Source organism: Hesperophylax consimilis, chromosome 9, assembly GCF_061612785.1.
Source record: "Hesperophylax consimilis isolate HC1 chromosome 9, BYU_Hcon_1.0, whole genome shotgun sequence".
Taxonomy (NCBI): Eukaryota; Metazoa; Arthropoda; class Insecta; order Trichoptera; family Limnephilidae; genus Hesperophylax; species Hesperophylax consimilis.
In genome coordinates, this window is record NC_142844.1 from 32398293 (window position 1) to 32542471 (window position 144179).

A 144179-nucleotide genomic window follows, 5' to 3' on the forward strand; every position below is an offset into this window, starting at 1 on the left:
CTTAGATATCGCATAAAACTCTAGTTTGGACGATGTGTATTACCCCCTCCGATGCAGAAGGGTTAAAGCGAAAGTTACTGGATTTAGTTCAGTAATTTATTTGTATAATTGTCACTCAATTACATACACCAATGATTACAATAAAATCTCTTCAGTAAACTGATCTTATAAATTTTCTTTGTGTATTATTGGTTTACAATGAAAAAATGTTTATATCGAAATAGGTTTTTAAAAATTAACTATTTCAAATGGGTGTTTTTGTTGTGTACCAATTCAAGCGCTTCGATAATCCCTTTTAATGTTACTCACAATTTAACAATGTTTATTATTGCAACGCATCCCAAATAATAGGTCAACCATGTTGTTTTTATTGATCTCGCATCATAAAAAAGCTATGCTAAATGTGAAACCCTTAAAAATAGCCGCCGTAGCTATTCGTAATTGGATTATTACGGCGCATTTTACCGCGTGTGCTGGGGAAAACATACACCCTAAAGTGCGAGACTTTTATTTTTGGGCCCAATTGACCGTGATGGCTTATCCAAATAATAAGTGACCTTTGTGAAGGTCTTACCTGACCGATGGACGGCGTATGAGTTATGATTGCTTTTTGGGCTTTGTATGCAGCGGCACGGTGGATGCTGATTTATAGTCTTTGAAATGTGAGCTGGAAGTTTACGGTATCTTGTTTAAAGAGGTGACTCGGTGGATTCAAAAGGAAAAATGATATATTGCGATATCTTTTCCGGATGATTCCTTCTACCGGTATTTAAATTATCGTCATGCAAGTTAATCTTTGTAAAAGCTGCGTTACTGGAAAAGTTATATAGGCACCCCGTAAGTTATGTAAGATTATATACATTGCAAAATCATGTTATCTTATAAGCTGTAGATATCACTATGACCCAAATGTATTTACAATAGTATAATTAGAGTGTGCTGAAGTAGACAATTTTGTCGATAATTTAGACAGATTCAGAAAAATATCCTACTATTGCTAAAAAAATATGTAACAATTGTTGAGCTAATCATATAATATTGAAGACAATATTAGTGATTTCTAAACGAAAATCTGAAACAGAAAAATCAGAAAAGGAAACGGTCACATCTGGGACTCGAACCCAGGACCCTTGTCTTTCCGGGACAGTGCTCTACCGACTGAGCTAATGGGACCCTATTCCCCTCGGTCACTTTTAACTGTATCATACTTCGAATAAGAACTACTAACATTATTTTTCTGTTTCAGATTTTCGTTTAGAAATCACTAATATTGTCTTCAATATTTAAATATTTCAATTTGAGGTTTTACTCAATAAAGTTATTCCGAAAAATAAATATTCATTCTAGACTTGCAGAAAAGTCAACAGATGTCGCACATTAAAAATAAAAAAATAAGATAGGTTTATCTAAAAAGACGCTGTCTGGATTGCATTTAGTTCGGGTTGAATCTTGCGATCATACATAAAGATAGTTGCCAATAAAAATGTGCGGTGAAAAAATGAAGACAATGTTAGTAGTTCTTATTCGAAGTATGATACAGTTAAAAGTGACCGAGGGGAATAGGGTCCCATTAGCTCAGTCGGTAGAGCACTGTCCCGGAAAGACAAGGGTCCTGGGTTCGAGTCCCAGATGTGACCGTTTCCTTTTCTGATTTTTCTGTTTCAGATTTTCGTTTAGAAATCACTAATATTGTCTTCAATATTTAAATATTACAATTTGAGGTTTTACTCAATAAAGTTATTCCGAAAAATAAATAATCATATAATGTATCACTTATTATCTCTCTTGCGCTCTTTGTAGGTATTATTTGGCATTTTAGTGAGTTTTTATATAATTGTATGTAGTATGCAGTGGCGGCCGGTGGTCAAAATATGTGGGGGTTCACCGGATTACAACATTAAGTCATTAAATAAATTAAATAAAGGTACATACCTTTTTATAAAGAAGTTCTATTCTCTGCTCCTTTTGTTTAGCGAAGACCTCTATCAATGGTAAACACCGATAGTGCGTTCAGTCTATCCTGGCTCAACGTATTTAAAAAAGATTTTATTCTTTTTAACGTTGAGAAACATCTTTTGCTTTCAACTGAGGTCATTTCAAAGGTCATGAATGGTGCACAAAAGTTTTAGTAATTTCACAGTCTCGGGAAAGTCTTCTAATAAACAAGTACTATAAAAAAGTTGTAAAATTGATTTTTATTAAATAGCTCATTATGGTGTTTATCTTAGGCACGGTAGCCTGAATCCAATTGCATTCTGATGTCAACTTTTCCTAAAACCTTTAAGCTCAAAACTTTTTGTAAATGTAAATGACAAGAATTGTGTTTTTTGATTTTTTCAGAAAGGTGAGTTACATGAGTAACACCGCTGATTGTCCAAACTGAATCAATATCGTAAATTAAACACGGAAAACAAAATAAACTATTCAATTGATCACATGCACACAGCTACGAAGCTTTGTTATACATTGTTTTGTTAAATGATCGAGTAAACTTCTTCGATCCAGATTTTCACTCTTGTTTTATTATCAGTTCAGGTTTTAGGTGGACCAGCATTTTTTATTATCACTTTGTTTTCAAAACTCGACCTATTGTTCTCAATGTATTCCACATTCAAAATTATTCTTAATTTATACGTTGAACAAACACAAAAGTAATCATAAATTAGTACAACCTGCAATTGATATGCCTTATTAATAATTGATATACAAGATCGATATAACCTGCAATTAAACTTCAAAACTTTCGCAGAGTAAGAAAAGTTTTAAATTCCACAGACAAGGTCCGGCAACGGCGAGTACTGACTAAACTGATAATAAGTAATCTGACCATCACTCATCTCTTAATGACATGTTTTATCCTGTATGCTTGTATCGAAGAAGCGGAACATTCGCTGAAAAATAGCAGATGGTAAATTGAAACCACGATATCGACAATAATATCAAACATACGCGTTTTAGTTTAACTTTCTACTGAATAAACCGTTCCTTCTGATGTGGTGGTAAAACCCCGAACGCCGTCCTTGATAAGGTATTATTTGCAAAGAATAGTATGAACTGGTATGTACCCACGCTTTCGACTGTTCCACAGAATATGCGACAAAGCAGTTAAATTTTGGATCGCAATCGAAAACGAACTGCTACGAACATAGGCACAAGTCAAAGTCGGTCTGCAAGTTAAGCGCGCTTAATAAGTAGGCACCTTTTGTATGAGATATTATAACCGAACCGAGTTTCGTATTGTGATTAGCCATGTCGGAAATCTTGTTGGTTGTTCGGCGCTCGGGAGCACATATTAGCTGGCCGCCACTGGTAGTATGTATCCTTTAACTGTGTAGGTTTTTGTAATTTTATCTACTTACCTATTTGTATAATAATTGAGTTTTTTATGAATGGATCTGTAAGGACAAGGTTTAGAATAAATCGCTAAGGAAGTCACTTCACAACATCGGTCACTTGACGAGTAAATTCCTACACTGGGATGTAACGGCGCGTACCGTGTCATTTTCATAACCGCGTAAGTCAAGTCGTGTAGTATCGAAAATCCTGATAGAAATTTTTGCCTATTCTTAGAAAACCGATCGGCGGAAAACGACAATAAAATGGCCATTTTCTAATATTCAATGCACAATATGTATATTATTGACTAACTCTAACTTGAAAAACTACACCCAGCCTACCTTTGACAATAAAACAATGTACGCCACTGAAGTCGCGTCATTGTATAAGCTGTATCAGCGGGAAAGTCATGTCATTACGAAAGTCATATAATCACCGGCCAGGACATGCTTGGCGTAAACTAGTTTATTACCAAGTATGTAAGACACACCACCACATAAAGGTCATTAACGTTCAATTTATAATAACCACAAAATTGATGGGATAAATTTAATTATAACTTTTTCTTCTGTATTAGTACCAGTTTTGGCATACGGAAGGCTGAGTGGAGCACCTATTGCACTAAGCGCTATTGATTACCCCATACTTTCTAAAACTTGTTTTTGAACGCAGAAACAAAATACGAGAAAATATTTTGACAAGACAGAGTTTTCCAAATACTCCCAACTTATTTCGATGGCCTGAAAGATAAAAGTATACCATTTAAAAAAAGTTTTTCCTTCTATTATTATAAAATTTTTGTCATGATTAAGTTATAAAAATACCTAATCGCCGATAAGGAAGAAAAAAAAGAAAACTAGCTGTTCAAATATATAATTTACTTTGATTGTGCAGAAACTACTAACCAAACCACTACAAAAATCTACTTCTTAAATTATCTCTATACCATTATTGGACTGATCGTAGGAAGACTGTTGGAGAAATTTATTAAATTCAGTTAATGGTAACGTGTATATTAACAAATGTCTTGGCTGCGAAATATACGAGAGTGGACCGGCATTAGAAGTGTGGAGGAGCTATTCCGGGCAGCGCAAGACAAAGAGACATTTTATAGAGTGATCGCCAACGTCGGGGGGACCTGATACGGCACTTAAAGAAGAAATGGTAACGTGCTTAATTTATAATGTAATATTAGTAATTTTCGCACACTTTTGTGCAGGAAGCTCAAGGGAAGTTTTGGCAGCAACCTATAATCCACTACTCCAATAAATCTTTCACATTTACTTTTTCATATAAAAAGATCGTCCTCAAATTCGGTTTGTCTTCAAACTCCTTCAATGTTAATGGATCGGTATCATCTTTAATGAAGAAAAAAATACGGGTTGCTTTATCGCCATTTATATTTGGTCGTAAAATTTCTATTCTCCTGTACGTAAACATCCCATAGCTAGTTCATTTGAAAAAAAAATCTTGTAACAAAAATTGAAATATTTTTTTTATACATATGATACCAAATTTTTTACGAAAATCTGTGTTAAGTGAAACCAGTCGGTCGTAAAACCTTAAATAAAATCGCATATTCTAACAACAGCTATTATTGTTTTATTTCATGTAATTATAATACCATATTAGGAATTATCATACACAATTTTTGTTTTGTCTAGCAAGAATGTTTGCATTAATTCTCTTCGCGCAGCTTGGCTCCATTTGGCTTTTGATCATATAAAGCCTGATATATAGGTAGGCATTAAAATGTGTATTATTTCATGAAAGCGAGATCATTTTTATCTCAAAAATTCGTAAAAATAATATTTGTGCGATTATGGATTTCCAGCTGTGATTCTATAAACACGTCCGGATTTTCATACGCTGAAAATATCATGAAATATATGGCCAAGCCCTGATTTTTCACACGAAAATACGCTAATGAAACAATGTTGTGATGGTCGTAATTTTTTATTAGCGTCTGAACGAGGTCACATAATATTATATTATATATTTTGCTGTGGCATACCAAATTTTTTGTTGCCTTTCCCATCCGGAAATCTTGTATGATAATCAATTTTGCTTGTTTTCGATGGAGTTATCTAATTATCGCTAGAAGAGTTTTTGCCAAAAACATTTTTTTTTGTACTCAATATTAAGTTATGTTGGTTTCGGTCCTAATGATTGATCAATTCCTATTTATTATGCTATCGGAATTTGGCTGCCCCAAGGTAAATTACGTTACGAATATTTTGAAACGAGAAAAATAAATGAGAAGTGGAAACGCGAGTATTCAATCACCAACTTAACGTAGTCTATCATATCAAATCGTATCTAGTTTTTTTAAATAGTGTATGTCTATCTTGAACATGACTAAAATCGCCTTTAGGGGCGAAGTCAAACACAATGAAAATTTAAAAAAAAAAAATTTTCTATAAAAAGGCTTCGGACAATTTTTACATAGGCACAAAAGATAATACTCTACTTTGTCTATGAACGAAGTCATTTGGAGTTTGCATAAGTTGTTTGGTCTCCATTTTACAAAATCCACATAAACAAAATCGAAGAGATTGAAAAAAAAATCCTAAAATATCTTTGTTACAAGTCATTTGTAAGATCTAATAATTATGCATTAAAATTGATTCACTGAGTGTACGGAGGCATCATAAGGATGCACTATTCCTGCATAATGTAGTTAACAATAATATTCAATGCCCAGAGTTGTTACACAAGATTTCATTCAATGTACCTGCGCGTTCAACACGCTCTTGTGTCCTGTTCAGAGTTGATCAAAGCAAAACGAACTCTAAGCAGAATTTTCGCCTGAACAGACTATGCAATAATTACAATAGCGTATTATACAAGGTTGATATTTTCAGTTGCGAACTTACCAAATACAAGAGGTCCATAAAAGAATATTTCTCTGATGGTTTGTGAATAATGTTTATGTCTCTATTGTTTATATCTCTATTATGATTTGATTTATACCTATAACCTCTCTCCATGGCTATAAATTTATTGTTTTGTAAATTTTTCGTTTTATGTAATCTTTTGTTTGGTACAATTTTTTAATTCATATTCCTTTCTCACAAATTTCAATAACTTATTCCATATTATGCTGTCTCAGTTAAAGTCACAAGGAGGAAATCCATAGTTGGTTTTATTTTACTTTACAAACTGATTAAATGTAAACTGTTGATTTCCCGAAAATGAATAAATCAAATTTAAAAATTAATTAACACGAAACCTTTTGTTCTTAAAAATAATTATTTGTTTATTTTTTTATTTATTTATTTTTCGGAAAATTTGTAAAGCGCCGCTTTTGTGAGATGTCACCTCAGGGGCGCTTTACAGTTGATGCAGGTATTGCAAAAAATATAAACATTTCAAACATAATGTGAAGTTAAGTTAAGTAAAATGAAATATAGGAACAGGTAACACGAAGATATAAGATGGAGACTCTGCAGCAAGAATCTAGGTGGTGAAGAAACTGGACCAGTTGCTGCAGCGAAAGAGTCCACAGCGTCCACCAACAGTGCTAGCACGAGGTTCGTCATCCGTCCAGGTATGTGTCTGCTGATAATAAAGCGCTAAAACACTATCCTCTCACAGATACCAGACCTTGGCAGCACCGCTTTGACGTTCGACAAAAATAGAAATGGAGAATCTGCAGCAAGAATCCTAGGTGGTGAAGAAACTGGACCAGCTGGTGCAGCGAGAGAGTCCACCACGTCCTCCAACAGCGTCCAGGTATGTATCTGCTGCTAATAAAGCTAATAAAGACCCTGGCAGCACTGCTTCGACGTGACGCTGGTATACAGAAAGTACAAAGGGGTGTAGCTTATAGGTACTTCCTATTTTTTACAGCCAACCCAATTCAAAAGAAATAGTTATAAGTATTTCAATACAGCTGGGATTTAAAACACAGATCGAAAACTGAGACAATCGGAATTCTTTCAGAGATAATTTCAGATTGGAGCACATTGTGCATCATTGCGCCATACGATACAGCAAATGGCGTAGGCGACTACTGAAGCAGTGGCCAGTTCAATTGGTAGCCATGAGGAACCGGCCAACTTCTAGGCTTCAGCATCAATGGCTAATTCAGTCGGTAGCCAGGAAGAATTGGCCGGCCTCTAGGTTTTCAGCATCAATGCAGCAGGGATTGGCCAGCCTCTAGATGATCAGCGGCAGTGGGAAGTTTAGTCGGTAGCCAGCAGGTATTCGTCAGCTTTTAGGTTGTTAGTATCTGTGGCCGGTTCAGTCGCAGGAATTCAGCGGCGGCATGGCGTCGCATTAATTCGTAGACTGCGTAACTCCAAATTTTTCGAAAATACGTTTTTAATGCCATCTGGTGTTAAAATTAGTCCCGCATCGACTAGTAAAACTCGCAAATTTAAAAAAAAAAATTAACCTTTTAGATAAACACAAATTAGGAAACTGCGTAAAATTATGGTGCCATTTTTACTCGCGAATACTTCGAAACTCCTTAATTTAGTATTGGCCGGTGAGCCGTGCACGCTTGTTGTGTTTTTGACTGATGAAATTTATTTACGGTGTAATAGTTTTACCGTGAAATTAACTGAGATAAGTTGATTAATCAATTTTGAACATTTTATAACCTTAATTTTAATTGTGAAGTCACGAATAGTGTTTTGTATCTGTAGTCTAAACTGACGTCTTCTGCACCGTGTGACGCTCTGCCGTAGCTCTGTTGTTTTATGTGCTGCGGTTGCGTTCACCGCTTTAACAGTGGTACCTGCTTTTCACCACACGCCCTCCTGATGTCATCATCACTGCACAAATTGATTTAACTAACCCGGAGCCCTTCGCGTCCTACCTAATAGGTCGTTGTTCTGTGATTATCTCTTCTTCAAGGTCACCATCTCTTTGCAAGTGGATCTCCTCCTGATGCATATCCGGATCCGGTTCTTCACTGTCCTCTTCAGACAAACCCAAAATATTGACGGTGGAACGTGCGGCAATTCCATCTCGTCTCTCCTCAGACACAGTCCGTTCTCTGTCAGGCATCTTCCGCGGGTCAAGCACATGTCTTGGTATGCCATCTACTTCGATGTTGTTGACTGAAGTAAGTCCTGTTACCCTTCCATGCACGATGTGCATCTCCCATCTACTGGCTTAACCGCAAGAAGATCGCCCACTTAGAACTCAGTCAATACTTCCTATTCTATATTAACTTGCGCAGAAGGGTGTCTCCACGATTAAGTGTGAACTATACTAGACAGCGGAACACCTTGATCATCCTGACTTTTTGCAGCCAAAGATTGTAGCAAAACACTGTCTGCAGGGGATCGCTTCCACTTCTGGCTGCAGTTCTCTTTATTGTTTGATGATGTCGTTCAACTATATCGTTTCCAGCTGTTCGGTATGCCGCGCGAAATCTTTGACGAACATTCCATCTCTTACACTTATCTGTAACACTGTAGGAACAAAATGCAGTACCATTGTCCATGAGAACTACTTTGGGCGGGCCTCTTTCCCGAAACACTTCTTCCAAATGTCTGATAATCGAAGCTGCATTATCTGACTCGATTTCCCGCCACACGGCAAATCTACTTGGAGAGCAATCGATAAATGTGAGTAAAAATTTCCTACCGAAATGAGTAACATCAACTGCCAAGCGACTCCAGGTTGTCACAACATTAAGATTACCCGCTTCATGGGATGATGGCGGAAGGTCGATTGTCCTGCATTGTACGCTGGAATGCACGCATCTATCGACGTCCTTTCTTCTCGCCTCGGGATCGACCAGCCGAGCAAGATGAAGCGTTCACTTTACTCCAAAGTGATGCTGAGCATGAAGAGTTTCTACGCTTAAAGCACATGTTTGCTCACCAGTTCCACTTTCAAGTCTCTCCCACCTATCTTCACACTCTGAGGAGTCTTTTTCACAACGTTTCCTGTCATGGCTACTCTTTGCCCGGGTCTTGCAAACCCTAGTAAGTAAATCAGTTTTATTTCTACAGGACTCTACAAGGGTGATCGACAATGTCAGATCAAATTCTTCTACAATCTCCTTCATCAACCCCAAGCGTCACTTAACGAGCATCTCTGACACAACTACTCCCGGTCAGTGTAGATCTCAGCACAAAACCGTCGCCGAATCTCTAATGATCTCTAGAGTTTGAAGATTTCACTTGAGAGTCAGATTTAATCCCTTAAGGAAGGAAAAGTACCAGCATTTACAAGACTTAAAACAGACATTAGAAAAGGATTACCACTCCTTTTACGATAACCTCCCGCATCATTAAAATGCATCTAAATAGACTGCCTCGACATATACATACATTTTTGTGTTTTATTTTGTGAATGTAAAATTCCTATCTCCCAAATTTTCCGCTAGGTTGTTCATAAAACTGTTCGCAGAAAAGTATGTATCTTTTGTAAAATACGTATCTCCATTCTCGGTTTTTATGTAAACTTCCCAACTCCGATTTGAAATAGAAAGCCTTAACTTACAAAAGTTAAATGATTGAAAATAAATTTCGAAATATATTATATGTTCAAAACATAAATAAAAAGAATGAGCCGTCTTTCATTTTTTTTCACTACGAGGTTTTTTGTGCCTCCTCTAAAATTTTACATTTGGTGGTTACGCATTCTACGAATCAATGCGACGATGGTAATTTTATTAATAAAGCCGGCACACGGAGACGCCCCATTCTTGTAATCATGACAGATGCGTCTGGCTCAGCTGAGTGCCGGCCGTAAACAGCTCGCTGCAAATAGTTTTAATCTTTAAAATGATTGTGCCGTGATGGAGGAACAGAAGCGATTATAGATTTCAGTTGACACTCGGGAATTTATAATTATAATTAACAGATCGCGTTTTAACTGGAGGTGTTCCGTCCACTCAAGTTTATTTTTGAAACTGGAATGCGCCAATATTGTGTTTTAGTTGCTATTTATAATTTCTCTTACCAGTCCTTGTGACGTCAATATTATCACCACAACTTGTTTATCGTTCCACACGCAGGTGTTTTTAGGTGCGAATAATATTTCGGCCGACGACTGTTTTTGTCGATATTTTGATTTTGTTTTAGAAAATAGGGTTATCGAACTGTTTCTTGTTAGATTCAGACTTTTTGCCGCCTGGTAACAGATTGATATATTTTTCAACTGGTAAATATTATGATTTGGAAAAAGGGGTTATCAAACTTGCAGGTGTTCAACTTTCGTCGCAATTAAAATTAAATGCAATAAAATAATTGAAAATAAACTTAAACTTCCGATTTCGGTCTACGCGCACCGCTTATCGTTTTAGTGAAAAAAGTTTCGACGAGATATTAGTAGGCAATAGCACCTCAAATTATAACTCTATGGTGGAGGATCAAGATTGATACTGCCGGACACTCCTGATGACCATCCCTCGTGGTGACCTCGGCACTTCTTTATAATAATAATAATAATAATAAATGATGACTTTTACAGCGCCGTTTTTGTGCAAAAACACCTCAATGATATTATGATATTATCGGAACTGGAAAAGATAAAAGCTAATGGTTTTTATTTAATTTGTTATTCAGGAGATATTGACTAATTATTAAAAAAATAATTATTATTAATTAGCCGTTCGCAATGGAGTGCTGGTACCTACCCTGATGTATGGAAGTGAGGCATGGAACTGGCAGAGAAAGGATAAAAGTAAACTTAATACTGTAGAAATGAGATCCTTGAGGCGTGGTAAAACCTTGTATGATTGTGTGAGAACTGTGGAGATCAGCAAAGAGTGGAAGACTGATGTAAGCGTAGTGATTAAGATCAAGAAAGGGACGCTTAGATGGTTTGGGCATGTATAACGAATGAGCGAAGAAAGGAGTGTAAGGAGAATATATAATGCGAATGGTAGCAGAAGTCGAGGACGCCCGAGAAAGACATGGCACGACCAAGTGAATCAAATACTTGAGTCGGACCATGTCAAGAATCAGAATAATTGAAGAGTATGCATGAGACGATGTATGAATGTGAATGAGACAAGGAGTGTGTGTCAAAACCGAGTTGTTTGGCGGTCCATCCTCTCTGCCTACCCCTGCAGATAAACGGCATAGTGGTTAGTTAGTTAGTTTTAAGACTAATTATAAATAACTTTGCCCTGGAGCTTATAGGACTATGCCCAAAAGAGTAGAGTAAATCCGAATTTCATATTATTTTAGTGACACAAAAGTCTAGACACGTCTACAAAAGTCTATAGAAGAGGAAAATTAAATTGTACTGTTCAAATGGTAAGCAATCAAATTTTTCTGTTGTTTTTGTAAATACCGCACAAAAGTCCCTACTACTCCCAACTTTCTAAAGCCTATGAGACTATGACATCCTCATTGGGGTATGTTGTGAGGTTGAAGGTAGTGGGGGGGAGAAGGAGATGGGAAGGGAACAGTAGGTAATCTTAACAAACGGACTGCAATCTTTAGAGCACAGGCGTCAGGTAGGTATGCTGTCCTTGTTCATTCGGTATTACAATGGAAGATGCTCTGATGAACTAACTAGCGTCATTGATCCCTTCGGCACCGGTGCGTGGTCGAGATACACGCCAAACTCGCGCCCAACATTTGTACACGGTTGATATTTGTCACATGAGAACGGGCCGCTTCTACGATTCGTTCTTAGGTTCAACAGCTCGGCTGTGGAACAAACTGCCGGCCTCTGTGTTTCCTCCCTCCTACAATTTGGGATTCTTCAAGACCCATGTTCACTCCTTCCTCTCCACAAAAAGACCCTCCACACAGCATCCCCAAAGATGACATAGGCCCTGAGGGAAATTATTTTCTTCAGGGCCTCCTGTGTTGAGTTAATATAAAAAAGGTAAAGTAACTGGCTATTCAGATATCGTCACCAAATACAGCCAAAGTCATTTCAAGCAACGTTTTAATCCTGAGTGGGGTGGTCTTACACCAGGGCGATACTGAAAGAATCTTTCATTCTGAAACGTGCCGCAAGTACGCTGCATATTATTTTAAATGAATAAATTTAGATATAACCCAAATAGATAAAATAAAATTTACTTTCTTTGATTTGAAACCGCCACCTTCGGATTGCTAGTCGAGAGCCTTACCCATAAATCGTAATCTTAAAATAGTCATTTATAAAATATGCTGGTATTATAAAGGTATGGTATAATCATGATAAGAAGATTCTTGCTTGTGTAGTGGTGTACTGTATCGCGGTAGATACTACTGCGGGTAAGAGGGGAGCTCCAAGGAATTTCGAACCAGTTTGAAGCACTATCGGTTTGCTCAAATACATTCAAACGTTCTGCTTCTGTTTTTATAGCATTACTGATATAAAAACAGAATAATAATAGAACTGGAATAAAACCTTCACAGAACTTGAAAATCAACTCTAAAATTCGATAAATTCTCAAATTCTTTGAATTAAGTATATTTAGAGTGGATTATTTACATAACTTACTAAATTCAATTTTTGATGGTTGGTGGTTTATGGTTTCAGCGTTATAATTTTAAAATCCTGTCTGTTTCTTGACAGTAAAAGGCGTTCTTTAGTTGAAATTTAATAAACATCGATAAATTAGCATGGAATTATTGTTATACTGATTTACTTTCTCTAATTCATGAAAGCTTCAAAATGAAAATAAATCTCTTGTTTTTTAACGTGAACTTAAATTTTGTAAAAATGTGCAATTTTGACATGAAAATTTATTGAATTGGCACAACCGACATTTTTTTCCACCATTTGTCTATTATTTTTGCTAGTGGATTACATTATTTTAATTATTGGATTTTTTACCGTTATCAAAAACAACTAGCAATTAATACGTACAATAAAATTATTTTGATGACACAAAACTGATTTCTATTTTTTATGTCAGTTCTTATACATAAATACTCGATGACTTAGCGTTAATTAAATTAAATTTAATAAATGTAAACATTTTAATAAAATATTATAATCCATATACATACATAATATATTTTATTTCTAACTGTCGACAAATTTTGTAAAGACCTTTCCAAAGTAATTTTAATTAACTTTAAATATAACTTTCGTTCTGACGTTGAAAGTATGTTTAGGAAAGCGATCGACAGTTGAAGTAAATTTGTTATTTTAAAGTATTAAATTTTTTTGTAAAACTAATAGCAAATCACAAAACCATTGCCACTTACTCCGCTTTGCACAAGTATAACAAACCTTTTCTTCTAATTTTGTGAACTTTGAGTTAGCTAATGAGTTTATCAGATCAAAGCTTCAAAAATCATTTTTGGTAGACCAGTCCCAAAGGCCAAAATCAGTTTTCCATATTAAATTAAGTTACAAATATGTGGCCTGGAAAACACGAGATGTGAACTCAAGTTATGAATTAATATTCAAGATCTTAAAATACTTAATTTTACTTTGTCACGAATGAGCAGTTAATAGCCATACAGTGTATATTTAATACTGGCACCTTGTCATAACAAGTTTATTAATTATATTCGTGACGAAAAGTAGGCTTATGTTTTCGCCGGAAAATGGGGCACTATTGTAGAATTCAGCGCATACATTATTCGAGAGAAGGATAAAGTATAATTGCACGTTTAAAAAATGGGTAAAGTTCTTAACGCTTTATTTATATACCATTAGGAGTGTGTTGTGTCCTTGTTCTAGTGAAAATTAGAAAGGAAGGTATTTTATGAAAGATTTATTACATTTTTTTTACAAGTCTAGTGTTTTCGTATTGTAAAACATGGTTGAATTATAGTTGTAGGCTAGTTAACAGGTGAAAGAGTCAACGCAGATGGCTTGACCACCACAAAATTAAAAGAAAATACAGTTAGTTTTTGATGAAGCTTTCAGCATAGAAGATTTATTTTGAAAGAAAAAAGCTTTTACGATGGTACCTACGTCAGTTTGACGCTACACTTTTTCCTATTTATGCGATTTTATAAAGGTAAAGGTATGGCCAGATTATTTAGTATGTTGACGATCAGGTAAAATGGGGGGCTTTTAAAATATTAATGTTTTCAATTATCAAAATTTTTATGGAAAATTAGAAAAAAATCAGGCACGCCCCTGACGTACATAGTACAACGATGCCAGAAGTTTTAAACCATTGAACACCTAAAATTGTTTTGACAACATTATTAGATTGGAAAAATACATCAAAATATAATTAGAGATCAATGTTTCAAATGTTAAATGGTCTATGTCCCGCATATGAATTGAAATAAATGGCAAATTTAAGACCGCAGTAAAGTAATACAATACAGGGTCGTAATTTAATTTGTTCAACAGAGGAAGTCTCTATGGAATTTTTATATTCATGTAAGAGTCCTCCATATTAAGACAAATAGTTTTGGGTTGGTAGTTTAGGGGTTTGTTTAAAAATATTTCCTTGGCTTAGCCGTGCCTGATTTTCGATTTGAGAGTGGTCACCTTACAACTACTTCTTAGAGATAATTCAGTTCAGATGGTTCTAGAATAATAAATTTGCTCATAAGTTCGTTATGTCGTGATATACAGGGTTTTCCAATAAGAGGCCTTATTTTGAATAGCCCGCTATTTCGGTAGATGTTACTTTTGAAGCTGTCATTTTTTGACATTTGACAAGTAGAAACTAAGTCATTAATAAAAATGGAACGATAGATACATTCTTCAACAACGCATTGAAATTATTAAAATTCACTTTAGTGAATCATCTTGAGTGATGAGGCCCATTTCCACCTCGGTAGCTTCGTCAACAAGCAAAATTGTCGCATCTGGGGCTCGGAAAACCCAAGAGTTATGGTTAAAAAGCCTCTCTATCTTCAACTTGTGACTGTTTGGTATGGTTTATGGTCCAGCGGAGTCATTGAACCTTTCTTTTTCGAAAATGAGGCTGGAGCAACAGTTACGGTGAATGGACTGCGCTATCGAGAGATATTAATGATTTTTTATGGCCGGAATTGGATGGTATTGATTTGGACAACGTTTACTTTCAACAAGACGGCGCTGCGTGCCACACAAGCAACGAAACCATTGATCTTTTACGATTGAATATCAAAATTACACCTCTTATTGGAAAACCCAATATTTATTGTAAAATTTGTAAGGTGAACTACATATCTAATCCTTTAAAAGTATCGGACAAGGTGACATGTTCGTTTGTTAGTTAGACATGTTACTTTAATTGTGATGCTGTGGGTGGGGGTCTTTTTAAGATTATTTTGGAATAAAATAAAGGAAGTTCTGGGAAGGAAAAAGTTATGAGGGATTGTTAGGGATCTGAGTAAAAATAGTAGTATAAGTAAAAAACAATTAAGAAAAACAATGATAACTAGGCAATAGAAATATGAATTTGGGAGGCGGTAATGGGTGCCGCTGCCCCGAATACCATTTATTAGATAGCCAACACCTCTGCCATATGAAACCCCAAGTGGTTTACTACGTTTGGTGTTTTAGCAGTGCCCGGGTTCATGGGGTGAGGTTTGTGTAGGTCCTGGCGGCTGATGCGTCTACACACCTACTGCATGGCAGACCGGATCGGAAGACACTGGTTAAGGGAGACCCTCTGACCTCTCCAATAGGACTTTATCGTTCTATCGCTCAGCAGTGGGAGAAATGGATTCCTACGTCTCCTCTCTCCTCGACCCACTGACCCCTAGCTTCCTCTCCTTTATTTACTTAAAAAGACCCTCCACACAGCAAAGATAACATAGACCTTGAGGAAATTGTTTTAAATTGGAAATAATGTAAAATAAAGAAAATAAATAGAATGAGACACCGAAAATAAAAATAAACGGCCGCAACAGGGACCAGATCCCCTAGATCTTCCCGATTGCGGGCATTTGTTTTTAATAACTTAGTTTTTTTAATCATTTATTATTGAATACAAATACTGTTATCAAAAATTAAATTTTAAAATTTGAGGTTTTACTCATTAAGTGATTATATATATATATATATATATATATGCATACTTGAAGAAAAGTCAATAGATGTCTACATTAAAATAAAAAAGGATATTTATTTATTTATTTATTTACGGACAAATAGTCCATTAACAACATATTAATTACACGAATAAGTTTTATAAACAGAGATGACAGTGAAAGGAGAGCATATATAAATGAGGAGCGAAGACAATAACAATGACAAAAGTAAAATAAAAGTAAGAATGGGAGATAATAATAAGTCAAAGCATGAAGATGGTTCAAAGGGCATTAGAAATTAGACATTGCGTATTGACTGTCGAAAGTCATTTAGGCATATACCACAAAATTCAATGCTTTGACTTGACAGTGAGTTGACAAGTCTCGACATTCTGGACAAAGGAGAATGGTATCCATAATTGGTAGAATGTTGATTGACGAACAGCAATTCATTATTTCGGAGTCTACGGGAAGGGATGTTGAATTGGATAAGTTGCAACAAAGCAGGTGAGTCTGTAATAATAGGATATATCTATCCAAGACACTATCTAGATTGCATTAAGTCGGAGATGAATCCTATGATTATAAATAGCTCAGTTGATAGAGAATATAATTGCAGAAAACAAAAAATACAAAAAAAACTAAATAAAATCATAAACAAAATTGTATGTTGTGGAGGAACAATTTTTTTAAATATTTTACTTTATAAATAACGGTTGTGATGAAGTTTCGTTAGAATTTTTGGCTTGGAAAATGGCACATTAGCAATATGAGTGTTTTAAACAAATATTAGTATTTGAGGGTGACAAACAATCTTTGTCTTGAGATATTTTGTATTAGGACATGTTGTACACCTGCGTTATATCAGGGATATGGTTGAAAATCATCATTGGAACGTGTAAAAAAATATTTTATAACGGAATGTAAAATTTTTTGTATTTCTTTGGCATTCACTATGTAACAATTTCTAGACATTTTTTGTTTTTAATGAGTTTTTATTATTCACAATGTACATTTTTTTATACGTAACAAATGTACATTGTGAATAATAAATACTCATTAAAAACAAGGAATGTAAGATAATCAAAGTTAACAATTTCTTCGAAATCATGGTTGTCTTCAATGAATAATTATTTTATATTCTCTATTTAGCCCCGAAGACATTGTGAATAATACAATTCTTTAAAAAATTAAAACTTCAAAATACGAAATAAAAAATGATAGCCACTTACAAAATATCTACTTCCTATGCTTGGTAGTGTATGTGAGACCCTTGCGAACGTCGAGGACGTATCCTTTAAAGGTAGCATGGGGAGTACTAATTTCTTTTCACGTAATGCTAGCGTGACTAATTATATTTTTTAATAAAAAGAAATTCCCAAAAACACCAGCTTAAAACGATAGTTAAATCAGAATAACATAATCTAACCCTACCGATGATGATTTTCAGCGAGATGCTACGGTTCTCTAAATACCTAAAAATTTTCATGCACAAATAATGTTAAAACCAAATAAAAATTTCCTTGTGCCCTTGCAAAAATGCTGGTAATCCTTTCTGTAATCAAAACACACATTAAAAAGCCATTTAAAAATTAAACGTTATGTATTACGTACTTAATGATAATTTTATTCCACCCTTAAGTTTTATGAAATATCGAACAAATGGGATTTAATAGTAAATAATATTTTGATGATTTGTATAGCGTCGTTTTTTGTGATAAATTACACAATTACCGTAAATTGTACCCCCAATATATATGTGAAAATTACGTGACGTCATCTAACCACAAAGGAACTAGCGACCTCAACAGGTGAGACGTTCAGCCGGGTAGGTTTTATGTAAAATATAAAATACAGGGGCCTGACGTGTGTTTTGGGCTGTTAACATTTTTCGAGAGGTTTCATGATTTATGGGATCTGAAGGTTGGAGTGAACAAGAGAAAAATGAGGATTTTGTAATATGGTAAGTATTTAGTGTTGAGATATAACGACATGGAAGATTTTTAAGGTTTTTAATGCATGCCTTATTTACCGAAAAGATAGTTTAAATATAGCGGATAAACTAATTCCCGTTTGTCTATAGAGGATAACATCCAAACGTAACTCCCAATCTCACATTGTATAAAATCCTAAGGAGTGTACATAATGAAATAGGTGTTTAGAATTTCTTAAATTTTAAACACCTATTTCATTATGTACACTCCTTAGGATTTTATACAATGTGAGCTTGGGAGTTACGTTTGGATGTTATCCTCTATAGACAAACGGGAATTAGTTTATCCGCTATATTTAAGTAATACAAATGTCGTATTACTTAAATATAGCGGATAAACTAATTCCCGTTTGTCTATAGAGGATAACATCCAAACGTAACTCCCAAGCTCACATTGTATAAAATCCTAAGGAGTGTACATAATGAAATAGGTGTTTAGAATTTCTTAAATTTTGAAGAAAGGAGATGTGATAGAATGTGTTGCAATGGACGCTGATATTTCTCATACATATAAGGTCACTTAAGTCATCTTTGGAATTATGGAATTTTTTCAAAGGAAGGAATGAACACGGGTCTTGAAGATACCTTTGTTGTAGAAAGAGGAAACAAAAAAATCTAGCATGTCATTTAAATACCAATCAGTTGACTACAAACGAGTAGTAAAAATCAGCCCTTCTTAGGCAAACAATTTCATCCATGAATAAATGTCAGAAACGTGAACGGAGCTTGGTGTCAAAGCGATCAATGATGTAAGTTATTCAGAACACCTTCCTTTGAAACACCAAAAAAAATGAGCACAGCTTTTACACCTGATAAATTTATTCTAAGAATTTCAATCCGTCCATTAAGATGAGGGGATCTCTAAAAGATTAAAAAAACTTATCCAACATCTAGGCGTTCCAGACCAGAAGTAACGATGTTTAGAAACGTATGTACAAAGAACTTAAACGGTTAATTCAAGGTATACCTATTGAAGTAATACGACATTTGGTAAGACGAGAAAAGCCTGGCTGAAGAACCTTTCAGAATTGAAAAGGAGCCGCTGCCTTCACTTCATATGGTTTCGTAGTTTTGGGTTGTCAACACTATGATTGTATACAGTACTCTCTTGAAACTTTACTAACCACAGTGTGCTTGGAATAGGTGCCTACAATATTAGGGATTACAGGAGTGAATTTGACCTGATTTCATTGTTTTAATGGTTTCAGACGGTCCTGAAAATAGGTAACGTGAATATTTTAAATAGCGTTACCATTTTTTTTATTATTATGTCTTAATTGAAAAAACACAGATACAGACAATATAAATCATTAACTGGAAAATTCACCTACATCTTTGATATTTCTCACATATTCACAAAATAGCAGATATATAAACAAAATACAAATATTTTTGACATAAATTTAGCAGAATAAAATATATATGCAAATTATCTTGAAGGTGCAATGATAGAAAGGCGAAATATCAATAAATAAACATTAAAAAAGCAATGTTCTTTCCTCATGTGTATGTATTAATATCACGATCTCATATTTAAAATTCAGAATTAAAAATATTTACTTCGACTAATTTTTCCCAAATTTTTGGCAGCAAATCTTTTTGAATTATTACTAAATTAAATGAATGATTTAAATTCTAATAACAAAAATTATATAAAAATATTAGGCTGAGTGGTTAGAGGCGTTATCCCGGTAAGTTAGAAATCCTGTGTTCGATTCCCAATTAAGACCCTTAGATGTTTTTTAAATTTGTCTGTGTTTTATTTATTAGTATTATCCCCTTCTTCAGTGATATATATGTTTCAATTGATTATCAGTAAGTTATTTTTATACGTTAGACGTTTTGTGTATGCAGACGATTCGACACTCGTAATACTCGTCACACGAAGGCCTGATTATTGTAATGAATCTTATTTATTTGATTTATTTATTGTTTTTATTTTAGTAATTTGTACATTTAAGTTTACAAATGACTAATTAATTATTACATTCAAATATACTATGTTTTTTTTTCTTGCTTGATGTATACGGCATGTTATTATGGCTCTACTGAAATTGTCACAATAAATGCCAAAAATTAAAATTATGTACTTAGGATCTCCACACGCTAGATGTAATGTAATGCCTTTACTATATACACACACATATTTCACTGCTTACATAAAAACATCGCGCAGCCTTGTTCGTGTGGAATCATTGATTTAGAAAAAAATATGTGTATTTGGGGTAACTATTGACTGCTACACGAAATGGGATGTACACACTAGTAATGTTTGGTAGGATTTATAAAATAAAATATTTCGTGCCTACTTTAAAATTAATTCATCTCTGACTGAATCCGCCGTCCGGTATGGAATTACTTTTTAGGGACATTCTAGTAAAAATAATACAAGCTACATCCAAACATAACAAAATTATTAATCCATTGATATTCCAATGCACACGAAAATAACACTAAATTAATACAAAAGTCTCTAAACGTTTTACCTGTTAGAGAAATATTATTTTACAACATTGTAAGTCAACATGTTATAATATTTGATTCCTTGTGTAGGTTGTGGGTCGATTTGGGAGGCCGGTATGGGTACCGACGCCCCGGGAAACATTTATTAGATAACCGACACCTCTGCCATAGGTTACCCCAAGTGGTTCGATACGTTTGGTGACTTAGCAGAAGTACCGGGGTTCATGGGGTGAATACCCTAAGTTTTGGCGGCGGATGCATTTGCCCACCTGCGGCGAGGCGGGCCGGATCGGGAGAGACTGATTGAGGGAAACCTTTTGACCTCTCTAGCTGGACTCTCTCGACCCATCATTTTGCACCGCAGTGAGAGGGATGGATCTACACGTCCGTCAATCCTGGACACATTGACCTGTAGATTTTCACCTACCCCTCATACCATTTTCTTTCCAAGAAATTCTCTTCTCCTTCTATTCCTTAAAAATACCCTCTGCACAGCATCCCCAAAGATGACATAAGTCCTGAGGGAAATAATAATAATTATAATATACTTCTATACAATATGTGTTATTTGTTATCACTTTGTTAATAAGGGCCTTCTGTGTGGATCTTATGTAAAGAAAAATAGTATTATTACCTTATTAAGATTCACTCAAAATGGATGGTGGTTCTGAAATGTATCAATAAATACGGTGAAATAACCCCAAAGTATTTTGTACCAAAAATATTAATAAGAATAAACTACCATTAACAATTCAACATATTACCATTTATAGATCTAAAATCAAATTTAATCTAAGAAAATGGATATTAGATACATATAAATTATGTTGATGACCTACTGAGGTCTTTGTATTGCTAATTGGAGTTCACATTACGACTTAAAATTTTGTAATACTACTATATATATAATTCTATTAATTCAATCAATTTATATATATATATATATATTGTCAATCTATCATCATAATTATTAGACACGTATGTACAACGTTTGAAAATGTACCATGTTATTAAATGAAATGTTGGAAATAGGTACCTATTGAATTTATACAGTTGCTGTAATACATCTTCAAAATACTCTAAAGAGATAAGGGTAGATATCCAATTTGTAAGTTCTTCATGAAAAATCCAAACTTAGGAGTAACAAATACATGTGTCCAGGAGAAGATTGGTGGATGACGTTAAAGAGAAAGACGCCACACTTCATGACTTCAAAACCTACGTTACCGGTATGAGTGCAGTTCAGTCCAGCGCTGAAGAAACCTACATTACCGGTATGATTGCAGTTCAGTCTAGCGCTGAAGAAACCTACGTTACCGGTATGAGTGCAGTTCAGTCCAGCGCTGAAGAAACCTACATTACCGGTATGATTGCAGTTCAGTCTAGCGCTGAAGAAACCTACGTTACCGGTATGAGTGCAGTTCAGTCCAGCGCTGAAGAAACCTACATTACCGGTATGATTGCAGTTCAGTCCAGCGCTGAAGAAACCTACATTACCGGTATGATTGCAGTTCAGTCTAGCGCTGAAGAAACCTACGTTACCGGTATGAGTGCAGTTCAGTCCAGCGCTGAAGAAACCTACATTACCGGTATGATTGCAGTTCAGTCTAGCGCTGAAGAAACCTACGTTACCGGTATGAGTGCAGTTCAGTCCAGCGCTGAAGAAACCTATATTACCGGTATGATTGCAGTTCAGTCCAGCGCTGAAGAAACCTACATTACCGGTATGATTGCAGTTCAGTCTAGCGCTGAAGAAACCTACGTTACCGGTATGAGTGCAGTTCAGTCCAGCGCTGAAGAAACCTACATTACCGGTATGATTGCAGTTCAGTCTAGCGCTGAAGAAACCTACGTTACCGGTATGAGTGCAGTTCAGTCCAGCGCTGAAGAAACCTACATTACCGGTATGATTGCAGTTCAGTCTAGCGCTGAAGAAACCTACGTTACCGGTATGAGTGCAGTTCAGTCCAGCGCTGAAGAAACCTACATTACCGGTATGATTGCAGTTCAGTCTAGCGCTGAAGAAACCTACGTTACCGGTATGAGTGCAGTTCAGTCCAGCGCTGAAGAAACCTACATTACCGGTATGATTGCAGTTCAGTCCAGCGCTGAAGAAAACGTTCAACATAGGAAAAGGCACTAGAAGAAGAAGAGAAATAAGTAGATCTCAAATTATTAGGTATATAATTGGGTTACAAAGGTTTCATTTACTGAAATAATAAATACTTGGCATGTGGCCTAAATAAAATTGGGATTAATTTATTCTCAAAAGAACAACTTGTTACAATACAGGCTTAACGGGTAAATGGAATGAAGGTTTGGCTATTGTTTTCGTTTTCCGGAAAACCCGAAACCAACAAACAAAACGTTACTAGATTACCTGAAAACCATTATTTACACTAACATGACACAATATTATCATTGAAACTTGTTTTTCACCGTGCCAATTCAGACAGTTTTTTGTAAACTTTAATCGTCATTATAACAAACGAGATTTATCTTAAATATTTGTAATTTGATATATTCATTTCACAAGTTCTGATTTCAATGAGTTCCGCATTAGTATAATATGGTAACGTTTTATACCAATTTTAGTAAGGTGTTTTCATAAATACTGATTGGTAAGTCATAGGTAATAATTTATTTATTTATTAATTTTATATTGATTTTAAAACATTCTGAAACAGCTAAATTCTAAACGGTTAGTATTTTTCGGATTATCAACGAAAAATTCGATTGCATTTTCTTACACGATGAAGATATAGCTCGTTTTCCACTTACCAGATTTGCACTTGGCCAATCAAACTTTACGTTAATTTGCCAGCCGTTTACTAAATTGTTAGGAAGTATTGACATAGAAAACAATACTTAAGCCCCCAAACAGTATGCAAGTACCAAATCAAAACCATTAAGCCAACTATTTCAGAGACAAAATTGAGTGAATTGAGCTTTTCATTTTTAAAAATTTGAGGAAATTGTTTGGTCTACGCCGTTCACTAAACCTGTCTATCCAGTCTTCTCCTGAAACGTCAATCGGGTTATTATTTATGTTTATCTTCTAGTTTTAGCAAATTAGCTTGTTTGTGTAAATTTACTTCTACATCAATCATCCTAAATGTTAAGGATATTCTTAGGATTTGTCTATTATTTCAAAAGATTTTCTTCTTTCTCTGTTTGGTTTCAAGGTTTCCATAACTAGGGTCTCTTAATTCATAAATATTGTGTTAGGTTATGGCAAATTAGATTTTTCAGCTTGATGAAGGCGTTCCAAGCAATCTCAATGCAATCCCTTAAATTATTGCAAGTGAAGGCCATTTGTGGTTAACTCATGGTCCTAGGTATTAAGTATCGTGTTTTTATTTTCAGTTGTGTTTTCTAGACCAAATGTGTGCCGCAGTCAGAAACAGATTGAGGAAGTGGTGAATTGGACTACACGGAAAAGGAATATTGGAGAATGTGAGGGCCTGAGGAGTGGGAAAGAATGCCAAGGGACCTCTCTATATATTTCCTCCGAGGCTGCTTCCCAGCATACACATTTAAGAACATACACGTTCCATTTTATTCTAAATTTCGATAGAAAAATAATTTAAAAAATGTACCTATTTATCTTTTACTTTTTCTGTGGAAAAAAAATTCTTCAATATAATATCAAAAGAAGAATGAAATTTTTGGCAAGTACCTACCGAAAAACAGGACTGTCTCGTTCAAAACGGGATGTATGGGCGGGTTAACTATATCACGTAATGTAATATTGTTTAAATTATGTAACTGAAACCCGAAAAAATATACAAAGCGTTTATGAGTGGAGACTAACTTTAGGGTATTTCAGAAAATTCGGGGTTAATTAGTGTAATCTCAATAAGCCATCGAGGTGTGAATCATTAAGCCAATATACATAAAGGTATTTTTCTCCGTATATATTAAAATTCAATGACGAGCCTAGATACATTTGGACATATTGATACAGGTGTAAATATTTTTTTGCAGTCTTATATTTTTCTGGCATCAATTTCCGAAATCCGGCATACACTTTCCCTGCCTCTTCTTTAAAAATAACTTTCAGATTCGTATCGTTTTTGAGGTATATTATTTCGTAAAATAGCTCTGCATGGATCATACACCAATGCAGCACGTTGCGTAATAAATGCTGCTTTGAACTGCCATGAATTTTTCGCAAGCAACAGACAATTATTAAATTAAAGTTTGTAATTATCTGAAAAAGCTTGGCGTGCCGCACATTAAAGCTTGGACGGGAGCAAGCGGCCTGCGGGCCACTGGTTGAGTAAGACTGTTATAGATTTAATAAGTGTTTTGATATAGCCAATTTTTCTTCAATTTCGCCAATTTTCAAACGAAGACAAAATAACTTATTTTTCACCATATTTTTCACCATACATGTTGATCTTGCGCATCCTACATCAATGCCGCTAGCGATGCCGTGTTAGTTCCGTGGTACAGACGCGTGCAAACATCGTCACGTGACAAGCACGCATTAACCGTCACGACTTTACTATATATGACTTTGCGGGACGCGAGCCATTTTAAAAGAAAAATCTTAAACTACAAGGTACGTAAGAATGCAAAATATGAAAACCGGGTGACTACTTATCGGTAACCGGTGCGTGCGCCTTTTTAAACTTGGTCATTGGAGATGTACTGAATAATTTAAGTTATGTCCCGGTGAGACCGGTACACCAGGGGGCACTGTTTTGTTAGAACTTAGAACACGTGCTCTGAGGATTGGAAGGAGGTTAGAGTTTAATCGACCGGTAAACGTGGCACCCTACTCCAAAATTGGATATTAGGTTTGGTAGGAATAAAGAAATTAATTGAGCGTTGGTTTTTGTTCATCGCTTCCCGCTTCTCCTTATTTCGAGTTTTTGAAATATTTTTGTCATTTTATTGCTTCCTATTGTCTCTTCTTGCGTATATTTCTTTGCTATTGACTATTTTAGTCTCGTCTTATGTTATTACGTCCCTCCTAGTTTCGTTTTGCCTCTACTTGCTCCTTCTTAGTTATTTTTAGTTCTTTTCGCTTCTTCCTACTTTTTTTGGCTTCTGGATTTTGCCTCGCCATACTTTTACTGCCTGTTCTTGTATCATGTTGGCTCTTCCTGCCTTCTCTAGTGTCTGCTTTACTTTTATTGCTCGTTTAATTTCTTATCGCCTCTTTTTACTTCCTCTTGCATATTCTTGTTTCTTATAGCAACTTCCTTCCATCTTTTTGGTTCTTCTTGGTTCATTATGGTGTTTTGCCTCTTTTTGTCTTTCTTATCTGTTATTCAATAATTGCCCTTCGTGTTTTTAATCATCTCTTCCTGGCTGTTTTGGTCTCTTCCTTCCTCTTCCGGCTTCTTCTTGGCTCTCCTATCCTTTAATTGCTTTTTTGTCACACCTTGGTTCTACTTGCCGCTTCTTACTTCTCTCTCTACTTCATCTGGGTTATCTTTAGCTTTTCTAGCGTTTTCTTCTTATTTTATACTTCTTCTTGCCTCTATTCTTCATAATAAACAATAAAAACACCATGATCAGTGGGATTTTTCTATCATAAATAAATACATTTTAAATGATTGGGTACTTAGTATTTCTTTATCATTGTCTTTTAAATCACAAAAATAATCTTTAAAAAAAAAATTTGTGGCAAATTTCTATAGAATTGATATTTATTATTTTTTTTACGTTTACTCCACACAAGAGGCTATGAGGAAAACGTTTTCCCTTAGAGCCTATTTTATCTTAGAGGATGATCTGTGGGATTAATTTTTAAGGAAAGAAAGGAGAGGAAGTTCTCGGAAGAGAAAAGGTATGAGGGGTGGGTAGGAATACGGGGGTCGGTGTGTCCAGGAGTAACGTTGTGAATCATTCCTCCCACTAAGGTGCAAGGCGATTGGTCAATAAAGTCCAGCTGAAGAAGTCAAAGAGTCTCCCTCAACCAGCCTCTTCCGATCCGGCCCGCCACACAGATGATGGGCCAACGCATTAGCCGCCAAGACCCGGGCAAAAAACGGAGAGAATAATTTACAAAAATGTCAAGAAATCGATGATTTTGGCCTTAGCTTGTCGGGTGACGTCATTTCACATCCTGCATTTTGCTAAAATAAAATTCTCTCGTGGGTAGCAATAGTGGTCTAGTAAAATTGCCAATGACTGCACACCCTATGAGGTATATTACATATTCGCTATGAGAGTTGAAAAACTGAATCGAAACGTTGGCACTGTTATGGTTCTGTCGGGTTATCGGAGTTAACCCACCCCTGCGAATAATATGTACACTTTCGTCACGCTAGAGAAACAATTCCGTGAAATATTCAACACAGAATCTGAATCAATTTTGAAAAGCAATCAAAAGTGTTCGTTTCCGCGGGTTCGATACGCTGAGGTTGGCACAGTGGAGTTAGCCTTGAAAATGGCTTCATGGGTTATTAAAATATGCCGTAACCTATATTGATCTCGTTTCATAGACAATAAAACGGTTTGCACCCAACAAATATAATATTTGATGGATTGAATAAAGAATCTTTTAAAATTATGAAGTAATTACTTTATGATTTATTTATTAGGCTATGGTAAATATCATTACAGTGGTATTATAATACCGCACTCTGAAATCGTCTAAAATTTTCTGAGAGTTAAGTGTTAGTGTCGGTAAATCTCAATTTCAGTAACTACGCAGGTAAAAAATGTGAAAAAAGTAATATTAGTTAATTTTACGAATAAAAAAATAAACGCTTTAAAACAGTGTTTTCAGGATGATCCTCTTTTGATGGCAACCATGATTATTTGGTTCGACCCTTGGTTTTGAATTCCGGCGTTTCCAAGTAAATTTTATGTGATTTTGTGTTATATCACGATTTATTAATTTAATACAATATATACCAAAATAAAATATTTGCGTCACGTTCCAGAGTAGTAGGTATTTTTCCTTACCACTACCTTCAGCCTCACAATACATTCCAACTGGGGATGCCATAATCCCACTGGCTCCAGATGGTTGGAAGCAGGTGGGATCGAATTCACTCAGTAAACATGTATATTTTTATGAAATGTGTACGTTGAACTGTTTCTTTGAAAATTCACCTCATTCCGCCTCTCGTCATACCTTCCAGCTCTAAATATTCCAAAATATTGGAAATGCAATCGTGCCACAGGCTCTTGCCAACAATTAAATTTGCTTTATCATCACAAAAAAATTGAGTCTCGGAGAAAGAGCTGGGTATCAAAATTTAACCAGACGATATTGAATCATGCTAGCACACATTACGAGATTTTTTTTTGCCAGAGGTTAAAAAAGCACACCCTTGTTTGGTAAAATAAACCCAATAAAGATTGATTAACTCTACACTTTTACAAAGAACATGAAGTATTTTGCTCATACTGATTAGATGTTTTATTCGCCACCGAGTGAAACTAAGGATCGACTTTTTTAATTGGGGATAGGCACCTTGATGTCGATGCATTTAGGAAATCGCACCATTTATAGGTTTATTGAAATTGATCGAATAGTTAAGTCAATACGCGGAAGGTTTCATTTTATATTATCTATCTTTAGATAGTAACTCGATCAGTTTTATGCAGGAACAAATATAGGAGGTAAAATGGTAAAGGGACTAGATCGCATCCCATTTTGATCCATATCAACTGTCAATTTGCAAAGTTTACTGACACGAGCCCAACCTTTATAGTGGAAACAAAGAACGACGAGTTTCTTCACAACCCCCGTTGCGGATTACAAACAAACTTCTATTTTGGACGAAATGTTAGAAAGAAATTTTCTTCCATCGCTTTCGATGGAAATGAAACTTGTTATACTAATTTTGCAGAGAATAAACTTCATCTCAGAAATTGTATGTGTCTTCGTACGTATCAACAAATGATAGCAACTTCCTGACTGAAACATATGTCTCGATTCTTCTGAGAACTATGAAAAAGTTATAAATCATTATCATTTTTTCTAAAACTCCTGTATAAAACGGAATTCAATTTGTTTTGTTTTACAAGCCCCTGCTTTGCTTTGTGAACTTCAAGTTTGACATATTATTTTTTGCTGCGAATGTATCCAATTTATCGTAGCTCTCCCTTTTTACGTATTAAATTAATTGTACCTACAATGTTACCACTGAAAAGGAAAACCCATAGAAGTGTATTGTGGGGTTGTATGTTTTGTATGGAATTACAATCAATTTTGTGAAATTGATGAAAAAAAAAATAGAATTATTCTTTCTTGACCAGATCATCAATTTTATTTGGCATTTGTCAGTCGTTATTTTTTGGGATTCATCAAATCACTAGGGGATTCTAGGGGTTTTCTACTCAGTGGTTGGTACCTACTAAATTTCATTACGTACTACCTTTCAGGTACTCGACTAAAAATACTCCAGTACTTCATTTAATTACTTTTGCGAACCAATTATATATGTTTTTAATTTACGTAAACGGCAATCGAAGGCTTAAAAAATATTGTTTGTTGGAGAAAAACCAAACACACAGCTTATTATATTTTAATAAGAATAGGTACCTATGAACAGGCAATTTAACTTTAGGCAGGAAAATTTTTAGCAATTTACTAATATTTTTTTTCTTTATTTTTTTATTCATGTTTCTTATTTAGTTTATTATTAAATATGAATAGGTTCGCACTATTAGGTTACAATTAAATATGGGTACATCATATGGTTATAATTAAATGTGGATACATAATATGGTTACAATTAAACATGGATACATAGTATGGTTACAATTAAATATGGATACATAATATGGTTACAATTAAATATGGATACAGTTAAATATGAATAAATAATATGGTTACAATTAAATATGGATACGTAGAATGGTTACAATCAAATATGGAAACAGTTAAATATGAATACATAATATGGTTACAATTGAATATGAATACATAATATAGTTACAATTGAATTTAAATACATAATATGGTTACAACTCTTCACACAAATTTCAGTAATAAAAAATGGTTTCATATGATTTAAATTTGATAAAATTAATGTAAAAAAATAACAATTTTACATAGACTAAGGAATTCGCATCAGTCGAGATTCGAATTTAAAATTATAAAATAGAAATACACATCGCTTATCCTTCGTCGATTCTCAAGTGTATAGTTATTTGTACTATGGTCCCAATATATATCTCGATTTTTAGCCGTCTTACAATTATGTAGACACGTTACAATAATAAATACGAAAAATTGATATGATGCGAGAAGTAGCAACCATCTCTACGGCGAAACTCGGAGTTAACTCTTTTTTATTTTATTTCTCGGGCCAATGCAATTATTTAAATACATCGTCATTTTTACATTGAGCTATGAATCTATAGTAAATATCAATTTTACTATAAAAAATGAAAACAGAAGTCTAGGTAGGACATTTTGTAGCTGGTATTCGATTGAAAGTAATAAAACATCATCATAATTACAACATTGACAAACAATAGTAAAGATAATGCGGTTTATCTTTCCATCAGGCCTTTTAAGTGTAGCTGTTAGTCATTGTCATTACATTTTACCGTTTCTTATTGGCTCACTTTATCATAAATAGAGGGTATTTCCAAATATGAAAAAGTGATGTTGAATTTACGCCCTTAATTTGCATGAAAGATCAATTAAAACGCTGGAGAACGAGGAAGTAATTTGAATTACCAAAACATACTATTAGTTTAGTTTTGATGAAAGAGGAAATTATGTCTTTATTCCCTCCTAATTTACAGAACTGTTCTGGGTTTAATATAAATAACAAAACGATTATATAGGTGTGATTGTTAAAAGAAAACCCTTATTTTCAAGTGTTTCATAGCATTCGAAGTCTCGCAGAACATTTCTAACAACCGTAGTAATAGTTACAAAATAAGATTAATGTTCCACAACTGCCTTCGAACATGGATGGCTCAGCATTCAATCGACATTTAAATTTTGACTGCCGCATAAAAATGTTCAATACAATTCTAACAAGTACATATTGAAATAAGAGACTTTTTGTCGACGTCTACTTATGTAGAATGTTTAATTTTTTTAATAATAATAATGAATAAGTTTTGTGAATTCCTTAAAAAGGGTAGCCAAATTTACACAGATAATAGTAGGTGGGTGTGAATGAAATGGATTATTTTACGACGGGCCTTGATTTTTCTTGAAAATTTTAACGTCGTGCAGGATTGCTATCGTGTCGTATGTCGGACCAGCCTTCAAACGTTCAAAACACGTAAAGCGAGATGTATGGGAAAATAGCGTGATTACGGCCTGTTAAAGTCAATCTAAAACTTCTGCAACAAGAAATTTTCATGTCAAACTATCCAACAAATAAAAAGGAATGAACCGAAAAAGAGATTTCATATTTAACTGTTAAAATATGTTACGTGCCTTTTTTAAAATAAAAATAACCAATCTCTCATTTTGGTTTCTTCCAGAGTTCGAGTCACGCAATCTTGTTGAGGTACGATCATACTTGAAAGTTCTTTTGACGGAATTTTTCATGGCTTCAAAAACTGGTGTTTAAAAAATTGAGGTCTAAAAATAGGTTTTTCAAGTCAGCAGTTATTATTCAATTGATTATTTCACCGTGTTACCTGAGTTAATGAAAGTACACTGGTAGCGTCGATGAAATAGCGTTTCTAACTTACCACTCTTGTTCTACCGAATAAATTAATTTCTATTTTGTCGAGCTTTTAATAATACAACAATGATTTGAAAACATTTTTCAGCATTTCCAGTTTTTTAGCTCGTGAATTAATTTACTTAACGGCTTAGTACTGCCCAATCAATGTCGTGTGAACCTAAAAATCTTGATTGGAATAGGTTTTTTTTGTGAAATGATCGGAAAATATGGCTTCTCTGAATAATTTTCTATTCCTTGAGAAAATATAAAGACTCTTAGAACCAATTCTAATTTAAAACATCACGCAAATAATCATATTATATAATTAAATTGGTACACTTTATATAGCGTCGTTTTGTGATAATATAATATCAAGGGCTCTGTAAAAGAGGGCTCAAATATGATTAGTAAATAAAAAAGTAAAAAAACAATTTATTTCAAAGAAAAAAGTATTTATTTAAAGTAATTCCTATTAGAAAGGCATCGAAATTTTTACATTTGAATATAACCACAAAAAAGAGTGAACATGAAAAATAATATCACAGCAAACAAATAAAAAGTAGATACATAAATAGAATATGGAATAGAATAGTCTAAATGACAAATTTTAATGGATACAGCACAAATACTTACTTGTAGTTTTTAAACAATAATTATTAGCCTGAAACACCTTTATAATTGAAAAAATCTTCCAAGAAAAAATAAATGTTGCCAACGGGAATTGAACTCGTAGTCTTCTAATTTCCGGTCAGATGCTCTACCAATTGCGCTACGTCGACCTATTCAAAAAAATCTAATAACCAATAATTGTTGAATGCAGAATAACAGTTCATTTTGAATAATTTGGCGAGTTTAAGCCGACGTAGTGCAATTGGTAGAGCACCTGACCGGCAATCACAAAGCTGCGAGTTCAATTCCCGTAAACAATATGTTGTTTTCCGTGCTATGCATAAAACATCTTGTCTTATAACATTACTTTATCCATAAAAATAATATAATTCTGAAAGTAGAGAATTAATTTAAAAGAAAAGCATGTAATAATAATAATAATTTGATACTTTATGTAGCGCCGTTTTTGTGACAAATCACCTTAAAAGCGCTGAGCCCTTAAGGTACCCATTTTGTAATCTATTTACTAACTTAAACATCATTTTTTCTCCCTTGTTATGATTTTCAAACAAGCTAAAATAAAAAAAAATTTAAACTTAATTATTGCCATTTTTTCATGGTACTTATCCTAACCTTATCCAAATATAGAGATCCCAATGTGTTTATAAATAATTTTAGCAGACAATAATGTGTCCAGTTGCTTGGTTAAAAAACAGACTCGGCTTTGGTCAAATATCACAAAATAAGTCAAGAATTTTACTAATTATCCATCTCTTGACTTGTGTAGTATATATGTGAAAGTGATATTAAAGGTGCTTTGCAAGTTACTGATTCTACATTGAAAATTAATTACATTATGCACTCTAATGCACGACACGACCTGCAACAGTGACGGCATAATATAATAACAAAGATAAGCAGCGTCTTCTGCATACAGCACTGAGCCAGCATTAACTCACACCGAGCTGAAAGATAAGTTCGTCCACAGGCAAATTAAAGTGATACGTTCCCGTCCAGCGAACGAAGGAAGGCAATTAAAAATGAAACAGTACCCAACTAGCAATCCACCCGCCGCTGTTATAAAAATATTTTTTTTGCACACGTCAGACAAAGAGACAATTAATATTTTAAAAATACGGAACAGAGTACGGGATACAATTACAAATTGGGAGGCGGTTATGGGTACCGCCGCCCCCGGAACCATTTATTGGAAAACTAAAACTTCTGACATAGTTCACCACTAGTGGTTCGCTGCATTTGGTGACTTAGCAGGGGTTCCCGGGTTCATGAAGTGAGCGGTGCATCTACCCTCCAACTGCTGTTGATAGAGATCGGTAGAGACTTGTTGAGAGAGGAACATATTCTTGCACTTCAGTGGGAAGGATGGATTCATACTTCCATCCCTCCTTGACACACCGACCCTCAGTTCCTACCCACCCTTCTTACATTTTTTTTCCCAGAACTTCCCCTCCTTCCGTTCTTAAAAGACCCCTCCACACAGCATCCTCAAATATGACATTTTCCTTCGGGGTTCCAGTGTGGAGCTACTGGAATATATATTTATATTCTAAATATGTATCCACTAAAATATTTAATATGAAAAAGACACAAACAAACATGACTAGCAAAACACTGCGAAAAATATGCATTTGAATTTGGGTCGTCTTTCATCCTTCCGATAAAGTAATATAATTTTAAAATCTCTTAGGGACCATCATGAAAATAAATCTTGGATGGATTTTAAATAAAATTTCATCGGTAGTTCATAGTTTAAGTCACTTTTATTTGTGTTATAAGAAGCTAAACCAAAATTTTAACAGTGGGGTCGATTATCTAAGCGCTGAAGTAATAAAACATCTTGAATTATGCATTTTTTTCTGGAATCTCTAGGTCAAGGCGTCGAAGCTTGATACACAATTTCCGCCAAGAACTATTTTGAGTGGAGTATATTCATGAATCTCCAAATATAATACAAGACGTTGTAACGTTTGTTCCATTATTTTCTATTGATCAGCGAGAAAAATGATTTGGTTAAAACAGCGTTGAAATTTAAAATGTACCGCGAGAAACATACATTTTTCAGTGAGATTTCTGAGAAGGGCCCGTACCAATACATTGAATTATATACATTTTTTACATTAACTCTACACAGGTCGCCTTGAGAAAAATGATTTCCTTCATCACTTATGTCATAAAGGGTATTTTTAAGTGAAGGAAGGAGAGAAACAGGTGTGAGAGGTGGGTAGGAATCTGGGGGAAAGTGTATTTAAGACTGACGTATGAATCCATGATTGGGTCGAGAGAGTCCAGCTAGAGAGGTCAAAGGGTCTCCAGCCTCCTTCTCTGCTGGTGATAAGAGACCATAGCGAAACATAGCAAACCAATTGGAGTGACCCTTGGCAGAGTTGTTGGTTATCCAATGAGTGGTTTCCGGGCTGTGGGCGGTACCCAATCCAGCCTCCCAATTTATATGTTTATTATTTTATAAGAGACTCAATACTATAATAACCCAAGTGCGTTTACTCGTAGTTTTTTAAAAGTACGTTATAAACTTTTTGAGTTTTTTAATCGGCCCAACGTCTGCAGATAATATATAAAAAAAAAAAATTTCAAATACCAAGTGCCCTACATTTTATTTCAAATTGTTTTGATTAAAAGCATACATATTTATGAAAATCTAATAAGATTTACTAGCCATTATTTGTGAGTCATATAACTGCTGTACAGAGGGCTGAAATGTATAATGAGATGCCTAAGAAGTGTGAAAATCAAAGAAATAATGAGAGGGTTCTTAAAAACCAATGTTTACTGTAAAAATATGACATTACAAAAAATGATAAAATATCATATACAGATAAATTCATGCACCATGTTATATGAACAAACACAATAAAAGTAATAATAAAAAGAATACGGGATCAATTGCTTGTACGTATAAATTAAAATAAATATCCAGGAAATCGAATGAGGATCCAATAACATTGTCCATCTGACCGTAGGTGGTATTAAGGGTCCAACGAGTCCAGTCTATCAGTGGATTCAATGGCAAGCAAGCCACCAGGAGAACAGGGGATGTTTGGATAACCAACAATAAAATTCCATTAATTCGGAATCAGGAGCCTAAACCGTCTTCTGTATGCGTCCCCAGGCGTTTGTTTCTTTTCAAATGGCTCTTATTACATTCAGGTAGGGATTGAGGAGCATCGATGCCCCGGAGAGCGTTTTATTCACCCACCTTTATACTTAGTGGAGTCGTGGAAATGGAAATGGAGACCCTATTCAATTGAAACAGGTTCGTTAGTTGCAAGAGGAATTACTTAGAGTTATTTTTGTTCGTGGAAGAAAAGAAAGAAATTAATCTACGTTTTAAACACATATACACGTACAGTAATGAGAGCCTGAAATGATACGCATTATGCTACCATTATAAACTGCGTACAAACTCCGTGCCTCGTATTGTTTATTCGTGATATAGACGATAGTCCCAGCTGCCAGGGTGCAGTAGGAATACGACATATGCACTCAGGGTATGTTGTTAAGCTGAAGAAAGTGTGGAGTAGACGGAGATTGAGAATAGGGAAGATAATCTACCTGCCTATTTAGATCTAGTCATCAACAACGGTTAATGTTATGTCAAGCAACGTTTTTATTCTGAATTCTGTTCCTCCGCCAGGGCAATACTAAAACTATCTAACCAGTATTTCCCAAACTTATTTCGCTCAGTAGGTATCTCCTTTTCTCGATAGTATAATTTTTTTATTGAAGGTTATGCGAAGTTAGACTAGTACGGCATTTTCTTTATTAGCGAATCTTTTGTTCAAAATTAAATTTTTTGAATGAATTTCTCATATGTGTATCTATTTTTTAAACACTTGTTTATTTCACAAATTATGAATTTCACCAACAAAACATGTTAACAGGATTTAGTTTTTTACACAATTTGTAAAAATAAACGAAAAATCGAGAGTGATTAACGTCAACTTCTGGGAGGTTTTGAGTTTCGAAAATTTCTTTGTTCCTTCAAATTATTATCAAGTTTATTCATTTAAAAAATAATTTTACCCGTTAGGAGTGTCATGTTTAGAATCAGAACAAAATATATTTCTCACCGCAATTTAGAGACGAACTGATAATTTAATTTGGTAAGCTGATTCGCTGGTTGATGTTTAGCAAAACATTTAATTCCTTAGCAAGAAAATTGTATAAGAATGAAAAAATTATGCCGCATTACACAAATTAAATAGTTCTAGACTAAAAATATACATATGCCGGTCCCTGCATCGTTCTTGAGGCAGGTTTGTTTGTTGTCGATGCTTGGGATTTGACTCTCGTCGTAGCGTAAAAATGTAATAAGATAAAGCTTTCAGAATAATCTTCAAAAATGGATTCAGATATGAAAATTCATAAACCCCTTCTTTTAGTGATTGATTTCATAAGGCTTTCAGAAGTCTCATATAAAGTGTAAATAATTTTAATTAAAATAAAAATAATTTTTATTTCTCAAGATATTTAGATAATTATTAAGAAGATTTTGAGATGTTCGTATTGTTCAATACCTCATGTATCTACGAAAATTATAATTGTCTTTGTCAGAGTGAAATAAATTAAAAGATTGCTAATTTCGTAGATTGTGGAAAAATATATTAAGGGGCTCCATTTATTTCCCTTTCTCCTGTTATCTTATAAAAAAATATTTTTGTGTAGTAACAATAAATAATATCTTTTGTAAAACTAACAAAACCACAATAAACGATTCTTGACTTTCATGAAAAGGGCTGGTTTTAAACGTTAAAGCCAACCGAAGTAAACCGCTTTTCAGTTGGATTAAGCGTTGAATTTAATGAAAGCTAATGATCATTTTGAACTTTAAATAGACCTTACAAATATAATAAATACACAGTTTAGCTGTTTCCATAAAGAATATTAACATTTTTATATAATTTCTAATTTACAATTTAGATTGTATCGATGGGAAGTCGGATTGGTATTTAATCCTCGTATTGGGGAAAAGTTAACTTTGAATTATTGCACATTTCCGGCTAGCGAACAATAAATGCGTAATTCATTTTGATTTTCGAATGCCTACCGTAAAACACCGATAAGGGAAAACTAGTGGTTAACAATGTGTAAATAAATAAATGTTGATAAATTTTAATAAAAGTTTTTTTTAAACTTTCAACAAGGTTATGAACTAAAAAAAGCTTAAATTTCAAACATTGAGCAATACATGAATATTACATTTAATAAAATCTCCAAAATATCAAAATTTTATACATTTTTAACGTTGTTCAGGTTCATTAACTTTAGTGTCACTTTTTGTTTGTCAATTTAAATATCATCGTAGCACTGTTATTGCGGGGAAGTCAAAATATTGTTCGATAAAGTTATTGTAGTTATATTTATTACATGTCTGAGCCAAGATCATAACTTTTTAAGATAACCTTTTCCCTCGACCAAAGTGACGAGAGATCATATTTTTAATATTCTCAACTACTTGAGGGGGTATTTCACCATCCTGTTAATAGCCAATCCATTTTATAAATTATATTATTAAATAAAATAAAAAAATAAATATTTAAATTTTATTTTTTAATTATTTACATTTGATTTATTATTTTTTATTTTGAGGGATCAGTAGGATTTATAGGTCCAATTAGAAGTTCTACGGATCGGAACCCTCTGATATGAAAATATCTGGAGTCGGTGAATTATTTTCCCATTTGATCTCTGGTGATTTGACGCGTTGTTTTTGTATTATTTTGTATTGATTATGCTTATAATAATAATAATAATTGGCTAATTTATATATCGCCGTAAGAAATCGCTTCAAGGGCGCTGTAAATAATGTATATAATGCACTTGCATAATTTTACTTTCACTTGTATTAGATCTGTCAAAGAATTTATATATAAAAATGCAAAAATCAGTCAATCAGCGAAAGATTTTTCAAATATTTATATTGAGGGATCAGTAGGATTTATAGGTCCAGTTAGAAGTTCTACCGAGCTGAACCATATGATATAAAAATATCTGGAGTCAGTGAACTATTTCCCCATTTGATATCTGGTGAGTTGTCGTGTTTTTTTTTTTTTTTTTTTTTTTTTTTTTTAGTTGTTCTTGTATTGTTTTGTATTTATTATGCTTATATAATGCACTTGCATAATGTGGGTTGACTGGATGATCATTTCTGGAAAAGTGTGTGGAAGGGTTTGGTTTTTCCTGTGGGAAGATTCGGAAAATATTAACTAAGAAAAAAGGTGTAGTAAATTTTTTTAAAACACTCTCGCGATTAGTACTCGAGTAACTCGACTAACTTATCCGATATACCCACTATATTCATAGATTCAAGAATTGAATAGTAAACTTTAAAAAAAAAAAATCTCTAAATCAAAAATACACATTATCCCATTGATAAGCTCTCAGGGGGGTGGTGTAATAGCCTCTGAATCTCTCTTTTCTAAAGTCATCGCAACAATTCTAAAGAAATTTAATTCCTTGAACTTAATTTTTTTATTTGTTATTTACTGTATAAATTGTTAATTAACTATATAAAATTGTGATGTTATAGAATGGAGAAAATAAAGGCGACTGCAAAAATGTATACGCAGAAGATAACGTTAAGTCAAAACCTGTATGAGGTTTCTCTAGAATTCAAGAATAAGTCATATCATTGAACACAAATTATAATTACATGTGACGTAAAAATAGGAAATTGTAGTAACGATCGACAAAAATCATTTAGACTTACATAAACAAAGTCAATGCTTTGACTTGAGTTGACAAGACTCGACATTCTAAACAAAGGAAAATGGTATTTATAATTAGTGGTGTCGACTGTGGAACATTAATGATTTTTTTCTGAATCTAGGGGAAGGGAAGTTAATTTAAATGATTTGTAACAAAGAATAAATGTAAAAAACTACATAATAGTTATTTATCTTTTTCTAAAGGTTTAAAGTTTTGTTCAATTTCATCATACGAATACTCGCCTCTTTCAAGTCTTAACCTCCGAGAAATTCCTCGATGGAAACAGTGTTGCACGGATTTAAAATTATAAATGTAGATAGCATAGAAAGAAAACCAAATGACTCTAGCATATTTGAAATGAGGGGAATCCAACAAAAAGTAAACAGTTTTTAGAGTAATTGTATATTACGTTTTAAGTCGGAGATTAAGTGATCTAAACGATGTAATGAATGTTCCCAAAAGAAACCTTGCGACAGTGCATTTTATATGACGATAGACAGACAAACATTATTAAGTTAATAATCAAACAGAATTGGTTTTTCACATCTGTGAAAAGACAACATTTTGCAGTTATCCATGTTTTCACCCAAGAAGTCAATTTTACACCAATCGTTAAATGATTAGGTAAATATTTGAGGTAGGATTTAATTATCTTGAAGATCTCAGTATTTGTTATCTTATAAGTTATTTTTATTATTTTGTTATTGTAAGTGGACATTATTATTAAAAAACAAAAGCGTCTTTGAGAAAAAATGCTTTTGACATATCGTTTACTAATAAATTAAAAAGAAGCGGGGCCAAATGGGGTCCTTGTGATAGATACGTGGACTTTATATCAATATTATAAGAAGCTTGAAAGTTATTTATTTTAACCCTTTGTTAAAAGTGAGATAATGATAAAGAGTTTCTAATACCCATAGTATGAAGTTTGGCAAAAAAGATTAATAATTTTCGAGGCTACTAATATCGCCATGTTGATTTTATGGCTCATAGGGTTCAATGTCTTGGTGACATCAAATCTCAGCTGCAGATAACAGTTAGCTTAATCCAACCGTGTATAATGTACACGTTAGATATAGGTACGTAAGTGCGGTGACATGCATCATCTCAAGCGGTCATACTCGTACATTGGAACATACATAGAAACGTACATAGGCAGCACCACTTCAACAACATTGTTCATTTCATGCCATGACTCCCATCTTATATAAGTAATCGTGGTTTAAAATCAAAAGAAACATGACTCTATTTCGAAATATAAATCTAATAATATTATAAATTTTCTTAAACAATTGAAACTTCCAGTTATTGATTGATTATTAGGGAGGGGTTTTGGATAGAGTTATTTTGTTTTTTTTTTCCAATTGAGCTGCAAATAAAAATATTTAATACATTCATAAAAAAATCGAAGTGATATATTGGATTGTGTACATGACACATGCGTCCATATCAATGAGAAATATTAAGCGAGGTTGGCCTCTGCAGTGCATGCAAATAATTTTGTTATTTTCATGAGTAATTATTAATCTAGCTGTCAGTTAAAGTTTGGTTAGAATGTCGAACTAGCTCGTCAACAGTCGCTTGCAGTATTATTCAAGCTTTCCGTTTGGAGCAGCTGTCACCAAACTGTTGACCGCGAGTTAGCCACTGGTAAGTTAAGTTGCGGCGAAATTTTCAGTAGCTTGGTTGAGAAATGTAGATATTTCCCTCAGAATATTGAATAAAAAAGTTATTTCTTTATTTAATTGAACCAGAAAAGTACCGAAACCAATGAAAATGTTTTTTTTGTGACTATTCTCTTTTCTTGTATTATTTCTTTTGTGTAAAATTGTAACATCATGAAAATAAATACATAAAAATAACCCTCTATTCCTAGTTTAAGCTGCATAGCATGGAGAAGAAATCCTCTTCTTGCAACCCAAACTAGCTATATATCATTTTTCTTATTTTTCTTATTTCTCTATTTTATATTATGGTAATGTATAGATTCTATGTCCGCAAAATGAAAAATTCACCCGCCATAACACAGGGTCATCCCTAGCATGGAGGGTGAAATATCACAAAAAACCACATGTACCACTCTATAAATTATGTATCAATAAAATAAATAAATAAAATTAAATGTTTTTTCAAATAGAAATTTCGTTGCGTCAAGGCGGGAGATTTGCTCCAGTAAATATATAAATAACTCTTTTATAGTGTTATGTATGTGGGAGTGGTGTTGGTATAAGCATTCCATCTCGTGCTCTTTCATTCACACATCACACATAGTAATTTAATACTTGATTCAAAATTTATGTTTGATGTACACCTCAATCTAATAAAGACACATAAATCGAATCACGAATAAATCCTTGAAAATTATGGATTTTATACATAGAATAATAAAACCATTCTAAAACCCCCAATCCTTTCATCACCCAATCCAATTATAACCTTTTACATCTTATTGGTCAGAAGCAAATTGGAGCGTGGGAGTGTTATCTGAAACACACACTATTTAAAATATTTAATAACTATTGAATCCATACATTCTTCTTAAAAGATATACTGGACATCATTGACGAGAAACTATTAAAATTGTTTACTACGCATATTTTATATGGTAAACTAACCTGGGACGGTACAATCAAAACCATTCTAGAACCGTTAGTTCAAGCGCAAAAAGCTGTAGTAAGAGTGATGGACCAAAACCATAGATGTATATTACATGTATCCATCGACACCCTTATTCAAGGAAACAAAATTGTTATATCTAAGCAAGATGTGTATACATGCACTTATAATGTAATTTATGATCAACTCCAGGCTTCATTGCTTTGTAGAGACTAAGATTAGGACAAAGGGGATAGTACCAAAAATAAATACATTGTTAGGATCATTTTCATATCTTCTTAGCAACTTATATAGGTTTATAATGTACTCAAACAAAAATACAGTAAGCATTAAACAGATCCTCTTAAAAATAGAATTACAGTATGGCTGACAGAAATCGGCAAAACAGAATCGGAAAGCTTCCTGAATAAAATAATTGTCCGACGGAAGAAATATACACTTAAACGAATAGCTGTTGAAATCGGGGGAAAGATAATGACCCATCATTCCGCCTTTATCCCTATGATCGATCAACCCTGACTTTAAGGCAACCCTGTTATTGAGAACTGAAGGATATGAAAACTGGAGAAGCAGATTTCTTAGAGTTTGCTGTTATCCGATATGACTTCTCCGGCTTTGCCTAACAACACAGAGACACCCAAATCTTCCAGCCACCTATAAATGGACTGGTGCCCAAATAATGGAACGGAGATGTTGAATAATAATTATTTTATATTATTGTAGAAAGCAATCACTTTGTGGTTTGACATATTTAATAAAATAAAATATTTTTTGTTTTAAAACCACGAGTTTTTAATAATTTTTAGAACCGACCGGTTTCGCTTTACTCCAGCATCTTATTACTATATAATAATTTGTACCCTGATAATGCTTGATTAAAGCGAAACCGGTCGGTTCTAAAAATTATTAAAAACTCTTGATTTTAAAACAAAAAGTATTTTATTTTATGAAATAATTATTTTTGTTTATCATTATTAGTTTTTCTACATATTTTTATATTTTATTGAATTATTTTTACTATATTACTCTTATTTGATTTTTTTTTCAAATTATTGTCGGGTTATTCGTATCATAGGAATGTTTGCCTTTCTATAAAAAGAAATAAAATTGTTTTTATTGCGTCAAAATTTTCTGATCGTTACTTCGCGGGGTTTTTTGTACACTATATCAATGGTTATCAGTTTCTACTCGTGTGGCTTGAAATTGGAAATTGTATGCATAAATTCATTTTCTCGGACTCCAACGCGCAAAAAATGCAGCGTGTATCGTTGCAGCAGTCGTATGAAATTTATTTCGCAATATTGTCGTTAGAAATTATTAATAAATGCTAGCCTGTGACTCTGCCTTTGGTAGTGATAGTGGTTTTAGAGTGGTAGAATATGGACGAGCTTTAAGATAATTCTGCTTTTAGGACTGATATTTTCAATAACACATGAATAATTGCCATTGAAGCACAAAATAATGTTACTTCTGGAATAAAAAATTGTGAGCAAAGCCTGCAAAATGTTGTCTATGTGACATCCTAAATGCAGAACTTGAAAAGTAGTCGACCGATATCGCTGAAAATTTCAAGGTGTGTTCGTATTAGTGCCAGGAGTGTTTAGATTGGTTGAATAAAATGGGTTGAATGAAATTCGATGTAATGTAGTTTTTTAACAGTAACATTGTAGTATATAGTAGCGAATGGTCGAAGTAGTCGGAGAGACTTCGAGGCTTAGAGAGGCCTGAGAGGGACATTAGTAATAGAAAATCTTCTAATATATGTCTACATGAGATTTTTAAAATCACCCCTCTACCTTTTTCATCAACTTTCGATTTGTGTTAAAAACAAAGCCTCACCCACTCTTCTTTACATATATAGATAGATACATCGCTGAAGTGCCCAGCGTTACCCGGGATTTATGTAGAATATTTCGAAATCGAGTTACATCACTCTTCTTTATATATACATATGTTCACCGACATTTGCTTCTTATTTTGACTGTCCAATGTTAAAAAATTAATTGATTTTCATCAACATTCTGCTTTAAGGGGTAGGAAAAGTTCACTGAATTTTTTTTCTTATTTGGACTGTCAAATGTTCAAAAACTAATCGATTTACATCAAAATTCTTCTTTGAGGTGGTGGGAAAAGGGGATGGGGGTAGTTTTTTAAAATCTCAAGTATACAGTGTCATTTATCTTTGTTTGAAAGTATGCAAAATTGAATCGATCACGGAATGAAACTATATGTATGTATAAAAAACTCTTCTTTATATAATATGTAGATATTAATAGACAATTTAAATCTGATCCCGGCGTTACCTGGGCTTCACGAAGAGTTTTTCGAAATAAGATATAGACAGTAATTTTTGTCTTATTTTGCACGCTTGACGTTCAAAACCTAAAGCCCAAAGCTCGAAGCTTGAAGCTCAAAGCTCAAAACTCAAAACCCAAAACCAATAACTCGAAGCCCTAAGCTCAAATCTTGAAGCTTCAAGCTCAAAGATTGAAGCTTGAAACTCAAAGCACGAAACTAAAAGTTCGAATTCGAAGCTCATATTATGCTCAAAGCTTGAAGCTCATAACACGAAGCTCAAAGATCGAAGCTCAAAGCTTAAAGTCCAAAAACATCAGCCAACGTCATCACCCTGAGGGACGACCCAATAATTGAGCAGCGTTTTCTTAAAACGAAATATCTTCCCAGAACATTTATTCATTATTGTTCTCCATGTAGGTGTCTACGTGATAGCTAATTCAGATTAAAAAAAAAAAATTTATTTAACAGCTTTATTGTAATAGAAAACGATAAATGGTCACAAAGTGTAACATCTACGTACCTACATCTATATAAAAATCAAATAACTAGGTTATATTTAATGTGAATGAGCTATTATTTTTTTCATATAAATGCATCTAAATATAAAACTATTACATTACTTTAAAAATCTTTTTTTTTCCTAAGAATTATTTTTTATGTGGACGTATCGACGGTAAGTTTTAAATATTTTTTATAATTTTTTATTTGGTTGAATTAGGTACTTTGAATAATAAAGCAAATATATATATTTTTTGTAAAAAACAATAATTTTATTGTAGAACTAAAATGTACTGATATGTTGTTAAATGAAAACATTTTTACTATTTTTCGGAATATTTTTTTATTGAGTAAAACCTCAAATTGTAATATTTAAATATTGAAGACAATATTAGTGATTCTTAAACGAAAATCTGAAACAGAAAAATCAGAAAAAGAAACGGTCACATCTGGGACTCGAACCCAGGACCTTTGTCTTTCCGGGACAATGCTCTACCAACTTCGGGTTGAATCTTGCGATCATACATAAAGATAGTTGCCAATAAAAAATGTGCGGTGAAAAAATGAAGACAATGTTGGTAGTTCTTATTCGAAGTATGATACAGTTAAAAGTGACCGAAGAGGATAGGGTCCCATTAGCGCAGTTGGTAGAGCATTGTCCCGGAAAGACAAAGGTCCTGGGTTCGAGTCCCAGATGTGACCGTTTCTTTTTCTGATTTTTCTGTTTCAGATTTTCGTTTAAGAATCACTAATATTGTCTTCAATATTTGAAAACATTTTTTTACAAATACCGAAAATGCTCCTCAATTTAAATTTAATTCGTTACCATTTTTTTATATAATCATTCAATACACATTATTTTAATCATTTTTCTTGAAATGTAATTATGCATAATTTTTCACAATGTGTAATATGACAGTTTGAGATTGTCTCGTCTATTTATCTGATAAGGATATTACATGGCGAAGTGGATTTTTATTGTTGAAAAAAATATTGTCGTCCGAGGAAGATATGGCATGATCAAGTGAATCAAATATCATGTGTATTTATTTATTTATTTTGTAAGAAACAAACAGCTTTTATATAATATGCAGTGATAAATATAAATATACAAGTTAATTGAAGTCAAGCCACAGAAGTTTCTTATGTTAAAGTGCATTAGAAATGAGTTTTAGTTTCTTAAAATTAATTTGGTGTTAAAGGAAGGGGAGAGGAAGAGGAAAATAGGAAGAGGATAGGAAGAGGAAAATAGAAAGAGGATAAAGGATGCTGCCGATACATTCCATACTCTCATATTAATAATCGATCGTACGCATTACTTCATATCGATATTTCTTTAGGTTATTACCAAAAATGTCAATGCTAATCATTGTCAATGATACAAGGAATTGGGGAATTTTTTCGAATGTTTGTTCTACACGAGGGTAGATAAAATAAATCAGATTGTCGGGTTGATCTAGACGGAATATGAAAATTTATTAAATTGGTAAGTTCTGGTGAGTCCAGACCATTATTTAGGATTTTAAATCATAGGATATCAAAAATTAGACGTCGTGTTTGGAGGGAGTTAAAATTATGAAATTTAATGGATTCGGTATAATTTGAGAAGTGTAAGTTTAGTTTATAATTTATGTGTTTAAATTTTTTTTTTGAATTCTTTCTATTCTTTCGATATGGGCTTGGTATAAAGGAGTCCAGATCGGTGTACAGTGTTCCAGGTGCGGGCGAATATATGAGGTGTAAAGGGAATATACAGTGTTTATGTTATGAAAGGGTTTTGCTATGCGAATTATAAATCCCAGCATTTTATTGGCTTTGTTAATGATGTCATCAGTGTGTTGGATAAAGTTTAATTTAACATCCAGTGTTACCCCAAGGTCCCTGATATATTTTACTTCATTGATGTGTGTGCCGTTTAGTGTGTATACAAAGGATATTTTATTTTTATTACGTGGAAATGTTAATTTATTGCATTTTGCGATGTTAATAACAAGTTTGTTTAATTCGCAATAGACAAAGAGACGATTGAGGTCCTCTTGAAGTTAATTGCAGTCGTTGATTGATTTAATCATTAAGTATATTTTTTTATCATCTGCATATGCTAGGTAATTAGCATGTAAAAAACATTTGTGAATATCGTTTATATACACATTAAATAATAATGGACCTAAATGATAACCTTGAGGTACACCGGAGGGCACAGAGAAGAAGCTGGACTTTGTTCCCTCAACTAAGACACTTTGAAGTTTACTCCAAAGGTATGAAGTGAGCCACCGGAGTAAGTCACTATGGATGCCTAATTGTTTTAATTTTTGAATTAGAATGAAATGGTTTACCTTATCGAAGGCCTTAGAGTAATCAGTATAGATTACATCTACTTGGTTTCTATTGTCCATATTGCATGTTAAATATTCCGTAAAATTTACCAAGTTTGTAAGTACTGATCTTTTTTGAAGAAATCCGTGTTGTTGGTTTTGTATATTACGAACAATTGTTGTGTAAATTTGATCGTAGACAATTCTCTCAAAAAGTTTACTAAATACCGTGAGTATTGAGATTGGGCGGTAATTTTCAATGTTAATTTTTGACCCTGTTTTATGAATAGGGATTATAATAGCTTCTTTAAACTTTGTGGGAAATTTACCTTCTTTTAGTGACATTATAAATATGTTAGTTAAAGGGTAAGAAAGATTTGTGGCACATTTTTTGATGAAATATGGCGACATACCGTCACTACCAGCACCCTTACTAACATCTAAATTTTTCAGGTATTTATTAATCATTAGATTGTCAATATTTATGTAACCAATCGAAAAATCATTATTTACATAAGTAGAACTATCGATTGTGCTGATATTGTTCGTACCCATATCGCTTAGGTAGGTGGACTTAAAGTGTTTAGAGAATAATTGACATACTTGATGAGCGCCGGTGCCTGATTCGTCTTTAAGGTGCATGATTTGTGGAATGCCAGTTGTTTTACTTTTGTTTTTAGCGTAATTCCAGAGTTGTTTATTATTATTCTGAATATTAGATTCAACTAAACATATATTTATTACAGCAATGCTTCTGTAGATGTTTTTGTTGTGTACGTTTGATAGCAAACTCTATGTAATCTATTGGATTTTTAGAAGATTTCCATTTTTTATGAAGTTTTTGTTTTTCTTTGATGATTTCGATCAGAGGAGCTGAATACCAGTTTGGAAATTTTTTCTTTTTGACGAGTTTTTTCTTTTTAAGATGTTATAAAAGGAATCAACTACTTCGTCAACGTTTGCATTTTCTTGAGTAAATGACCAGTCTATCATCGATAGATGTCGGTTGATTAACTCATAGTCGGCTTTTTCAAACAGGCAAAGTACTTTAGGAGGAGCGTTGATGATTGGGAGTGTATCGATTTGTAATATAATTTTAAGCGATGGGTGGTGTGAGTCTTCACTGACAAGAGGATTGCATGCACGAGATACATGGCATTCCTCATTACAGATGATTAAATCTAGGATTCGGTTATTGGAATTTTTTATGTGATTATATTGTTTTAATTCGGAGTAATAAATTTTGTGAGGGACTAAGTGTATTTAAGTTTCCAGGTGTTAAGTGTGAATCATGCATTTCCCATATTATAGTGGGCATATTAAAGTCTCCAAGTACGAGTCAAATGTCGTCAGGATATTGATCTTTTACATTAGCGAGTAAGCAAAGGAATGAACTGAGAGCGGTTTCACGTGTAGTAAAATGAGGCGTGTGTGATGAACTAAAAAAGGTGTGTAAGTAGAATTTATGTTGTAAAAGTGAATGGTAGAAGAAGTTGAGATCACCCGAGGAAGACAAACAAAATAGGTACTTATCTGTGGTAAAACGAGGGGTACGTATGTACAAGGTTGGTGTAAGCAAAATGGATAAGATTAAAAAAGGGATGTTAAAATTGTTTGGGTATTGAAAGTGGATCAAATAAGAAAGAAGTGTTGTGAGATTATATGACGTGGAAATGAATGGTAAAAGAAGACTGGAACGCCCAAGGAAGACATGGCACGATGAAATATATCAAATACTTTTTTTTTAACCGAATTTATGTCCGGGTTAAATTTTCCCCACAGAAAAAACTAAACACTTCCACACACTTTTCCACAAATGATCATCTAGTCAATCCAAATTATGCAAGTGCATTAAATACGCATAATAAATACAAAAAATACAAGAACAACACCTCAATTCACCAGAGATCAAATGGGAAAATAATTCACCGACTTCAGATATTTTCATATCAGAGGGTTCGGCTCGGTAGAACTAACTGGACCTATATATCCTACTGATCCCTCAGTATAAATATTTAAAAAATCTTTCGTAATCCTACATGTATTTAAAAATGACTGATTTTTGCATTTTTATAAATAAGTTCTTTGACAGATTAGTCCAGTCAGTGGGGAGTTTTACCTTGCAAAAGGTTAGGTAGTAGCGATTTTGATATATGTTGTTAATATTGGGACTCTAAGGAAAAAAAAAAGTTTTCGACCTTGGGATGGTCGAGCTCGACCCGCCATCTTGGATTGAAGGTGCCAAAATTTGTTTATTTCAAAATAATTGTGAAGTGGTCGTTTTTACAACCAAATTGATGAAAGCAAACTTAAAGACAACTAAATTACCTACATTTTTTGTAGATGGTATTTTTTTGTAAGTCTAATAGGTAACGAGTTACAGAGGCGGAAATGTGAATATTTTTCTAAAAAATGATGAAATTCCCAACTTTGTAATTTTTTCGGGTTATTCATTACATAATTATAATAATTTTGTAAACTCATTTCCACACCACCATGAGGTATAGAACATGGCGCATTTTTTTATTGTGGTATCTCCAGTAGGTCTACTCCACAGATATACCAGCGATGGTAGATTTCGAAATTATGTTACATTACTATGAATTATGTTACTATAAATTATGTTACTTAATAACAGTCTTCGTCACCAATGTCATCATCTAACTCATTGCCTGTGATACTGAGATTCTGGGCTTACATTGACAAAATCTCTTCTTCTTCGTCCTCGACATCGATGTGAACCTCTAGCGAATTTCAGCATGTTTGACCATTACAGCACCCACATACAATAGAACACTTCAATCCAGCTTTCGTGCAGCTACATGCAACGCCGCATCCTTTTTTACAATTGCATGAAACAAATTTTAATAAAGTCTCGGGTGCTGGTTTCTTTGTCATTCTTACTGGAACAAGCCCGTTGGTGTCACGTTTCCATCCCCAGTTTCTGGATTTTTTTGGATTCCATACCATTTTTGGACTTGATGGTACGTTCTAAATGCATGGTACCGTGCAGCGTCGTTCGTTGGTGGCAAAGAGGCAAGATTGAATTTGCTTTTTGCTGTCGACTTTGCGAAACGTTTGTAGCGGACTTCTTCCAAGGTTTCCTTATCCATGTCACCCCCGTACAAAGCAACAAGAAAGCGTGTTCTTGCAACTGCATGTTGTTTGAAGATTCCTATCATGGCATTGAGTCTTGTGTCGTTTTGCACAAGCGAACAAAATTTTGTTTTTCCTTGGTTGAAGAAGGACGATGTTGTATCGCAGCCGCTAAATGCCATGAAGAAACAGAATATTCTCAGCCGCCTCTTTGTATTTCACACTATTCGCGGAACACAGTCTTTCAAAAGTTTTGCCTCTCCCGGGTTTGCGAAGATATATACTACTTTTGGGTGATGCTAATGCTGTCAGCAGAACTAGGAGATCAACGTCTTCGCCAATAATGAAAACAGCGTCATATGATGAACACAAGGAAATCGCAGTATTGACAATCAACTCATCAGCATCTTCTTCAGCCTGCTTAACTGTAAAATCATCCTGTATAAATTGCTTTGTAAGCATCGAAATCAGACGGACTTTGTTATTTTCATTGGCTAAAAATCGTTCTTGTGAAACTTGAACTGGCATTGTTTCATCGAAAAGAACATCTGCAGACATGAGCATCCAGGCAACGTCCTGTAACCAGGACTCAATCAGTGTTGCCAAGTCAGCTGTAGACTAGGATCCCACTATACCACCATCCGTGTACAACGTCATCGAGTACACGGATGATGCTATATAAGTATATTGTAACGTAGAAATACGTTAAAATGATATTGTGTAATATGTTCGTACAAAATTTATCAAGAAAACTGGAGTTTTACAATTTTTTGTCAAAATTTTATTCTTTCAACCGCTGTAACTCGTTACCTATTAGACTTACAAAAAAAAACTTTCTACAAAAAATGTAGGTAATTTAATTGTCTTTAAGTTTACCTTCAACAATTTGGTTTTAAAATCAACCACTTCATAATTATTTTGAAAAAACCAAATTTTTGCACCTTCAATCCAACATGGCGGATCGAGCTCGACCCCCCCAAGGTCGAAAACTTTTTTTTTTCTTTAGTGTCCCAATCTTAACAACATATGTGAAAATCGCTACTACCTAACCTTTTGCAAGGTGGAGCCTTTTTTTATCCCCCACTGACTGGACTAGATCTAAAACGCCTAAATTTTGAATGAGAGAGCTAGGTATAGTGCCAGTAGCCGAAATAACAAATGGTAATATTTTAATACTTTAGTGAATTCTTTTTAAAACTTGGTTGTGCCTAAATGTATACTCGGACGGCGGCAATACAGAACATCCCGATATAATATGTTTGATAATTTCCGGAAAAGCCAAAAATTTTACACATAAATCATTAATTTTATTTGTATCTTTGATTTTATGCTTACTATAATTTTTACTATTAATGTCTCTATCATGAATTGCAAGCATAAATCTTTCTATTTCTGCGCTCAACTATCAAATACTCAACTACTTGTTTGACGAAAATTTCCGAACATACGTTTTGAGATAATTGAAGTGTTTTGCGTGAGTAATTTTATTTGACCAGGAGTATAATAATTCCTGGATGAGATTTTAAAAAATGTAGGCATCTCGTCGTATAAATTTAAATGTGTAATGTTTCTATCTTCCTTGCAAATTATTTTGTTCATTTCTGAGCTATTAGCTTTCCTATGGAAAAAAAGTTCTTAGCATTTCTAACTGATCGTATTTCAAAGTTATTTTGAGTATACCTCTGCCTCCTAAATTTCTAGGTTAATTAATTCGTTCTATAGATGAATTTGGATGATGGCAATTCGAATTTGTTAGCGTAGTTCTAATAAATTCTTTTAAGTTATCTAAATCTGTACTGGACCATTTAATTATGCCAAAAAATTAATACACGTATTGCCCAAGTTTTTATTGCTTTTACTAAATTTTTAGTAGATAGACTGCATTTTAATTTTTTCTGATCCTAGTTTGAAATTTAATCCTTATATCATTTTAGTACTGGTATAATGGTCTAATCTATTTCATTTTGGGTATCCTAAATATTTTGTAAACCTCATCTGTTTTCATACTAGTAATTTGAAAATTTTTAAATATACTCTCGTCCCCATCTACAATTTTGCCATTCTCTATGTGGATCGTTCTATACTCATCTAAACTAAAAAACATTTTAATATCATCTGAAAAGTTTTTAACTACCTTGATCATTTTCTTTAAATTTTGTTCGGAATTCGAAAATAATTTTAAATCATCCATAAAAAATAAATGCGAAATTTTAATACTCTCTCTCTTGTATTACCCTTAATTTTTATTTCAAACTTGCTTTTAATTAACATTTTAGATAGAGGATTCAATGCTAAGCAAAACCAAAGAGGACTCAATGAGTCTCCTTAAAAAATCCATCTTTTAATTGAAATGCCCGATACAACTATTTTCCTACCCTTTAAATTCATTTTGGTATTCCTAAAGGATATAATACTTTCCAAAAAGCTAATAATAATGGGGTTAATTTTATATTTATTTAATTTTTTCATCAACCACGAGTGTGGGAAACTATCGAAATCCTTTTGGTAGGTAGTCTATATAGCAAGTACGTAAATTACGCTTTCGAGTTTGAATCTGTTTTAGAATTACAGAATCAATAACTTATTGTTCTTTACATCCCATATGTTTTCAGCGACAACCCTTTTGCTGTTCAGGTAAAATATTTTTTTCATCTAAATGAGTATATATTAAATCTATCAAGCAAGAGGTTAAAATTTTGCAAATTGTCTGAAAAAATGCAATGGGTCTATACTTAGAGGAATAAAGTAATATAAGTAATGTAGTAAACAACATATAAGTAATGCCCTTAGTTACAAAATTTGGAAAATTTTTAGGTTGTCTTATAAATTTTGAAAGATTTTTTGACAAAAGAGGATGTAAAGTAGTCAGACGTATGTACCAAAAATGATATATCCAATCGCAATCCGTGGCTTTCCTTAACAATTAACAACTCAACCGACATATATAGGTATATTAGAAAAACTCATTTGTTTAATGTCTGAACAACTAAGGTTTTTATTTTCTATCCAGTGGCTTGAATCGTTTTATATCTTTACTCCAAATTTTAGTAAAAAAATTGCACATATCTGATTCAGATAGCAACGAAATATTATTATTCGAAAAAATATTTTGTTTATCGTCAAGTTTGGAAAAAAAATCAAAATTTGTAAAAAATTTCATCTATATGTCTCAAAATATTCCTACTTCTATTTCCACTTTTATATTCTATTACTTTAGCTATGTTACTTCATAAAAATACTATGTACATCATTTTCAAATCTAATCTGCCATTCTGGTTTACTATAACTATATGATCTATAATCAGATGACTATAATTTAATTCCTAACTTATTACATATATTAATAGCACTAGCATGTACTATTGTACGAATATCTAAAATAATAATGTGTCATAAGTTATTTATGGTAAAATTATATTATTTAATTAAAAAATTAATTTAGATAATTTCTTTGACGTAAGCAATTTTGGTAATTTTGTTCATTAACTGTGGGCTCTACGAGTATCTGTTTATATTATTATGAAGTATCTTAGCTAATTCTACTACATTATCATCTACTTAGTTTAAATTTGATATGGTGATTTCCCTAAGATTATAAATAACGTCATAAGTTATTTGAATCTACTGTAATATTATTGGACATTTCGACTAGAAACTAAACTATCTAAGTTCAATGCATCTGATATAACATCATTACTTTTATCAATTTGTTCTAAATTATTCCCCATTTTTAAATTAATCTGCTACTTCCCTTTTAATTTGATATAATGTTACTACAGGAAGTAAATTATTTTTAAAATTTGCGGTCTGCTAATCTTTATTCATTTACTTGGGCAATTGGATAATTTTGTGCGAAAAGTAAATATAATTTTTTCCTGTATAACAACATATCTGTTTCTAGTTTATACATTAACATATTGACATCGTTCGTCCATTTCATACGCTGCCTAGGAATACCTGCTTTTGTTTTTTGGGTTCTTAGACTATATCCATGTTTATCTGTACAGATGACATAACAATCTACGTTGGTTGCGAATGACATTGTTGTCATTTGGCAAAACAACTTAGACATAACACACCTATATAATTTTTTTTTTAAAATGAATGTGCTTTTTCAATTATTTAAAATATTATTATTTCCACCTCTAAACTACACCCGGCTTACTAAAATTCACAGCCCCAAACCATTAATAACCCCGAGCAACACCGGGTTCACTTCAGCTATTTATAAAAAGGAATTTTTTTATGGCGGCTGGAATTTATTTGATTTTTATACAAATCAATAGTTTTATTACGAGTTTGTTGAAATTTCATACACTTGAAATTAAAAATAAGAGGAACATCACTGTCCAAATCTGATTTTTAAAATCACTTTGTTAAGCCCTAGCAACGCCGGGGAATGCAGCTAGTTTAATATAAAATAGTACTACTTGACACCTTTTTTAAATACTTACTCAACACAGGAGGCCCTGAAGGAAATATTTTCCCTGAGAGCCTATCTCATTCTTGCGGATCGTTTATGAAGGTACCCGAATTAGCGGTACGTTTTTAAGTTTAAGATACTCTCAGTTTCATTTTGGTGAAAGACCGCCATTGAGAATCAAATTTTGCTTGGAATGAATTAAGCCATTTTTGGTGACCAAATCTGACAAATTTTCCCCTTTCTCAACTCCATCTTGTCCCTACTCTCTTCAACCTCAAAACATACCCAATTCCCACATAAACGAAAAAGTAGAGAGGGGATGCCATTGTCCCTACCTACTAAAACTTTGGACTCCGTAAAAATTTGTATGAAAACTTTCACATTCATCGGTATCATGTAAAATATGAAAGTAATAGATAAATTTTTTCTTTAGTTACAAATGAAAGATTAATATATTTGGTATTTCTATTAACGGTTTATATTTATTTCCAATTCAAAAGTAAGGCAAACGGTAACGACAGAGCTTCTGTATTTCTTTTCCTTCTCAAATGGTAGATAAGTATGTTTTAAATATATTATTGTTTCGCTATCAAAGGTGAAAAAAACAAAGCATATTCGATTCTGTATTCAGGAGGCGACGTTACTGAGCCGGTAAGTCAAACGGAATACGATATGCATTTTCCATTGAATCGGCGCCGCAGTGTCTGTGTTGCAATATCATTGCATTTTTTACTATCACTTAGATTGTGCATTGTAGTGCTCATAAATTCAAGCCTGTTTAGCGAACAACCTTCAGGTTAAGTACATTCAGACCTGGACTTTTTAATGAATAGGCTACGATAATAATACACTAGTCATTTTTAAAGCACTGCTTTCATGGAATCATCAAAGGGTGCTTGCTGTAAGAAGCTAGAAAGTAATGAAACTCTTATATTTTTATGTTTTCCTTTAAAATACTGAACGAGTATTTATAATACAAACGTGACAATGGAAAGCTTGCAACTTGTTGGTGAAATTTTCACAAGGTAAACGAATAAAATATATGTGTTTTTAACAAAATTATCAATAAACAGAATCGATTAAAAAAATTTCATACTATTTTATACCGGTCGGTGGCTGAGTAGTATGTTCAATTCCTCGGCTGGCTAAGTCCTCCATCACAACACAAGCAGCATTTAGGTATTAGATTTTCAAATATTGTCAGGTTATCCGTAACCCGGGAATGTTTGTCTTTCTTTAAATTAAAAAATATTGTAGGCTCTTTCGGTAGCGTCGGGAATATTTGATTTGTATAAAATACACGCCGCCCGAGCCCCCACTACAGACACTCTTCATAATATAATACATAGATTTCATCGGCCGAACAGAATGATTAGTAATTTTGTCCATAACAATTCTACAAGTATCTTATTCTACAAAGCTTATAAAAAACAATAATTCACAGGAAAATTATTATTTCCAAATAATTAGCTCTTTTTATAGTGCTAGTGAACCGCGATTTAAAAATAATTATTGTTTCTTATTTTACGAACATTTTTCAGATATTTAAAACACGACAACTATTTACTGAACTTGTTGCGAAAATTGATTGTAATAAGTAAAGAATATTAAATATTTCTATTGTGTTTCCAGGGCCCCAAAGCGCCAACCACGTAAAGCCTGTGACAGACCACGCTACTCGTATAAGCGCGCTATATTTTTATAGCTCGGCCTATTTCAGCATATCGCTTGCCATTCATTCCCATTGGTAGTGAAATTAGTAGATTTATTTAAAATTCATTTTTATTGATTTCAAATACGATCTATAAATGCACATTTTGAAACGGTTCCAAATCAACGCCGCCGAATTCACGATTAAAGACGACAATGTCATTTTGGCGGCAAATCAATAAAAGCACGATTTAAATCATTATAGAAAATTTATTCATCGACAAAAAAATTAGTATGATATGTTATGATTATGCCAGGTAAATTTATGTTACGTTATGTTATGTTTATGTTGTACAATCATCTGTAGATTTAAATGTTGCCATTTGCTGTATTGTTTATAAGAAAAAAATGTTAATTGTGTATGGTTAAGATTAAATTAAGAATTAGATTAAAAAAAAATTGAATACCTATACCAACCTTCAGTGTCGTAGTTTTTTCGATAGAAAAGAAAACAGTAAAATATCATAGTACTCTTAATTATAATTATCAATTAAAGTATTCCTTTGTTCATGTTTATTAAAAAGATATTCAATTAAAATTTAGTTATTTATTATTAATATTCTATTGCTTAAAAGTGCTTTCACGCGAACGAAGTTATGCATTTTGTAAAACTTCAGATTTTTTTAAATTTTTATTAGTGTTAGTTATCTGAACAGTAGTAGATCTTTCGTTTAAAAAAGCATATTACTAATCTTCTCTTATTATAAATCAAAACAAAAAAATCCTCTAAAATCATAAGATTACCATGTATTTTAAGTAACAATTTTTTTTATTTCAAATATGAAATTGTACAACATATTCAAAGAAATGTCAGTAATCTCAGTTATATTTTTTTAAACTTTTTCGGGTAGGTAGGTACTATTATATTTAAATAATGCTAATATATAAGTCCAAATAAACATAACATTAGAAAAAAATATAGCATTTAATATACAAAATTAATCTCGGGACCATCCAATCAGAATTTGAAATAATTGATAGTGCGCAATAATATTATATTGTATCACTAATAGGAGCGCCCTTGAGGTGATTTTTTATAAAAATAGCACTAAACAAATCATCCAAATATTATTATTACTAGCGCGTAGTTACTTTTTAAAGATATATTTCGGTACTTATATTATTATCTGGAATAATTTTGAAAACCTAACGAAAGCATTTCGATTTGATTCCAAATTAAGCGTAAGTTTCGAATAGCATATGGAATCTAAAAAGTTATCTATTGGGCAAATAATAAATATAGCTTCAGTCATCAGAAGTTCGTAAGGAGTGCTTGCTAAGAGTGCCATCTTGTGTTATACAATGACCTGTAACTAGTACTCACAGTAACATTCATTAAGGGTAAATATCGCATTGGATGTAATGTATCGACTCCTATTCAAGACACTCACAAAACATAAAATTGCAAGAAGGTACAGCAAGATTATGCGAAACTTATTAACTCTTAATTTTATTAACTAATTATTAAATCTTCATTTTAATGTCCTTCAACAAAGTACTTAATGTTATTTAGTATTTTTAAACCTACTGGTGTGGTAATTTAATTCATTACAAAAAGGTTTCAGATGTTAATTAATGGAGAAGTTTGCGGTGATAAAGGCGATATTCCGACATTGGTAAAATAAACATTAGGAATCACTGCTGTCATTTTTTTTGTCTCTTCTTACTTTTCAATTGTAGTCTATGAAGATGCGGCCTGGGAATGATTTATTGTGTTTTTAAGGATGTACCAAAGGCGATCCACACTTACATACATAGTTAATGATGTTCCGAACGTATATATTTAGATATTCACACATACATATTGATGGTACCAATTACCTAACAGTGTTCATTTTTTTTAAGGATTTTTGTATTTTAAATAATCAAATAACAAAACAGATTATGGAACGGTCTCCCATTTGTTTTTTCGATTTTTTTTTCGATTTCGAACAATGAGTTTCCTTAACTTGGTCATCTCAATAAAAAATAACGCTCTACGTTTATCTAGTGCTTATTTTTAATTTCATCGCAGCCTTCCTGTAAAAAAAACGCAAAATAATAAAAGCGGATACAAAAAGTCCGGACAGGCTCGGGAGATCTCCTAACGTAATTTGATTCCTTAAACACCAGAACACCGTAGGCTGGTTAATTATAAACATGAAATGAAATGGCGTACTATTCTGGGAATAAAGTGCCAGCCGACTATTCCCACTTCAATAAAATGTGACCTTGGCCCTGGGAGTCTCAACCCCCAAGTGTCGGCACAACAACTATACAATGTATAACCAACTGTCTGTGATACGGAATGTTACAGTTAAGCACTACTTGAAGAAATACGAACAGTCAAGTATCCAGTTATAAACCAAAATGACCAAACATCACCACAACTAAACTAAACTTTGGCAATTTTTACAAAATTTCAACAGGTTCAAAATCTGGACTCGACCGTTGGTAGTTTAATTATTTAATTTAACTAATTACGAAGTTATTTTAAGCCCGTCATAACTATTTTCATGTTATTAATATTATCTAACCCCTCTGAATATTACCTTAAAAACCATAATATGATTAAGAACTATAAAATGGCTACCACAGGTTTAACAATTTAAGGGAGGGCCTTTATTTGGATTTGATCATACTACTTTGTAATTAATGATAAATGACATTAAACCTTTTTTTTCAACTTTAAAGTAACAACTTAGTAACTTTACTATGAAACATTAAATGACATACCGTAATGTAAACATCGCTTTGCTTATCAATGGTTATTTTAACGTTTGTAAACTTTAACTTAAGACGCATAATATAAGTAAATCTAATATTTACCTACCTAATTAAAAAATGCCAAATATTCGGATTTTTGTTATTCTTCTTGTTATGGAGTAGGTTTATATATGAATGTAAGTTCTACCTACTTTAATAAATCGGTTAAAAAAATTGTCATAAAATTCTGTATTTTACATGCGCCTACGAGTATGTGTCACTGGCAATATTCAGCATTCCCAATAGCAAAGTTGTTCACAGAGAATCTGGAGAAGACAAACAAAAAAGAGTCGCAAAGTGACCTTATTCCACTGTAAGATTTATATTTACAGTCACTGAATAAATACAACACAACACCAAGCACAAGAAGTAAACCGGCGGAGCGGAGGCAGGAAACTTGGTATTTTTATCTACTTATAATATGTAAATATTCCTAAAATACAAAGCGACAGAAGTGCAAACACTACGGAGTTGCCAGAACTTAAACAATACCTCCACAGATGTCTGAGCATCCCTGGGATTCTGTCCGAATTTACATACATTCCCCATAAACTTCCACTTTGGAGGACCGGCTACTGCCAACTACTCTCCCTGCAAATCTTCTCAATCCCAAATCTAGGTAACTATGCAAAGCAGGGAATTTATATTGGACAGAAGAGAGTTGAGCTCTTAATAAGATATGTAAATATTAAATATGGGTTTTACGCAAATTTCACAATGAGTTTGTAGATTTCGCTTGTTGTTCTCTCCAAACTTGTTTTTTTATAACCGAGAAATCTAATGAATTTGATAAACAATTTCAAAATAAAATAATATCAGTTAAGTAGATGCACTACGTAGTGTAATATTTAAAATTGAGCCGCTATCAATAACAACCCTTGTGTAGATGGCGATAAGGTTTAAATTCCCGCTTAAACCATCCGCCAGTTTTGATTTATGCAAGAAAAAAACATGGCCAAAAAGTGCCTTTTATTTTATTTTGTGGATGTTCAGGCATAAATATTTTTTTTTCGATCATTATATAAATAACTTAATTTGCCATACTATACAATAAAATTATAACCGAAAATGGGTTCGTAAGTAGGAGATTTTGAACTTTAAAGCAGTTTTCATAGGCCTTTTACATTATTTTTTTCTGGGCTTATAAAAATACTTATCTAAAAAATATTCAATTATTTCAAAGGCCAGGATGTTCTACTCGCAGTATTTAATTAAAGCATCTGAAAAATTTCTAGGCAACCAAATTTTCAAACCAAAAACACATGATTTTGCATTACTACGTATGGCATCGCCTTATGAAGAACGAAAACTATCAAAGAGATAATCGGCTTACATGTTATAACAATTTCCGCAAACAGGTGTATAAGTAAAACATAAAAAAACGAGTGTCGAAAAATAAAACAAAGACGTAGGTATATACTACAAGCAAATCAACTAAACAAATCATATACAGATAAAAGTTACACATATTATGTTATTCAACGAATAAAAACACGTGATAAACGTATCCGTTATTGAACATTATTTATATTATATTGAATGGCATTTTTATGAATTCCGTCAAATCAATATCTATCATTATACCAAATATCTAACACAGGAGAAATATTTTAGCGAATAATTTTGAACATAATGTTAATTCTCTGAACATTTTTGTATGTAGGTACCATGTTTGTCAATATTCTTCTATATTGTGCAAGTAGGTAGTTATCTACCACCCCACCGATCACTTGAACATAGAAATAAACCCTACATTGTAATTATACTGATTAAGCCTCCGCACACCAAATTACTAGTAAATTTGTTAAGTTTTTAAGTTCAAAAAAAATATGTGTTATTTTTTATGATAATAAATAGCCAAAAATTTGTTATGCCGAAACGATAATTACATGAAATTCCCATGATCAAAAAAAATCGCAAAGTAAGCTCAGAAAACTGTTTAAAAAACATTTTGTTCTGTTATTTCATATGTTATGGGCATGTAAAAAATCAAAGTGTATCTTTAAATGCAACTAAAGCATCTATCGAGAGATTTTTGCTCTATTTCAAACGAGTTGTGTTTTATTAAATATTTTCACCATTTTCACCTAATTATCGTTTTTTTAATATTATCGCGCTCCCTCTAACATTCGTATTTACATATTATCTCCCTTTCAAACCATCTTTGAACGCTTACTACGGGGCCTTAAAACATTTCTATTATTTATATAGACACGTAATGTCCATATATATACACACAGTTATAGATATTATTAATGTTTGTTAATCCCATGTGGACTTCGTTTTCGTTGAAAATTTCAAAGTTTGTTCTTATTAGTGTCAGGAATGTTTAGAGAGTGGTTTGAAAGTAAGAAAAGGCGGAGATATCCGAGGAAGACTTAACGTATTATCTCTTTAATGGAATGAGATACGGATAAAAATAAAAATAATAAAAGTCGATTTATTGTGTATTTTTTTAATAGTAACAATGTGGTATACAGAAGTGAACGCTAGACAAAGTCGGGGAGGCCTGAGAAAGACTTTAATGCATTTTATTTGCACTGGAATGAGATACGGAGTAGAATTAAAGTCGATATAATGAAGTTCATTTAACAGTAAAAAATTAAAGTGAATGTTGAAAAAGTCGGGGTTTCCCGAAAAAGACGCGAATCAAATGGGGCATACATGATGAACGAATAAAGAGGTGTAAGGAGAATGTGTGATGCGAATGGTTAAAGGAGTAACAGACGCCCGAAGAAGATATGGCGCGATCAAGTGACACACACTACAGCAAAATTAAATTATTTCCAACTTTAAAAATGCACCCAGTTGTCAGGTACTCTAGAAGTAATAAACTCAAAACTTTACCACAAACAATTTATAAGTCCCCGAGAAATGCCGTGTATACAGCAGCTAGTATATTGCCATTTAAATTATATAATAATACGTGTAGAAGAATACCGTTATTTTATTATTGAAATAATCTGTTTCAATAGTATTTGGTATTTCATTCACCATCCAAAACTATGAACACTCTCAATCGATGGTTAAGAACACCACTGCAAGCTAAAAGCCAACACACAAGGAAATCGAATCAAATCATCTTATCTTAATGCGAATATCAGAATTGGTTCAGTGTAGGCCTTTACTTTGCCTATTCTACGACTTAAACGATGGTATGTATGATGGTGATGTAGAAATACTTAATGATGTCGTAGCTCTATATAATATGAGTCTTGTGGAGTTCTTTGAACGTAAGGCCCCTTCATGGATGGCCGGCGTCAACCGAATTTAGGACTTAGAACCGACATCTTTGTAGGCACATCGGAATAATATACCCAGTGACTGAGACGGCCGTAATTAAATTCGTTTCTAATTCAAACACACGCAAAGTTCTCAAACATAAAACTCAACAAAGTACAAAATATAGACCTAGTGTATTTATTTATAACCAATTATTATAAGCATTAATTACTTGCCTGAAATATCCATGCAAATTGAAAATATCTCCCGAGTAAAGATTAATGCCGACGAAGGGAATTGAATCTGCACCTTCTGATATCCAGTTAAGTGCTCTAACAATTTGTTATCCTTTGTGATATGCATTAAAAACCTTGTCTTATAAACATTAGTTAATCATTAAAAAATATAAATACTTATTTATACCTGAGAAGTGCTATTCTGTAATACAATACAATATTATGTACCTATTTTTGCCCGAGAAGTTCGTATCTCTAGTACAATACAATATTATAATAAATATCTATTTACCATAATATTTATCGAAATATTATAAGTAGGTACCTACCTTACTTATATAATAGTATTAATATCCTAATGAGTGTACAGTTTACGATTGTTCAGGATTGTTGTAAACGGAAGTGGTGACCTCTCTTATTTTCAAAAAGAACCATTGAAATCGTCGAAACGGGTTTTTATCTGCTAGTTAATTATTAAATTCCACATTTCCCCGGCTTTGCCCGGCGTGCAGAGTTCTCCGAAGTGATATGGACTGAATTATTAGGAAATTTTGTGAACATTATTGGGAAAATTGCTGAACATTGTGGGGAAAATTGTTTAGTTTACTATCTTATACTTTCCTTAGATTATCTTGGAGATGAAAAGTAAAAGGCGAATTTATTCTTACTTAAAATACCTACGCTGTAATTCGACTTTGTAAATCAGTTTGGTAATTAATTAAAGAAATAGAAGGTGACAAATAATCAGTAAAATAATTATTTTTTCTTGTAATAAATCACATTATCAATACTAAAACCTACGAATATTTCAATGTTATGTATACTCGTAGATGTTAATGTTTGATTTTTATGAAACAAAGAACACATATGTATTTGATTATAATTTAAGTGGGTAAGTAATTTACTGAAGGTATCTTGTATTATAATGCAATCATCAGTAATACGAATAAACAAAATAACTTGAGATATCTATACAAAAGTATTTAATGTTACCGGAGTTTTGGATAGTGTCGTTTATGAACATAGTTTATAGTTGTCCGAAAATGTGACTCTGCGACATACAGCAGTGTGGAAATGTAATGTACACATCACATAGTACCTAATCGAAATAGAAAAACAGCAAAAGAATTCCTATATTACTTACCTACTTATTATTTATATATTTTGGTAACAGATACTAGATATGGTTCACAATATATATGCACATATATATATACAAAATGATGATGAATACAAATAATAATTCAAGTTACTAAAAAAAACTCAGCCTTAACGCATCTATGAATTCTAAAAATGATATTACGAATTCCTGGAAAGCTACAAAACAAATTTTGTACCATAATCTCGGTTTAATACTTTTTATTGTATCTACCGACAAATGCGAAGGAAACCCATTATTGTTATTTTCTGTGTTTCTATTTCAAGAATTTTCTGCCTTTTGTCAACAAATGAACGTGTAATAATATCCCGATGACAAATTCACATTTCGTGACAGACGTAATGCGAATTTGGGAGTAATGGTCGTGTATTATTAGGAACGATACAAATCAGAAGATTGGCCTGTGCGGTAACCAAAATGACAAGTAAGAAGAAATTACTTAAAATCAATCCACAAAATTTTCAATAATATTTTTTATTGGTCCGTCTTTTTATGACATAAGGTAGGCGACACATTACGCTATATGCATCATTGTTTGGTCTATTTCAGCATATCGCTCGCCATTCACTTCCAATGGGAATGTATGGTGAGCGATATGCTGAAAAAGGCCAAGCCATAATAATATAGTGCGCTTATGGCGTGCTTTGTCGCAGGCTTAACTCGACGGAAAACGAATATTAGGTGTTATCATATTTTTCATGATTTATTTTTATTTTTTAAATTTTGGCCTGGCCGATATCGTACAACCATTTGTGTGTGAACACTGAACAGTGCATTTACTTCTTTACAAAATTTTCCTTTTTACACCACTAATGACACTACTAATGTCACTCTCACTCATATTTAAAATCAGTAAATATCTTCTAAGAAAAAAACGGCCTAGAAGACAAATAAAATAGAAAATACCATTATTATACTTAAGTTCACCATAATATTTTGTATTTGCATTGTTTTATAAAGTCGAAAAAAATAAAAATAAAAAAGGATTGTTTTAAGGAACAAAAACGGCACTCTGCTCGAAACGATACTCTGCTCGAAACGACGCCCTTTTTTCACTCACAAAAGAAGCGGTGAGCGTGTAGTAGAAGAAATGACAATATCGGCGGAAAAAAGAAAGAGAGTAAGCCAAAGAGTCACGATACTGGCCGAATGAAGCGTCGTTCCGTCACGCCACACAAGAATCAGCCTTCCCCGCACAGAGTTTTGGCGGCCGGATGGAAAGAGCTGGTGATTTACGAGGCTGATTCAAGGGCGACGTCCCATCTTCCCGTGCTACGCAAGAGTCAGTTTTACTCCTCATGATTGATGTTTATATCAAAAATATTTTAACGAACTCTTGAAAAATTTACTATTTTTATCAAATGTTATTTTTTGTCACTTTTAAAACTAAAATAAATCTTGTGAATGTGTATCAACAAAAGACATGAATATCTACCATATTTATAAATCGATGGCTAGACGCGCAAAAGCAGTAGGTACCAACAATAACCTTTTTTGCCTTTAAATTTGTTTATTTCTGAACAGACATGCGTTTGATGTGGAAAAAAAACATAAAATATAGGCAAAATCTGCCAGTTTTCATTGGGAGTTGATATCCTCAAAATACGTAAGTAACATAAAACCAATTAAATATTTATAGAAAGCAGAAGGCTTATTGTGGAGTCAATTTCTCGGAAGAAAACGTGTGATTTTTAGAAATATTTTCCGTTTTTAGGAAGAAGTTAAAAAATAAACAGTAGCTTCTTTTATGCTTTAGAAATATGTTGAGGTGGTGAATAAATTCCCCAGGGGTATGATGCTTGTCGAGTAGTGGGCTGAATCGAGTTTGAATTTAGCCGCGGGTACCAAATTAATCTATCTCTGCTTGAATTGTACTTTGGGTTTAATTATCGATAAATCTTTAAATATATCATTGAAGATGAAGATAATACTAATAAAATACGAAAAAAAACTTTAAATTAATTGCTGATTAAGTTCATTAAAAATTAATTCATTATATTCAGCTTCAACGAAAGCCAAAACTTTTAAGAATATTTAGTGAATTTTAACGATAAATTGTAAAACCCGTCCGTATTAATTATTACACACTTGAAGTGAACAAGCAATTTTTAGTAGCTGTCAAGTCAGAAAAATGGATTTCTATTCGATTTGAAGTGCCTTTAAAAATTATTATCTCAGATTAAACACAATCATAAAAGACTAATTTTATTATTAAACTATAATAGTTTAATAATTAAATTTTATTTTTAGAGTATATTTATTATTCCCTTTTGATTTTTCTAAAAAGCAATTTATTAAATGTTCCTATTTTCTAGCGATAACCTCTCAAATCATACATGCGTTCTAAGTGCTATTTAGGATCGATGATAAATAACAAATATCTGCATTTTATTTTAAGAAAAAAAAATTGTGACACATCATTTTATTTCTCTGTATCGCAGGATCATTTCGCAATAATTTTTCCAATGTTAGAACTTTTGTCAAAAGAGAAATTAGCTTAAATGGATAATTAATAAGGCTGAAAATAATGCAGATTTTAACCGTCTCACTAATAACCATCAGGTCATTTCCTAACATGGGTAGGCAATGTGGATGGACCGCCAAACAACTCAGTCTTGGCACACACTCCTCGATTAATTCACATTCATACATCTTCTCATAAATACCATCTTGCTATTCTGAAACGGTCCGACTCAACTTTCTGGTTCATTTGATCATGCCATCAACCAATCATATTCACGTCATACATATATTCGCGTTACACTCCTTTTTTCGTTCATTTGCACTACATGTCCAAACCATCTAAGCGTCCCTTACTAAATCTTACGCATCACGCTTACGTCAGACTTGCATTCTGTGCGAGTCTACACATTTCTAACACGACCATCGGTGGAATTTTGAGAAAATCTTTGTAAAAAAAAATATTGTCTTGAAAATATCGAATATCAGAAGAAATTACTATATGAAGTTGGATAACTTTTGCCTTCAGCGCGTACCGCACCTCTCTACGCGTAAATCGGGACCGAACGGAAGAAGGACTAGGGATGTGCCGCCATTCTATTTCCAGATCCAGGTTGTCGTTTGGATATTATTAGCTGCTCTGTATCCTCTTTCAAGTATTACGCAAGTGACATAATTATTCACACGGAATGTTATATGGATCTTTCATAACCAGACGCAGTTCAGATTTTGGATTTTTGATTAATATTAGTATCAGCAGTAGACTGTAACAGTTAGTAGGTATACATTTTTTGAATGAATGATGAAATTTCAAAGTAAATTAGTACTTCACTAACGTATTTCGAAGGTTTAAGAGGTGGTGTTTTTATAGAACAAATCGACAAAAAATTTAAATGTATTTACATAATATCAAAAAAAAATTGCAAATAAAAATGGTTGTGATTGCAAAATAAAATTTATACAAAAATAAAAATAATAAACAACAATAAAAAAAACATGAATTAAAATTCCTCGTTGCGTACATTGGGTATTTCTTCATTGAAGAAGTTATCACACGTCGCATTCGTAACGATCAAATCAATGGTTGTGGTCTGATGACGCCCGCTCTATGTTCTGAGCCAAAAGGGCAAAATAAAGTGTATTAAATCTATTGTTGTGTCTATAATAGCTTATGCGGGTCTTCCCACCAATGGAACAATCCTCTTTACGGCATAATTGCATTATCATCATATTTTTCCGACTTTATGTCCGGGTTAGATCTTCCCACAGGAAAAACTAAACCCTTCCACACACTTTTCCACAAATGATCATCTAGTCAATCCAAATTATGCAAATACAAAATTTAAGCATAATAAATACAAAATAACACAAATACAAGACGTCAAATCAACGGAAATCAAATGAGAAAATAATTCACCGACTCCAGATATTTTCATATCAGAGGGTTCGGCTCGGTAGAACTTCTAATTGGACCTATAAATCCTACTGATCCCTCAATATAAATATTTTTAAAAAATTTCGTAATCCTACATATATTTAAAATGACTGATTTCAAATATGATTATTATTTTTCATGTTTGAAAACTCCAGATGCGTTTATAAAAAAGAATATTATACGTAATTACTCCCACATTCATAAAAGAAGAAAATTTTACCTGCTACCGGTCACACATCAGTCCCGGTGTGATTGGTATATATTTATTTTTAGTCATGTTTAAGGTAAACAGTTAATATCCACACAACCCGCAAAATAGCTGTTTTCGATGAAATATAGATTATTTCTATTTTGCTTATCATAGAATAAAAATAGTTTTTAAATAAATAAAACGTTTTTCTGTGCGTCAGGATAGCAATGAAATTGTGTTACAATTTATTTTAAATAATAAAAAATTCACCTACATAGTACACATATTAAACACCAAGGCCCAACAATTATATACACATTGCTTAGTTTTTATAACTGCCTTCATTATTATTTGCTTTATTCTATTTGATTTCTTTTACATAATTTTTTTAAAATTTTTAAATGCAGTACATTTTTATTTACAAACATAATTTGTCTTTAAAATTGTAAAATGGCGACCTCAGCCAAAACCTCCTAGATCACAAGGCCGGGACACTTATTCAAAGCAGCCTCCTAATTTGTATGGGATTTATAAAAAAAACGTTTAATTTTTTTTTAAATTAATTCTTATTTAAAAGACTCAATGTTTTTGTTAATTAAAAAATATACATTTTTATGAGGTTCCCATACAAGTTAGGAGGCTGGTTTGATTCAGTGTCCCGGCCTTGTGATCTAAGAGGTTTTGCCTCAGCACGGGTAAAGCACTCATTACCAAATAATATTTTATAAAAAAACTACTACTACTACCTCTGATGTATCAATAAAAATGATTGAAATAATTGCATAAAGAAACATTTACGTAACCTTTAAAAATGGTTTAAAGTTCGATAATAACCTTTCATTTTAAATGTGGGAGGGTTATTAAAATATTCATTGTAACAACATCAACGATGTCTAGAAACTCTTAGTCCAACATTATTTTCACTCATTTATAAGGCACTTAAATATCCCTTAAATAAATAAAAACAGTATTTCAGTATGAAAAAAACCTTCTCGAATAATATTCAGTCAGTGTACGTCGAGGGGAAAGTTTATTAGTTTTTGTTGCTAAAAAAGTTTCGTTAACGTGAAGATATTTTTATGCATCATCGCATAGCCAAGTTGATTTTTTTACAACATCCACCATATCCGCGGCTGAAAACCTATAACCAGTGTTGTAAATTATTATGATATCCACCTTCAACGGAATCGGGTTGCTGTGAGTTTTTTATACGATTCTTTTTTTCGTACAGATCCATGCAGGTCGTTTTCCCATAAAGATTCTGTACGGAAAATACAAATTGTTCTATTTTTAATATCGATTTTAAAGTACATAATGAAGTAGTCAGCATTGTTGGAGAAATTCTAAGTAAATACGTCCAAAAGAAAATATTTTACACTATATAGGTAAATGTATTGTGATATGATAAACTGCTCATGCAGTTAAATTTCATAAAACTGCTCTGCAAAATAATTATGACATTAGAACGACAACTTCCCAGAAGAGATAAATGAAAATAATATGGCTTATTACCTTAATAAATATTTTATTGAAAACACCCATTCAAATAAATACAAACATTCAGATAAAGTTCCATGGTTCCTGGATAATAATTATAATGGACGGTTTAATTAGCTTTTAATAGGATACAGACATCGATATATCAACTACTTGTTTATTTGGATACAACGACACATTTACCAAGTGTAACTAGTAAATAAGTCGTAGATATTGTAATAAACCATTATTTATAATAGGTATACCGGCTAGAGTAATTATCAAATTAGTGTAAATTGAGTGGTGAATACCCCAGCAATTAGGGTGAGATATTTCGACAGCAACATGTTATATTTACCGCCTTTGAAATTACACGAATTATTTTTTAAATAAATCATAGTCTAGCATCTAATGTCGGAAATGCCAAAAATAGCAATGATAAATAAACCATTATTGGGATATAAGAATGCAATGCAAAATCAGCAACGAAAAAAATAAAGATATAGGTACATGCAGCCCGTACGTATATCAGAGTTATTCAAGGTAACCGTGATGTAGTAGGTTATGTTATATAGCTTCCAAGACGCTGTAGATGCACATTTTCAATTTTGGCTTGGATACGAACAGGTTGTTTTTGCCTTTAACTCGAGATTTGCATCCCAAAACAGTTGAAAGTGTTAAAATAACTAAAGTTATTCAAGTATTCATCTGGTTCCTTTTCATCTCCTCGCCCGAAATCTGCATTACTTTGGTATCGTTATATTTCATGGTGACAATTTATTATTTTTTTTCATTCTGACCTAATTTACATCAAACAAATTCCGTTCAAACGATCATTTTTACTAGCAGTTAAAAACCCGCTCGCGGTTTTTTTTCTGCTAGGCCCTGCGGGCGGCTCTTAGTTGGCCTTCGACCATTTTAAGTGATATTAACAACAGTTACATTTAATAGATAGATATTAGGACATTCACAGAGAGAGGGTGAGTATATATATTGTTAAAACACGGAACAGGAAGGAGTTAATTAATAATAAAATGCTAAATTTACGCATAATAAGAATGACAGTTGTTTGAATAAATGAAATTTTACGTATTTGTGATGGATTATTTCAAATTAAACACTATTATTGACTACATGTCTACAACTGATTTTAACTTCTATCTTAGGTACCTAATATAATTAGCTCATAGGAGACTTGCAGTGCTTAAATATGTGTTACAACCGTCAATGTCTATAAATTGAATCAATATCGTTTAGTTTGTCACAATTAAAAATAGTTATAGCAAAGTTGACTTAAATAATAGATTATTACATATTGATCTATTGTACCCGTGTTTATGAATAAAAGGAGGGTAATTGTGCGATGAGATTAGCAGTCGGTTTAATTAAAAGGTGTTAATTTTACTCCAACTGGTGGTAATTCTTTACCTACAACTGTTACTGTATCTAATAAAGTTTAAAGTTAGATTATATATACAACATCATCAGGAGAGTAAAAATCTATATATAAAGGTAGATTTTTTTTTTTTTTTTTTTTTTATTAATACCCCAAACTAGGCAAATGCCCGTATTATGGTGGTAATAAATAAGAAAATATAAAAAAAGAAATCATAAGAAAATATAAAAAACATATAAAATAAAATATAAACACAAAATACAATGTTGTTCAGATATCGTTATACAAATGGTAAAACAAAAACTAAAATAATAAATATATATGCGATAATATGGATAAAGTCGGAATGAATTCACTTAATGGTCTTTCTTCAGTCAGACAATAATTTCATTCAGGAAGCTTTCTGATTTCATTCTGCCACATTCTATGAGCCATACGGTTATTTTCTTTTGAAGAGGGCCTGTTTTAATCTCACTGCATTGCTGCTTGAACCCATTATACACCTTAGGAGCCAGAAATACATGGAAACGTTGTCCAAACGATGTGTTCATTTTTGGTACTATCATCCTTTGTTCTGATCTTAGTCTTGTTGTGTAGCTGTGATCAACAATACTATGAAGCTTGGGATTGTTTGTATAGTACATTATGAGTGCATGAATATAAATCTGTCTTACATCTAATAATTTTGTTTCCTTAAATAAGGGTGTCGATGGATACATAAAAGGTTTTTTATCCATCACTCTTATTACAGCTTTTTGTGCCTTGGCTAACGGATCTAGTATGGTCTTGGCTGCACCGCCCCAGCTTAGTATGCCATACCTGATAATTGAATGGCACAAAGCATAGTACACAATTTTAATGGTTTTCTTATCAACAATGTTGCGTATATCTTTCAAGAAGAAAATTAGTTTTCTTATTCGTTTGGCCGTATTTTCAATATGCGCTCTCCAGGTCAAAGAGTCATCTATTAAAATACCCAGATATTTGACTAATTGCACCTTTTCAAGGTCTTGACATGCGCATGGGTGAGATATTTGTGTTCCTGGGGTACAGGTGTCATTTAAATGTACTTTTATATTTATGTCACTGTTAGGTTTGCCTCTTTTGTTCATAGAAAAAAACATTGAATTTGTTTTTTTGGCATTTATTGTCAAGAGGTTGCATTCTAGCCATTTTGATACTTTTACTAGACCTGTTTCAGATTTTGATTTTATCTCCTCCCATGTCTCTCCTTTGAAAAGTAAAACTGTATCATCGGCAAATGATATTATTTTCCCATTTTCTAGGTCTATTTTGCATAGTTCGTTTATATACACAAGAAAAAGTATTGGTCCAAGGGTACTGCCCTGGGGTACTCCGAATAAATTTTTTTCCGTGTTGCTTAATTTTCCATCGTTCTTTACCAATTGAGTTCTTTCCGAGAGGTAGTCATCAAACCATGCGAGTGGGATGCCTCTCACACCCATCATTTCTAATTTCCTTAATAGTATTTTTTGTGAAATTGAGTCAAACGCTTTCTGTAAATCTAGAAAGATTCCCACACATTTTTTACCAGCATCTAAATTCTTCGCCAAATATTCGGTCATATCCGTTATGGCATGTTCAGTTGATTTTTTCTGTTGGAACCCAAATTGTTGTGGCGAGATTAATTTGTGCTTCTCGAAGAAATTCATTAACCTTACTTTGACAAGCTTTTCCAGGATTTTAGATAAAATGCTCAATAGAGAGATCGGCCTGTAATTACTAGGAGAAGACGGATCTCCTCCTTTAAATATAGGACAAACAATTGCTTTTTTGAGGCAATTTGGGAATACTCCAGTTTGCATGCTGAGATTACAAATGTGTGTTAGCGGTGTTATTATACCTTCTTTGCATTTCTTTATGACATTTGCAGTGATTCCATCTATTCCAGGTGCTGAGTTGTGTTTCAGTTCAGAGATGATCCTATTAATTTCTTCTTTGTTTGTTGGTAGAAGGAAAAGAGAATTTTGTTGGCTTCTTCCTGCTCTGTAGTTCAAAGTTAGCTGTCTTTCTGTTGTTTTCATCTTATTTAGGGACGTATTGGCAAGTGTCTGTCCTATTGTTGCAAAGTATTTGTTAAGAGTGTTAAGTCTATTTATATCAGGGTCGGCGTTATTTGTCGAGATTTGCTCCGTCTTGATTTGCGAGATGTCTGTGATTTTATTCGGGGCTATGTTAGCAATTTCTTTAATTACGTTCCAAATTTTCTTTGGGTTTTGTGAGTTATTTTCGATTTTCCTTTTGTAATATTCCTCTTTTACAGAGTGAATAGTTTTTTTACACATATTTCTATATCTAAGATAATTAAATTTCATGGTCTCGTCTTGTGGATGTGTTTTACATTGCATGTGCATCTTATCTCGTTTCTTAATACATGTTATTAAGCCTCTGTTAATCCATGGTTGTAATGCTTCGTTTGTTGTTTTTTTTTGTTTTTTGGTTTCATATTTTTTTATTGTATTTTGAAGAGTTTGAACAAAAATTTCCATTGCAAGATTTGCGTCTGATGATTTCAATATTGATGTCCAGTTTTGTTTCAACATGTCTTCATTAATTTTTTCAAAATTTAGGAGAGTTTCGATATTTTTTACTTTATTTTCTCTGACAATTTTCGTCTCTAAGGCCAATATTACGGGGAAATGATCTGTGATAGCTGTGTTGCAGACAATAGCATTGATTCGTTTACGAGATCTTACCATAATGTGGTCTAGGCAGGAATTTTCCCGTGTTGGTAGGAGAATTGCACTTTTTAGGCCTTTCTCCGCCATGAGTATATTGTAGTCTACAGTATTTGGATGGTTTTCGTTCAGCAAATCTATATTAATATCTCCCGTTACAATAACACTTTGAAAGTGATTTACTTCTGAGAGTACTGAATTTAAAGAATTTAAAAATGTCGACACTTTTCTGAAAGATGGTGAACGGTATAGGGCTACAATACTTATATCATTTTCTATTTTTATTAATAAGCAATTTCCTTCTTCAAAATTAGGCTCTTTAACAACGATTTTTAGTTTTTCCAAAACGTAAACGATAACTCCATCATTTTGATTATAATTACTTTCAGTGTGATATACTTTATAATTAGGAATTTCTTTTGGTTGGTATGTTTCTTTTAGCCAGCACTCTGTTAGAATAATCACATCAAAACTAACTTGAATCCTCTGAAGTAGTACAATAAAGTCATTGAAATTGCGGTTTAGACTTCGGATATTTAAAGTTAGCAATTTCAGAGAAAGTTTTTTTTCTGTGAATACTTTACCACACTGTTCTGGACTTTCAAATGACATAGAATTTCCATATTTCAATTTGGCTTCAATTTCCTCATTTAGATCTTCAAGTCCCTTATTATCCATAGTCAGTTCTTTGCTGGGCTCTCTCTTCCATTTTTTGCCGATAAGGGCACTGTCTACTATTTGCTTTATGCGAATAAACATCTTTGTTGGTAGAAATTTTACTGCAATTCCAACACTTTGTTGCTAAATCATCGTCCTTTTTTGGGCACACCATCGATTTGTGCTTGCCGGCGCAGTGGAGACATCTGTCTTTTGTAGCATTGCAGTTGGAAGAGGAATGCCCGAATCCCATACACTTGAAACACTGAACTAGTGATGAGGAATCCTCCACGTGCACCCTCATGTACCCGATGTTGATACGGCCGAGACTGAGTAGTGCTTTTCTTATTTCACTGTCTACTATTAGTACTATGTTCCTTAATTGATCATTTCGATTTTTTGTGGTTCGAAGGATCTTCATACAGTCTTCTGGTTTTCGGTCTTGGATTTTTTCATAGATAAGATCATTTTGCTGAATGATCATATGGAGGATTTCACTGTCTTTATATTCATTTGCAACTCCTTTGAAGATCACTGTAGGTCGGAGCAGCTTGCCGTCTTGATTATTACAATATAGCGCCCCTGAGGTGATATCTCACAAAAGCGGCGCTATGCAAATTGTCCAATTAATAAATAAATATAATTTTTACATTTTATTGTGTATACACCGAAGTCAAAAATTAAATATAGATTGCAATTGCGAAAGAAGTTGTGGAAGGAGGGGGGAGGGGTAAGAGTAGGCTGGGTTTATAATAATTAGGAATTACAATATCGTTAGACGGGAAAGACCAGTTGAGTGGGAAAATATTTAAAAGAGAGTTTATAAAAAAATTCTTGTTAATTATATCTGCTTTTATATTAACATGTTTCCTCATTTCTAAAAAAAATTTCAAAATTATTTATAGTGAAGTATTTTAAGACCTGAAAAAAACAAATAGCATATAACCATAAAACAATATATTGATAAGACAAATAGCATTTAATAACGGTTATTCTAATAAATTGATAGTTGAAATACTAAATAAAAAAATTAAACATTTTCTCTTCAAACGGTCTTTCTAAAGATAGAAATAAACAATGGCGTAGAATTCTGTTTGTGGATAACGATACTTCTAAAATTATATATAAAAACAATCTGGTACTATTCAACTGGCGTTTTACACTAATAACAATGAAGAAATATATTCTTAATAATAAAGATAGCAAAATTCAAACAAAAAAATCAGGAGTTTAAAAACTCAATTGGGATGATTGTAATTTCTTTTACAACGGTAGAACCAATAGGAACTTTGAAGTCAGAACTAAAGAATATCGCAGGGCTCTAAATGGAAATAGTGAATCTGAGTTTGCAAATCATCTTTTGAATAATGATCACACTTTCGATAAAAAAATCAGGTCTTAAAATACTTCACTCAGGATATAAAGCATCGCAAATAAATAATTTCGAAATTTTAGAAATTAGAAAACATGTCAATATAAAATCAGATATAATTAATAAACAAAAAAAAATATATAAATAATAATGAAAAATGCCATTACAAAGTGATAAGCTTCGAGAAGAAATCTTCTTATTTCGCTTGTTAATCGTAAGTAGTCAAATATTGTGAGCTGCATATTTAAATATTCGCGCCATTCATTTGGTTCGTTTTTATACCGCCAAAGGTGCGCTCTGTCGGTCTATCTATAGCCGTGCGTATCGGCCATTGAAAGAACGCGTGATTATTTTATAAACGTCAAACATAATATCGTAACTGTGGATAATTTTCATTGTAATGTAATTAATCCAATGGATTATGAACTTTCTAAAACATATTTTCTTCGATATTATCCAAAAATTATATGAGCAGAAACGATGCTTTTGAAGAAATTTCGTATTATTATGAGGCGATCCTATTTTAGTATGAAATCGTGTCTTAATTTTCAAGTTAGCTGAATTTACCCGAAACAGACAATTTTAATTTGACCAATCAGAGGGCCTACATCGTCCAGACGCTAGGACAATAATACTATCAGATTCTAAATGCGTCCTATACCTTATGGGTCTTTGTGAAAATAGCGATTTACCCACTAAAGCAATTTTCGTTATATTATGGAAACTTTTGAGTGATCGCTTGTATTAATGTGCCAAATTTATAGATCTTTAGAATTTGGGATAAACAGCGAAATCTAGGTGAAATCGTTGGCCTTAAACCACAATGAGAAATGTATGTTTCAATATTAATATTTTGACGAATTAAAATATTTAAGTAATATGGTAAATGTGAATATATACAACAAATCGCTTGAGTATATAAACATACACTATGTCCCGGGATACAATAATACGTGATAATATATTATGTTTGATTTTTTTCCATTCCAACAATTCAACTTATTACCTGAAACTACTATAAAACGTTGGATTTTGTAAAAAAAGTTTTTTCGTCTGTTTTACTTTTTACTAAATATCTTGTAAAATCATCTCCTGAGTAAATGGAACTTTACACCAGGACACGGTGTGTAACGGTCAACTTTGTACAGTGAAATAGGAAAAATCGGAAAAAAACTGCGATTAAAATATTTATGGTTAACTTGTGTGTCAACTGTCAACAACAGTAGACCTCGAGTCTAAATACTAATAATTAATTACCTGCCTACAAATATAAACCGTACATTTTATGTAATTGTTTTATTTCAAAGAAGGTATTATTATTCAATTTTTCCATTGCAGATTATATTCGGCAAAAAATACCGGTCAAATTAAAACATTTTTATTTTGGTCTTATAAATATCGGGTACGATCTAAAGTATTTATATCTTATTTCGCCCGATCGTTAGTAGTGCTTTGAGCGTTCTCGTGGCTGTTACCTCATTCCTCTCACCCCAGAAATATTATTCCAATCTTTGTTAAAACCCTCTAAACAGGTTTTGATCAAGCCAATTTTTGACTGCCCTTAAACCCGCCTCGAACATAGCATAAGTTTTATCCCATTATCACCAGAAAACATCAAAACGGTGTCATCTGCAAATAATACCAGAAAACGGCAAGTAAAATTGGACCTAGAAACTACCCTGAGGAACACCATATACGAGTACAATTGATTTATTTGAACTAATGTGATCATTAATCATTACTCTTTGTAAATTATCCAAGATAAGTTATGAAACAATCTTAACCTTTGTTAATCATACCCATTGTGGTTGGTTTTTTTATGAGTAAACCATGAAATACGGTATCAAATGTCTTAGACAGACAAGTGTAAGAAGACAGATATAGCTTTATTGCCAGCATCTAGAACTTCTACGACTGAGGTTATCATGTTTAATGCTTCATCACTGGTTCCCAAGTTCTCTCGTAAGCCAAACTGGTTATCTGAGAGAATTTAATATATTTTTTTATTAAATACGTCAACCTAATTGATATTTTCTCTATTATTTTGAAAAGCAGGGAGATAAGTCGATATTCTTATATAAAACATATTTTAGATATTCTATTATTTTTTTGATTTTATTACTCAAGATTTAGGAGATTTCAAAAATGTAGCAAAATGGTCTGTAACAACGATCTTGAAGACATTACTGTGATGATCCTCTTTTGACTTAACCATAATATGGTCAATACGACTTTCAGTACTTGACGTTACTCTAGTCGGAAACGTAATAAATGGTTTTAAAACATGGTTAATCGAAGTGAAATATATTGTTCGTGTTCAAAATATTTAAATTGATATCACCACATAAAATCACTTCGTGGTTATCTATTAGTACAGGACTGAGTAAATAATAATATTTTTTAGATGATTTGTATGGCGCCGTTTTTACGTATTACCATTTAATGCTTAATCCAGTAAAAAATCCAAATAATCAGTATAATATGTACATTCCTTTGACCCTTTTACGTATGCAGATACTTTAAAGAGACTAATCTCGCTGCTTGGTGCGAGCCGTTTTTATCGGATCGATCGCGAAGACTGTTGAGAAGGCGTCAAAGGGGCTATCAATTTAATGAGAAGGCTAGAATACATTATTATAGTCACAATTGAAGTCATAATCTTTATTTTACCCTATTGACTTCTTGATTTTATTATTTATTTTCTAGTTAAGGGAGGCTCAGTGCGTTGCGCAGAAGTAATTTGGACGTAGCCATTGAAAAACCAAGAAAGATAATATCTTAGAGTTCAACTGAAGAGACTCCAAGATTTATTTCGCCGCCGATGTTTTCTCTTTAGTATCTCGAGAGGCTTTATATCTGATTCTAAATTTTGTTTTTTTATAGAAGAGTAGATACTTCAATCAGTGTTTGGTTTAAATTAAGTTAATGGAGATTTCCGTGAGGCATGACGCCTTAAACTAACGAATCAGGCATTCCAAGCTCCTTGCTCTGGTCGAAATGCTAAGCAACCCCATTCCTCATTCTGTAAACGTCTCTCTAAAGGATCCATTTCTCTCCTACGCCCCAAATACCTTGAATGAGCCCATTCCCACCTGAACTATTGAAGTTATCTATGAATATATTAAACCTTCCCACGTTTCTTAGACTATCAATGACTGTTTCGTTATAATAATAAGGATTTTCTTAAGTTACCTATATATTATATAGCTATTCTACTAAATGAATCACTTTAATTCAACAGTTTTGAGTTCTTTTTTCTAAGACCCCTTGAATAATAGTATTTAGTAAAAGATACCAAAAAGAGAAGAATTATTATAAAATCTCAAAACCAATTTATCAGGTTCATAATAATTCAAGCAAAGCGCTGGGAAAATAATTGATATTTTTTAAGACTCCATAAAACAAATAATAACATAATATTATATACCTTATTATTTTTTTCCTTAAAATAAATTATTGCCAAAGTTTAATTAACGAAATGATATTAACAAATCACTTAACCCACTTTAATAATATCGTGTATACATTTACACATATGTTTTATTTGTACCTACATATTAACTTGTTTTCTTTCTATGTAATGTAAATAATTTACTTTGTACTATGATTTAAAAGATCTATAAACTTGTATTTTAAACGTACCGTATTTAAAGTAAACCGAAATAAATCCTGAGCGACTCCAGAGCGAGATTATATAATTGTATTAGTATAATTTAATACGCTTCGTTCTTTCAAATATGCTAGTCATTTTAGATAAAACTCATCCCAGGCACACTTTTCATAACGGTGTTTTTAATTAAAAAAAAACGAGTGGCCAGAGTCATTTTAGTTTATACAAACCAATTTGAACGCCAAAGATATCTTTTTTTTTTTAGATTTGTTTTTGGGGTGTTATGCCGTGTTGCGCTATCTCCTTCTTTAGCCAACGTTTCGTGTAGCCAACGTTTCATGTGTTCTGCACACATCTGCCCTGATGATGGACACTGCAATGCTGTCCGAAACGTTGGCTAAAGAAGGAGATAGCGCAACACGGCATAACACCCCAAAAACAAATCACAAAAATACTTTTGGCCGTGAAAATCTTAAATCATATTTGCCAAAGATATCATATTTTATTTTTACATAAAACGGTCCAGTTAATATAAAGAAGTCCATAACGGCCCCAAGGCCATTCGAATTATCTTTGTCGTTTAGTCGAATTTATTTTAAATATATCAAAACAAAATTTTTGAGTCGATTAGTTTTTTTAGATTTCGATTGACAGATGTTTCTTAGTGGAAGCATACTTGTAGCTTCCCTAGATCGATATGATTATACAACAGGCAGATGGGTACCAGTTACCGTTTACTGGGCCAAAGTGTACGCGTATCGTTTTGACATTTTGTCAGTAGTCGCCAATATTTGTTAACGCCGGAGAAAAAGTCTAATAAGTTTTAAGAATTTTAGACAGTAGTCGCCAATGTATGTTAACACTGGAGAAAAGGTATAATAAGAGTTAAGAATTCTAGACAGTAGTCGCCAATGTACGTTAACGCCGGAAAAAAGTCTAATAAGGTTTAAGAATTCTAAAGTGTCATAAATATTTAGATTTATCTGTGAATCGGGTGTTAAGATTTTCACTGCTAATTTTTAGGACTGGTAGACTTCATACAAATCAACTATGTCCCATTGGTCTCCATGAAACAGGCAGCCGCCAAGTATGGTGATTTAATATATCTATTATTTGTAAATGTCTATGTCGAATATCATGTATTTATAAATAAAAAAAAATAAATGAAGAATTAGTGGGAGTTTAATCCGAAACCACCAGGCCAGAGTTAAAGCTCCCACCGTTCTAATTAAGCCACCTTGCACAGTTTAAGTGTAGTTATACCAGAGTTTCCATTATAAATGAACTTCTATAATCGCGTACACTGTACTGCGCTGGGTGCCATAAGCCAAATGTTATTTATATACATTGAACGTTATTCATTCTCAAAAGTGTTTTTTTTTTAACTTTAGCCTTATATGAAATTTTGACATGGTGCCCCGAACGCGGCTGTCAAAAATATGTTCCATGCGTGTTCACAGCTAGTAAAGTCTGAATTCTTTGATTACGTCACTTGCATCTTCAATAAAATTTACTAAATTCAACACTATCGAGCTTTTCCTGATTTCACCATTGTTTTTATTTATAATGATAAACATTGTTTATAAGACAAGGTTTTTGTGCATAGCACAAAGGATAGCAAATTATTCGCCTGAAATTCCCACACTAATTGAAAAATCTCCCGAGAACGAATAAATGCCGCCGACGGGAATATAACCTTTAGCCTTCTGGTTGCAATAATAAGCAATAATTGGTGATGATCTGGCTTTTAGTTACACAGACCATCAGGGAAATTAATTCCCTATGAAAAAATGGATTGATTATTAAATTCACTCTGCAGGAGAAGTAACAACTTATAATCCAGCCACCAAATACATAAAAACAGAAGACTCACCAGAAATATCACTCGCATTGAGTTTAGCTCCTTAATCTTCCAATTCGGCAGCGGACTGGTGATCGGCACAATAATATTTGCATTTGCAGTATGAAATTATAATCTGTCACCACCAGCTCGTATGAGAGTGGAATTTAGAATAATAAAGAATTAACACATTGTAATTCTAAAGTGGTCACTTTATTGTGACAAAAATATTTTAATCCTTTTGTCTTAAATCCACCAAACAGAGTGGTGCCCTCTTTTGTCAAATGATATAATTCGGATGAATCCATCTGATTAATGCAAAGATGATTGTAATTCATTATCACTCACCTGCAGAGCAAAATCTATACAAAACTGACCAGAGATGTCTCTTTTGTCCACTATTTTTAATAGGGAATTCTCTTCACACCAAAAAATCACTTATTTTTAATTATTCATATGTAGAAACACTTCAGACACAAGAATACATAGTTTTTATAATTTTCAAAAATCATTTATTAAAGTTATAATGACTTTAAAAACAGGCGCGAACGAAATATTTCAATGCAGCTAAGAACGCCCGATGATTGGTCAAGCGTTCAAGGGCAAAAGATGACGTCGCGGTTGACCGGCCTGAGTAGATCCTGCAAACCTATTCGCTTTAGCTGTGTTTCGCCATTAAGAAATCGTACCGTCATCTTCTCGTTTAATTTTCGTTCCCGTTTTGCTGTTAACAATCAGTCTTTATCAAGACTCCTCTTATTAGTTCCGTGTAGGTCTCTTTTTGTTATTTCATTCGTTATCATTTAGCCTAGTTTATTAGTAGAGACGATTTGTCCCGTATTATTGTTGTGCGTGGAGCGTGCTAGCTAGATTTGCGATGCCGAAGGCCGAGCAAGGATTTCAGAATGCTACGTCTGCAAATCTTCCTCGAGTGGATATGATGATGGCGTTGACCTACACGTATTACACGCAACAAAATAGCTGTGCAGTATAGATTGACTTCGTGTTGCTTCCAATAAAAAACTAGGTCTTTACACACATTCTTTGCTTCATTCACATTCATACATCGTATCTCACGTTTATATGTTTTTTTATGTATAGTATTTTGTTCACTTGATTGGGTCATTTTTCCTCAAACGTCCCCGACTTCTTTACCATTCATATTCACGTCATATATTCGCTTTACACTCCTTTCTTTGTTCATTCACACTACATATCTAAGCTATCATATCTAAAGCATCCCTTATTTGCTTTCATCATCAGCCTTGCATTATTTACAAAAAAAAGTTATGGTATTTGTTGACGCTAAAATTTGTGCAAATATTCCTATCAAAATAATTACGCGACGAACCACTTTATTTTTAGTTTTAAAATTTTAAAATTTGAACCCAAGTTAATACTGCGCATATGTATCGTAGCTGTTAAATCAAACCGGCATATGTGCAAAAATGGAGCTTTTGAGTTATTGGTGTCAAAAAATTTCTTTTTTTCCCTTCTATTCTTATGTCGAACCGGCATGTCGTATAGTTGAATAAAAATCTGTCAGATGGCGTTGGGCCGGTATGCATTTACGCGGGAATCGCCACTTTTTTTAGCAGTAGACAGACCTATTCCGCAATACGCCAGTTGCTTCAAAACTTTCAAGGGGGAAATGCGTCCATCATGCAAGTAAAACTGAATTATCTCACAATAGTACATTTTTATTATTACCCAGATATGACTTATTGTATGACTTATTGGCAGATAATCCGGTTGGCACTTAACAAAAGCGTTTATAGCAGCCTCAACTAAAACAAACCGGCATATATGCCAAAATGTGTGACACGGTAAAATTTCTCCCGGTTAAAAAAATAAATTAAAATAGGCAAATTTAATAAAAAACTTTAGTAAACTGAAAGATGCGAAACTGCGGTGAGGAATAAGAGTCTAAAACCCGTGGAAGAGTGAACCAACACAGGAAAAAAGAAGCGTTATTGAGATTGGGAGCTGTGTGCTGAAATGACTGCAACATTTAAATGACAGAGCTGACTGTCCAATAGACGTTGTCTTTTACAACGATAATTGTTGTGGACAACAAAAAAATAACTTTATGATGGCAATGTACAAATATGCTGTTACAACATTAAAAAACATAAAATATATATCACTCACAAATTTTTAGTAAAGGGCCACACCCAAACAAGGTGGATTCGGCTCACTCAACCATTGAAAAATAAGTTAAAAGAGCACTCCGAAGCGGACCAATATACTTTCCTTCCCAATACGCAATGGCCATGAAAACGTCAAAGAAAAGTGGCAAGTCTTACCTGGTTCATGAGTTGAGTCATGAGGACTTTTTGATATAAAAGCTCTGAAGGACTCCCAGGTAATTTTACCCATTTTTGACATTCGAATGTTTAAAGTAATTAAAGACGACGGCAACTTTTACTTCAAAACATCCTACGGAGCACATGCCTGGGAGGAGGCGAAGAAAAGGAATAAACGGGGCAATGGGAGCGTGAATCCTGTTCTGATGCAAGCTTATTCCAAGAGACCATTGATGAGAAGAAGAAAAATGGAATCCTAAATTTAGTTACCGCCGGGATAATACCGTCAATTTATTCAGATTTCCATAAACGATTGGGAAACTTTGAAGTTACCAGCAAAGGGAAGAGCAGTTTTTGGTTAATTGTTTATAAAAAAAATGTGAAGCAATAAATTATTTTTTCATTGACAACATTATCTTTTTTTTATACCTAAAACAGGTTCCAAAACAAGAAGCCACTATGACACAAAAGCAAATATTACACTGATTTTAAAGCCATACTGGCATATCTGCATTTTACTCTTAATTTAAGCAATTTTCGATTTATTTGCAACAAATACTTCAATAAGCAGTATTCGTCTAAATTTTATTCATTCATAAGGTGGCTTTGAGGTGAACCAAACGGACGTTAAAAGGAAAATATCATATGCGAAATCTTTAAAGCGCTCTTGTGAAAAACTAGCATTTTGCATATATGCCGGTTTGATTTCACAGCGAAGATATATGGTTATTGGTTATGTAAGAAATTTTTCGTTTTGATAGACTCTGATAGACTTTAATCCACGCTTTCCTTCTCTTGATATCAACTGGCACATGTACAAAGTGTTTCTCTGGAGTATATACAGTTGTATTTGTACACAACGGTACAAAACACCACCTCTTAGGAATCCGTTTATTAACATCTACATCCATTGCGAATGAATGACAGCTAACGTCATGTAAGGTAGGTTAGGTCACAATACATTTGTTTATTTACTTTTATACATATAATACAATATTTAACTGTAACTTGAGGTCAAAAAGTGGTAAAATAAATAGTAATAACTATGTGGATTGTAAATATACCACAAACACAACGAATAACACTTAAAAGAGAGAATAATGCGAGATGCAATTCATCAATGCGTTGACCCCCTTGATTTAACCAGCAACAAGCAAGACAGGCGGCGATGGCGGCAAAGGTGTGACGTAGCACTTGTGACGTAGCGGTCAAGATGGCGCACGACCGTTTTCAGAGCCGAAATAGCACGCAATTTTTAAAACAACTACAAAAAATTGAAAATACATTTAAAAAAAAGAGGCACATAATAAAATAATTATCTTTATTGAAATAAATTATTTACAAAATGCACAAGAATTACCTATTTTGAAATTTTATTTAAAACTAATTTTAAGTCTACTGCCTCTCCAATAATTGTTTAGTGAAAAATACTAGGATGTATTGAATTTTTTTGGCGGGTTTGTAAAAAGCCATCGTAGCCTAATGATTACAGCAGCAGTTTCAATTCCCGTCGGCGGAATTTATTATTTTTCGGGATCTTATTTCAATTTGTATGGGTTTTCAGAAGAAAAATTATTGCTTATATTAATTTGTTATCATTGTTTGTTACACAATTGTAAAAAACGTTATTATAAGGGAAATAAATTATGGTGCAAACAGGGCCATATGCGGCCGCAATTGTAGCAGTCCGTTCCGGACGCCGAATTGCCAAGGTAGCAAGGCGCCGATAATACCTAACAGTCCATAAACAACGCCCTTGAGATTATTTTTCATATTAACGGCGCAACATAAAAATTTAAATCATCCGAATATTATTGATTACAATGTTCAACTACGTTGGCGTCTACTGTTTTTTTACAAGGGGCACCAAAATTTTACTAGCGCCAGGCATTTTATGTTTCCACCGCGGCTGGCTCTAGGTGGAAACCTAAAATTTCAAGAACAATAAATAGTTTTACCATTCGTTGAAGACAAGACCAAAATCTGATTTAATTTAATTAAAGTACCGCATAAAGTGATTGCTTCCGTCGAAACTTCCGCTACTGATGATGAAAAGGTTATCGAATTACTGGAAATCTCCAGACCGTTCCTAACAACGTAACGTATGGTTATCTATTACATTTATTTTTACCACTTTAAGTTAATTATTACGTACGTTTGTCTTCGCAGCCTTCGCAGTACCTGTTTTTATTACATGTTGTGACGTAATACGTTTACGTTGTGGCGTGTTGGTGCACACGGGCTAGGTCACGACATTTTACACGGAACACAATAATTTTAAAACGACCAAAGTGAAAATCGGAAAGGTAATGGAATAAAAAATTACTGTAATTTTAAGAAATATAAATAATAATATCAGGCTGTATCGATGAAGGGCTGTGCAGAAATATTGATAAGGTTTAGTGACCCGCGCTACCATATTACTCACGGACAGGCTTTGCCTTAGTGCAGGAGTCCGCAGACTTTCTAGTAAAAAGATTCCAATATTCAGTAAACAGAATCTCAACATTTTCACAGATCCGAAATACAAATTTTCATTGTAGCGTGAAGACTGCTAATACAATACATATAGGGTTTACCAATAAGAGGTGTTATTTTGAATAGCCCGCTTTTTCGGTAGATTTTACTTTTGAAGCTGTCATTTTTTGATATTTGACAAGTAAAAACTACGCAATTAATAAAAATGGAACGATACACGCTTCAACAACGCATTAAAATTATTAAAATTCACTTGAGTGAATCAAATGCAAATCATCTTGAGTGATGAGGCCCATTTCCACCTCCGTGGCTTCGTCAACAAGCAAACTTGTCGCATCTGGGGCTCGAAAAACCCAAGAGTTATTGTTGAAAAGTCTTTCTATCCTCAACGTGAGACTGTTTGGCGGTTTATGGTTCGGCGGAGTCATTGGACCTTACTTTGTCGAAAATGAGGCTGGAGCAACAGTTACGGTGAATGGATTGCGCTATCGAGAGATGACTAATGATTTTTTATGGCCAAAATTGGATGGCATTGATCTGGACATCGTTTACTTTCAACAAAACGGCGCTACGTGCCACACAAGCAACGAAAATATTGATCTTTTACGATTGAATATCAAAATAACACCTCTTATTGGAAAGACCTGTAGATAATGTTATTGTGATTTTTAGATATATTTAGCCAGCACTTCAGAAAGCGTTACTGTGTCTGAAACGTTCGCTAAAGAACGAGGAAGCGCAACACGGCATACTTTCCCAAAAAATAATTTAGTTATTACTTTTGACCGCAAAAATCTGAAATCATATCCAAATTTGTAATAATGATTTAATTTGACGGCATTGCGTTGTGTTCAATAATATTCATACTGATATTATCAAATAAATCCAAAAGTTTTGATCATAATTTTCTTCCATTGCGTTGGACGTTGACGATATCCAGCTATTATTTCGAATGGATAGTTATATTTTGATATAGTACCAGTGCAAGCACGCAAATAGAGAATAATGCATTGCGATCGTGCCGTTTGAGTATCGTGCTTGAGGTGAAGCTGGTGTTGATGAAAAAAGCCGCATGCGGCTCGAGAGCCGGAATTTGCTGACCCCTGCCTTTTTTAAGTTTATCCATTTGAAAAAGTATTTATTTGTATCTTAACTCTACAAAGGAAGCCGCGAAGAAAATAGTTAACCGGTATGAACGCAATGACAATTCAATGCCGACGAAAAGTGATATAATGTGTAAGAATAGTAAAAAAATGCGATGAAGAAAACTAACCTACGTAATTTATTTAATATAGTTTTTTCATCTTCACCTTTTAAAGGTGTGTTGAATTGTAATTGTGTTGATTATCTGATTACTATAATAATAAGTTGCGACCTGCGTTGAATGCCCGCGGCTACGACTCCCAGATGAAGTCGTCCACGCCCAGCGTTGGATGCTCACATCGCCTACAGCTTCCACTTCCAGTTGCGACCTGTGTTGAATGCCCACGGCTATGACTTCCAGATGAAGTCTTTCATGCCCTGTGTTGGATGTTCACATTGCCTACAGCTTCCACTTCCAGTTGCGACCTGTGTTGAATGCCCACGGCTATGACTTCCAGATAAAGTCGTTCATGCCCTGTGTTGGATGTTCACATTGCCTACAGCTTCCACTTGCAGTAAAGAGTGGTTTGCGACCAGCGTTTGGATGTCCATGACTACGATTCCCAGATTTTGGATTAGATTAGATTAGTGTTAGATTAGAAATATAATTTGAATAAATTAAAAGTAAGGTTGTTCAAATATTGTAACGATTTTATAAGAGATATATTATGATTAGTTATACCCAAGAGCAACACTAATAAAATGTAAATCAAATATGGATTGCGTGTATTCTGAAATAAAACATATTCAATCAACTGTAAATTAAAGAAGGATGAGTTTAACAAATAATCGTTTATTCAGAATGGAAGCTAGTACAATATAAGGTTAATTAAATAAATAAAGTAGCAAAGGAGACTCTATTTTTTTAAACTAAAGGATTCTCAGGGCCGTGTGCAGGACTCGAAGAGCATCTGCATGTTGAATTTTATAAATGAAAGTCATCATAAAAGTTAAGAGGTTAATTATATAAAGGGCGCCATTTATTTCTTCTAGAAATAAAAAGATTTAAAAGGATAAAGATAACCCGAAAAACTATCTAAAGTTAAATGATGATTTACGTGAAAGTTTCTTCCAACCCGCCATGTTGTGGTACTGGTCGCCGATGGTTCCGCAAGTCACAAGTAGTCTGCTCCGCTCCCAAAATCTGACTGGCTGGAGAAATGAATGATTCTCCTCTTCTCTGCGCAATGTGCTGCGCAGCTCACGGGTAGCAATAAAGATGTCTCTCATCGATCGATATCTTGAAGAATCGATCTCAGTCCGGGGTTTGTAGTTTTCTCCGTTACAATATAACTTGTAGTTCTGTGAACAGTAGACCTCGCGTTAAAAACGTGAAAAACGTATTTCTCATTTTATTTTATTTTAACCTCTAGTGCAATTTTAGGAGATATTTCTCCCTGCCTGATACCGACTCACAAAAGTGAGATATATGATTTAAACAGTGTTAGAAAGAAAGAACACAACTAGCTTGCATACAAAAATTTACCACGGATGCTCTCGAAAACTTTGAAATAATGTTACAAAACGACATTAAGGTTGGGTTATTTCATACAAATTCAAATGTAACAATTTCTGCAAATGGTTATTAAATGCATTTTGTTTTTTCTACCGTTTAAAGGTTCCCGTTTAATGCCAATTCTAAGTCCGTTCCGGACAACTTGGCAGAAATCTGAAAATGACCTAGAATTTGCGTTTAGCGGGGACTTTTCAGATGTTCAAAAAAAATGGCGCTGAGTGAGATTCCTTTGTCTAATTAAATATCTTGTTTCGTATCAAGAGGTAAATACAGTTTATACTTTAAAAACCATCGGTAAGCGACTTTAAAAACTTTATGTCTATTTGCGTTCAAAATGTTAACATTTTTAATTGCGTAATTTCTATTTGTACTACTGAAATCGAAAAGAGTCTTTCATTTTAAACTGTTGTGTATCGATGCTAAATTTTTGCCGTGCGCCTGCTGATTATATTTTCATTGTAACTTTTTTTCCAAACGTATATTTTTGTAAGTTTTCCATGTATTTGTATTATTTTAGTAATTTCCATGGAATAGCTAGTTACTTTCAGAGAATCATTCATTTTGATCGTTGCTATCTGCTAGTGCGGTACACAACAGCTTAAAATGGCCACCATCTTGAAACCGGGTTAATTCGAGTTAAGACAGGACTTTGCTAAAAGTTAATTATAGCGCATTGGAAATATGTTTAAAGTAAAAATGTTAGCCTCATGGCTTGCAAAGCAGAATTAATTTGCAGATCTCTTTACGTCCATGGAATTCGAATATCACTAAGGTAATGTTTCCAGTTACATTTGAGATTGAAATGTTTGTTGGTATATTGAAAGTCGAGGTTTATGTGATTGGCTCTGAGCCGTCAGGCGTATATAGTTTAAATTAAAATATATTGCAAGGGTTAGCCAATCGTGTATTACCTTCTGGATCATCTGCCTACGTATTTGTAGACATGCCAGGGATGCTGTGAACCATCAAGTAGGCGTGGAATTTAATAAAGAGAATCAAAGGCAGGTCGGGGAGGCGTGCTTAGTAACAGGGAAGTGTTTATATATGTCATTTAATTGAATAAGAGCACCCACTCGCACCTTTCTTCTAGACTTTGTCTTTCAAATCGAGGAAATTCTAACGTACTGCTGGGAAATTAAATCGAATTCTAATTTAGAAAATATACCCATTCTATAAAAGTGCTACGCGAAGTTGTAAATATATAATTTAATGATTATATTGGTGTTCTTCATACAGAATTTGCAATTATTAAAAATTAAGATAAACGAATCGTAATTACAATTTATTTCTACGTGCGATGTTGAAAAACGACATTTTTTAATAATAGAGAGAGGGAATTTCGATTCAGCCCGACGTCGGTGAGCAATATACAATAACCAAATGCTGTAAGACCGTGCGCAGAAAAGTTCCACACTGAACTGAGCTGCAGACCATTACCTTACTATAACTTCATTTTCTGCGGTTTTGAAGGGCCGGTATATCCCGTGTGGTGGGGGAAGAAACCTGGGGGAGGGTCTCATTATGTTGGGAGGGTCGTGCTGTTTTCAGTCCTTGCCATGGTTTAGTCCGGAAAATACCGGGGCTTCGTAGTCCGCAGGTTTCTTAAAAATCGCCACACAACAGGCCTTCCTTCTGTAATTTGTGACTTCTTTCTGTGGAGCTACCGGGAGAAAAATGTTTTTAAACATCGGTCTCACTCCTTGGATGGATCGAATTCGGGTGGAAATCGTCGAAATGTGCCAAAATGTGATAGATACATAACTTCAGAAATCGCCTTCATCAATGTATCGCTGATAGAGGCTATCATCTTTCTGAAGTCATCTACAGTACTTGACTAATAAAACGACATGATATACCGAGCAAAATAAAATTTACTTCATTTCTGTAAGTTACCCTGTTTTTTAAGAGTTCAAAACCGTTTTTCCGCACCCTGTATTTCATGAACATTTGTGAATTTCAATTTCTGTATTTTATTTTAAATCAATAATCCAATGTCAGCTCATTACCGTTTCCGTGGTCAACGGTTTTGATTTATATTTTTAGAAAATAATCGTGAGCTGTGCACTGATTTCTTACTGGTGGTTTGAGAAAAATAATTTTAATTACAGTTTGTATTTTATCTACAAGGAGATTTTAAAATGGACCGAACAAGTTTCTGCCAAAGCATCAATTTCTTTCAAACAATCCTCTGAATACTTGATTTTAAAGGTAATCTTGCAAAGCTATTTCTTTCCAATCCAGAATTTCCAAGATAGTCGTGCTTTCTTATGTTAACTCCCAGAGTGAAATGTTCGATAGGGATGTTTTTCACTCAGTTTTACCGGGGCTTTGTTCCGAGAAGTTTGTTTTACCGAGGTAGTACAGTCGTGTATCGATGTTATTAGTCTTTGGGCTAATAATTACTCGGCAGGTATTTAGCATCCTTCCCGCCACAGGATTCATTAATTACAATCTATAGTAGTGTTAACGATGTACGTTATTTCAGGAATATAAAACGGGCCGACCTTTAAAGGGTCTATGGTGATTTAGGCCGACCTTTTGGCGTTTGAGAGAGTGGGATAGGTCGCATGCCATGCCTCAGCCATCGGCCATGCGAGCCTGATTAAGATTCTCGTTCAAAAGGTGGACTTTAACTCAGAAATATAGGCAAGTAGTTGGTGTTCCATAAATAATGTCTTAGAAATATAAGGTAAATAATAAAATGTTGTATAGTTTAAGGGTATAACCTAGCAATTTTTTAAACTTAATGATAAGTGAACAATAAAACGGTTCTTTCTCAAATTGTTGAAAATTTTAAAACTGTAGGTACAGTGTCCGAAAAATAAGGTCACGTCATGGGAACGATACAAAGAAGACAACTCAACTGATAGTCAAGGGAATGATTTATGGAAAATGTTGGATCGGAAGACACCATAACTCATGGCTTTAAAACTTAAACGATGCATGAATACAATGTATGATGATATTTAAAGGTTTCAATCTACCGGGTGATGGTTGCACTGATAGCCAACATCCATGTTACCAAAAAAATGTCCTCACTAAAAAAGTCATATACTATTAGACTTGTTCTAATAAAGAAAATTTTTGCATATAGTATCCCTTTATTTGTTTGCTAAATAACAAAAAAACCGCAGAATGACTAAAAAAGCTAATCATGAAAGAGTTTTAATAAATCTTGAATTCTGAAAATGAACCCCATATTTTCTTTCGTTAATAATTATTTACTTTTAAGCCGTCGAGTAATTTTTCCTAGTATGTGTTTTGCGTGCGTGGAATGTAACTACACGCTACGGAGCAAAGCGATACTCTGAATGACGCTAGTATTAAACGCTTTGAGGATTAAAATTTAAAACAAACTGATACGGCACGTTTTCTAGGTCGACTTACAAAACAACAAAAATGTTGAACTATATTAAATTCTAAATATTTTTTTGATCAGGCAAAATAGCAGAGACGCAATTCAATTCAATTTCGAAGGCGGGTACCGCCGCCCGGGAACTATTTAATGGATAACCAAAACTTCATAAACTGTTTCGCTACGCTTGGTGATTTAGTAAGGGTACCTGAATTCATTGGGTGAGGTATGTTTAGGATGAGCCTGTCCATCGCCTTGAGTGTCAGTGGGAGGGATATATTTATAAGTCATCCCTGGACACATCGATTCTTAGATTTATACCCACCCCTCATACCTTTTTCCTTCCCAGAACTTCCTCTCCTTAAAAATACCCTCCACACAGCATCCCCAAAGATGACTTAGGCCCTGATGGAAATTATTTTCTTCAGGGTCTCCTGTGTGGGGTTAATGTAAAAAAATACCACAGATAGTTGGCGTACACCAAATCATTGGTTTCACCCACACAGAGAAAAATGAAATGGCTTTTTTATAAAAATACTGTTAAAAATGTGACTGCGTGACCATTTCATAATAAAATATTAGTCATTCAGAATATATATATTTGTATTGCGTTTGTGCGGGCGCATACAAATAGTTTTCAGTACAATGAATTCAACCGATTTTCGGTTTTGTCAACTTGTCAGGTTACGTGGCCTCGAATTTTAACAAAATTACTGTGCTTAAGTAGTTTTAAATCCTCCTAATCACAAAAACAGCATATCGACTTAAATCTTGAATTTACCAGTAGAGTAATCCATACTGCCGTAATCCGCGCTACACGCCAAGCTTGCTGTAAGTAAGGCGGCTAGTCGCTGTTTTCGTGTTCACTATACTTTGCCGAATCGTTTATTATTTTTCGGAATTCCAAAATGCTTACATTAGCACGAAATGTGTTACTTCTTATATTGTTAACTCTATTTGTTTTCTTAATTTTGAGGGAATTTTTGTTAGCTTTCCAAACAAACAAGCATTAAACCAGTTAGTTTTAGTATTTTTCGTAATTAGGTGAAAATTTTATCTTGAACTTAAATCGAAAATTTTAAAATCTATTTATTTAAAAACACGTTGCTTTTGTTATGATTCAGAACGATTAACATATATCTATGTGGGTTCTTGTAATTTTTCAAAATGTGCACTTACATTAAAGGTATGACGTTTTTAGTTTATCCAGTCGATTTAAATCTATTTCTTTTAATCGAGTGTCTGCCGTGTATACTGGTTGAGCTGCTTGGATTTGATTTGCATACAAATAGTTTTATTCCAAGACAGATTAAATTTTTTATACTTGAATTTTAAAATAAGAGGAAAGTCTCTCTCGATGTCAAAAAACTCCGTTTAAAGCCTGGGCAACGTAGGGGAATTTAGCTGATTTATCAATTTATCTAAAGAAGGCGGACGGACGGACTGTATGGCTTTGATTTTAAACAAATCTTGAGTTTTATTCCGATATTTTGCAAAACGTAATCTCCAAAACAAAAGGAAAATCACTGTCTACATGAGATTTAGAAAAAAAGTTGATTCCGGGCAACGCTTTATGCATAAAATTAATATTTTAAATAATATTATTCTTAAGGTCGTCAAATTTTAGATTACTACCTACCTACACATTCTCTAACTCGTCAAATTATAGACATTACCTACCTACATGTTATCACCAAAACATTATCATTATTATTAGGATGATGTCCTCTACATCAAAATTAAGTTGAATAATATAAAATCTGGAGTTCAAAAGTCAAAACAAAGCTTTTATCACTTAAGCGAATGAAATTGTACCCTTAAGCAACACCTGGGAATAACTAACTGCGACCTTTGTGACATTTCTACACCTATGAAAATTGTTTGCGACGAGTTAATTCCTTTGTCCGCCTGTCCCCCTTTGACGCGAAATAGTGTTACTTAATTTTTGTTACAATCGCTGGTTGTAACAATCCACTATGTATGCTGTGATATTTTATTACGTTAAGCTAATTACGCTTGACACAATTAAGTGACTTCCGTTAGTTTTATAATAATAATTTATACCATACATAATAGGTTTTCTCCGTAGCCTGTTTATCTGGTTTCTCAAATCATCTCGTAATTCCTCAAGAAGCATTCTATTTGGCAGGCGGGTTTGGATACCGTCGCCTTCGGAACCATTTATTGGAAAACCAACTAACCAAATAATTTATTGGATTGTTTTGCTTTTCAATGCGTATTTGATCGTACACTCCAGAATGATCCGGAGCACTATACTGCAGTTTATGAATGCAATAGATATGGCTGGTGTTTCTTTTCAACGACTTAGACAACTTTTGCTTATAGTGAGTCTTCTTTTATACTATAGTTTATGTTATTTGTTACGAATCACCCCAGTCCACATCGGAGGCCGACTCCAATCGAGGCCATTTTCGTCTTTATCAGTATTTGTATTATCTGATTTATCACATCACATTATATTTCATCTCTATTAACTCGTAGTGGCAATTACCTCAATTTCAATGTTGCGCTCGGTAACGAATGCGCCGGAAATATCTCAAAAGTTGTCAACCTCCGCGTCTTTGTGAAATGTCAACAACTCATCCTCAATGTGCGTCTGTTCGTCAACGTTCTCTGAATGAATCACAACAATAGCACGCACATTGTTAACATAATTTTAACTATCACTATCAGAGAACTCCGATGCTGCTGTCGTGGTTAAAGCTCTGTCTTTACAACGACGAATTGCAGGCGGAGAAGTACACGGAACAAATTTACTGATTCAAAATATTGTTAATTTATTAAAAATCTGGTCAAATTATTAGTTTTTCTATTTAAAACTGGATTGGATGCCTATAACTAATGAATTCATAAATTTCATAACAAAATAACAGTACGGCATGAATGTTATTTATTTATTTATTTACTAACGGACCATGTCCAATTACATTACATATTACACGAAGTTAATACAAGGAGAAATGTTTCAATACAGGATAATTAAAAAAAATACTTCTATGACAAAAATTGGGCACGCAAACAATAAAGATAATGTCAAGTCGAGACTGGAACAAGGTTTTGATGGACACATCAATATAAAATTGGTTGAGTTGAAAAGTCTTGCCATTCTGGACATTGGTGAATGGTATCCATAATTTGTGGAGTGTTGATTGAGGAAAAGCAAATGACTATTTCTGAGTCTACGGGAAGGGATATTGAGAGGAATGAGTTATGAGGAAGTCGGAACACGTGTTCTTAAAAATAATAATATTTTCGCATCTCGTCCGTATATTTGTTCGGACAAGGCTACTCGCGTGGCGTAAAGTGAAGATATATTCTGAATCACTAATATTTTATTAGGAAATGATCTTACAGTCAAACTACTAATGTTAATAAAAAAAATTGCTAACAAAAACAAATAACAGTATTAATTTCTTATTATAATAACAGTATTAATTTCTCATTACATAATATCCGTGATTTATAATATGTTGTATTGTATTTATAATAACCTACTCATTGTACTTTTTTATGTTGATACTACTATTTTTATTGTTCTCTTTTATGTATTTTATATTTATATTTTTTTTATCTATGTATATTCTGTATTCATATGTAAAACAATTTGTTACTCTTTTGTAAAAGCCGCTATAATCGGCGTTAATAAATAAATAAATAAATAAAGCACGTCCGCTTTGTTTGAAGGCACGCTAGCAAATAACGCATAAATAAACCATTCACAAAATACCGTATATATACAAACACCTGTCACAACTGACCTCCAAACGTTGCGCGCAGGCATCACTTACTTTGAGCTACATTTGGCAGGGATCTTGGCATGTAATATCATCTTAAAACAGTGTTGCCGTCCATTTGATCTTTTGCAGACGCCATATAATACATAATTTCCAATATTTCATTTTTACTGGGTTTGTTTGCACGTCTTTGATAAATAAATAACTAAAAATAAAGTCAAATTTACAACGTTGGGTTATCATTTTAAATTGAAATTGCTGCATAGCATCTTAGTCGGATTCACATATTTAGATGATGCCCACAGACATCGTTATGAAGGTAATGGGTTTCGAGAAATTCCGGACTTGAAATTGAAACTTTCTTGACGTAAGAACTCATATGCCGAGAGTATTTCTGTAATAAACATTTAATAGTAACACCGGGTAGGTAAACAATACAAAAAAGATTAAATGCTTATATAATTAGAATGTGTATAATCGTATTTCAGAATGCTTTCTATACTAGATTTTACAACCATATTACGCTATTGTTTTCCCTTTTACCTTACTAAAGAGAGTTTTTTAACATTGCAAAGAATTAACAAACACACCTTCAAGTATAAAATAATATTCAAAGATATTTCCAATTTTCCTTCTGTCATCGATATTAATTCTGTTTTTTAAATGTTATTTTTCGTTCATTTGGAATCGGAAAACGTAATTCTAAACGTATTCCCCTGACTTCAACTAATAAAATTTTACTATTTTTTGGAAATTATTGAAACAGCTTTGTTGACAGAATATTGTAATAAGCATTGCTGCTCAAAGTAAACTCTCACCGGTCAGTGGGAAAGTTGTAAAATATGTCGGGTTCCCTCATAAGCGTTGTGAATTCAAGTACCCCATCATTGCAAAAGTAACTTGTTTCGCTTATAATTATGGTAGTAGGAAATTTCAAAATATTTTCACGTTATTCGGAAAATAATTTCCCTCGGGGCATTTGCCATCAATGGGGATACTCTGTGGAGGTTAATTTAAAGAAGAGGAGATTAAGTTTTGGGAAGGAAAAAGGTAAGAAGGGTGGGTAGGAATCTGAGGGCCAGTGTGTTCTGGAGAGAGTTCTGCTAGATTGGTCAAAACCCTCAAACATTCCCTCCCGATCCAGCCCGCAATGCAGTAGGTGAAGAGACGCATCCGCCATTAAGACCTACGCAAATCTCACCCAATAAATCTGGGCATTCCTGCGAGGTCACCAAACATAGCGAATCAATTGGGGTGACTAATGCCGGGGGTTTTAGTTATCCCATAAATGGTGTCCGGGACGGCGGTACCCATACCCGCCTTGCAATCTGCTGTCTGAAATAAAATTTTTTAAATTTTTAACTTTATAAAAATTAAGACAAACTTTCTCAGGTTACGAAAAACCGTACAATAATTTTAAAATCTCTTACTACCACCACAGTAAGAGGAAAATTTTTGTTGTGTCGTGGACGGAAACTCGCTGAGGGAACTGGTAGGACTGCTAACGGGACAATGCCATCTCAGGAGACACATGCAGATATTGGGAGTAGAAAACACCATTAGATGCAGGAAATGTGAAGAGGATGAAGAGACTCCAATTCACCTATGGCGCCAATGTCTTGCTCTGGTGGGAAATAGGCTCAGTTACCTGGGGAGACATACAGTAGAACCAAAAGACATAGCCACATACCCAATGACAACCCTGGTGAACTTTATTAAAGGGACTGGGTTGTTGTTAAAGGATTGAGGTAAAATGGGAGATAGCACAATGGGACTATGGCCTAAGTGCTCACGGGAACTACGTGTAAACCGATACAGCTTTAAAAAAAACTCCTACTAACACCTCAGTAAGAGAAAAATTTTTGTTGTGTCGTTATGGAGGACTTGGAAGATGGAGAGCCAGTCGAGGAATAAAAATCACAACGCCTGGGTGGTACCTAGACGCGATGTCAACTCAGCCACTGACCGTTCGTATTGAATTTGTGGGGGACCATTTACAAATGTACTCCACCAGCCGCGATCCTTAGTCACTTGCCTACAGTCCTCCATCAAAAAACATATTGTATTCTTAAATGTTTTATGTTCTTGTAAAATTTTATTAGCACTATAAATAAAATACATGAAAATTGGTTTTCGAAGAAAGTTTATTTGGGGTGGTATAATTTAAATGTTGATCAATAAAATTTAATTACATACACCCATAAATAAACTTGTTGTGGCTTGAACAATAATAAATTTGGTACATTAATAAAACCGCCGTATTAACATTTCTACGTCGTGTTTTCAATTTACCGATTTCCCATATTAGGAAATATTACCTTCAAAATTTGTATATACTAATAAATGTGTTGTTGAACTGGCGTATTATTTTTGGGTTAATTAAAATCGGCAATTTCACCAAACCAGAAACTAGATATTATCCAATTTGAAGGCGACTTGGCCTAAAGTAACCTCCTCCGTGGTGTAAGGTTCTACGAATTCCTGTGAAATTTACGCACTTTACCAAATAGCCTTCGAAGCAAGGGGCTCTCTGAATTTATATAAAATATATGAAACCTAACCTAACCCAACAACCCGCCGTAGTTTAGAGTTCTACGATATTGTGCAACATCTTGGAAGCCTAACCTAATCTAACCTAACCCAACAACCTGCTGTACTTTAGAGTTCTACCGTATTGTCTAACATCTTGGAAACCTAACCTAACATAACATAACCCAGCAACCCGCCGTAGTTTAGAGTTCTAGCGTATTGTGTAACATCTTGGAAACCTAACCTAACATAACCTAACCCAACAACCCGCCGTAGTTTAGAGTTCTACGATATTGTATTGTATATTGTAACATCTTGGAAACCTAACCTAACCTAGCAGCCGCCGTTGTGTAGAGATCTACGATATTGTATTACGTATTTGAAAACAAACCTAACCTTACTTAATATTCTCCGTAGTATAGAGTTCTAACATTTCCTATTTATTATTTGAAGCCTAACCTAACATAACAGCATCCGTAGTGTACTACGAATCCCTATAAAGTCTGTGAAACCTTACCCAATGATACGGACATGCACACAGTACGCTTCTATCAGTTTATATCATCAGTGTTGTATTGAATATGTACACGAATGAGTTACAAAAAGCATTCTTAAACCGCTATTCTAAAGTTTTAAAATGTAAGAAAAAAACCATTAAAATCAAACACTTAGCGTGACAATAGCGACTGTGTCTGTTTACGAGTGCAGCAGTCGTGGCGCTTGCCGCTGCGGTACATTCTTTCTTACAATCGAGTGGATAATTGTGCCATTTTTGTTGCAAAAAGGCGAAACCAACGCAGAACACAATGGGGATCTTGTCTTAGCGAAAGCAGAAAACGGGTAACAATGGCCATTTTTGTGATATGAGACGCATGACTGATGCATGGCTAGAATAATCCGTATAGTCCGTTTATACCGCGATAGCGAATAAATCATAATTTTATTTTATTTTCAAAATTCACATGTGATTTAACAGATTCTCTTCATATTTACCCGGTATATAATAGGAAAATATAATAAAAAATAAGGCTTTTTCAAATAGCTTGTGGTGGAAATATATTTCACGGACAGAAAGCATTTGTGTAAAATTAGAATTTTCAAACAGCAAGAACTGAACTAATTTCATGATGCCGGAGTTTGTCCTCTGAGTTTTTATTTCTTCACAAAATATTACTTTCTAAGATATATCAGAGTTATTTATTATCTAGTATAACACAATAAAACTAATTGTTTCATAGTGCTTTCACAAAATCTAAGTATTAAATTCCGTAATTCTAAATTTAAACTTTAATAATTGATAGATACTACACTTCCCTTATGAATTGTATATGGTACCTATTTATAAGTGATACTAGTTAATAGCGTGGCTATAACAGTGAATAGTGCAGGTTAAATAATTAATACAAACTGTGTAATAATGTAAGGATGAATGGGTTTTAAGTGGAATAAGTTTGAAAAGTTTATTATAATTTTAGTGGTTTTATCACCTGTCATCAATCCCTGGCTGTAGAAAGTCTCCCTATATTTATCACACACAACTTGGCATGTAGTCTTTTACCGCCATGTATTTTCATTGGAAGCACTTGCCTCTTTTGTCCTGCGTTGCTTAAGGAGGTTTACAGATCTCTTTATTCCTCAAGGATTCACCAATAGACGCGACTTTCCATTTGGCAATTATCAATTTATAAAAGGGGATGCAGAAGATGGACAAATCCTGGTGGCGGAATAAAGTGATGTTAAATTAAGTCGAATTTGCGTGCGATTTTTTTCAATTCTTTTGAAAGAGTGCAATTTTGCTCTCAAAAAATGTAAACTAAATGTTGAAAAGGAAGATTATTTGTTCACATTCACATATTATTGTCTCAATCATATTCTTTTGTTAAACCGACTATTAATCTAACCCAAAATTGGTTTCACTTGACCATACTTATCTTTTCGACTCCTTCTTTCATCCATTTGCGCGTCACAACTTTTCTGTGCACTCATTCACGCATCATCAGGATTGTCATACGGAAAAAAACACTTATTCAATAACTACAAGGTTCTTTGGAAATTACTATTAAAACACGGTGTTATCGAATGGGACAGTACAACGACAAAATTATAAATATACAAATTAAAACCCAAAAAAACATATTGAAAATTATTCCGCGAGTCTTATTAAGATTAAGTCCCTGTGAAAAATAAAATATTCAACTGTCATAACATCATGTTAAACAAATTTATTCTAAAAAAAAATTCTTTATATGCATAAATCCAAAACATGAGAAATAACAACGAACACATGTATTAGAAAAACTAGATCTGAGACATATGCAATAATCACAACATTTTCTACACATATTAAACTCATACTAAATAATTTATAACATTTAAATCTCAAATAAGAAGCTGGATATAAAATATACTGAGAAATAGAAAATATACTAGCAACAAATAAAGACTGAAATCGAAACCACTCAACTGCACTTAAAAACACCCTGTAATAAATTTATAATTATTTCAGAAAGAAAACACTAAATAAGGTATTTATAATTCAGCACTGAAGATCCCAGTGTGGATATTATTATCTCAATTTGTTCCAAAAAATGAAGATAATAAAAATATATTAAACAAAATTATTATTCATTTCTCCGACCATCTTATTATATGTTTATTGTCCATCATCTCCAAACGAACTACAGACTTCCGGCTGACACGGTTCGGAGGAAAGGATGAGAATGATTTTGTGGTCCGTTGGTCCGTTACACACGGGCTGCGTGAAACAATGGCTGCTGGGTTCTATGGCTGGTAGCGATGACTGCAGGCGATACAACAAGCTAGTACATATACAGATGATAGTGCAGGCGGTACGGGCAGTATGGATGGTATGGGAGGAAGGGGTGGTGCAAAAAGGAGCCAACTAACTATTGCAGAAATTATAAAACCTCTAAGATGGTTTATAGTTCTTTGGTTGTTGTCTGTTTGGTAGATAGTAAAAATACATGTTCCTGCTACTTGTACAGTTATTTTACGTTTAAAATGGGTATTTGTCTAATTTATTTGACGTAAAATTATTATGAGTGTAACATGTAATAATTTGTAGGTACATTATAAAAAAATAAAATTTTATATTAAAAACAATTAGTAAAAAAAAATTTAGGAAATCTTTCAACCATCAATCAAAATACTATTTAATAAGATGAACTTAAACAACTGTTTTTCACCATGATAAAAATTCTAACCTTACAAAGCGTAGTAGAGGAAATCTTCCAGCCACGGTAAGGCTTACATAAAGATTCTGCATTTCTGACTTTAGTTTAAAGATGTCAATGAATGCCACCAAGTCTCCATCCATCCGATAAGTGCAAGAACCTAGACTAACTTTACAGCGTAACTACACCAAACCTACGTGACCTAGCCTAATCTAACGAAACTCACCATATTTTACTCGAAACTCGATATTTTTACTATTGAGCCATCAATTTTACTTGTCATTAAGACTTGTTTAGTGATATTCGTTAAGGCGATGCCATACGTAGTAATGCAAAATCATGTGTTTTTGGTTTGAAAATTTGGTCGCCTAGAAATGTTTCAGATGCTTTAATTAAATACTGCGAGTAGAATACATCTTGGCCTTTCAAATAATCGAGTGTTTTTTAGATAAATCTTTTTGTAAGCCTAGAAAAAAATAATGTATAAGGCCCATGAAAACTGCTTTAAAGTTCAAAATCTCCTACTTACGAACCCATTTTCGGTTATGATTTTGTTGTATAATGTGGCAAATTAAGTTATTTATAAAACGATCGAAATTTTTTTTAATATTTATGCCTGAACATCCACAAAATAAAATAAAAGGCACTTTTTGGCCATGTTTTTTTCTTGCATAAATCAAAACAGGATGATGTTGTTAAGCGGGAATTTACACCTTATCGCCATCTACTTAAGGGTTGTTATTGATAGCGGTTCAATTTAAAATATTACCCGACGTAGTGCATCGCCTCAAACTCATATTTTCACAAATCATAAACGAATGTTCAATGCACAGATCAATTATCAATGCAATTAAAAATAAAACAGTGAAATATAATCACCATCATGCTGATTATAAAGCTTTTTTGATTGATTTAGAATAGTAAAAATGGCTTTATTAAATCCTACTGTAAAAATAATTTAATGGCTCAACTGTAGAATAATTTGCGGGTTAATGCACCGCATATATATATATTGTATAACTTATCTCCGGAGTTAGTAGTAACATTATTAATGAATTTTGACTTAATTAGACCGTGTTTGATAACATCCCAGCATTCTGACCATACGAGTAATTTTAAAGACGATAAAAAAAGGTTATTGGCCGTTCTTGAATCTTCGTTTCGGTTTCTAAAGTAATTATTAACAGGAAGCGTTAATAAAATACTAATAATAACTTTTCAGGATTTCGTTCTTCACTGATTTAAAATATTTAATAAAAGTATATACACCAATGGTAATATGGAAAAGAATCCATTTGGATCTAAGAAAACATATAGAATAATTAAATAATCAATAAAGTAAATGGCAAATATCATCCTTATACTGCCATCATAGAATCATTTTTTTCTTCCATCCAACTTTTTTATTTTTCAACATCAAGATATCGCATATCACATGTATAGTTATTGAACTCGTGGTCCCCTTCTACCTTCAATAATTATAATATCCATGTATAAACACATATATATTTTATATTTATATATAAAAACTTCCGGAAAAAAATCTCTAAATGTGAAAATCCTATCAAACTTCATTACATAGTTTAGAAGAACTAAGCGCACAGACAGACGAGCATATTGACTTTGTTTTATACTATTTAGAGATACCAACGTATTTTCACGGTTACGAATTTTCTAAAAGTTTATCAGGAAACGGCCTGTAATCCTGTTTTTAGTTCATTATGATCTGGGATGTTCTTGACTTTCAGCCCTTATATCTTTAAAAGCACGCCCTTTAGGTAAAAAGGTGAACCTTCTTCATGGATGGGGTTTACCACACCTTTATAACTCCCTTGATCGTGCCGGGACTCTTTTCTGAGTTTTACTGGTACACACATTATACACTTACTTTTATAATATCTGTACCCGAGAAGCATACAGATGCAAGTCCAAAATTTGAAGAAATGAGTTTTTGATGAAGACATGAAGTAAATTATCATGTTCATTAGTGGCAGAAAGATGCAAGCCCTATCTTGAATATTTATGGTATTTTCAAAAATATTATAAGGATACAAGAACCATTAGCACATTCACACCGTAGAAGCATAAAGATGTACATTGGACTTGCATCTTTCTGTCTCTAACATTACTACGCTTTCCATGGAAGTAAACATTCGAATGTAGACTCAAGTCCATTTTGCGTCCTTCTGCCTCTAATTTCTATGTTTTCTGTGGAACAAAACAGAACAATCCCAGTGCTCTCATCATTATTTATTGCATTCCTGCAATAAATAATGATGAAAAAGAGTATTTCCGTGTATGAATGTATGACGAGGCTCAAGAAACAGAATTCTTCTTAAAAGACTGATGGAAACATAGGTAGTGATATTATTATTGAAGACCTGACCATGTCACTTATTTATTTATTTACTTACATTTACCTTACCTCATCATTATATTACTGAATGGACTATATAGGGATGGAAAACAGGTGGCAAATGAAGTAGCTTCTTGCCTCTTAAAGTGGATATACAGCGATATGGGGAATAATGTTGAAGAAATAACCGTATGGTCTGACAACTGTGCAGGTCAAAATAGAAATATAACAATAGCCATATCCTACGTATGGCAGGTTTTATAAAAAATTAAAAACCTCAAGATCATTCATCTTAAATTTTTATTACCATTCAGCGATTGAAAGGGCAAAAAAAAACTACCCAATTCCAAATATTTTACCACACGACAAAAAAAATTAACGGGAACAATTCATCAGTTATTGCAAAACTAATAATCAGTACATTGTACACTCAATGAACTTAGAAAATTTCAAATATTTAAATTCCCTTTAAAACTGGTTCACAATCACCTTTTGTATATCGAAAGAAGAATATGAATGGTAAGGGTTTCCTAATATCAACGGTATTATGGCTACGAGCTGACGTAAATGTGTCGAGGATGCTACTGTATAAAAATGGTTTTCAGGAAACTGAATTTAAATATTATTATATTAGAAGAAAAAGGAGAGGTGTTTTGAGCGGTGACCGGATAAATCATCAAAATGATAATTCATGATAATTTCCCATTTTTAAAAAGTTATACAAAGTCATGAAAAGTGATGGTAAAGTAAAGAACAAAATCTCTATTAACTGGGTTAAGTGGGTTAGGTTAGGTTTAATTTATTTTTTTCATCGTTTCTAATGACTTTATATCACTTTTTAAAGGTGTGTTGAATTGTCGATTTATCATGGAACCGTTTTGAGCACCCCGGAGGTATTGCCCCAGGTAAATACAATTCCAATCGCATTAAATACACCAAATTTTGGTGTCCTACAAAAGATGTTACAGTGGGTACCAGAGCCACTGCACTTTTTTTACACTTATTTTTTTTAATCTTTTTTTTCTCTGTCAGATGACGAAGATATGGAAAATACCAATAATTTGTAAAAATAATTATAATTAAATAAAAAAATATATAAATAAAATAGATATTTATATATACCGGTTATATAGTTATTATTTTACTTCCAAATGAAATTTCAACATTGATCTATTTTATTTATATTTACCTATAAATATCTATTTGATTTTTTATTTATTATTTTTTATTTATATTTATTAAGTAAATATAAATATCTCTTTTATTTATAGGGAAATATAAATATAAATAAAATAGATATTTATATTTACCTGTTATATAGTTATTATTTTACTTCCAAGTGAAGTTTTCAACATTGATCCCTTTATAATATACCATGTGTCATACCAAAATATTCAATATAATAACATTTTTTTTAGGCTTTGCATATAAAATATTTTATTTTATTTTCTCATTTTCGATACAAAATTAATTGATTCAATAGGATAAAAAATAAAAATCAATTATCATGAATATCCGCAGAAGTTATGAGACCAAACTTACAGAAAAAAAAGTATTTTGGCTCTCCTGAACATTTAGCTTTTTGGACTTGCATCCGTATGCTTCTCGGGTACAGATATAAATATTGATTATGTAAATGAAATAAGTGTAATCTATGTACCTACCTAGACCAGAAAAATTTCAAAATAATGTCATAGAACAGACATATACTCAGATATATCTCGTATTTGAAGCAAAAAATTTAATGATTTTATTTAAAGCAAACTTAAATTATTTTATTTATAGCAAACAATATACTACGGTCATATAAACTGGGGTCATCTGAGACATAAAATGCACCGATTGCGGCTTTGTATGAGTTTAAAAAAAACTCGCGAAAACAAAGAGCACTATATTCGCAAATGTTTCACGATTCTCGCTAATGCACCCCTTGTAGAGTTTAAAACTTCCACTCTGTTGTCTATACCTGCGGTTGCTGATAATAGCGCCTCTTTCACTGGAGGTTTTCAGGCTATAAAGGCTTCATTTGCCAAATGGAACCGCTGAAAAGTTGTGTTGTTTTGCATTTTTCAAAGTTACCCCGAGATATGTGCGCATTTGTGCATTTTTCCAAGAAGGTTCATGGAGAGAGATATGATGTGGTAAGTTTAAAATTTTTAGGGGCTAAGAGCGCATTTTCTTTCCATACATTTTATTTATCCATTCATAATACAGAAAAAACCTTTTAAAATGGAATATATCGATAATATTTTTTAAAAAAAACAAAGTACAACATTGATCATTCAGAATTCTTGCCTGAACAGACTATGCATCATTACAATAGCGTATTTTCCAAGGTGAATATTTTCAGTTGCGAACTTACCAAATACAAGAGGTCCATAAAAGAATATTTCTGTGATGGTTTGTGAATAATGTTGTGTCTCTATTGTTTATATTTCTATAATGATTTGATTTATATCTACAACCTCTCTCCCTGGCTATAAATGTATTGGTAAATGTTTTGCTTTGTAAATTTTTCGTATTATATAATCTTTTATTTTGTTTATATTTTTGAATTCATATTCCTTTCTTACAAATTTAATTTACTTATTCTGTATTATGCTATCTCAGTAGAGGTAAAGTTAAAAGGAGGAAATCCATAATTGATTTTATTTTGGCTTTATAATACTTGTGTACAAATTGAAATAAATGTAAACTGTCGATTTCTCGAAAATTAATTAATAAATAAATTAGTAGTTGCTTTAAAAATATGTGGTTAGCTGATAGAACCTATTTGGATTGATTTCGTGAGACACAATATTTGTAACATTCAGTTCACATTTTTGACTGCTAGCTCTCGATGTTTTTTTTTTTTATATCTAATACTAATTTATTCATGGAATACGAAACTGTACAAAACTACATTATTGATCGACTGCATTAAATTATAACTCGAGAGCTGTTTTAAAGAGCGGAGTAGCTGCATTCGCCGAAACTGTTCGCGCAGCAACATATTTTGTTCAGATTGATGAGTACTCGGATCAGAGGAATGACTCCATTTGTGAAAACTGAACTTGAGATGTGAACTTGCCGAAAATGAAAGGTGGCGCAAAAGTCATCACTCCATCGGCTCTCAATCTTTCAAATGGCGTCATATGTCATCACGACATTGAAATTTGTGAAGTTAAAAAAGGCAGAATACACGTTGACAAACCATGGATAAAAAAATATAACTTATATTCAAATGAAACAATAACTTAGTAAACACCACTTTTATTTTATATAATTATGCCGATCGGGTTGCGTATTTTTTTTTCGTGTTCAATCAAAGGCAGTGCTGTCTTGAAACACGCACGGGTTTGTTACTATAATTATCTTTCTAAGCTCGTGTTCAATTTAAGGCGCGCGTTCTGCATTAGTTATAACCGTAGCTTTTTCAGGGCTGTATTACTATACGTTTTATAGCCCTGAAGAAGCTACGGTTGTAGTGAAACCCAGTCGGCATAAGTATAAAAAATAAAAGTGTTTTTCACTAAGTTATTGTTTTATTTATGGTATTTATTATGTCTCATCACAAAGTATCTACTTCGTATGAACAAATATATTTTTTGATCAACATTCCTATAGATACTATCATTGCAAACAGAAAAAATGCAAATAAGAAATAACATTTGCTAAAAATTATGTTATAACTAAAAACGCATAATAATAAATTTCAGACAGCGGCGAAGATTTCGTCTATGTGAAGAGATTACAGTCTCTCATCACTGTGGCAAAATATATCTATATTGCAAGAGATTTGACTCAATTGTGTTATAATAATAATTTTAATTTACAAACTTACTGCCTTAGAAAATTGAGTGAGGACTTTTCCGCTACTTTGTTTATCGATATTCCATTATTAATATTACATTTAAGCAACACATGATTATAATATGAACAAGTAAACAAAATATTTGAAGCTGATGTAGCCTGTTATTTATAGGTAAGAAGAGTAAAATGTGTGAAATCGCTTAATTTACATTTTATTCAATTTCTACGCACAATTTCATAGTGTTGACATTCTAAACAATAATCGTCACAAACATCCAATCAAGTAACAAGTACGATCAGAAATTAATGCATGTGTATAAATGTATCGAGCGCATATCCTATCCTTATCCTACATTCCTCTTCTTCTCCCATTTACCTTCTTAAAACTCCAACCAATTTCATCAAAAAATAACTTATTTTGCTTTACCTTATTTTTTAACCTCATCATTTAACCTCATAATATGCATAATATTTATATTAATTTTTATAGAACTAATTTCTTTCGAATAAAAACATTTTCATATTATAAAAAAAATAATGTTGTAATGCTAAAATATAAATTCTAAAATATGATTTATTTATTCATAACCGTTACATTTAATAAAATAATCTACCAAACAGGTTTCATATGAGTAAAGCCACCTGAATCCAATAAGTAATACGGCGTATCTACTAATTATCGTGTAATGATCCCACGCGGCAGGTGATTGAAAAATGATTCAATCTTAAAAGCTTCCGGTCAAAGCGCATTGAAATCCATCGTCAACCAGTGGCCCCCTACAATTTTTAACCTTTTTTTCTTAAATTAAACAACAAAATTATTCGCCTGTCTGTTCTGGCATCGTTAGCAAGTGCAGTGCAGTACACAACTGCTAATCTTGTAAAAATCACAAGTGGGTCCCACGGTAGATTTTTTTAGCCAATTTCTTCTGAATCCCCAAAATACCTGAAATAACCCTAGACTACGTGCAGAAATGGATGGTCAGATTTAAATGTTAGTCCACCTTAACAAACACAAAATTAATTAATTGCAAATCTTTAGAGCACAGGCGTCGGGTGGGAATATTGTCGTTTTATTCTGTCCACCGGTATTTCGATGGAAGATGCTGCGAAAACTAGCGTCATTAATTCCTTCGACACCATTGCACAGTCGGGAAATACGCCAAACGCGTGACCAACATTGACATTTGTCACTTGAGAATGGGTCGAGTCTACGGCTCGTTCATGAGCTGTGGAGTGATTTGCTGGCCTTTCCATCCCACAACAAATGAAGAGACCCATCTTCAATATCCAGGATCACTCCTTCCTCTCCTTAAAAATGCCCTCCACATAGTATCCCCAAAGATGATATAGGCCTCGAAGGTAATTATTTTCCTCGGGTCTTCTTGTGCGGAGTTGGATTCCAGGAAGAAGGTACAAAGCTCTACACACTCTCGTATTATTTCAATTTATGTGAAACATTTATTGTCGTAGTAAATCATCTTTAAACATATTTTAACAAAACAACTGTAGGTAAATCCATAAAATGACCCACTATCTGTGATGTCCTGAATTTTATGTAGCTAATATATTTACAAGAGACCCAAGAAGACTATTTAAAAAAAGTTTATTTATTTAAAAAAGTAATGTACAATAATTGACAGTAAATTATGTTACAAGATATATATATATATAATGTATAAGATATATATATATAATGTATACCCTCATAGTAAAGATGAGCTTTTTTGTCTGGGGAGGTGTGGTATTATATTATTATTATAATCAATTATCTCAACGGTTGAGTGGTTAAGTCGCTGTTCGTTTACTAGTTGTGAACGTTATATTTTTATTTTGTGTCCCTTGTTATTTTTCATGGTTTCATTTAGATTTGTTAGAATTATCTTCTTCTTCAAGGATTTATCTGTATTCAGTGTATTCTACATGTATAGCACCGTAGTAAGCGTTCAAAGATGGTTTGAAAGGGTGATATGTAAATACGAATGTTAGAGGGAGCGCGCTAAAATTAAAAAAAAACATTAATAATTAGTGAGAATGGTGAAAATATTTAATAAAATACGAATCGCTTGGAATAGAGCAAAAACCTATTGACAAATGCTTTAGTTGCATTTAAAGATACACTGTGAATTTTTTTTAAATAACAGAATAAAACGTGTATTTAATATTTTTCGGAGGTGATTGGATTGACGTTTCGGCATTACAAACATAGATATTTTCTTCAAAAGTAACTTTTATTTTGGAACTTAAATACTAAAAAAAAGAGTTAACGTGAAACTTGTTACAAATTGATAGAAGTTGGGAATGCGTGGGGGAGGGAGCTTAAGGTGAAATTTAAAATCTTTTAAAACGTTATATTTAATTGTTTATATTTCTGAATCTTTCTGGTAGTGAAATATTCTTTTTACTCCAAATGTTCATTATTGAATTGTCCCTTTGTTTTTTACATCTTGAAGTTGGTAGAATTAATGTTTGTCGAAGATTTCTGTTATTTTAAATGGTACAGTTTTATTTAGAACATTATCTCTGCAATTTGTATGTTGCATAGTAGAAGTAAAATGGGTTTAGTTTTCGGACATCAAATTCTAATTTTTAAACTATCTAGCCCACCTAGCTTCACATTTTTCTCAAGAATTGCTTGTCTATTGAGTTAGTACATTTTTTAAAGTATCTTACTTTGAAAAAAACTATCCGATACTTGCCAGGTAGATTACCAATGGAACGGCGTAAGCCTGGCTTAGAAAGACGCCACCTGAACATAAAATACGTTTCTCTCTCTAGATGAGGATCAGACTATATAGATGATTCATATATACCTATGTATGTAGATAATTCCATACATCCATAGAATGTACATCACATTGAACCAAGCCTTCAATAAAAGGGATAAAACATTTGTGCCAAGATCAAAACATTTTTTATAATTTGAAAAATTGCTTTGTACCATATGCCACCAAACATCGTGCTTCAATTCTACTGGAAAACAAAGCTTGAAAGTGTTTCTGTGATTGGTAATCCACACAATTCATGCGTTTTCTTCCAAGCATACAAATAAAAGACACTTTATAACAGAGCCATTACTTTAAAAGTTGTTTTAATCTTTCTATTTCAGAGAACTATTTATTTTAGTAAAATGTCACTGATATTTTATATTATAATGCACAGAATTATGCACTCTGTACAGTTCTATAGCAAATTCAATATTATGGTCACCTTAAAATATATTATTTTAATTTGTGCTTCTTTTTGTATACTATGTTCCTACAACTGTGAAGTTATGTAAAAGACAATTACTGAAGCTATTTGAATTAAATTCACAATATTCTCGGTATTGAAATTTGAGTATTCTTCAATATACATTTTAATCGTTATTATTATAGTTACCTATTTGAAATGAGAATGGTCGTATAAACATTATGAAATTTCGCGAAGTGTCAACTGTTCTACATAAATAACAAATTATTCGAGATTTACGTAAACACGTGTCTCACCTACAACTCTTACTGATCAAAAAAGTATAATGTTTTAATTCAATGATTCATTGAAAATCTCTTTTTACAGAGTGCTCAAATTCCTTTTCGAGAATGCCTCTTTTGTTCGGGTCCAATATTAGATGTAGTGAATGTTGAGGAAGTGACTGACTCCGTGAGAACAAAATGAGAATTGAGCCTCGAACGGATCAATTATCTTTGGACCATCCCGTTTCGAGAAGTGTAAGTGACTCTTTCTTTTTTGTCTATGGCCGACAGACTAAAATGAAGTGGCGACAACCATAGACGTAAGAAGTATGGGCGATAGGTTGTTCCCATTACGATGAAGCAGCTGATGAACAGTCAATCAATAGGTTGGTATTAGTTTATTCGATTATCTGGTAATCAATACAAAATGTGCGTTTTGGACAAAGATGTACAGTGGTTTTGGACTATTTTACTTTTAGATAGAGGTAAGATATTATTTTTTATGATTTTATAGTCTCTACACCGGCTTTTACATATTTTATCAAGATATTTACTTATTTTGTTTAGTTTTTATTTTATTAATTTCATATTCTCTTTTTGCCGATGCAATCGGAATGAAAATCTGAAAATTAAAATATTATAATATTAAAATCTGATGATGAAAATTTTTCATAAAATATCTTTAGTGAATTGACAATAACTTTTAATTAATTAATTAATTACACATAGCCTACAAGAATTCAAGCTATGAAATTCAAAGTAAATCAATCCAGCTGGTAGTACCTAATGGTATGTCAAATGTAATAATCGACGATCTATCCATAAGCTAACACGGATAATAAAAGGTTTAGCGTATTTGAGACTTACAGAACCTTTTACTAATCGATCATATTGTGGTCTGCCATTGATATACTTGATCTCTATTTCTTATCCCACCTAATTCTGCCTTTAAAATACATCGTATTTAAACGTGCTTGAAATTCAATAAATTATGCAACAGACCACTTTAAACATTAAATCCCGTCGCTATAAAAATAGGACCATCACAGTTTATCTCAAGACGATCGATTTGGTATTTGTTGTATCGCCATAATGGAGATAAGCTGCCGGTTAGACAAAAGATTTCCTCGTCTCGGATTTGCAAGGTCCGGAAAAAATCAATCAGCTCACGCTTACTTTACAAACTGAAATTATTAGAGGGGAGCATTGAGTAGGTACCCAGAGTTTATACAAAAAAGAGTTGTAAACGACGATTTCACACTAAGTACGAAGGCACAAGACTGAACACTTTTAATTTGGGAGGCGGGTTTGGGTACCGTCGCCCTGGAACAATTGGATAACCAACACCTCTGCCATAGGTAACCCCAAGTGGTTCGCTACGTTTGGTAATTTAGCAGGGGTTCCTGGATTTATCAGGTGAGGTGTGTTCAGGATGCGCCTGCCCACCAGGTGCGTGGCGTGCCAGATCTATAGAGGCTGGTTTAGAGAGACCCTTCGACCTATCTAACTGGTCTCTCGACCCATCGTCTTGAACCGTAGTGAAAGGGATATATTCATATGTCCGTCACTCCTGGACATACTGATTCCTAGATTCCTACACAACCCTTATACATTTTAACTTCCCAGAACTTCCTGTCTTTTCTTTCCTTAAAAATACCCTTTCCACAGCTCCTCCAAAGATGACATAACCTCTAAGGGAAATTATTTTCCTCGGGGCATCCTGGGGAAGAATAATGTAAAAATAGCTTTAGTTATTCATAAAATATTTGCTTCAGGATCACATTGCGTTTCAAAAACAAACATTTGCAATTTTTTATGAAATAATTAATTTCTTGATAAATTAAAGAGCCGTCAGAAATTTAAAATTTTTTGGAAAACCATCAGTTTATATTTATTTTTTTGTTATAGTAAATACATACTGAACCAATAATAGGTTTTCACTCAAGTGAATGTTCGGTAAACATGAAAAATCTGAAAAAAGAACTACACTTTCCAAAGACGAAATTATTTTATGTTGGTTATTTAGGTATTTTTTTATGGCTTGTCTGAATTCACATACCCATCAATTTCAATTTTTAAAATTTAAAAGCAAATTTGGGTGCATTACGCAGGAATATTTCACATCACAGAAAATGAAATTAGAATTTATCAAAATAAAAATCCTTCGCGAAGTTTAGAAGAACTAAACGCAACAGATGGAAATGCGGACAGCGACTTTATTTTATACTATTTAGATATTTCTAAAAATAAATGTACCTACGAATGCAACAAAAATTTATTAATCAACGAAAAAAATGTATATTTGTCAGTTTTCCGTTCTTATATATACATTTATAGTGGGAATGTCTTTGATAGATTCTGTAATGTTCTTATCATTTACCTACCTGTAATAATATATTACTTTTTAAAACCTTGATTGATAAAAGAAGTAAATTTTTTTTTAAATCTCATCTTTAAATAGATTTTCATTCAACATCATCATCATCATCATCATCACTTTTGGCTCTACAACCCCTGGTGGGTCTTGGCCTCCTCAAGAGTCTTCTATTCTTCTTCTTTTATTCACCAGATCTTATTATGACAGTGGTACAGGTGTGAAAATACTTCAGTACCCCCATATTGCACATGCAAATAAATCCAATAAAAGGAATATATTTTTCGCATCGGGTATTATGTTCGATAATGTAAGTAACTTTGACACTTTTCTTTTCACAATTCTCTTATTTTCCAAAAAAAACTGTAACTGTAACTTATAATTGCATTGGAATATATTATAGACTCTAAGCTGCTAAGTACTCAAACTCATTTGATATAATTTATTGTTTGTGTTTATTCTGTGGGTTATTTTTCGTCATATCTATCGTTTAAAGTTAAACAGATTTATGATTATTCCAAAATTCCAGTTCCTACCCAAATTGCCTTTTGTCCTGTTTTGTTACATTCCTAAAATTCTTACCATCTAAGAAAGCAAGAATTAAGATTTAAACAAAGAAGCCCAAAGCAAGTGTTATTTTGTTTTATGTTTGAACACTCGCCGTCGCGTGTAGTTGCACATTTTTCGCCACCTTGTACTAATTAATCTCACGAAAAGCGTATAAATTTTCATTCCCAAGTGAAAATACATTTAATTTTGTCATATTGTGAACAAAAAAAAATCGTGCTGCGTTAACAAGATTTACATCTATAAACTATTAGTAGTACCTACCCATGGAACCTTCTTGAAAATACTAGATTATTCAAAAGAAAAAAAATATATATTCACAGTGTAAAAGCCTCCTTTTCCCCAATCTTTATTTTCGCATTAAAACAAATATGATCGCTTGATTCATTCTATCTCGTAGTTATTTACATTTCAATCAAAAGTACCAATTGTCGGTACGCAACAAGTATTTTTCAAAGTAATAGGCTCCTAAGTCAACATGTCTTTACATATTTATGAAACTTTTTTATTGCTTGCGCAGAGTTCTGTAAAATGCTAATCTTGGTAGTTTTCTGCTCTGCCGCTACTATAATATAATTTAATAAAGTTGATTAAAAAATCATCCTTTATAATATTTCCCTATGAGCTTGAATACTGTCGTAATTTATTTTATTTTTAAACATAAGAAATATATTGCCTACGTGTAGAATCTTTCGTTTCTGTTCCGGTCGAAACCAAAAGGGCTGTTTCTGTCCGACACCGACTACTAAATCATTGCCGAGAGTATATGGGCCTAGCTGAATTCGAAATGAAAATAACCACGAAACAGACCCTCTTCAACGGGATTCGGACAAGAAGAAGAATTATTAATTTTGATGAATGAATGAATGTTTAGCAATATTTTGGCTGTCAGCCTGCAATAAGTTTTAAGGGCAATGCATACTTTGAAATGGCCCTGAATTTCGGCAGCAGCTAGCACTCCTTGCGCTGGTCATGGTGAGATATAAATTGTTGAGAAGATTGGTTACATTTTAGCTGTCGGACTAAAAGAAGGACTTGAACCGATGCATTCTTTGAATTGGCAGAGGTTTGTAGGCTCTTTGCGCTGATCAAAGTGAGAAAGAAATAGTTTCATAGCATATTTGTAATTTTTACTTTGAATAACTATATCTGTCGCTATATACGTAAAAACTGTGACTGTAAGAAGGAAATTCTGGATTATGAAAACATTATTGCAGGCCAGAAAATGTATTTATTTCTAGGTTTTTGAAAATATGACTTCCAGGACGAAGCGGTAAGATCCTTGGGCTCAGACGAAATATTTGAGGGGTTGAAACCAGATAGGCTAAAGTAAATTAGTCTATTTGCTAGGTAATGTTATTCATATATGTGTTTTAAATACGATATTTTTATTAAATGTCTCAGTAAATAAAAGTATTCAATCGCCTTCAATTAAACTGAGAAAGGTAGATTAAGCACCGTAAGCTTTGTCTCTCCAAGCCACATCCGCCAGTGTGATGGGAGCAGTCAAATCCGTGTAACACGAGCGGCTGTAGACTTGTTTTGGTTTCGGTCGAGGGCCCCGCGGTCACAGCGCGCCGTTCACGCTCCGTCTGCGGCCATCCTAAGAACGCCGGAGTCAATGAATCAATCTGAAAAATAAAAATAAAATATCAGCTTTGGTGAGACTGTAATGAGGAAGGTTAAATGGGTTGGTTGTATTTTGATCTGTTTGAATTGTGAATTCGCGGGTACTGGGGTAACCTAGAACAGACAAATATTGCAGGTAATTTTTTTATTTATTTTTTTTTTTTTTTTTTTTTTTAACGCCCAGAGGGCTTTTACATGGTTGTTAGTATAATTTTAATTTGACAAATACTTTCAAACATAAAAAATAAGAATAAAATTATATTTGATAAAAGCTATGTAACAAGTCATACAAACACAAGAAACAAAAACAGAAAATTACAGCTATTTGTAGGTTTACATGATGTGTTTAGGAGTATTGTTGAAATAAATGTTTTAAATGATCCACAAAACTTGCCAAGTTGGTATTGAATATGTCAACATCACCCAAGTAATGATTTCCCATGGTGTGAAGTCGTTGTATCGGAGAGTGGGCAATGTAGTTACGCTTATGTAATGCAATATTAATGATTTGAGTTTGGTCACTATCATAAAAAGTCAAAATAAAATAATTATAAATATTTTTTTGTTTCATCGGAAGAAATCACCAAAGATTGTTGAAATCTCAGGCAAAGCCGAATAGTAAAGCAAGTTAAACGATTAATTTGTTTATAATGAACAAAGTGAAAGGTGCGTGCAAAAAAAACTATATAGAAATTGATGTACCCGCTTCGAATTTTAAGTAACTAATGTATTGTGCAATAGATATAAGGATTGCTTTTATTAAATTTATGTCAACAACGTAATAGTTTCTCAATTAAAAATTTTTTTTGTACGCAGTAGAATGTATTTTTATACCCGCCGAAGAAAATACGGAAACAAGTCCGCATTAAGGCCATGTATATGAAAGACAAACGAACTACGTTTGTGATGTAGACTTAAAAAAGTGCTATAAACATTATAGAAATTATTTTTATTTGATGAAAGACAGCGATTCTGCTGATGTGCTTATATCTAATTTCAATTTCAATTTTATTTAAGTTAGTTAAGATGTTTGTATTGAGAGACGATTATTGATATTTTTTCATCCTTGTCTTTTGATAAATAATAAGATTTTGTATAAGACCCATTTGCTAAAAACTTAATGTCACCCTAGTTGTCTTTATTATCTGCTTTGTTTTTTCTTGGGAATAATGATTAATGATAAGTTATGGTTCAAATATTGTCACAATGTACTGTGAAATTACCCATCTGGTAACTCATCTAACACACATTTTTTTATTAATATTTTGTGTTTGTACGTAGTATTACTTTATGTTTGCTTCACTAAAATGCAAATTGTTTACCTCGATAAAGGATTAGTCCTAGTGAGGTTGATTTTTAAGAGAAAGAACATGATGTATATATTTGTGTTATTTCACAATTAATTAATTTTTTTAATTTTTTTTAAATTTTTTTTTATTGAAACATATAAACAAGGTTACAATTTTTTTAACAATGTAAACACCAATATATCAATCACTCTCCTAATAAAGCAGCTGCTTGTGTTTAGGAGAGGACAACAAAAATATTTTTACATTTGTTTAAATTAAACAAAAAATATTAGTAATAAAACAAAAAATAACACAAAAAATAACAATAAAAGTAATAAAAATATAGGTTAGTTAATAAATGATTCTATATATTAAATATACTATAAATATACTAAAATAATTTAAATGAAATATACTATATATTAAAATAATATATAGTATATTTGCGGCACGTTCCAGAGTGGAAGTTACTACCAGTATCGCCCTGGTGTAAGACCACCATTCAGAATTGAAACGTTGCTCCAAATAGCTTTAGCCGTGTTTAGTGACTAGATCTGAATAGCCAGGTACTTCCCCACCTTCCTCTTTCCCTTCCCCACTTACCTTCAGCCTCACAACATCCCCCAATTGGGGATGCCATAGTCTCACTGGCTCCAGACGGGAGCAGTTGGGACTCTTGTGAGGTATTCACTGTAAAAAAAAATAAAAAATAGTGTGATGCGAGAAATAAATAAATAAAATTTCACACTTAATTAAACAGTTATATTAAATTTTAAATTATAAAATAACCAGCAAGTTTTTTGTAAATTACTGACATCGCCAACTGAAAATTCTATACATCTTTCAAGTTCACCCCTTCGTGGGTCTGGAATTTTCCTCATTTATTTGAATGATGAGTCTGTTGTACCAGTGTTCAAATTAAAGGCATTCTGATGAATAAGCTTTGTCTTCCACCCTGCGATCTTAACACACGGGAATAATCTAAAAATAATAATTTGATTGGGTTATTTTCGCACTAAATACAGAAATCCTTTAAAACCTCCATCATGAAGTATTTGGAAACTGTATTTTTTGTAAGTATGTTACTATTTTTTAACATTGGGGCCAAAACTTATTTGATATGTAATTGTTTTAACACCTGACGTTATGCATAATGTATCGTGAAGTTTTGTTTTCCACCAATTTTTCATGAGTAAATGGAAAAATAATTTTTCCATTTACTAAACTGTTTGAGAGACCGCACCCAAACTTTAGTTTGGACAGGTTTTGCGGACAATCCATCATACGAGTTTTAAGGCAATTCCAGTCCTTGGGGGGCGGGGGTCGAGGTGAAGCGGGAGAGGGCGCGGGAGGGGCTGACAGCATGGCCAAACCGCAGTCATGGTGAATGCGGCTCTATTGCAAACAGTCACAAACATGACATCTACATTGTGACATGCTCTGCTGTGCGCCTGCCACTCGAAAGCTGGGAATAGGTATGGGAGTTTCTCAACAACAAAAAAGTCTGACATAAAATCGTACAAGTTTGGCAAGTGACCGTTGAGGTCGGTGAACATATTAAAATACCCCATTTCATGTAACACATGTCACATGACATATTTTCTATAGATACTTCACAATATCTATTAAATTCTCCTCTTCCGAGGGTTTTCTTTTTCGTTGAGATCGCGAACTAAACTTGGGACCTGTGCCAAAGCACTTGGCGCCATGCTTTCTCGGATCAAAATCCCTCACTTGCAAATAACTATCAGTCAGGATTGCTTAAATCAAGTTTTTACATTAATTAAGAATCCAAAGAACCATTTATTTATCGTTTCTTTACATTGTATAATTTTTTTAGGTTAGAATTTTTAACCTCACTAGGACAAGCCTTTGTTGAGGGTTCATTAGAGAGTGGCTATAACTACAGGTAAATAATAAAAAATCCAATAAATTGATCACTTAATTATTTTTTTCATTTAAGTACGTAGGTCTAGCTAAGTATTTTTTTTAAAGTAGGTATTAATAAAATTTTGAGACAATTATCTCGTTTTAGAAAAGCAATCATGCTAGGTTTTGACATAATTTCAGAGAACTTGCTTCAAAGAGATTCAGAATCCCGGGCAAAACCGGTCGTTGACCGTGTGTTTTTATATATTGTATCTCCTTTTTGACTATTCAATTTAGTAAATTACTTTAATTTCCATAATTATCAAGAATTTTTTACGTTAAATTATATTTTTTCTATTGTCCATTAGATTATGATGAAAAAAATTTCAAAAGCTAAAACAAAACAAAAGTTTTTTGAGCTCATTCTTAAAAATAAATTTATGCGAAGAAACTCTCGAGAAGTTCATTATCTTATCATCATCATAAAGTTTACGTTGAAACAATTAGCCAAAAAACATAACAAAGAGCTATGAGATTTATATTATTTACAGATGAAATTGTATTCTTGCTGCGCTATGAAAAGTGCAGAGGGGTCTTAAATTATGAAATTAAACTTTGCTCCTGAGAAAACTTGTAATAAGACAAACATCTCTCCTGGAACAAACGAGCTTATTTAGTTTCCACCCGTGGAAATGTTTTACGTAAACAGGACCAACGAGCTCGAATCTCTTACTGAAATATATATCCCATTCAATGACAACGATTTCTTTGTCTCCTGCAATGCTTTGCAGTTCAAGTTAACCGTTGCGCGTTGTTTGTATTTTCCGTATGACGAGTTTCTAATAACGGTGTTTACTGAGATGTTCCCAGATAAACTTCACATTGCTCCGTTACTGAAAATAATACTAATTACTGTTTTTTCGTGATGAATCAGTGTTTTTTTTTTAAAGTCACATGCCTTCTATAAACTAGTTACCAACATTCAAATACCAACTTTCAAAAATAAGTTTATCCAATGCTAACCGAGTAGATGCTACTAATTAACAGTGAGTGAGCAATCAAAGATTCTATTCCGGAATTCAATCGCCAGTGAACCCACTATCCTTTTAAATAAGCAATTTTGGCACAGAGAGAGCCTATTTCCAAACTGTTTTCACTCTGATATTATTCCAAAGTACGTATCCTAGTGGAAATTGCTTTGAAGAACACTCATTTCCTCCGAATCTCAAAGTTGGCAGAGAGCGGAAATCGTTGCCAAGATGTGTACGGGTTGAGCAGCTGTTTACGGCAAACACTTGTCAAGCACAAGTATTTTTACAAAGTAAATCAAAGAGGGAAACAGACGGCTCTTAAGTGCTTTAAACAATACCGAAGTGTTGTTGTCTTGTCTAGAAATAATATCGAGCGACCCTTCTTTTTCCCCTTAAAACTCGAGAATTCGACTCTACTTAGATAATTTTACACGTCTTATTTGTAAATTTATTTCAAATGAACTATTCTACCTTTTGAAAAGTTTGAACGGAAGTAGCCTAAAAGATTTTTTAAGTTATGAAATGGTTGTGGTCATTGAACTAAAAATGTGTAGTTTTAATATTTTAATTAATAATTATTGGTTTAAAAACGATCCAAAACCGCACATTCCGAAACGGTTCCAACTGACTACAACGTCTTAACGCCGTAGAAAACGCCAATGGCTGGTAAGTCGGCTGTAACCAAGTTTACTGGGCGTGACGACAACACCACCGTATCCACGAATAAAAACGAACTCGTCTTTCGGCGGTAAATTGAAAAAGGCACATTTTAAATCATTATAAGAAAAATAACTTTATTATTGTTATTTTTCGATTTAAAAAAGGGATACCTATTACTTTTACAACAAAAAAATCAATTTATTCAAAAATATATTCATGTATAATGAAACAAATAGTTTCTTTAATCATTAAGAAAATTTTAGTTTAGAAATAGAATCTATCAATACATTTAAATATTTTTTGTGTGAAAATTTTATAATTAACTTACTAATAAAATGTTTGGCTGAAAGCATCAAAGCTAAAACCGCCTTCATGGTTTTCTGTAATGATTGACTAACACCTGCCTGAATATTATTATCCGTTAAGCCTTATTTTATTCCATAGATTAAGCAACCACCTCGATTGAATTACACTAAGGGTGATTGATTTAGTTTCAGAAAGTTGATTGATTGCTAATAAGTAGGCAAAAAAATCGAGTTAATCGAAAATACGTGGGAAAATAAAGACCCAATTTGGGAGGTGGGTATAGGTACCGCTGCCCTGGGAACCGTTTGTTGGATAACCAAAACCTCTGACATGGGTCACTCCGAGTGGTTGACTACGTTTGGTGATTTAGCAGGAGTGCTCGGGTTTATGGGGTGAGGATAGGGAGAGACTGGTTGAGAGAGACGTTTTGACCTCTCCATCAGGTAACAAACTCTTTCGGAACATCGCCTTGCATCGCAGTGGGAGGAATGGATTCATATGTTCGTCACTCCTGGACTCACTGACCCCAGAATCCTACCAACTTCTCATACCTTATTCCTTCTCAGAACTTCCCATCCTTCCTCTTCTAAAAAGACCTTCCACCCAGCATCTTCAAAGATGACATAGGCCCTGAGGGGAATTATTTTCCTCAGAACCGCCTTTGTGGAGCTAATGTGAATTTTTGTTTTATTAATTTATCTTTAACTAAATGTTTGTTTCTTTATCCCAGTCGAATAGGTGTGGCCTCCGTCCGTACCTGACCCGCCTTCTTCAATCTTTCAAATTTCTACATTTTATTGTCTCAGCTTTGTACAGGACTATCAACTGAACATATTTTCATTGGAATAGCCGAAATATTATTTTGTTTCACGAAACCATGTTATCTTGTAGTAAAATGGCTTCTCGAATAATGAAGCATTTATTTATTTTCATATTTGGTAATTTTTAATCTATAAAGATCTTTTCAAGGATGCATTATTTAACGTACAGTTTGACGTTCGGTTTCAACTTACAAATCATTAATACTCAATTTAAACCTGAGAATAATTATGGATTTATTTTAGAAAGGGCCTACTTTGTAATACACCACTTTTGTTAAATTAATTAATCGCAGCTAACCAAGTTTCGCTTATTTCAGAAATACATATAGAAAATAATACAATGAGAAAAAGTGTCAAATGGAGAAAAAAACACCTCATCGGTGACGGAAAGAGATAAAAATAGAAAAGAGGGAGACAAATTATTATAGGAGGGGTAGAAAAGGGGAGGAGAATTTAATTTTATTTGTTCCTTTGATAGTTTTCTCCAAAATTAAAAAAAAATGGATTTCACTTTTACTTGAGCAGTTTAGTAAAAATAAAATTTTTGTAGTTAGCTTTTAGAACTATCTGTATTTTAAAATCTATTTTAAAGTTCATTTAAGATTTTTAAAATTTGAATGCTGACTTAAAGGCTCAATTTTTCGAATCCATAAGTTATACTGGTACAAAAGGTATTAAATCAGTGGTGACATTGGTTTCCATTTAAATCTATGTGGAATGTATTTCTATTTGAAGGTGTGTATTGTTTGTTCAGTAACAACGATCTGTTTATTTTTGACGCATGTTTTAATTAATTTGTATATATGACATTTATTTCGGACGCGTTTGGGTGAATTTCTGTCAATATTATTAATTAAAAATCTTTCTTCTAACTCACCTCACTCCCACGATTTGCCATGTTAAATGTCAAGAACATTTATAATTATATCTCAATAATAAATTCCGAGGAATATTTATAAATAATTAAATAATTTAAAAAAAAAATGCTTAGCAGAAATTTCGCATTTCAATCTGTGGTTCGGTCATATCAAAGTGACATTTTAGGTGAATTATAATTTAAATAAACCTTGTCAGTATTCTAAGATTTCTTCTTAATTCTTATTTGTATTTTATTTAAATACCCGTAAAGTGACAAATTAATTTTAAAAAGTATATTTTGGTTACTGCTATAGGAGAATTACATTTATTTATTATAGAGTATAATTAAAATCTATCATTAACGAAGAAGGTAACACTAATATATCTAAATATTGAAGACAATATTAGTGATTTCTAAACGAAAATCTGAAACAGAAAAATCAGAAAAGGAAACGGTCACATCTGGGACACGAACCCAGGACCCTTGTCTTTCCGTGACAGTGCTCTACCAACTGAGCTAATGGGACCCTATTCTCCTCGGTCATTTTTAACTGTATCATACTTTGAATACGAACTACTAACATTGTCTTCATTTTTTCACCGCACATTTTAATTGGCAACTATCTTTATGTATGATCGCAAGATTCAACCCGAACTAAATGCAATCCAGACAGCGTCTTTTTAGATAAACCTATCTTATTTTTTATTTTTAATGTGCGACATCTATTGACTTTTCTGCAAGTCTAGAATGAATATTTATTTTTCGGAATGACTTTATTGAGTAAAACCTCAAATTGTAATATTTAAATATTGAAGACAATATTAGTGATTTCTAAACGAAAATCTGAAACAGAAAAATCAGTAAAGGAAACGGTCACATCCGGTCCCAGATGTCTGATTTTTCTGTTTCAGATTTTCGTTTAGAAATCACTAATATTGTCTTCAATATTTAAATATTACAATTTGAGGTTTTACTCAATAAAGTCATTCCGAAAAATAAATACTAATCTATCTAAATATTCATGCTGTCTTACCGGGACAACGTTTTTAACCACTCGATCAACGGGACTAATTATTATTCGTCATTTTGTCGTTCTCATATTTCAAATTCAGAATTAACAAAATCATCTTGCAACTTATTTTTCCCATATTTTTGGTAGCTACCGTACAGTAAAATACAGTAGATTTTTATCACGTTAGTTATTATTGTCCTGTGCTATAATAGCACTGTAATTATTATTGTTTGTTCTCCTGTCTCCGCTTTGTATATACATTTTGTATTATATTACTGATCTGTATTGGACAAGGCGTACTGTAAGAATAATTTTTGGAACGTGTTCAGTAATACTAAATTACAATTTTTTTTGGTTCGTCATAGTAAAGCGCACTTAATTATTTGTGAAAATAATTGCTTAGTAAGAGAAATGCTTATTTTAGGTAGTTTCTTTATGAGAAAATAATAATAATTGTACCGGCACAAATCAGTGTTTCTGCCTACTGAAATAGACATTCAAACATAGACCATAGTTATTATATCGACCCATTCAAAGCTTAAAATAAATGTTCACCAATTTAAGGTACTCGTTTACAGCATCGGTATCAGAAAGGCTGAGTACGGCAGCTGCATTTCTTATGTCGTATTTTTTAATAGCAGCTATGTATCTAAGGCGGGCCACAGACAGCAGCGCACGGCTACGCACGGCTGCCATACATACTCACACATAGCGGGCCACAGGCACGCTACGCAGGCTACGCACGGCTGCGTAGGTAAGTAACGTCATAGGCACACTTGTGGGCTGCAGCGGATAAAAACAAAGCATTGCACTTCTCTCCGTGCACATGGTATAGTATTTATAATTACTCAGAAAGGTAGGCAATAGAAATTATTTTGTAGTCACTTGTATATATACAAATAATCATCTAAATTTTTTTTTTCTGTAATCGCCAGCATTAAGCTTTTAGCCAACTCACGAGTTCGAATCCTCATCAATATTCTTATTTTAAATTACTTCTTTAAAACGCATTGTAGCGGGAACACTCTAGACGCAATGCGAGCGTTCGGCGTTTCTACCTACAGGTCTATGTTCTTATATATATATATGTATATATATATATATATATATATATATATAGGTTTATGATACGGCACTTTGTACATCTTAGCGTCTGCAAATAACCGGAACTATTGGATCATTTCGACTTACTTGATCATTGAGCACTTACTTGATCATCGACAAATTGAGATTTAAATGCCATTTTAATCGTCTCGGCGAGACGAGATCAGTGGCATTTTCAACTCAATTTGATGTGACAAGTGCGATTTTCGTGAGCATTAGATATGCTCCTATATGCGATTTTATCTCAGATATTCAACCTGACTTTGTTAATTATTTCTATCGTATGTTAAACTAACTTCATTGATCTCAAAAAGCGACGTTGCCATCGTTATTTGTGTCAAACGCAGGTGTACAAATAATTTTCTAAAGTAATTAAATGTTTTAACAATTGTATGCAAAAATAGCCTCTAAAGTAATATTATTTAGAGCTTATTATCGTACGACATTGCGTATTGGTCTAAACAATATTCGAAAGGAACTATAAGGCTCAAGAATTGTATGCAAAATTAACCTCTAAAGTTATATTATTTAAAGCCCATTATTGAATGATGTTGTTTGCTAGCACAAGGCTGGTTTGTTTGTATTGGTCCATTTGAAGCTAGCTTCAGGTTAGTTTTCTGAAACACTTAATGACTTGTAACTGGCTAACAGATAATATTAAATATTACCGTTATTCAATGTTCGTATATCACGAATCAGTTGACAGGTTGATTTGTTTTTGCGTTTTATTAGCTTTATTACGAAGGAGATTTAATAAAATCTTTCAGCTTTGCGAAATGGATTTTAAATACGGTAAGCTATTACATATTTCTAAATAGGTAATAACCTTAATTGTAAAATATAGAATTAATATAATAAATATAATATTAACAATTTTAATCTATGCTTATCAAATGAGTACAGAATAATTACCGTATTTTATTATATAGGTCATGATTTTTTTCTTTCTTTTTTGAGAACCCAAGCAGTAAAATTATTTTGAATAATAGATATATATTATGTATTAACAAAATTCAAAAAAGCTAACCTAACAACTTGTGGTAAAAATGTCAAATCAAACTAAAGCCATATTCCTATACTAAAATATGCATTTAAAAGCATGTTTTGTTTTCAAACAGTTGTTTCTTAAAATAATTAAGTTAAAACGAAGTTTTACACGTCGGATAATCACCCATTAATTTGTTCATATTCAAATTAAACAAATTCCTTTGTGGAAATAAAATTTGCAAAAACAGAAAACTGCAGGTACATATATGTATGTTTCAATGTGTTTGTTCTTGATATTTTATAGATGTTCCAAGAACCAGTGATTTACGTACATCAATAAACAGTACTGACGACATGATCTCGTCTTCACCCTTTTCGCTAATTTCCAAAGGACAAAGTTTAATCATCAGCAATATGCAGAGCATACTGGGCGAAGAAATTAACCATGAAACTTCCTCAGATTCAGGTAATATTCACTGATAATAATCTGAAATATTACAGAGCTACCTTAGCTTATAGTAAATTGTTATAGGTAATATCAGAAATGCTGCTAATTAAATATTCCGTTGCAAATGCTTAATTAGTCTGTTGTTTTGTCATTATATTAGGTTAGGTTTCATATTTGTGCACATGACTTACTTACTACATTGAGATATTATTATTGGATAAATATATAATATATTTTTTATTTTTTATATATTCAATAATATTGTTATTGGGTTTATAAAAACAGTTTATTTTTAAACAAGTTCTGCTGTGTAATTATTATTACGCGTGACAGCTGTTTCGCCCTCTGAAGGCATTATCAGTTTGATAATGCCTTCGACAGTTTGATAATGCCTTCAGAGGGCGAAACAGCTGTCACGCGTAATAATAATTACACAGCAGAACTTGTTTAAAAATAAACTGTTTTTATAAACCCAATAACAATATTATTGAATATATAAAAAATAAAAAATAAAATGGAGTTCTACAAATTAAACTTAATAACAATAAATATATAATATATTATGCTTTATTTTAGAAACCAAAACTGAAGTAATGTTAGAAAGGAGTCCGCCGACGTCCGAAGATGATTCACTATACAAACCGAACAACGTTACTTCTTCGATAGAATCAGGTATCTACAGAAAACATGTTTAATACTCTTGAAACAATCAATACGTAACATATAATTTGATTATTATATGGTCAGAGGTGCGGCCCAGAAAGCCGAAGGTCCGGTGCGAGTCCCAGATGTGACCGTATCTTTTCTGTTTCAGATTTTAGATTGAGTGATGCTAATATTGTCTTCATTTAATTAAATAATTTAATTTAATTATAATTATTTTAAAAGCAATAATTATTCGCCTGAAACACTCATCCACATTGAAAAATCTCCTGATAAAAGATACTTTATTTATTTATTTATTTATTTAAACGCCCATAGGGCTTTTACAGATAATAATGTACATCTTTATTTATTTATATATTTTTTTAATTATACAGATCTTATATCTTATATGATAAATATATGTTATACAAAATAATATAAGAAAATATCCGAGTTAACAAAATATAGGTACAAATAATTGAGATTTACATAACGCCAACGGGACTCGAACCCGTGTCCCCTCGATTTCCGGTCGACAGCTCTGACCACTGAGCTATGGCGGCTTATCGCTTATCCGCGAAATAATTCAATATATACTAGTGTTTCATTCAACAATGACTGCTTTCTTATAATTTGAGGTTTTACTAATTAAGTTTAAAGAAAGCTAAATAATGTATTGTTACTTTTTAGATATGAAAATTTCCAACGCCGATGATGAGCAACATCATTTAGAGAAGCAGGAGGCAATCGAAGTGTCATCGACTACAACTCGAAGCACTATTTCTACTAGTAAATGAGCACGAGTGCATGACCGTAAAAACTCATGTCCATATTGTACTAAACTGGTAACGAACATACCTTCAATTTCAACCTTTGATTTAGCGTTTGACCCTGTGCATTTTGATGTTTTTATTAAAGCCGTACAAATAAATAGTGGTTACGATGAAATTACAGGTTCTGTAAAAATTCCTAGCATGCCTCAACGACTTTGTACAATCTTTTATAGCCGTACAAAGTCGTTGAGACATGCTAGGAATTTTTACAGAACCTGTAATTTCATCGTAACCACTATTTATTTGTACGGCTTTAATAAAAACATCAAAATGCACAGGGTCAAACGCTAAATCAAAGGTTGAAATTGAAGGTTTCTGTTCTTTAATAACTATATACACCTTGGCTAAATCCCTCATCTTCGATGTTATATGTGTATTCAAATGGTGTTCCGTGTGATTACTTAATAATAAAGACCCATATGAACATATTAATGGGTCAGACATTGCTATTTTTGCAATATTATCATTTTTAAATACATGAAATATTTGAGTTTCTTAGAGATTCTGAAATTTCAGAATTGTCTGGGCATAATAATATAGAAGATGATTTTAGTACTCTAACACGATTATGTGGATTTTTCTCAGGTAACGTACTTTTTGTACATTTTAAAGATAATTACCTCTGTTTCTAAAGGATGAGTTGAATTTGCATTTTCTGGCTGTTCTGAAGGATGAGTTGAATTTGCATTTATTGTAGTGTCTGTAAAAGTTGGTTTTCTAAATATTTCAAAAGTATGTTTATTATTATTCTTTCCAATTGTTAGATCTAAAAAAAATATTTTAGCTTTGATCTCATGTTCGACTGTGAAGCAGATTTTATTATTAACAGTGTTGGTCCAATTAATAAAGATATCTAATTGACGGTTGGTGCCTTTCCAACATATTCAGATATCGTCTACATATCTGACATAGTATATTATATATTTAGCTAAGGGAGACTTAAGAATAATATTTTCAATATGATCCATAAATATCTCCGCTAGAAGTGGGCTTAAAGGGGATCCCATGGGAAGTCCGTCCAATTGCTCAAAATATGTATCATTAAAAAGAAAATAATTTGTTTGTATGCAAATTTTTATGAGCTGGAATAACTCTTTTCTTATTATTGGGTTGACATTAGATTTTTCTAGGATATTTTCAATTATTTTAAGGCATTCTTTAATGGGGATGTTGTTAAATAAGGATTTTACTAAATAAGGAAAATTAATTAGTTGAAAATGAATGCAATTTTTTTTTAAGTGTGATTTATTTCTCTATTTTGTTAAACTCTGATAATGTCAGTTTGGTATGACGTTTTCCATATTATTTTAAACTGAAATTATGTAAAAATCATTAATTAATTATTTTTTAAGTATGTTTTATTTCAATCGATTTTGCTATTATATATTTTGTTAATATCTGATAATGTCAGTTTGGTATGACGTTTTCCATATTATTTTAAACTGAAATTATGTAAAAATCATTACTTCATTATTTTTTAAGTATGTTTTGTTTCTCTCGATTTTGCTATTATATATTTTGTTAAACTCTGATAATGGCAGTTTTGTATAACGTATTGTATATTTTTTAAACTGCAATTATGTAAAAATCATTACTTAATTAGTTTTAAAGTTTGTTTTAGTTCTGTTGAATTTCCTAATGAAAGTTTTTAAAAATGTCTGAAAATAAATAAATTAAAATGTGAATTTTTTCAAATTTGTTTTTATTTTACCAAACAATGAATTTGTGCAAAATTTTATTAAAACACAAGACTTGTTCAATATGTGGCTAAGGTAGATTATACTACAGCTACTGCCGGGTACATTCCAGAGTGGAAGACGTCACTGGTAACCCCATGGGGAATGGCGACCATTCAGGAAAGTATCTTCTAATCTATTTACAATTTGGTACTGCCACCCCGGGAACCATTTATTGGATAACTACACCTCTGCCATAGGTCACCCCAAGTGGTTTGGTGACTGTGCCCGGGTTCATGGGGTGAGGTTTGCTCGGGTCTTGGCGGTGGATGTGTCCTCCAGCTACGTGGAAGGCCGGAGAGACAGGTTGAGGGAAACCTTTCCGGCAGAACTCTTTGGGAACATCGTCTTGCACCGCAGTGGGAGGGATGGATTCATACGTCCGTCACTCCTGGACCCACAGACCCCACCCACCCACCCCTTATCCTTCCTCTCCTTCCCTTCCTTTAAAATACCCTCCACACAGCATCTTCAAAGATGACATAGGCCTGAGGGAAAATATTTTCCTCAGGGCTTCCTGTGTGGAGCTATTGTTAAACAAACAAAAAAATGGCTCAGTAACATAACTAGTTCGAAGGTCGCGGGTTCGAACCCGGCGTGCGCAAATAAATTTTATTTGATTAATTTGTGTTATTTCACAATTAATTAATTAAAATAATATATAGTATATTTGCGGCACGTTCCAGAGTGGAAGATACTACCAGTATCGCCCTGGTGTAAGACCACCATTCAGAATTGAAACGTTGCTCCAAATGGGTTTAGCCGTGTTTAGTGACTAGATCTGAATAGCCAGGTACTTCCCCACCTTCCTCTTTCCCTTCCCCACTTACCCTCAGCCTCACAACATCCCCCAATTGGGGATGCCATATTCTCACTGGCTCCAGACGGGAGCAGTTGGGACTCTTGTGAGGTATTCACTATAAAACAATTCACTATAAAACAGTTCTGAATATTTCAATTAATTGAGGTTAATGAGGGCGTACTGTACAGGGCCCGCAAATACTTGAATAGTACACAACTGCTAACCCTGTACAAATCACAAGGGCGCCCCACGGTTGGATTTGGCAGCCACCTCTGGTGTGAAGCCCGAAAATACCTGAAAAAACCCTCGACTCTGTGCAGAAACGGGCGGTCTGTTTGATAGATTCTCCCATCTTAACAAACGGATTGCAATTTTTAGAGCATATGCTTGTTCTACCGGTATTTCTATGGAAGATGCTCCGAGGAACTAGCATCATTAATCCCTTCAGCACCGGAGCATAGTCGGGAAACACGCCAAATGCATGCCCAACATATGTACACGGTTAACATTAGTCGCATGAGAACGGGTCGTTTCTACGACTCGTTTCGGTGTTCAACGGCTCGGCTCTGGATCAAATTTCCGGCCTCTGTGTTTCCTCCCTCATATGACATGGGTCTCTTCAAGACACATGTTCACTCCTTCCTCTCCTCAAAAAGACCCTCCACACAGCATCTTCAAAGATGACATAGGCCCTGAGGGAAATTATTATCCTCAGGGCCTCTTGTGTGGAGTAAATGTAAAAAAAAAATCAAAGATTTATTCCACTAAAAAATAATAATAATATCTTTATTTAGGAAAGTTTACACATTACAACTATACATACATATTATGGTGTACATTGATTTGTAACTTTTATATTTAAGGTTATAAAATTAACAAAAATGAAGAACTATTAATACAAAATATGTATTAATAGTTATTATTATACACCAGCACAAATATTGTGTACAAAAATCGTTTTCTGAAAATCATATAATAGGTATTTTATAATAAAAGGAAAGAAAACAACTCAAATAAATCAGATTTTATAAAATATACTTCCAATAATACTGTAAACACAATACTAATATTATTGAACTTTGGTATTTTAATTGTAAATCAATCTACATTTTCTTAATGCTATTAAAAAGATAGAATATCTTATAAAAGCCTGTTCTACAAAACTAATTTTAAAATAATTAATTCAACTGTAAACGTAATATAAATAAGTTTTGATTGTATAACTTTACTTTTAAATAAACCCGCAATTTTAAATATTCGCGCCAAACGTTCCAATGCATTACGTATTTTCGAATATTCAACCAACAAATAAATCTGTTCAAGTCCGTCCAAACAGAAGCTCGACAGAAGGACAAAAGATTTGGCAACATTGCATATCAAGTAAGTGCTTTCATAAAAAAGATCAACATGCGTTCATGATTTAATGATGAAAATTTTGTGAGCATATGCATAAAATAGCTGTATATATAATAGCTGACCACATTTTAAATTTATTTCACAAAAAAACATGTTGCCACGTAATTTACAGCGTTATATATCACATGTGAAAGGATGATCAAGAAAGGTGGTTTACTCAAAGATGTTCCAATAAGTGTTGTCCGATATAAATATATATATATATATATATATATATATATATATATATATATATATATATATATATATATATATATATATATATATATTTATCCCCTCTCGTACTATGTTGATCTCGAGCGACGGTACGCCAGGTATATGTTGATCCGTTTGCATTTGTTGATCCACCCCGGATATGTTGATCCACTACCCAAGCTGGCATACATATGTAAATCCGTACAGATCAACTTGTGTCATCGAGATTTTGCTGTAAGCCACGCCCATTTTTCGGTCGCATATACATTTTACACGATTTATTTTGTTGATCTATATATTTCTGTCAAACTTGACGGCTTGTATGCGTTGTAAATTGAAAACCGCTGATTCCGCGCGCGTCGTGGTACTTTTTAGATTCTGTTAGAACATCCATATTCTATGAAAATGACTTTGTACTTAAAGAGGATAGACTGCCTCACGCGTATTTATATGGAAATGGAACTTTCGCAAACGTCAAATCCATGCTTAAAAAATCTTTTGAACTTGATTAAACAAATGTAACTTTAATGCATCATTTACTACGTTTCGTGACTTAGCAGGGGTGCCCGGGTTCATGGGGTGAGATTTGTCTAAGTCATTTTATAAGAGAGATTTTGAACATTGATTGAATAAAATTTTATTTTAATGTATCTTTTACCATCTCTCCCGACGTAAGTTTCTTGTAATGATTAAGTTGAAACAAAGCGTAATATCCATAATATGTGCCTATTAAAATTGCGGTGATTAGATTGGTGAGAATTTAATTTTTCAAATTTTAAATTGAAATTGCTGAAAAATTTATTCCAATTTGTTTTTTACTAAACATGGCTAAAGTCATTTCAAGCACCGATTCCAACCAACGATGTTTTAGTATATGTTCGTCAATCAACAGGAGCCATAATGTCTGTAGGTACATCAGAGCCCTCGAGAATTATTACAATTATGTGTACCGCCGCCCCGGGAGCCATTTATTAGATAACCAATACCCCTACCATTACTCACCGCCAACGATTTAGCGAGATAGTTGTTTATTTTTTGTATTTTTTTACATCGTCTCCACACAGGAGGCCCTAAGGAAAATCGTAACCCTCAAGGCCTAAGTCATCTTTGTGAATGCTGTGTTGGGGGTATTTTGAAAGAAAGGAAGGACAGTGAGTTCTGGGAAGTAAATAGGTTTGATGGGTGGGTAGTAATCTGGGGTTCAGTGTGTTCGAGTGATATACATAAGAATCTAAGTCTCCTACTGCGTTGCAAGGCGATGCGTTGAAAGAGGACTAATCGATCCGGCCCACCACGCAGTTATTAGGCAGGCGCATCCGCCGCCAAGCCCCTCACATACCTCACCCCATAAACTCGGGCACACCTGATAAGTCACCAAACATATCAAACAACTTGGGGAGACCTATGGCAGAAGTGTGGGTTATCAAATAAATGGTTCCCGGGGCGGCGGTACACATACCCTCCTCCCAAATTGTGATAAACTTCTACTTTCAAATGTAAAACATAATTTAAAACGTACCTAAATGACGGCCTCCGTTATCGAGGGGTAAGGCTATCGACTAGCAATCCGAAGGTCGCGGGCTCAAATAAATTTTACTAAAATTAATTTGTACTATTTTACAATTAGTGTTTGGTAACCAGATCTGAATAGCCAGGTACTTTCCCACCTTCCTCTACGTCATCTCCTTCGAGGTCCACAATACCTTCAGTCTCACAACAACCCCAATTGGGGATGCCATAGTCTCACTGGCTCCAGACGGGAGCAGTTGGGACTCTGGTGTGGTATTCAAAAAAATTTTTTTAAGATCCACACATCTTCGGATCTACCGGATCTGCCCTGATGATGGACACTGCAACGCTGTCCGAAACGTCGGCTAAAGAAGGAGTTAGCGCAACACGGCATAACACCCCAAAAACAAACAACAAAAATGCTTTTGGCCGTGAGAATCTAAAAACTTACCAGACCTAAACTTCGTTGTTAAGATAATGCAGCTGCGTGGCCGCACGCGGATATATCCCGGCCGGCGTTCTTTTGTTATAACAACACCCTGATTAGAATACATTTAATTGTTTTGTCTTTGATTTTATAAATATTTTTAATAAATTAAAAACGGCTATGGAATTCCACGTTTTGCCACCGCGTTTCCGTTTACTATTGATTACTTAACACGGCTAAATATTTCAAAACGACTTATTAACGATTCCAGAATGTACTTTATTTATTACTGTTTTAAAAATGTATCTGTTTCTTTAGACAATTTTTTTTTTATAAACTGCCTATAAACTACGTTTTATTACTTATCCACTGGAGCGATCTCTGTCATATTTTAGACCGGTCGGTGGCCGAGTTGACATCGCGTTTGGGTCCCACCCAGGCGCGGCGTAGTGTGTTCAATTCCTGGGCTGGCTAAGTCCTCCATCACAACACAAGCAACATTTTCAGCTGACTGTGGTGGTAGTAGGAGATTTTCAAATATTGCCAGGTTATTCAAAACCCGGGAATGTATGTCTTTCTTTTAAAAAAGTAGTTTATATTGTTTCCGTTTTAATGTTTTCGGGGGATAATTATACCAGTACAACTCAATTACTGTCAAACTTGTTGTGAAATCAGATATGAGCGCATCAGCAGAATGCTGCCTGCTCATTACATAATAATAATAATAATAATAATTGACCCCGTACTACAAATAAACCCAAGTTTTTTTTAAGTTTCTGTGAGTACAGCTCCCAAGTCTTGCTCAAGTGCATGTCCGTCCGTAACACTTAGTCAATGTACTTATTTGTTCGTTGTCCTCTTTCCTAATGTGAAGTTTATATTTTGATTTTAATTAATATATTTACACGTTGTTTGGGGTAAAGTTTTATCTCATTCATAAAAAAAACTTTTTCTTCTTCGGTTTTTATCGAGATTAAAGCAAACTATGATATTAAAATATATTTGTTTTTCTTTTTTTATTACATCAAGTAGTTACGGTTCGTGATTAAACAGATTTTCTTGAGGATATATAGTGTATTACGTTAAAAATAATTGAAATTTTGAAGAGTAAGTTTAAACTAATTATAAAAACTGCTTTTCGTCATCGAAGTTATTGAAATTGGACAACTATGTGCCTAAATTCTACATTTCAATCAACATTCCGTTAATGCTGCAATGACCCCGGGGTCGGGGTCATTGCAGCATTTCACTCAATTGGTTTATGAGTATATAGCTTAATTTATATGAGATTGAAAAAAAATCGTATACGAATTTGGTGGGCAGTTAAATTGTCTGACGTTGATTATAAGTATTTTTATCGTAAACTTTATATGCAAGACGTAGAAAATGTTAAAGTCAAATTGGTTCAATTGGCTTTGGTCTCCTCTACCGATGAAGCAAGTGATTTCATTGTATAATATTCATTGGGCCTCTGTGAAAAATTCTTCACATAAAATATAATCGAAAAAATTGATTAAATATAATTGCATTTGTAACCACCTTGTGGTGTTTTTTCACTGAAAGATGCCGACTTCCGGTCATATTGTTTAAATAATATTAAATGTGAGATAATTCTTTTAAATAAGAAGATTTAATTTTATTTAGAGAACTTTAAAATATAACGATTTCCGGTAAGATGTGACAATAATTTATACAGAATATTAATATTTAAAAAATAATGTTTATTCGATTTGAATGATTAATGCCAATCATTGGGACTTTCTTTTCAAGAGTTATGTGATTATAAAGTTTACGATTTTTTTTAAATCCTAATAAAAAGTGATAATCGATAAAAATTGGGTGAATTCATTGGTTATAACTTATAATATAGATCATTTTGTATGTCTCCATATTCAAATTCGGAGGTATGACTTTTTTATGTGACACATCTCACTAGAGCGCCCCTGTCTTTACACGTTAAATACAGAGAAACTATGTCGCCACCTAGTTGGGCAGCGTTATGGGGCGGGTTAAGGTAGGGTCTGTAGGAATGAATTTATTAATGCGGGTCTTTAAGAGGCCCGGATTATATGGAGGAGGAAAAACAGATGCCGATAGCTCGTTCCACATGCGAGCCGACTTACGATAAAACGAGTTGGAGAAACGACCCGTTCATATATAAACAGGCTCTAATAAAATACCCCTAGAATAGACACAGCATACGCACATTTCGTCATACATGATTTTACCGCACATATGCCTCAGGGATCTCATTTCTACAGTATTCAGTCTACTTTCAGCCTTCTTCTGCCAGTTTCATGCTCATTTCCATATATTAGGGTAGGTACCAGCACTCCATTGTGGACTTGCCGGATCGAAAGAGACTGGTTGAGGGATACCTTTTGGCCATAAAAATCTAAAATGGCGGCAAAAGGAATAATGTTATATGGTATATTTTGAACTTCTTGCCACCTCTCCTGATTACGCTTCGTGACTTAGTAGGGGTGGCCGGGTTCTTGATTATAATGGGTAATTATTTAAAATGGGTAATCAATGGATGATTGAACGCGGTTAGAGATAGCAAAAAACTGTCCAAAGAAGCGAAACTCCACGATGGAGTGCTGGTACCTACCCTAATATATGGAAATGAGCATGAAACTGGCAGAAGAAGGCTGAAAGTAGACTGAATACTGTAGAAATGAGATCCCTGAGGCATATGTGCGGTAAAATCATGTATGACGAAATGTGCGTATGCTGTGTCTATTCTAGGGGTATTTTATTAGAGCCTGTTTATATATGAAACGACCCGTTCTCATAAAGACAACATCAACTTTATTGTGAACGTGCGTTCCGCTCGTGACCGCCGAGTATCACGCACGTGCACCGGGGATCAATGCTGCTAGCTCCTTTTAACAGGCTCTAATAAAATACCTGTAGAATAGATTTCGTCATACATGATTTTACCGCACATATGCCTCAGGGATCTCATTTCTACAGTATTCTGTCTACTTTCAGCCTTCTTCTGCCAATTCCATGCCTCATTTCCATATATTAGGGTAGGTACCAGCACTCCATTGTGGACTGCTAGCTTCTCTTCTTTGGACAGTTTTTAGTTAGCTCCAACCGCGTCCAATCACCCATTAATTACCCATTATAACCAAGAACCCGGCCTACCCTACTAAGTCACGAAGCGTAATCAGGAGAGATGGTAAAAGATACAGGTTCAAAGTTTCCTACGTAACATTATTCCTTTTGCCGCCATTTTGGATTTTTATGGTCGAAAGGTATCCCTCAACCAGTTTCTTTTTCGATCCGGCCCGCCACGCAGTAGATGGGCAAACGCATCCGCCGCCAGGACTTAGACAAACCTCACCCTATGAACCCGTGTACCCCTGCTAAGTTATGATTTTTTTATGGATTTGTTTTTGCGAAATTTTCGTTTCAATCTAAATACGCATACATTTCTTATAAACAATTCAAGCAACACACGTCATTTTGATTTGAAACGGTACCATCTCACAGTCATTTCATGCGATATTCGACTCTAGAGACTAATACTTTGGGTTCAATATCACAAAAGATTACGGAATCACATAAAACCTTGTGATGAACAGTCCACCGCTTGCCCCTTGATTGGTTCATTTAGTAAAACCATATATAGGGACACAGATCAACTTTGTCTAATAACTTCTTACCTGAATCAACATACTACGGGAATAGATCAATATATATGAGATCAACATAAGTATGCCAATTTGGGTAGATCAACATAAATTATGCATCCGATTTCCATACAAAATTTGAAAATTTTATTAACAGTATATCAAATGGTTTTTCTGGCAAACTGGCAACATTGATAATTATTGTACCACTGTTGTCAGTTCATACAGATGTATTCCATAATAGCCAAGTTATTTGGTGTTAAAGGTGGATCAACTTAGTCTAACAACTTCTTGCAGGACAATATATAACAATTATATATTGTCCTCTTCCCGTATTATGTTGATCCAGTAAGAAGTTGTTAGACTAAGTTGATCCACCTTTAACACCATATATATATATATATATGAGTATTTCTCAAAAAAAGTGTACATTTTGGGAAAATAAAGTGTGCCTAGAAACAGTTCAAAAATTACACATGTTTTTAATTAATCATACAAAAAAAATATGCACCATTTTGTAGAGTAAATATTAGGCTTTAAAATATCGAAGAATTAACATTACAATCGTATTAATTCGCAAATATTTTAATATTTTAAAAAATATCGATTTTTACCTTCCATACAAAATAAAATTGCCACCCTACCCACCGCATTTGTTTATACTTCATAAAATGCGATAATAACGTTATAATATGTGATTTTTTGTAAGTTTTAGGGTCTTAATTAAATGTAGTTTCTGTACAAAGTAATTTTCTATGAGGTTTCATAATAAATTAATAATTTATGCACAAAAAACAAAGTGAGACATATTCATTTACTTTTTAGTAACTACTATTTAGTTACGTTTTATTTGTACTTCCACCGTAATTTTTGAACCCATTCGTAAAATTTAACATGGGAAACAATAGCCTCTTTCTGATTGGTTGTTGGTCTGACTTCTCTGCCATAACATTAATTGTTAAAATCAGTAACAACGTGTTTCTTTAGTGGGACCACTATTTCGTAACAGGAAATATTATAGCCTTTTTTCACAAAACGGTAAGTCTTTTTCTACTCATCTTTTTGTAATATGTGCGGTACGAACATTGCTAAGCTTACATATTAACACTTTTAAATTTTATCAAACCATTGACTTTTTATAACATAAATTCTTATTACAATTTCGTAACGTTTGTTATGAATTTCGTAACGTAACGAAAAAGTTCAATGTAAAGCTGAGTGTACACAGTTACAACGTGATTAAGAAAAGTAAGTATATTGTAAGTGTGTCTAGCATTTTTATGAAAGTCTTATGTAAGTTTGGTAATAATGTAATATATTATGCACAATGCACAAATATACATATGTATTTAGATATAATAGGAAAAAAATTAAATTTATTATACCATAGCGCCGATCTGTTGGTGGCGCTGGAAAGTAGGTAGGTTGTAATACATAGGATTCGCTGGAAATTCCTAATGGTCAATGGCAGAGCAGGTGTCGTCGGACTTGTATGTTTTACTATCGCGATTATATGGCATTATACATAATGACAAGTACTTGAAGATCAAACTGAGCCGTCCAATACTGGTTTTATTTTAAATAAGCTTGAGGCATTCATACACACTATCCGTTCTACAGGCGCTCTATACAATATTTGTAAGTGCCTTAAGTTTTTTTATAAAAGCTTATTTAAGCATAGATTTATTTTTATTTACTCTGATAAAACCATAACTACAGCATAACTTTTTTTTAGGAATGCCCCCAAAAACCAATGCCGAAAGGCAAAAAGCTTACAGAGAAAGACTAAAAAAGGAAAAGCCAAATAAATATGAGGAAATCCGAAGTAAGCATTTAACAAAAGTTCAAGAAAATATCAAAAAGAAAAAATAAATTCTTACAGAAGAAGAAAAAGACGAGCTACGAGCAAAGTGGAGACAAGCCAATGATAAAAGAGCTGAAAGAAAGAAAAAGGCTAATCCTACGACACAAGACAATTTGAAGGTAGAAAAAATAATAAAAAATCCTACAGGAAAGACTACAAAAGCTGAAAATACTCGATTAAAAAGTCGAAATAAGAATTTAAGAAAGTGCTGTATTCGGATGAAAAGGCAAGTGAACATTCTGAAAATATTATTGCATAAACAAACTAAGACTAATAATGATGCTATTCCCATTGAAACTACTGAAACTCCACGGTGTGACGATACACCATTAACGAAATCAAATAGTTTTTTAGAAGAAACTTTACCAAATGTGTCCACGCCAGAAAAAGATAAGGTGAAAGGAAAGCTAATTTTGCTAAATACAATTACACATTTATAAAACGCTAATGGATAGTGATTCAAACTAAATAATTGTATGTTATTAAATTTTTAATAGTTTAAACAGTGCCTGTTCTTTAATTTCTTAAGATTTGTTGAATATTGTGTTAGGTACTTAAATTTGGGAGCTGATTATTTGATTAAAAAACATTTATTTATACTCCCTTGTTTTTTTTAAACCCCTTACAACGGGTATAACAAAATACAAGTACTTGGGTTGTGAGTTTATGTATGTTTGTAGTATGTAAAATAAATTAAAAAAAGTAAAGGATAATTACTTACATTTAAAAAAGACGAAACTAATTAAATTTAATAAATAATAAAAAAGTAAAATAAAATTTGCCATTGTGTAAACAAGCCTTATGTTTACTATTTAGTTACGTCTTATGACTATTTCGTAACACTATTTCGTAACTACATTTTCGTTACGTACATTTATTTTGAGAAATACTCATATATATATATATATATATATATATATATATGTTCTTGACGCACCCGGGCGGATATATAATGAGGCGCGTTGAGATGAAGTCAGTCGGTCATTAATTAGCAGTTTTATGAGTGACCAAAATGCGAGCGCTGCTACTGCTAGCTGCATACTGAAACGGCCGACTGCCGGTTCTCCCGCGTCGCGCCCACGCTGTTGCTTTACCGCGCCGCTACAGGACCTACTCACCTACATCCGGCTCTGCACGGACTACGAACCAATATGGACTCCTTGGGATCACATCAGCGCCCTGGCCCCGGCTATCATTCCTGGCCAGCGCTGACCTCACGCTCCTAGGACCTGCGACACCTTCGCCGGTCTGCGCCTCGGCCCAGCGGCATCGTCGCCGGCCTGCATCTCCCGTACATCTGCCGACCAGGTTCATCGCACCTTCGGCTACCTTATTCACACAGGAGTACCCGGAAGACTCCACGTCTTCACCAGTGCTGAACACATCCACCAGTCCGGTCTCCACCAACGCAGTGTCCACTCACTGATCACCGCCTCAACCACTCCATCGCCGTCATCGCCGTCTACACCTTGCGTCATCTTCATCGTTCCAGAGTCATCTCCAAATTGCGCAACTCTACTGACTCAAAATAAACACTGTGACATAACACAACTATCATCTTTCATTGTCTGCTTACCAGATCCCCAAAGGTTCATATGGAGACTTTTTATATTTTGCTTTTTTAAGACCAAACCATTAGATATTAATCCAATCGTGCACATTAAGATATCCGAATATTTTGTATTGTTTTCGATAACGCTATGCACATGTAAAGTACAAAACTGACTTAATGGTGATTTTTTCTGTGTTTTGATGATACAAGTCGATGTACTGCTGACATGTAGAGTAATGTGTTTGTTGTTAATTTATTTCTCTTGTTAATAATATAGGATTTATGACTTATGCTGAATATAAAAACACATTTAAATAGAAAATGGTAAAACATATTGCTTATAGGATTAAGATCATGGTTTAAATTAATGTTCCTAGAAAATTGGAACATTAGTTTATCTAATCGCGGCGTCTCCACCAATTAACTCTTACAATTGGCAGAGACGCCAGTACTGATAAGTTCAAAGGACCAGGGTTCGAGTCCCTTTATCAGTCATTTTCTGTCTTTATATCTTTCATATTTTCAATGTAAGTTGCTAATATTATCTGATTCGATGATTAAAATATAAGTTTTTATTAGTTTCCAAATAAATTAGACAACATTCTTACAAAGTTCTCGTCGATGAAGAACAAGAGTAATTTAGTTAAATCCCTTTTTACAGTGACAACCAGAGAACCTAAATAGGGAATGGAAGTCACGAAAACAATTGTTACACATATGGAAATTTAATCTTTGAAAGTAACTTACTCTTTCTGAAGTTGGTGAACTTCAAAACAAGGCAAAATTTAAAAAAGAAATATACAAAACAGTTTTTTATTATGTGTAGACTAGAAAAAAACGTTAAAAGTGTACGGTTGAGTAAATATTGTAATTCATGAGCCTTAAATTGAGCAAGTAATGAATATCTTAAACGTTCACAATAATAGTCTTAAAGTTCAACATAGGCACTTAATGGTTTTATTGAGAAATTTATTGAACGTAAAATGTTTCCCACTTACAATTAAAATATAACCTCTAATCATCGTATTTATTTAAGCTCCCGTTCTTTTGCAGCGCTTCGCTTCGTCTTTTAGCACGAATGTATCCGATAAAAACATCAAACGGTAGAGGGGTTTGCACGAACGTTATGCTACGTATACATCCGCGAGCCGAACTGCCGAACTGAACCTAAATCACGCGTAAGGCTTTTTTTCCCGAATTTTCACAATTGTTTTTTTGTTCAATTCCAACGCTAAATATTAAATTAAATTTTAATTCCGAATGGTGATTTTTTTACACCGGGGAAAGGCTTCAAATATCATGCACCGAGAAAAATGAGTACCGAGGTACTGTTAAAACTGTGAAAGGCTAATTTCCTTATAAGATATTACTTATTAAGTATATATCTGAACACGTGCCAAATTAAGAGGCTTTTTCCGATTAAATTTAATGGACAAGATGCGAAAATATTATTATTTTGAAGAGCACGTATTTCGACTTTCTCAGAACATATTTTTGCTCTACTGAAAGTTTGTTATGAATTTTTCAAATCATTCTTTATAGGTCTCCAGTCCCATTTTTAACAGAAAAACGAATAATTTTACCAGATTTTTAATAAATTTAGAATGTTTCATATCAGTAAGTTTTCTTTATCTGGTTACATAAATTTAAAAAAATACATAATTTAAAAAAAAATGCATTCATTACCTTTTAATCCAGAGCAAGAGAGCTTACTGCTCTGCAAAATATGTCATTCACGGGAACTATCACAGTTAAAGCCAGGTATTAATTGTATTTGTTTCACTTATCCAAAAATAGTAATTTCATTTATACATTTTTGAGACAAAGATAATGAGTACACATTTCTTTTCTTAATCGGCTTTATCTTATCCACTTGAACTTTTTAGAAAATTTAATAAATTATCTACCCTTGAATCTGAAATAACCTTTTGTAGAATGTAAAACTAAGTCATAAGTTTATGATTGTCTAGCGGTACGCAATAATTGGATTTCTCGTTGCAGGAGTAAATATTTGATGAAACTTTGGCAACATATTATGGTACTTCGGTATTCCCCTATTTAGCGTTAATAATGTGTTTATTATTATCAAGACTTCCAGCGTTAGTGTTATTTATTGAATAATATGTTATACTTAATAATATTAATATGTGGAAACAACAAATATCGTCAATAGCAAAATAATATATTCATGCAAACAAAATAATATATTCATGCATACAAAATAATTTACTCAAGCAAACCAAATAATATATTCATGTAAACAAAATAATACATTCATGCAAATAAAATAATAAATTCATGCAAACAAAATAATATATTCACGTAACAAACGCATCGGAAATATGATTTAAGATTTTCACGGCCAAAAGTATTTTTGTTATTTGTTTTTGGGGTATTATGCCGTGTTGCGCTAACTCCTTCTTTAGCCAACGTTTCGGACAGCATTGCAGTGTCCATCATCAGGGCAGATGTGTTATTTGAGGTTGTGTTAAAAGCTCACATTTTAACACAACCTCAAATAACACATCTGCCCTGATGATGGACACTGCAATGCTGTCCGAAACGTTGGCTAAAGAAGGAGTAAGCGCAACACGGCATAATACCCCAAAAACAAATAACAAAAAAAAAAAGCATCGGAAATATTTTATAACATCTACCGTGGAAACATTTATCGATAAATGTTTTAGTAATTCACTAATTTACGTATCAGAATTTTTTTTACCCTTAACCGGTTAGTCCCGTTAATATCATTTACCAAAGATGTTTTCTAGATTCACAACATGGTTATTTATGTATCTCAGCCTTCTTTGCTCCAATGCAGGAATCCTACAACAATTGGTTTATCAACAGCTCTAAATGTCTCCTGAGGTGACGGTGTTCTGTTTGTCGCCGTACTAACTCCCCGTGTGGGTTTCTATCGCAATTGAGTAGTTGCCTTGCTCACTCAGTTTGGACTGTCAACTAGCTCTTTGTGTCTTGTATACGTAAAAGGCGATTATTTTATTCAGAAAAATAATAAGCTGAAGTAAAGAAATCTAAGAAAATCACAGTGATAAAGAAATGAAATTTAATATCGATGTTTATCAAAACTAACAATATCTACCGATTAAATCTAAAAGTTTATTCAAGAAATTTTGATACATAGATTGGTGCGTTCAAAATGATTTATTTTTAAATGTAGTAAAGTGCAAAATCTTGACTTTCTTCAGAAACAAAAATCCTGTTTTATTTGAATGTTCCATCAATAACATAGCTTTAGAAAGAGTCACGGAAATGAGAGATCTTGGAATTATTTTGGACGAAAAACTATGTTTCACCAATCATATCCATCAAATTGTGAACAAAGGTATGAAAACACTAGGCTTCGTATTAAGAACTAAAAACTTTAATTCTCTACAAGCCATTGAACTATTATACGTATCTCTAGTAAGAAGTCTAATTGAATATAACTCAGTAATTTGGTCTCCATCTTACAAAATTCACATTAACAACATTAACGAATACAAAAAAAATTTCTGCGTTTTATAAATTTTAAATTGAATATCCCTGTCGAAGACTTAAAATACAATTTCTTATTAAATACTCTAAAAATACATACATTAGAAGATAGACGTAAAATAAACGATTTAACGTTCTTATTCAAAATACTTAACTCTAAATTCGACTGTTGTGAACTCCTGCAACTTATAAACATACATACACCCACAGTAACAACACGACAAAATACAATATTCTACAGCAGCACACATAAGCGTAACTACATTGCCCACTCTCCGATACAACGACTTCATACCATGGGAAATCATTACTTGGGTGATGTTGACATATTCAATACCAACTTAGCAAGTATTGTGGATCAGCAACATTTATTTCAACAATACTCCTAAACACATCATGTAAACCTACAAATAGATGTAATTTTCTGTTTTTGTTTCTTGTGTTTGTATGACTTGTTGCATAGCTTTTATCAAATGCAATTTTATTCTTATTTTTTATGTTTCAAAGTATTTGTCAAATCAAAATTATACTACCAACCATGTAAAAGCCCTCTGGGCGTTAAATAAATAAATAAAATACCATTAAAAGTCATCATTCTTGACAAAATTTTTTTTTTTTTGGAATAACTTAATGGGTAAAACCTAGAATTGTAATATTCATTGAAGACAATATTAGAGTAAAGATAACTGTCAATAAAATGTGCGTCTCGAAAATGAAGATAATCTTGGTAGTTCTCAGTCGAAGTATGATAATACGATAAATAAGACTGAAGTGGTTAGGGTCAAATTAGCTCAGTGGTAGAGCAAAGCCCCAGCAAGACTGAATCATATCATAATTTTTATGTTTCAAAATTTCATTATGTAAATAAAACAAAATTGTTACATAACAGTTTTTTTCTGACCAACAAATGAAATACTTTATTCCACGTTTCTTTATTTTTACTTCTTAGTTTATCTAAATGTTCTTATTATAAACTTTATTTTTACTTAAGCCTGTTACATGCTTTATTTTTACTTCTTAGTTTATCTGAATATTCCTATTGTATACTTTATTTTAACTTAAGCCTGTTACATGCTTTATTTTTACTTCTTAGTTTATCTAAATGTTTCTATTGTATACTTTATTTTTACTTAAGCCTGTTACATGCTTTATTTTTTCATC

General features: G+C 33.2%; 1 protein-coding gene across 2 annotated transcripts; it reads left to right on the forward strand.

Moving 5' to 3' along the window:
- Positions 1-123744: 123744 nt before the first annotated feature.
- On the forward strand, positions 123745-126430 carry LOC149421253 (uncharacterized). Of its 2 annotated transcripts, XM_089635443.1 has the most exons (4): positions 123745-124257; positions 124757-124918; positions 125477-125572; positions 126236-126430. In XM_089635443.1, exons 1-4 carry the CDS (start codon positions 124095-124097, stop codon positions 126340-126342), a joined length of 528 nt encoding a protein of 175 aa, XP_089491569.1. In that variant the 5' UTR covers positions 123745-124094; the 3' UTR covers positions 126343-126430. The 2 variants fall into 2 exon arrangements, with proteins under 2 accessions (XP_089491569.1, XP_089491570.1); XM_089635444.1 differs by lacking the exon at positions 123745-124257 and having other exon boundaries at positions 124630-124918.
- Positions 126431-144179: the final 17749 nt, after the last annotated feature.

Excerpts from the sequence above, each read along its gene's own strand:
- LOC149421253 (XM_089635443.1), top strand. The coding sequence starts at position 124,095 with ATGACTTGTAACTGGCTAACAGATAATATTAAATATTACCGTTATTCA. Across the intron at positions 124,258-124,756 it reads CGAAATGGATTTTAAATACG|ATGTTCCAAGAACCAGTGAT; the intron begins GTAAGCTATTAC and ends GATATTTTATAG. Across the intron at positions 124,919-125,476 it reads TGAAACTTCCTCAGATTCAG|AAACCAAAACTGAAGTAATG; the intron begins GTAATATTCACT and ends GCTTTATTTTAG.